At 35.9% G+C, this 144,179-nt stretch overlaps 4 protein-coding genes and 2 pseudogenes across 8 annotated transcripts in view; 3 read left to right on the forward strand and 3 right to left on the reverse strand.

Moving 5' to 3' along the window:
* Positions 1-5,316: 5,316 nt before the first annotated feature.
* On the reverse strand, positions 5,317-16,247 carry NHLRC3 (NHL repeat containing 3). 2 transcript variants are annotated; one of them, XM_039872933.1, is made up of 7 exons: positions 15,890-16,247; positions 14,900-15,052; positions 14,521-14,608; positions 12,326-12,526; positions 9,513-9,604; positions 6,890-7,002; positions 5,317-5,764 (listed from the first exon to the last, which is right to left on the reverse strand). In XM_039872933.1, the coding sequence occupies exons 1-7, from the start codon at positions 15,971-15,973 to the stop codon at positions 5,512-5,514; spliced, it is 984 nt and encodes a 327-aa protein (XP_039728867.1). In that variant the 5' UTR covers positions 15,974-16,247; the 3' UTR covers positions 5,317-5,511. The 2 variants fall into 2 exon arrangements, with proteins under 2 accessions (XP_039728867.1, XP_039728866.1); XM_039872932.1 differs by having other exon boundaries at positions 5,318-5,764; positions 14,461-14,608; positions 15,890-16,244.
* Positions 16,248-16,537: 290 nt separating this feature from the next.
* PROSER1 (proline and serine rich 1) lies at positions 16,538-49,603 on the forward strand. Of its 3 annotated transcripts, XM_039872929.1 has the most exons (13): positions 16,538-17,376; positions 20,607-20,672; positions 22,897-22,965; positions 25,030-25,124; positions 26,180-26,273; positions 28,109-28,219; positions 29,941-30,024; positions 31,307-31,385; positions 32,005-32,100; positions 36,206-36,250; positions 43,891-45,667; positions 46,144-46,294; positions 46,872-48,201. In XM_039872929.1, the coding sequence occupies exons 1-13, from the start codon at positions 17,332-17,334 to the stop codon at positions 46,992-46,994; spliced, it is 2,835 nt and encodes a 944-aa protein (XP_039728863.1). In that variant the 5' UTR covers positions 16,538-17,331; the 3' UTR covers positions 46,995-48,201. The 3 variants fall into 3 exon arrangements, with proteins under 3 accessions (XP_039728863.1, XP_039728864.1, XP_039728865.1); XM_039872930.1 differs by lacking the exon at positions 36,206-36,250 and having other exon boundaries at positions 46,872-49,603; XM_039872931.1 differs by lacking the exon at positions 20,607-20,672.
* Positions 32,814-32,932, reverse strand: LOC120610779 (uncharacterized; annotated as a pseudogene).
* Positions 49,604-56,535: 6,932 nt separating the features above from the next.
* On the forward strand, positions 56,536-57,154 carry LOC120610673 (phosphatidylglycerophosphatase and protein-tyrosine phosphatase 1-like; annotated as a pseudogene).
* Positions 57,155-62,953: 5,799 nt separating this feature from the next.
* STOML3 (stomatin like 3) lies at positions 62,954-98,169 on the forward strand. The gene is made up of 7 exons (XM_039873094.1): positions 62,954-63,131; positions 79,582-79,685; positions 79,767-79,839; positions 82,475-82,557; positions 94,591-94,794; positions 96,463-96,597; positions 97,945-98,169. The coding sequence occupies exons 1-7, from the start codon at positions 63,080-63,082 to the stop codon at positions 98,167-98,169; spliced, it is 876 nt and encodes a 291-aa protein (XP_039729028.1). The 5' UTR covers positions 62,954-63,079.
* Positions 98,170-126,624: 28,455 nt separating this feature from the next.
* FREM2 (FRAS1 related extracellular matrix 2) overlaps positions 126,625-144,179 on the reverse strand; it is a 269,492-nt gene continuing 251,937 nt past the window's right edge. For both annotated transcript variants that reach the window (XM_039872935.1, XM_039872934.1), the window contains 2 exons: positions 130,889-131,035; positions 126,625-129,723 (listed from right to left, as the gene is read on the reverse strand). In XM_039872935.1, the coding sequence (XP_039728869.1) occupies positions 129,211-129,723; positions 130,889-131,035 (660 nt within the window). In that variant the 3' untranslated portion in view covers positions 126,625-129,210. The remainder of the gene's footprint in view (positions 129,724-130,888; positions 131,036-144,179) is intronic.

Raw genomic sequence — 144,179 nt, forward strand, 5'->3', positions numbered from 1 at the left:
CTCCAGGAGCAAAGGGACTTGGCCTTTCTGGTCCAATTCTGTCTTTTTGCCAACGAAACAGTAACTGGTTGGTTAGATCTAATTCAAGACCAAGAAAGCATTGAGCTAAGCAAAAGTGTTAAAACTTTTGAGTCTTTTAAAATGCTTCTTACAGCCAGGACTTCACCCTTGGACACATTAAATTTCAACAAAGAAGTGTCATTTAGTAATTGTTAAAAGAAAGAGACCGTTAAAAATCTAACTTCAGATTTTCCTTTGGAATAAAGTGTCCTTAGCTCATAAGATGTATTCATCCACACTTCGTGTTTCCAAACCCCTTTTATTTATGAGCGTTGCCCCCTGACATGGTTATAAATGTATTGCTCTATAACTACTATTTTATGGATAGCTTGGTTTTACGCCTCGCTGGAGGTAGAGATGGGCACTAATTTGCATGGAGAATTAGTGAAAATGAGGCTTAAGGAAGATTTATGCTGATGAAACTTAGAGGATAAGTCCTGAGTCGCAGGATATTTGTGCCCCACATGAATGTGCACCAAAAGGTCCCCTCCGCAGAGAAGGCGTCAGTATCAGCAGGACAACATACTCGTTCTTTGAATTTAGTTGGCATTTTCCCTTGGGCCAGTGCTGGCAACCACGATGACATGGAAGGTGGTGCCTTTGCCCAACAAGACCTACTCTCCTTCCCCTGTTATCATCTGTCTATCACATTTGCCATCACTCAGTCTGCAGGCCACAGACAACACCTTGGCACAGGATGCAACCCCAACAACAGGCCAGTTTATCTGTGAACCCTTCATACTGAAATAGCCAGAAACTGGTGACTCATTCATTGATCACCAGGTTTCTTCCAGTAATGCTACAGTGGACATCACGATGCATTTATCCAGCATGGTAAATTCATGTAAACCATAGTTTCCAACGAAATAACTCATTTACAGCAAAGAAAGTAAAGCAATGTTGGATTGACAGATCTGATCTTATACTGTATCATTTATCATCCAAAATCGGATAGTTTTTTAACACAAAAGGGTTAGCTATTAATAATTATTTATGAAGAAATGTGTAAACCAGGATTTTCCAAAGCTAACAAGGATGTGTAGTTGTTCTAGGTATTTCTTGCAAACACAGGATTCTGGGCTGGTGAGATGCCTATTGATAAAAATGTGATTCTGCTATAGTGACAAATGGGAGTCAATATCTTAGAGGATTGGGTGTTTGTCCTACATCTGCTTTCTGCCCTGACGATGGTGCTATTTATTCCAGATCCAAAACATGTGGGTCTGGGGTGAGGGGACCACAAAGGGAGGCAGGAGCGATGGGCCCTAAGACAGAGTTGTGCTATATGGTTGGAGAGATAGCTACTGTCCAGAGGACCCTTGGGACCATGCCTGCACTATCACATTTAGGAATAATGTCAACAGAAGATAGCACAAACCTCACCCACGTCCAACCACAGGGAAGGAAAGCTTGAGTCCTTATGAATGGAGACCCTTCATTAGCTGAGGTGCTGGCCGAGGGGCAAGAAACATGGATTGGGCAGCAGCTGGAAGAAGTTGTCTATTCCAGCTATGGCTGTGTAACCAGCCAGACTCAAGGACAACAGAAGCTGACCTTACCCTCTTCCCGCCATGTATTCATTTTTACCATTTCCACCCCTCTCTCTCCTTGTACTCCCCACACTCTTTTATCAAGTGTGTTGGAGATCACGAGCAATGTGACTTCTCCCATAGGGTATGATAGGACAAGTAGGTGTGGCTAAGGAACAGTAGGGTCAGATCACTCATCTATTTCCACCTCTTTCTTAAAACTAGAGTTCCAGGTGTGGTTTAGACACTGCCAGCCAAATGTTCTGATGCGAACCTTAAGTTTGGAACTAAAAAACTGTATTTTGCTGCCATGGAAACAGTGTTCAGAGTGGTTCCAAAGTGGCCTTCCTCCCTCCATTCTGGTTTCCTCGTTGTGCATGAGGTTTAGCCAAGTTCAAAAGTTCAGTTTTGCATGGAGGTGCATTAGCTCAGCTTTCCAGAGTCCCAGTTCCTTTGTAGATGGCTCTCTAGATAATAACAACTCCATTTTGCTATTTTTCTTTCACACAAAATGTAACCACCTGAGTTGAAGAGCTCAATCAAGCCTGTTAAACGTGTATCCCCACATGCAAGGAGCACATATGCTGGAGGTGTTGGTGTTCACACACATCCAAGGCAGACGCAGAATTACAGGTCATGCTCTTGTTGCATTTCTTAGTTTTAACTTATGGATAAATTCATTTATGACATTTGATAGCAGGTTCTAAAACAGTATAATGGAAACGAGATCCTGAGAACATGAATGGGAATTAGCGAAAAGAGGAATACGGGAAAAGAGGAAGAAAAAAATGTCTTCAGTCACTAATTCTTATAGAATTAAACACACAATGAGCTATCACCTCACACCTGTCAGAATGGCTATTATCAATAAACCAACAAACGAGTGTTGGCAAGGATGTGGAGAAAAGGGAAGCCTCATGCACTGCTGGTGAGATTTTAAGTTGGTGCAGCTACTGTGAAAAACAGTATGAAGATTCCCCCAAAAATTAAAATCAGAACTACCATATGACCCAGCAATTCTACTTCCAGGTATTTATCTGAAGAAATCCAAAACACTAATTCAAAAAGATATATGCATCCTTATGCTCACTGCAGCATTATTTACAATAACCAAGATATGGAAGCAACTTGGGTAGTCAATTAATAGATGAATAGATAAAGATGTGGTACATACATACAATATTACTCAGCCATAAAAAGTGACATTTTGCCATTTGCAACATGAATGGATCTAGAGGGTATTAAACTAAATAAGTCAGAGAAAGACAAATACTGTAGGATTTTTTACTATAGTATTACTGTAGGAATTTTTTAAAATATAAATGAACAAACAAACTTTCAAATAAAGAGAACAGAGGGATGATTGCTAGATGAGAAAGGGTCTGGGTAAAAAAGGTCAGATTAAGATTAATTGCAAGTTATGAAAACAGTCATAGGGATGTAAAGTACAGCATAAGGAATATAATCAATAATATTGTAATAAGTATGTATGATGACAAGTGGGTATGAAACTTATCATGGTGATCATAAGGTATATAAATATCTAATCACAATGTTGTAAACCTGACACTAATATCTCTGTCGAGTATAAAAGGAAAATAAATCTTTTTAAAAGGGGGGGATAGTTTTGGCATCTACCTATGATTTGATGACTATTGAAATTCTTCAATAATTTACAAACTGATTTTACAAAATTTAAATAGAGAGTCAGATAACAGTGCCTTTTCTTTATAAAATTTTAATGTTATTTTTAATAGGAAATACAACACATTTCTCATCCATTTAACCAATTTATCTAAAGGGAAAAATAGAAACATGATTACTAGTATGCTAACAAAATATTTTTAGCAAGACACATAGAAGTAATATGTTAAACATTTTGTAAGAAACAGTATAAAACAAAGTTAAAATATTTTTGAAATGACAAAATCAGTTTAACCAACTTACATTCCTTCAAAGAGACATTTGCATTTCTTGTCTTGGCTTAAAACAGAACAACAAAAAACCCTCAAGTTACTTTCTTTCATCCAAATCAATTAACTATATTGGCTAAACTGCATAAAGTTTACAGGGATACGTTTTGATGAAAGCAATAAACAAAATTCAGACAAACTTGATATCAGGCAAATGGCAAGTTTAGAAGGACCTTTCAAAGTGCCTTTAATGTACTTGGAGCTATTATAGATTTCAAAATGCACTTATGCACCTTTTGCACATCTAACCCTTATAGCATTCCTGAAGGAGGAAAGACAACAATGTTCCTGTTTTACTAAAGAGAAAGCTGAGGCTCCTCATTTAAGATCATACAACTTAATCAGTGGCACAAACACACTTATCAATGGCCTTGGAACACAGGACAGGGTTTCCTGTTGGTAGATTTACCTTCCTAAATGCATCAAGATATGATTCAAGCATGAAAAAAGTATGAGTTCCTTGAGGTCTCACTCTAGTCATAATAAATGATAAGAAAAGTCAGCTTAAGATGTCTCACATACTACTCAAATTAAAGTAAAACACTAGGAAAAAGAGGAAGGCTGATAGATGGGAAGAATGATATGAAACATCATAACATGAAAAAGTTCCATGAGAATCTAGAATAAACTAGAACGAACTGAAAAAAGTGGTCTTAATCATAAAGCCAATACTCAGACCAAAATGATTTAAAAAAGGACATACAAATGACAAGAAATTATTAATTTTAGTTGCTCAGTGTATGGCATACATCCTCATGTAAATCATTCTAAAAGTTCTTTGAGGTAGACAAATGTTAGGAATGAACTGAGTTCATGTTAAAAAAAAATGAGGAGGCCTGAAAGGAGGCCCTATCTTTAACATTATCTTTAGAAAACATTCTAGTTATTTGTAAAAATCCTTTTTGGTAAAGTGCTTAGATGCTAGTGATTTTATTCCTACATTTAAATGTTGAAATTAAATATTTTACAGCTGAAGTACCAAAGCCAACTGGGACTTTTCAAAGAAAGCCTACCAGAGTTCACAGAAAGTTTTTAACTTTTTATAACTTGTGTGCTTGGACTGCATTGTTTTCTCTTCAGCTTTTCATGTTGAAGCTCAAATGGACTTCCTCTGAAAAGTGTCTCCATGATTCCCTCAGTCAGATGTAACACTTTTTCTCTCACCACACTGGTGCACTGCTGTCATTGTGTTGTCTGTTCACTACTCAAAAGGCATACAGACAAACCTTGCTTCTTCAGTTTCGAATCTTCAGGACCTAGCATTCTGTAAGTACTCGTTAATCAAGCACCCATTTGACTTGATCGCTCAAGCAATTCATTGTGTATAATGTGAACAAACTGGAGGTCTGTAGCTCTTTACATGAAATTCAAAAAAATTATCCTAAAAACTCATTTTTATTCCTGTTTCTTTTTGCCCTCAGGGATAATTAGTCTACCAGGGCAAATAACTAGGTTACAACCTTAGCCTCTCTTTCTGACCCCATTTTTATTAGAGTTACATTTCCTTCATTAAAATATCCTTATGCATATTTACAAGTAAAATTAAGTCACGAGAATGGCAACAAAACATGATTCTTAATTACATAAAATTTTTTTATTCTGAAACTAGTTCATGTAAAAATAAAAACAAATTCTTGTGCTTGAACTTATTATTTATTTATTTATTTATTTAGGCGAGGCAACCCTTGGTTGACCTCACAGATTGCAAGGACTCTGTGAGCTTTATAATCCCTTATTTTTTTATTTTTCATGCCTACAGCACCTGGTCATTCTAGGTGGTCTCCCATCCAAGTACTAATGAGGCTCGCCCTTGCTTAGCTTCCAAGATCAGACGGGATCGGGCTTGTTCAGGATAGCATGGTCATAGACTTTGAACATTATTTTTAAGCACTTAACAATGAATTTGAGAATGTGAACTTTCACTTGAAAGATCTCCAGGGAAAGAAACATTACGAATGGAATGAAGAGAAATAGCTATTCAAAGGCACATATTTTTGTACTTGTCTTGCTCCAATTTCTGCTACATAGATTGCTCCAGTCTTCCCACTGACGTCTAAGAGATGAGGTAAAACTTGATCTGCTAGTTGAATTGAGCTGATCACAGAACAGTAGCCAATGCTTCCTACTGGGGGTGCTGCCACAAATAAGAGCCTGCTAAGATTCAGCTGGGCTATAACCAAATACTTCTCGTCAGGAGTAAATCTAAGGAGAAAGACATTTTACATAATAAATTTATGCAAAATTAACGTTTGTTTTCTCAATATGTTTATCCCACCCCCCCCACCCCCACCAGAGCTAAAGAGCAGGCACCTACTTGAAGTTTTTTTTTTACCCCCAAAAGTTGTTTTATTGGCCCTTCTGGTTGATACATTATTTAAAGCACATTTCCTAGATCCATAATATGCTGAATTCGTTCTTTAAGTGCTCCCCCGCCACACATACACAATAACAACAACAAAACAAGTTTCACAGGTTTCACATAAGAATTTATATATCAAACTGCTTACTAAACCAATTGAGTGATTCATTTATTTTATAAATATTGAGTTCCTAGTGTGCCTATACTATTCTAGGTGCCAAAAATACAGTTGTGAGCAAGAAACCCAAATCTCTACTCTCTTGTCTTTATATTCTAGTAGGAGAATAAACAATGAAGAAATGGAGATAAAATAAAATGACAAGTATTTATAGAGGCCACAATAAAATCCTAAGAGAGTCAAAGCATACAGAGTGATGGGGGCATGGGGCATGGACTTTATTGAGGGTTTAAGTATAGGTGACCATAGTCATGGGACCTGGCTATCATAATGGGTTGCCAAAAGCAAGAAGAGTCTCAAAGAAGGCCAGAATGAGTGTTGAAGGGTTCTTTTAAAGGGATTTAAATTGATCTAATTCTGTTAATGAGGGAACAAGAGATTTGTGATGGTAGAGACTGCCAAAGATTAGCTTAAGTTTTTAAAAAATAACACTATCAGAGTACTATACAAAATGAAAGTAACATGAATCAGCGTTAGGCTGGGTAGACTCAAGATTTTCATTTTCATTCTATATTTAAAAATTTACCAAACACATCTCGAAGGTAAAGACTACAGGAAAGGTCCAGCATATACTATTTCTGATACTTGGGTCACACAGTGCACTGGGAGTGTTATTTGAAATTTGAAATATGACTGGAATTTGAAATATGACATGTTTTCTGCATACTTGTTTCCTTCCTTCTTTTCCCTGCTTAAAATTAACAATAAATATTTTAAACTTTCAGCTAGCTCTTCAGAGAATCTAACAAAGAGCAAACAAAACAAGCATTTTAAAATAAAAAGCTATTACCTAACTGAAGAAGGTCCCTCTTCTGTGAAACAATTATTCCATGCTCCTAACCACTCCCCAGTGTCTTTATCAAAAACCTGAATTCTTTTATTTCCTCGGTCAGCAACCCACACCTGAAAACGCAAACAAAAAATGTTTTCTGTAAAAGATCTATATCATGAGAAGAAAGAAAAAGAAGAAAAAAAAGGGAGACGGGAGAGAATGTTTATTTTCATTAATTTCACATATATTATCTCATTTAGTACTTATAGGACCCCAAAGAGGAAGGTATTAAAAGACCCATTTCAGACAGGAAATAAAGTTCAGAAAGGTTAAAATATCTTGTTTGAAGTCAGCTTACAACAAATGAGAGAACTATAGCCATCTGTCTGAACCCAAAGCCTATAATGCTCTGTCTGCTATATTAAACATTTGAGTAACTAAAAAACTAGAGTACTCCCATATAAGGCAGAGGATTTGTAGACACTGATGCAACAGCGTTCATTCATTCCTCTAACAAGCATTCACTGTCACTGAGTATTGCCAACTTGTCAGTTCTTGGAAGAATGACAACAAAAAACAGGCTTGCTTTTCATGAGTTCAGGCTAGGAGGAAACCAGGTATTCATTCATACTACAATATCGTTTAACCTCTACCTATTTACCAAAGTATGTCCAAAGTACCAAAACACTTAAAGAGAAAGCTTGGGAAATTTTAGTAACACATAAAGAATAATTGTAGGCTAACAACAGTTTAATTTAGGTTTGCTACAGGCTGTAATGAGTTATTAAGGAAACTGCTATTATAAAACAGGAAGGTACATTCTAAAAGACATTTCAAGTATTGTATTTAATCTATGCAACCTATGGCAAACATATTGAAATAGTTTTTAATGACATGTGGCTAGAGTTGTAGAGATCTATGTAAAAATCAACTAGAAGGGTAGACCAACCTTGCTGCCCCTTCATTCCTATTTCAGAATCTTTGGATTTCTTGGGTTTGTGGATTCACGGACTATTTTTTCAGGTAACCACGACTATGTCTTTGTCAGTGCATGTTAGTTTTGGTAGCCACTGAATTCATCTCTAATCAGAAACAAATATACATTCATTGCATCACTGTGGAAAGGCTGTTGATCCCTAAGCAAGGTAATTTCTCAAGATCTTTTCCTGATCTATGATTCTTTACTAAGGATGGGTTTTCTTTAAATATTTTGGGATTACTATCATAGATTAGTGACCAAGGAGGAAATATAGTTCAGTTCCTAGGATTGAATGACACTTGAGATTATTAGCATTATTTTTCCTACTCAGTGTATTTTAATTATGAGAAATATGGTTTAAGAAACAAATCTAACTCTGGAACTAATTATCTTTTTATGTAAGTTTGGGGTGATGATTAAATGAATTAATCATGTAAAATGCTCAGAATAGCACTGCTGTTGTTATAAAAACACAAGTGTGTAGAAATAACTTATTTTTCATTATTCAGTAATGCCAAACAATCTCCAAAGCCACTCAAAAGGACATTCCTCACCATGGCCTAGGTCTTGCATGCTCAGAAATCTGACCTTGTTCTTATCCCATGAGAGTAGTTAATTCCAACTTTCTATACAAAGTTCACACACTCAGTTATCTTCCTATGTATGATGAGAAATACCTGAAAATTTTACAATCAAAACATTCTCACTTTGTCAACATAGGAAGCCAAATAATCCAGAAAGTTCCTCGCCGAGAACAAAAATGGGTTAAATTTCTAATGGCATGAAGCGAAGATAGTCTGAAGCATCCATTATGCACCAAAACATTTAGTCATTTAACAAATATACATAAGTTACTACTATGTGCTAGGCATTGAGATATAGAGCAAAAAAGATTCAGTATGTGCCCTCATACAGCCTATACTCTATTACGGAAGACACATTATTCTATTATAGCATGATAATTACTATAATAGGGGAGTACAGGCTACTATAGGAAAACAGAAGGAGAAACTAATACCAAACAGTTCGGGTTGGGGTTTGGTTATAGGAAGGTAACCCCAAAGAAGTGGTATGTATGTTTAAAGGTGTGTAAAAGCAAAGAGGTGGCAGTGGATACAGGTGGAACAATAAGAAATGTATTGTAATTTATCAGTTAAAGATTTCTGCTCCCCAGAGAGCAGCGAGTAAAATCAAGTTTGCCTAGACTGCTTCCAAGATTAACCTCTTCTATCTCCCTTTTGATCAATATATTCTACAATTAACTTAAATTTCAGATTTACAAATATATTTGAACACCTATAGTAGTTTTCCTAGTAGGAAAGCAACTCTTTTTCCCCAAGTAATTTTATGTTCTGTTCCATTATTTGTTCCTTCTATCCTTTAATCGACATAGGAAATCTATTTTGCTCATTTCTAAATATTTGGAAACTGCTTTCATTATAGGATTCAAACATTTATAAGGGAGTAAGTAGGTATAATCAGACCTAGAGGAACTGTCCAGACACATCCAGATACACACATCCACTAACAAACATACATATCCAGATGTCCAGACATGTACAGGTTTACCAAGATTCATATACACAAGACCAGATACACACACCTAGACACACAACCTTATTCAGGCACACAGTTCCAGATATGATGACTCTGTATTTTTACCCGACCAGCTGAATCAACTGTAACACTGTGAGGTATGCTGAACTTCGCAGGCCCTGTTCCATTTTCTCCATGTAGCCAAAGCACCATGAAATCTATAAATGATAAACATATATGGTTAGGGCGACATATCTTACAGAATATCTTGTGAATTTGTGTATTATATTTCATGTTATAGGTTGCAGACGAACTATTCAATTATAACCCCTCTTTCCTGGCTTTCTGTTTATATACCCATTTGCCTAATTCTTACGCTTTACAAAAAAAAAATCATTTTGTTTCAAGCAATTAATCTATGTCTTTAATGATTATCTCCATGTGAATTTTTCATCACTCAAAACATTGTTTAGGGTTCATGTCAATCTCTCCCTCGAAACTGGTTTCCCTTCCCAACTAAACTGTTCTTTGGTATTATCATTCCCTTGAGCTTAAATAGTCACATTATGTTCCTATAGTCTGTCTCCTTTGTTACCCTGTAGTGAGTTGAATTATGGCCCCCTGAAAAGATATGTCCAAGTCCCAACCTCCAGTACCTGTGAGTGACCTGACTGGAAATAGGGTCTTTGGAGATATCATTAAGTTAGGAATTTTGAGATGAGATAATCCTGGATTTAGGATGAACCCTATATCCATTGACTTATGTCCTTATAAGAGAAAGGGGAGAGATTTGAGACACACAGAGAAGAAAACCATGTGAAGACAGAAGCAGAGACTGGGGTAATGTTGCCATAAGCCAAGAAAGGTCTGGAGCCACCAAGAAGCTGAAACAGGCAAGGAAAGAGTCTCCCCTAGTGCCTTTAAAGGAAGAAAGGCCTGCTCTTTAGATTTCAGGCATCTGTATTCCAAAACCACTGGAGAATAAATTTCTGTTTAAGCTACCCAGTTTGTAGCAATTTGTTGCAGCAGCCACAAGAAACTAATGTACCTATAGTCAATCTGTCTCCTAAATTTGGTTTCTTTCTCTCATAGAATTTTTTGGATTCTTTATCCCCAACTCATCTCCCTTTACTATCACCAAATTCAGTTACTAGGTGATAATTAACTATGTAGTCTCCATATGACATAACTTACTGCAAATGTATCCTGACATAGTACTGTGTCTTGTAAAATCTCTGCTTCTATAACAACTCTTTTCTATTTAAAAACCTCAGACTCTTTTTCTATTTTTTTTAATTTTTGTTTTTCAATTAGTGTTGACGTTCAATATTATTTTATATTAGTTTCAGGTGTACAGCATAGTAACTAGACATATAATTTACAAAGTGATTTCCCCCCATTAGTCTACTACCCATCTGACACTATACATAGTTATTACGATATTGTTGACTATATTCCTTAAGCTGTACTTCACATCCCTATGACTATTTTTTAACTTCCAATTTGTACTATAGTTGTTTTTGCTTTCTGGCCAACATGAGGTTTTTTTAAAAATTTTATTTTATTACTAGTTTCAAGTATATAATACATTGGTCAGAGAAAGATAAATATCATATGATTTCACTTACATTCGGAATCTAAGGAAAAAGAAGAAACTAATCAAAAACAGACTCGTAAATATAGAGGACAATCTGGTGATAGCCAGAGGGGAAGGGAGTTAGGGGGCTGGGAGAATCGGGTGAAGGGTTAAAGAAGTACAAATTAGTAGCTGATAGATGGTCACAGGGATGGGGAGCACGGCATAAGGAATGCAGTTAGCACTAATGTAATGGTTAGGTAGACAGTCAAAGACTCTTTATAGGCAAAATTATGGCTTCAAACTCCTTAGATATGCTGTGGAGGAGAGACTTCCATGACATGACCTCTGCCAGACCCGTGAACTAGATATGGGCCACAGCAGAGATTGCTTCATGTAAATCCCCTCGTAGACTGTCTGATCTATCTCTGCCCCTGGCAAGATAAGGCCTTTTCCCCTTATCTCGGGCAGGTCACCACCAGTTCCCCTATTCATCCTGCTCTGTTCTATATAATTCTTTAACCCCTAACTGCAGCTTGGAGGATATCCACATCATCTTGCTGCTGTCCAAGATGTGCCTTCTGTTTAAGTTCCTTTAATAAACTCTTGATGTAATGCTGGGGTTGTCAGCCTCTTCCTTTGATCTCCTGGCCCCAAGAAATTTTCCCAAAATAAGCTAAGAATATCCCACATCTTATTTTCTAATATTTAAAAAACTGCATTCTAAGCTTCATTCCTAAAAACCTGCTAATACCACCTATAACCTGGAGTGATAAAGGCTCCTCCCATTTCACTGTTCTCCTCCCACCAAAACCAGTTTAATGCAAGAACTATTTCCTTTGTGAACTCTTGTCTTACTTCTTCAGTCAACAGTAATTCTTCCTCCTAATTTTATTTTACAATTTTATTAATTCTATTACCAATACTATAGAGTGGCATTTAACTTTCATTGGTAATAGATCTACACTTAGGATACTACTGAGGTTGCAAATTTACAGGGAATTCAATAAAACACTTGCTGATCAATCAAACTGCAGGATACCTCAACTCTGAGATTTCTAACCTCCCAATTCTTAATTGAAAAAATAACCACTTATTTCTTGAGCTCAGTATAACTTCTCATACAGCCTCCAGTTCATTTCAAAGGAAACACCTAGCTTTTGGTGAAGAATAAGTAAGACTATTATCAGAACCATTTATTATTGGCTATTCCACACATCTTTTCTTTTTTCCTAGTAATATACTTGAGTCTTTCACACATAGGTTCATTTAAAATATACTATTATATTAAATATCAAACAAATTAAGTCCGATTTATTAAATAATGTTCTTATAATATCATATATAAAATGAAGTCATGTACCTTGGGACAACTTGATCAATCTGTTATTTAATCCTCCATCTCCGTCCACAATGTAAATATCTCCTGTGTCCTCTACATATAATTCTGCAGGGTTATCGAACTGCAGAGGATTCAAACCAGAGCCTTTTTCGCCTGGGGTACCCAAGACTTGAACGAGATCACCAAAGGAACTGTATTTTTTAATAGTATGACCATAGGATCCTATAAAGACAGGCATGCATATTTCACAAATATACCACTCTACAAACATTCCTGTTTTTTAAGTATAGTTGAGCCTTGAACAACAGGGGGTGGGGGAAGTGATTAGGGTGCCAATCTCTGCACAGCTGAAAATTCACATACATCTTTTGACACTCATAAAACTTTACTAATATCCTACTGCTGACCGGAATTTATTGACAACTTAAACATTCGATTAACACATATTTTGTATTCTTACAAGAAAGCTAAAAAAAGTTATTAAAAACATCGTAAGAAAATACATTTTCCGGCAGTTACTGAAAAAAATTCACATGTAAGTGGACACACGCAGTTGAAACCCATGTTGTTCAAGGGCCAACTATAAGCCAAGAGCAAAAATTTGATAGAATTAAACAATAATAAAAAGTTAATAGGGTCAGATAATTAAATGTTATATTTGACAAGCCACAGAGCTTCTTTATCAGTTGTAGCCAAATCTGTTCATGAAGTAAAATCTCAGGTACTCCACAATAAGTAGATTCTAAATTCAAATAAATAAAACTAAAAAATTGACACCTTATACAGAAAGCTCATGTTAAATGTTATGGGTAGACTCATGTTATGGGTAGACTATTTTCCATTTTTATCTGATGACCTTGAATAAGCATTACTTGTAAAAGGAAATCAAGGAACAATCTACATTTGAAAACTCTTATTTCAATCATTAATGTGCAGATCTCAAATTTCAGGTCAACGAAAAACATTTTCTATAACAGAGGTCCGCAACCTCCCCCACCCCCAATGCAGATCAGTACTGGTCCTTGGCCTGTTAGAAACTGGGCTGCATAGCAGGAGGTGAGCAGCAGGTGAGCCAGAGAAGCTTCATCTGTATTTGCAGCCACACCTCAGAGCTAGTATCACCACCCCAGCTCCCTGTCAGATCTTTAGGCATTTGATTATCATAGGAGCACCAGTCCCTGGTGCCAAAAAGGTTGGGAACCACTGCTCTGTAATACAGATTTTTTAAAAGTCTGTATTTTAAATCTGTATCGTGTAAACAAACTTAAAATTCAACCCATTAACTTTTCTTTCCTAAAAAGGGAATAAATCTTTCCAAATCACTAATATCTTATTTTCTCACATTAAGATTTTTTTGAGTTATAATTATCTTACAAGCAAAGTATAAAGTACAATATTAATAAGTAGGAGAAAACCTACTGCTAAGAGAAATCAACTTGAAGGCATACCAAGACCAAACTAACTAGTAGCTGTTCAAAAGATAAACTGGGTACACTGAGCTTACTGGAAATAAAGTAAAGTAGCTTACAACACAATTCTATTTTGAAAATTGTATTTATTGTTATACTTGATTTGGAGACTTTACCTAAAGTTTGTTGCAATAAGAATAAAACATTAAAGAAAACAAACTCCAAAGTTTCTAAGGAATTAGCAAAAGTGATAGAATACCAGTAATGTTTTTTAAAAATGGCTGATTTGCAGCCCTGTTTTTATTAAAAGGAATTTATTCCATTGAAAAGTGGAAAGGAATACAAAAACTGTCTTCAGATCTGTACATGGAAAAACAAGATATAATGGAAAGAATGAAGAGATCGTGTGTTTTTATTTCTGGAAATCAGTGAAGCATTCTATTTAAAAAGATCACATGAATGGGATGAATTATAAAGTAAAGGCCTTTAACGGTAAATCCTAAAAAAAAGTGAATATAGTCAAATTTTATTAGAATGATCTTAGAGGTAATCTTGTTTTTTTGGTTTAAACACAATCTTAGCATCCAAAATACAGTTTGAAATAAATGGGTCATTAGCTGAGGCTCAGAAATCTTTTGGATTCTGAGAACATATGTGGTAATGGCACTTTTTATATAAACTGAGATCTCATTAATTACAAAGTGTAATTTCTAGCAATATAAAATTAATCGATATTGGTTCACATACCACTTCCTACATCTGTGATCCAGACGGATTGTTCATGCAGTGTACTGGCTGCAAACATACCATGAGGTGTGTCAACTGTATAATTCCAGGCTCGTAGGAAATATCCATCCTCTGTGAACACTAATACCTTTTGGATGTTTTCCCCTCTCTGAAGGTATACAAAAATAACTGCTTAGATAAAATCAGTTTTAAGGAAGTAATTTTTATTTTGGCAGAAAGAAACAAAAGTTAAAAGTTAATCGAGAAAATCAGTAACATTTCAAACCCAGCTTCAAAACCTAACAATATTAATGTCTATCACATTGAAAGCCAAAATATTCACTTAAAACCAATTCAAAAAACAAATTCCACTACTAGCATAATAAAAACATATATGGTTACTTAGTTAGGCTGTTGTTTACTTTGTGTTCGTAATTAAAAAAAAAAAAGTTATACTTACTTGGGCTACGTAAACCAGTCTGTTCAGAGAGTCAACTGCAACACAAAATGTTGCTCCAGTAAAATATTCTGAATGTTTAGGCCAACCTACTTCCAGCCGGTAAAGAATTTCCTCAGTTCTCCAGGAAACTTGAAAAACAAACTCCCTTAAAACCTTAAATAAAATCAGAAGATTAAGATTAAGATTCAGGTTAAAAAAGAAAAAAAAAAAAAGCTTATTTTTAAGCATGCTTTGACACCTGACACAACTCAGAAATGATTGGGAAGAAACGGGTTTATGTATTTAAAGACCATGTATTTAAAGACCAAGACCACCACAATACAAATCTGCAAATTATTTGAGGATGTAGTGGGAGCTGGGAAAGAAAATAAGGAACATGTTGATAATGTATCATACACAGATGCTCCTTGACTTACCTCCTGATAAGACCAACGTAAATTTAAAATGTGGTTAAGTCGAAAATCACTTACCTACTAAACGTCATAATTTAGTCTAGCCCTCCTTAAACATGCTCTGAATACTTACATTAGCTTACAGTGGGTCAATTACCCTGAGTTTCATCTCAAAAACCCTTCCTCTTCTCATCAGAAGCAGAAGACACATATGCGCGTTTCATAAACGAGATGGGATTCGAAAACACAATATCCAAAAAGAACCTCTACAATGGAGAGTACCCACTGTTTACTCTCCTGATCGTGTGGCTAACTGAGAACTGTCAAGCATCACGAGAAAGTACCATACTTGCATAGAGCTGGCCCCTGGAAGTACAGTGTCTACTGAATGTTGTCACTTTTGCACCATCATAAAATGGAAAATCATTAAGTCAGGGACCCTCTACACAAATATTTTAACATCGAGGCACAAGGCAACACCTAGGGGTTCCGATCCCCTCACCCATGTTTCAGACAAGCCAGTGCTCCCACCACCTCTGTCCCACAAGCGTCACCTCCCAAAAGTGCTATCCACACATTTCCTCACTATTCAACTCACCGGGGAATCACGAATACGCGAATGCAAAACCAGAAGTGCAAGAAAGCAGCCAGCGCCAGCCACGCAGAACCAGAATCTCGCCATGACGAGACAGGAAGCCCAGTGAGGAGCTTCCGTGGGCGGCTGGGGGCGTCCCCGGACAGCCTCTGGTCCACACGGTTCCTCTATGCACACAGCGCCCGCCTGGCCTCCGAGCCGAACCCCCTATCTCCAATCGCTCCTCCCTAGACGCGGAAAGTTTGAGAGCCGGAAAGGAGCAAACAGCAAGGCGAAAAATCATTAGAACTCGGCTTCCGGAGTCCCAGAGCATTCCCGGGTCCCCACCCCCACGTCACGTGCCTTGGGCTGACCCAGTGACCACCCTTTCTCGCCCCGCAGGGAGGTCTGAGCTGAAGACTTCTCCAGTCTGCCAAAATAAGGGTGCCCATAGCTATGCCTTAACCACTCGACATTCATTGTTTTTAAGTGAAGATTGACCAATCAGAAGCTAGCACAGATCAACCCGATACATAGAGATGTGACCCTCAAAAAATGACTTCCAGGTTCTGCAAAGGATGTCATCCGCATCCGATTCCGAGGCATTCAGGCATATACCATTGACACCCTATGTTCCCACACAAGGACCCCCTCCCTCGGCTTTCGAGGAGGAGTGGCCTAAACTGGCGGCGCGACGTTGAGCTTACTCGGGCGCGACGGTCTTCCTTGAAGGCCCAACGGAGCTGGTGGGCGCTGAAGGGGTAACCGGGAAGGGCTCTTGGCTGCGTTTGCGCTGCGGAGTGCTGGAGTCCCCCGCCCCAAGACACTGTACCCCTTCGCCCGGCTCCCGTGCTCTCCAGCTACCAGTCCGTTCCTGAAAGCTGTTGCAGTTGTAACAAAGAGCCAGCCAGGCCTCCGCTGCCCAGGCTCCGGGACCCAGGATCCCGACGAGCGGCTGAGGGTGAGCGCGAGCTGGGTCATGAGTCCAGGTTCGCGGCGGTGAGGGCCGACTTTGAAAGCGCTGGTGCGGGCGGAGAGGCCAGCGCCTCCTTCCTCGCCGCCCGCGGGACTCGGGACTCAGGTGCCTCGGCTCCCGTGCGTCTCCACCCAGGATAGCGGCTTCACGACTGTCCCTCGGCGGCGCCTGCCTTTCAGCTACAGGAGACCGGCGCTTAGCCCTGGCTACCGAAGCCCAGATTTCTCTGCGGGACTCAGAGAGGACCCGGCTCTTCCCAGAGGTGTTCTGAAGTTTTATGGGAAAAAAAGCTGGGTTTTGTTTTTATAAGTCTCCACTTCTAGAAAATTTTGCCACGTTTGAAGTACTGTCTACCTCTTCGCATCCTTTCCTGCTCCTGGAGGCTTTTTCCTCTTAAGTTTTAAACATTTTCACTGTCGGAGCTGACCAGGGATGAACGTTTTGTAATCGAAGGTATAACTGTTATAACCACGTCGGGAGAGTGGCCAAGATGGATAAAAAGTCTTTTGAAACTGTGCTGGATGAAATTAGAAAGGTAATTACACATAATTCCTTAAATTATTCCATGAGGGAGGAATTCTCATAGCTTTTCTTAATTTGATAGACTGCGTGCCGATTGTGCGAAACACTGGTTTTGACTGCAAAATTGTTTGGAATTTTAACATCTAGTGTAGGCATTTATATCTTGATACACTAACGAAACAAATAGAAATTAAGTCATGTTAACGCTATAAACATGTTGAAAATTTCGGCGGTATTGTAGAAATTATATTAAGAGAGTCTTCGGTTCCGAAGCTGGCTGTACAAATCTTTGGTAGCTCTGTACTTTTGGATAAGTGATTTATTATGTATGAACCGATTTCTTCATCTTTTAGTAACATAAGAGTGGCTGAAAACTAAAGATAACGTGTAGAAAGTGTCTTTAATGGCAGTTATCATAAAAGCTTGTTCAAATCTGAGAATTGGCAGACCGTATATTGCCTGGGCCAGGCAAAATTAGTGCCGTGATGAAAAAGCGTGGCATTAAGTTTAAAGTCATACTCTTAGGAATAGGTTTCAATAACTTGAATTCCAAAACTTTTTTTTTCCTGTTTTCCAAGTTTTTACTTCTGCTTAAGGACATTTCACGTACTCCACCTCCCAGACTGAATCAGACCGCAAAAAATTTTGGAATCTAGCTTTGATCATAACAGTACCTCAAAGCACAAAAATAAGAGTTTATGTAATAGGAACTGGAAAGCCTTAACTGTAACATTTTTATGGTAATAGAGGGTACTCTGTTTACAACTTCTGAGCAATTATCTACTAATTTCCATACCTTTAAGACCCTTGACTGACTTGGAAAAATTTGCCCATGAGGTGAAATTTACATATTTGACAATACTGAATGTTCTTTTTGGAATGGAATTTCTGCTTTTGCAAGCTCAGTTTGTCCAGTTAGGATTTGCAGTGAAGTATCACCATGCTAACTCAGTATTAGGAATTTGCCATAATTTGTTCGTGAGCTGATATTTAACTACTGTTTATGAGAAAATAATTTGTCCATTAAGGTAGACTAGTAGATTTCTATCATTGGAAGCTTTAGGGTATCAATTTGAGTATTTCCCCTTTCTAGGTTGTGAAAAGATCACATAGTAAATACGAATGAGGGGAATAGCAAATTTTCCAGAGATGAAAATCACACTCACACAAGATAGCAACTTAAGTCCTTATTCCTGATTTGCAATCAAAATGTGTTTTGCTGTCTATGCCAAGTAATTATTCGATTAAAATGAGATGAAAATATAGGCATATCTAAATATGATAATTACTTTTTTTTTTTAAGTTACTCTCAGACTTTATAAATATAAGTCAGTTGAAACTAGGTAACCTCTTCCTGAGTGTCACCATAGGTCCATAGGTAATACTGGCTGTCACTACTGTCATTTAAAGCAAAGATATTTAAGAAGATACTAGGAAGGGAGAAGAAAGGAGGAGGGAGGGCAAAGTTGAATTTGCTTTTCCAAAAGGAGGTAAAGTAATAGCCATAATTATTGAGCACTTACTGTGTTTGCTTGTTTTAAGCACTTTCTAAGAGCTATTTGATTTGATTCTCCTAACAATCCATGAGGTGTAGGTCTATGCTCCTCATTTTACATGCGGCAAGCCTAGTCTGTGAGGTCAACTAGTTCAAAGTTACACAGCTAGTAAGTGGAGGTGAGATTCAGTTCAAATAAAGGCAGTTCTGACTATGGAGATCCATGCTGTTGTGCCTGAGGATACAGTCGAGCCTCTAAGGCACTGATGAAAGAATTGAGACATGTCTTGGCATCAACACAATCCAGGATTTTGTCCAGAAACTTGCTTTTGATTATATTCAATAATGATAACTCCCAAGATTACATTATCCAGAATGCCATTTCCCTCCCTTTTTCAATGAAAATTAAACTACTGAGCACACTGGATGTTTTTCTTAGTTGACTGGTTATAGTATTTACTCCTAGCAGAATGATACATGGAAAATACAAGTACCATAGTTTCATCGTAAAAGCAAAGGGATTAGTTTATTTTTAACAATTGGTAGTTACTCAGGCCCATTGACCATTTTTTTATGGAGGTACTCTCTTATTTTTTTGTATTTGTTTCTAAAATTAAGTTATTTTTTCCTTTCCCTTTCTGCCTGCCTGCCCGCCCGCCCACCTCCCTCCCCCTCCCTCCCTCTTCCTTCCTTCCTTCCTTTTCTTTTTCTCTCTTTGTTACCAAATTATGATAGTCTGGTGTTTCCATCTGTACGCTCAGCAAATAGTCGCAAGGAGAGTATACATGATTTCATGAAGCTCTCAGTAGTGCTGAGTTAAGGCCACCGGACTTCTCTCTGAATTTCTCATTGGTAGATTCCATGCGAGGAACCATCATTTACTGAATACCTACTATGTGTCAGATATACTGTTGACTTTTAATTATCACAGTATCTTTGAGGTGGGTAGTGAATGGTCTTTCCCTTTTATGAGGGAGGAGGCTCTCAGAGTAATTAAAATGCCTCTCAGAGGCCACACGGCCAGTTAGTGGCAGGTGCACAGCTTGAATTCAGGGCTCTCTGGCTTCTTGGGGGTCTTTATATCCCTGTAGAAATACTTAGAGCCTCAACTGGACCTTGTCTTATTCATGTTTCTCTGTGACAGCACATGATAGATACTAAATAAGTAAATATTGTCCAATGGATGAGTAATGTCTGACATTTACTCTTAAAAATAACAGGTTGAATTTAGGATATTTTGAAACTCAACATTTACAGAAATTCTATATGTAATTTCTGTTAATGTCAAATCCTAATTCTTTTCTCTTTCTGTGTAGGAGTGAGTAGGGAGTTTTCCAGTTTCTCAGTGTATCCTTTATAGCAGTGGTCCCCAACCTTTTTGGCACCAGGGACTGGTGCTCTTATGAGAATCTAATGCCTGACAATCTGAGGTGGACCTGAGGCAGTGATGCTAGTGCAGGGGCATAGCTGCAATTAAAGCCCACCGCTCATCTCCTGCCCCTGCAATTAAAGCCCACTGCTCACCACCTGCTCTATGGGGGCAGTTCCTATGCGGCCTGGGGATTCGGGACCCTTGCCTTACAGCATGGAACCTGGAAAGGTAGAATGTCATGTCACCTCAGTGACTTTAGCTGCTTTTGCATGCTGGGGTGAAAAAGGTCTTCCACTGTTTGAGTTGCTTAGGCATTTTGCTATGTACATCTTACTGTTCTGTTTACATATATTAATGTTGTTTTTCTGTTTTTTAGGCTGTTTTGACAGAGTACAAATTAAAAGCAATTGAATATGTGCATGGATATTTCTCTAGTGAACAGGTATTCCTCTATTTGTTTAAGCAGAAGTTTTTTTGTGTGACATTCTGGTTAATGTCTATTTACCCGCTGGTCAGGGTCAGAATCACTTTTACTTTGTTGTTGTACTTATTCAGGAACTTTAGAAGCTTTCAGTTTTGGTAGAAAGCTTTTCAGAATTTATAGTTTGTGTTATTTTATAAACATAACCTCTTTCATGACAATATCATATACTAACAATTTTAAAATGCATTGTCTAAAAAGAGCAATTCAAAGTATGTATCATCCTGTGCATAACATTATAAATTTATAAACTTCTACTAGTAAATGTATTCAAATTTATACAGTATATGTAAGTCAGTACTTACAATATTCACTACATATTACAAAAGAAAACTTGAATAAGTGTTGAAATATTTTCTTATTTGAAGCCACTAAGTGAAAATTTAATAATAAGGAAAAAAATACAGTATCTAATAAGTAGTTTCTGTAACTTCAAGAAGACCAGTGGTAGTTTAGTGAAAACGTTTACCCAACTTTAGGGAGAGTTTGCTAATTTAAAAAACTACATATGCATGTACACACACACACACACACACACAGAGTTCTGAGGGACACTCAGAAAATACTTGATAGACAAATAGTGCAGAAATAGAAATGTACATCTGGAAAACAGTTCTGGGAAAGGGTAGGAACGTATATACGGTAGACAGTGTATGAATATAGATTGAGTTAGTAAATGCTCCAGCTTTCCATCTATTTCTCAAGCTGTCGCAAGCTTGATGCTTAAGCCTGTAGAAGTTCTGTCTACGAAATTCCTAAAATCTTCTTTATGATTTGCATTTGTTACTGGCTATTTAATGAGTATTTTTCAGCCATTACTTCTCAAAATCACCTTGTGCTTTTTAAAAATTTAAGTGTTTTGAAAAGATTTATAATTTCTCATAGGTAATAGCTTTTATTTCCTTTGTTTATGTGTTTGTGTGTGTGTATGTGTGTATGAAATTTTGTAGAAAACTTCTCTTAGTGGTTATTCCACTTTGCTAAAGTCATTAAAAGCTTTATTAAGCCACTTTCTAAGGGTGTGACCATCTAAGCCTTCTTTCTTTTCCATAGTGAAGATTGTTCTTCCTATATCAGACATGATAGTTTGTAAAGTTTTATGGCTGGTAAAGTGCCAGGCAGCATTTACTATATAGTAAAAACATTATTCCTATAAAAGTGAGGATAAACAATACACTCTTACCAAATTATCTAGAAAGTACACATAATACTATTTGTTGTTTGGTATCTCTTAATAAGGAATAAAAAGTATTTTTATTCTTCTACATTTATCTCTCCAGTTTTTATATTAAACATCCTTCGAGACCTTAATACATTTTTAGGAGCTCATAGTAAAATAATTCATTAACCCAGATTTTATTATCTTCTCTTCTTGAGGGTTTTTTTTCTACTGGAGTGTCCTTGGAGGCGGTGAACCAGGATGGTAGTGACCACACAGAGACTTTAATATTGTGATCTTGATGCCCTGCTCACCTCTTACTAGCTACCTCACAATATCTCTCTCATTTGTTTGAAGTTCACCAGTGGTGGTGGGAAAGAGAACTTGGCTTTCTATATTCTCAAAATAACCTACCTTTTAGAAGCTGCTGGATTAATTCATGGTGATGCGTTCATTTTTAGGGAATAGATCTATGATGTAAATAGGAGTATTATGCTTTCCAAATTCAAGTAAAAGAGTAGAAGTTAGTGGACCTACACTAAACTACACCACCAAATACCCTTTTGTGATTAATTAAAACTGTCACTCTCCACTAAATTTTTAAAGTTTTCTATGCTGACATTTTATCTCCATCTAGTACTTTTCCAACCTTCCTTTTCTTTAGGTACTTTCTTTTCCCTATATCTCATACTTTATTTCTAAACCAGTGCTGTCCAAGACTTTCTGTGATGATGAAAATGTTCTCTGTCTTCACTATCTATTATGGTAGCTACTAGGCTTCATATGGCAGTTAAGCACTTTAAAATGTGGCTTATGCCAGTAAGGAACTGAATTTTTTATTTGATTTGAATTTAAGTAGCTGCACGACTATCCTGTTATAACACAATCTCAACTTTGGTGCCATGCTTACCCTCATCTGGGCACAGGCAGCATATTTTGAATAGTAATTCAAAATACTGAAATAAATCTTGCAGAAATGTTTGCAAACACATTGTCATTAGAACTAAATTACTTCTTTGCATTCAGGTGGTTGATTTACTGAGATATTTCTCCTGGGCTGAGCCTCAGTTGAAGGCAATGAAAGCATTACAACATGTAAGTAACTTATTTTTCCTTAGAATGTAGAATTTAAGTATTTTGAAGTCTCCCCTAGTTTTCTGTTATTCATTTCAAGTTGTAGTTTGTTTGCATTAGAAAAACCCTAAATTTTATTATATTTTGTTTATTAAAAATAACTTAAAAAGTTAAAACTTCTCACACTGTACATTTAAATTATGTGTTCTGTACTATTAAATTGCACATAGGTTCATAATTGGCAGATTGAAGGAGAAAATATTTATAAGCAAGTAAAACATAGGATTTGAATTCTTAAGTATTTTTATGTACTTTCCTCTATTTTTGGATTCAGGCTTAGAAGAATAGTCTGATGTGTTTATACTTATACTCTTTGGACAAACACTGCCCAAATGAACTTTCAGCACTGATAGAGATATTTTATATCTGCTATCCTGTATCATAGCTACTGGCTACATATGGCTTTTGAGTTCTTAAAATATGTCTAGGCTGCCTGAGGAACTGTAGTTTTAGTTTTATGTAATTTTAATTTAAACAGGCCCTGGTGCCTAATGGTTGCTGAAGAGGCAGCACAGTTCTAGAGCCTAGATTAACAGAGCCAACTAATTCAAACAGTATCTGGCTGTCTAGGAAGATTTTCCTAGGAGTATCAGTCATGGATAGCTTTAAGGAAATCAACAGATCCTTAACTTCCTAAACTAACTTGCCTAAGACAGTGTGTGGGTCTGTTAGTGCTTCTCTTTTGTAACAATTACTTTTTTCTATTTTACAAAAAAATGGTTATCTCAGCCATCTACCAATCACCTGTGGGTGGAAAGCTTTCCCCAGGGCCAAAGAGACAGTGCAATCTCCTGAGAGGGAGAGCAAAGCAGAGGGCTTCTTTAAGAAATGCTGTCGAAGACCTTACCTTATTTAATCAAGACAACAGACTTGTGAAAAAGCTCTGAAGCCTGCTTGCCTGTGTACCTACTTACCTTAGAATTAAAGTCCAGAAGTGAGAAGGCTAGCACAGGCACAACTTAATGCATTTATTTGAATTAAATTAAGCTCAGCCTTTTTGGACGAAGTAAGTCTGATTTGTTTGTTTTCACTCTGAATACTGACTGTGACAATTAGGTTACATAATAGACCTTTTCAAAAATGAGCTAAATCAGTAGTTTCAGGGTTTTTACAAATATATAATAAACATTTATAAGGAAGTCAGTCTTTTGCAAATGTTTAAACTTCTGGTAAAATTTTTAGATGTCAGTGTGAAAACATGAGAAGGGATATGTAGTTTTACCAGTTCTTTTGAGTTTGGTACGTGAGTAAAAATGTTTGAAAGCTATTGCTCCAAATTTGAGGAATCTATTGGGTATTGATTCTAACTGATCTTACACTGACTTTGCTTCTGAATTTCCTGCACTTTTAAAATAAGTTTATAAATTGGTCAAATCATCTACCTGCTCTTCAAAAATAAAGATACCTTAGTCAAATAAGCTATGTAACATCCCACATAATTTGGAGTGCTACAATGCACATTAACCTAAGACTTAAAGTTCTGCAGCAAAGAAACTCGTTTAAGCCATCTTTTTCGTAGCTGGTGTGACTGTAGTACCTATTTTTAGTAACATTGTTTAACACCATGGACCTCACTTTAGGAGGTGCTGATTATGGCATGCTCTAACTGACAAATGAGATTTTTTGTAACTTCTCGTGAAATCTATCTCCCATATGTGTAGATATCCCTTTTTTATACAACCTTTCTAAGAAAAATAGTTTATCTATTTTTTTTTTTTCTGTAGATGAACACTGAGAAATGTGGGTAAAAAAGAGCACCTATGAGAACTTAGATCTTCATTTGAAATAGTTACATTGAAAAGCTAAAGTTTAATTCACATGCTAGTTAGGGCTTACTTTTTTTTTTTTTTGGCTTTATTGGACGCTTTGTAGGTGTCACACCAGGTTTGGGGCTTACTTTTGAGTAAGCAATTTATACCACAAATATTTACATTTCAAACACTTAACTGTTTGTTCCCCCAAAATGTCAGCTTCCGACATGAAAATTTCTCATGTTGAAATTAAAATTGTTTTTTATATTAATAGAAAATGGTAGCTGTTCAACCAGCAGAAGTGGTCAATATACTCAACTGTTTCACCTTCAGTAAAGACAAGCTAATTGCTCTTGAACTGTTAGCTTCGTAAGTATTTCTTTTTTTACTTCACTGGAAGAAATATGGAAGACTTTTTAAGTGTCTTTTAAGTCAGTGTATGTTAATGTGTCAAAATTAGATTAGTAAAGGGAACTCATAAAATCTGTGAACGCCTAGAGCTCAATTCTTCTATCAAAATATCTAGTTTACTTATTGTACATGATTATAACTTACAAAATAATGGGGCTTATCAAGTTGATTATTTATTTTGATTTGTCTGTGTTTCAGTGACTTGTTTTGTCTTCCTAGTCTGAATAACTTGAAAGGCTCATGGTAAAGCAATAGGATTTATGGTTAGATAGGTTCTGCCACGTTTCTGGCTTAATATGTGCTTATTCTTTCTGGACATTATTTTCCTCAATCGTAGAAATAGGATCTCACCTACTTAGTATGATATGTGAACTTTAAATACTGCAACATATGTGAAAGCACCTAGCACAGCACTTAACAAATGATTATAATGAATGTAAGCTCAAAGAGAAAAAGGAACTACTCTTCTGCATAAATGGAAGCGTATATAAGTTGTTGTTTGTTTATAACACATGCATTTTTTAAGTTCCTTGTATGCTTATAGATGTCCATCAAAATTAAAATTTAGCATAAGGTAAACTTCATCATTGGATCAATCATGATTTTTATTCATTAAACACATAAGTTTATTCTCTTGCCAGAACTCTCCTAACACTCATTGAGAGGCATATTTTCAAGAATTTCAAAATAGTGAATTTAATTTGTAATATTACTCTGTTGCTTTCAGGTAACCAGATAAACCTCAGTTATTATATTTACCGTCTTTATATAACATGTTATTTATATTCACCAATTAAAAGTAAACAGTCACTTATCACGCTATGTCAAGGAAGGCTTACCCAGATGTGTTTGTGTGGACGTTTTTGCACAGTGGCAGCATTGTAGCAAATGAGGTTTATCTAAGCCACAATTATTGCTCATTGAAGATATATTTGCGTGGTAAACAGGAGTTGTTGGTCACTGTGTGTTGTCCAGTTTCTTAAATAAAAAGCTAAATTGTATTTCTTTGGTAGAAACATTGTTGATGCACAAAATTCTCGTCCCATTGAAGATTTATTCAGGATAAATATGTCTGAGAAGAAAAGATGCAAGAGAGTACTTGAACAGGTAATTTTCTCAAGATTGCTGTATAAATAGTATGTTGTTTTTTTCTGAATATTGATAAAGAACCATTCTTATTCCTTTATTAACTTTGATGAATAACCTGACTGCTTTAATGTGATGGGTTAAGAATGACATCCCTGCTGTCTGTGGAGGAGAAATAGAGCTGAGTGAAGGGGACAGTGCAGGATGAAAAAAATGACTTGAAAATGAGAAGCCTGTTGGCTCCTCAGCTTGAGCCTTATGGATTATTCTTGGTCCCTTGGTAGCTTTGTCGTGGCTCCAAGCTATTGCTTTTAATTTTATGTATTTAAGAATTTAGCTTTTTGAATTTGCTTTGTCATTAAGCTTATATTAAATTTATAAGAGATAAATAATAAAGCAAAATCTCAGTTTATTAATTAAAAATCTCTAAGAGTGGGAGAAGTAGTACTTGTCCAAGCCTAGAATCTTGGTTTGTCATCTAAGGTAGTTATTTCTTAGAATTGTGATGGGTGGAAACTGAATTAGTAATTAAAAACCTGCTTGAGGAAAACATGAACTACTCTCCTACGGCCTTGCAGCCCAATCGTATTTAATCCTTACACCCTTTGCTAAGCTCAGGGAGAAGAGAACTTTGCCTTAGTCATAAATTACTGTAGCAGAAGCAGTATCTGAGCCTACATTTTGTAACGTTATTAACTTTTTCATTAGTTTTCTTGACTAAGTTCTTTAAGGAATCAAGCATTTACTGCTGTAGTTTTCTTCCTTATAAGACATTTTGATCATGTCACTTCTCAGAAATAATCTGGGCCTGAGTACTCTTTGAAATAGTCCCGTTGGTCAGTATAAATTAGTATAACTTTTCTGGAAGGTAAACTTGAAAAGCTTTTAAAATATTCATACCTTTTGACCCAAAAATGCTATTTCCAGGAATTTATTCTAAGGAAATAAATAGAAATATACAAATAAATATATAAGGGCATTTACCCTAGTACTATTTAAATACCCCAAATTTGAGATAATTTTTAGGGTTGGGGTGTTTAGTAGGAGACTGGATTATGTAGCTGTTATATGTGTTGTGAATGAATTTATAAAACCAATATACCTCTACCACAAAATATATAACATACATATTTTTAAAGATAGCCGTATATACATAACTTGATATTCCTATAACACCATATAGATCTATTAGAATATATGTCACCTAAGTTTTGTTCATTTATTTAACTAATATTTATTGTTAGGCACCATTTTAGAAGCTGGGGATGCAAGAATGAACAAGATAGACCAAAATCTCGTCCCTGAATATATCTTATAATTATATAACATTATGGTGAATACTCTGTACCCAAATAACTCTTGCGTTTTCAACAGTACATCTCTGTGGACACCCATGTCCCATGTTTTTCCACTAAGTTATAAACTTCTTTAGAAAGGAAACCTTGTCTCTTTCATCTCTGTGTTCTCCTTACCTTGTCTGTCACAAGAGCTTGGTGTTTGTAGAGTTGGACAACGTTATTCTTGGTGGTTGGAGAATAGGACGTATTAAATAACGAATGGACTTTTTAAAACAATTTACAAAATGTATTGTGAAGATGTCTTTGTATAGGAGTCTCTTAGTTGTGACATAAAAACATGTTTCCATTTTAATAATTCCGATAAAGGGATTTTACTTATTAATTTTGATCATGTTCACCACTCTAAGCGGTGATTGATGTATGAACAGATTGATTGTAATGCTGTTCCTTAATTTATGTTTTTCAGCAAGGCTTTCCAAAATTCAGAATATTTAATTTTATGAGTTCATTTGATTTTCTTTTTTTTTTTTTTTTACTACCCTCTTTTTTGTGTTATAGGCTTTCAAGGCAGGCTGTAAAGCTCCTCATGCTATGATATCTTCTTGTGGAACAATCCCAGGAAATCCATATCCCAAAGGAAAACCTAGTCGCATAAATGGAATTTTTCCAGTAAGCATACTTTTATTGGCTATATTTGAAATTTCCTGTGGCTAAATATGAAATTTAGCATAGTTATGATATTTGAAGAAAATGCCAGTTGATGAGGCTTCTACAAAGGAAAGGAATTTTATGATGTCAGAAACTTAATTCATAAATTCACCACTGAGTGAAAGTTCATATATAAACTACATTAAAGTAGTTAATGTAAAATGTACAGAAATACAAGCCAAACACAAAAGAGGATGATTTTGTTTTGTTTTTCCAAGTATTTTAGAAGCACTGATTTACATTTAGTAAAAGAGCATTTCTCAAATTCTCAGACAGTTTCACAGGTAAGTATGTTTGGGAAACTATGCAGTGTTTCCTTCCTGGAGAATCCCATTGTATAAAAAGGCTCTGAGAAGTCTTGTAAGAAAGAAAATGTTTTTATATCTATTGTTCCTAAACTTTTTTATAAGCTAGCTCTTTCAAAGAACGGTATATTTTTATTACAGTGTAACAAACAACCCTAAAACTTAGTTTGTTACAGTGTAACAAACAACCCTAAAACTTTTATTATTTTCATGCAGTTGCTATGAATCAAGAATCTGGGAGTGACTTAGCTTGATTCTGGCTCAGAGTTTCTCATGAGGCTGGAGTCATCTGAAGGCTCGATTAGAGCTCCAGATTATGCTTCCAAAGTGGCTCACTTACATGCCTGGCAAATTAGTGTTGGTTGTTGGAAAGGGGTGTTTTTTTTCCTCACAATATAAGGACTTTTCCATAGTGTTGCTTGAGTATCTTATAACATGGCTACTGACTTCCACCAGAGCAAATAATCTAGAAGAAATTTTGTCTCTTATGACTTAGACTTGGAAGTCAAATGCCATCATTTCTAGAATATCCTATCTGTTGCACAGGTTAGCCTTATTCATTCTAGAAGGAGACTGCACAGCATGTTGGAGGCAAGGACCACCGGGGACCATTTTGGAAGTTGGCGTCCAACTGTTTAGGGACACACACTATTAGAAAGATACATTGTAATATTCTGTCAACTTAATTCTGATCTGTTAATTATAGCAGTCTTGAATGAGGTCTCATTTGCTTTTGTAGAATAAACTATCATACTTAATACTTATAGAGAACACCATTTTTTGTCATCTAGTTTCAACTGCAATGCAGGTAACTCTTTTTGATTCTTTGATTATTATACATACTATAGAATTGGAAGTCTATTTCTGGTTGTAACTATTATGGACGGAAAAAAATTAGAACATGCTTGATCTTGCTCTTGTCTCATCCTCATGCGTGTATTGTGTATGTAATTCTGAGTACCTCTATACATGTAATGAGGTTTCTGTGGCACGTCAGGGTTGAGGACCTTATCAGGGTCAGGCAGCCAGGTCAGGATTGGGTCTCGAATCCAAGTCTTTAAACTCCTACCATGTTGATGTCTTTTATTCATTATAATACAGGCATACCTCAGAGATATAGGTTTAGTTGTAGACCACCTCAGTAAACCGGGTACCAAAATAAACCAAGTTGAAATCTTTTTGATGGTGGGGGTATTGTCTTCAGTTTGTAAGAAATGCAATATCTGTGAAGTGCAATAAAGTAAACTGCAATAAAATGAAATATGCCTGTACAGTGATGGGTTTTTTTGTTGTTGTTTTGCTTTGTTTTTGCTTTTGGGTTTTTTAAAGTCTCAATTATCTTTCTTCATTTTATTTTATTATTTTTTTTTTAAATAGGGAACCCCTTTGAAAAAAGACGGTGAAGATTGTACCAACGAAGGGAAAGGAATAGCTGCACGGATTCTTGGACTGTCTAAACCAGTATGTTTAGAAAATAAATGATGAAAGAGGTCTTAACTCTTACATGTGGTTTTCTATCTATTCGAAGCACAAATTATGTTTTTGCTTTGTGAAGTTCAAAGAATACTAAAAACTCAAAGTGCGTGGTCTAAGGCAATGTAGTATAATTAGTTAACAGTGCTAAGGGCCTTTTTAAAGGAATGGAGCCAGAAGGTTGGGCTTATTTTTAAGAGAGTGATAATAATGATTGATTGGGCTATAAACTGAACAGAAGATAACCCCATGGATTGAAGGATCATTGGAATTGATGTACTAGAGGCCTCCCACACAACCTCTTTGCAGTTCCTACGTGTCCACTTTCAAAGGCAGTCATTTCTAGCAAAATAGTTACAGATCATGGTCCTTGCATGAGATTATTGCATCAAACAGGACTACCATTATGAGAAGTAGAAAGAATTTGGGTCCTTTACCACCAATGGAGCCCCTCTGCACCAAGGGTACAAATGTGTGTTCTCTCAAGCATATATGCTCACTGTCTAGTTAAAAGTACAGCATTTGGCTTAGCTTCAGATACCTCTCGTTCTCTAGAGACCAATTCTTTTAATGTTCCATAAAATAAAAAATTTGTGGATTTCAAAAGGCAAAAAGACCAAAATAGTGAATTTGTAATTTCAGTCTACATTCTATTGGAGTTGTCAGAATACTGAATGCTAAAGGAAACTGCTTTTTTTCTCCCAAAAGGAGAAAAGAAGAATGCTAAAACGAATCCCTAATGAATTTGGAGGGTGTTGGAGTATTTGAGTAGCTGAAGTTCCAAAAGCTAGTGGATTTCTTGTGTGACATAGAAGGAGATGGAATTCTTGGATTAACGTTGGCCAGGTCAGAGAGAGGCTTGCTTTTTAGGATAAGGTCTGACTGGAGGCGATTTAATGCTGAAATTAAAAATAAACTCCTCTGGGCCTTTCGAGCCACACTTCTCTTGCTCAGGCCCACTTCCACTCCTGGAAGTGTCCTTTGCATTCTAATAAAACTTTCCTACTGTAAAAAAAAATAAAATAAAATAATAAACTCCTCTATAGCTATCTTTGGCAGGATTTAACTTTGGAATTTAATAGGAACCACATTTTTTAAATCAAAGAAATTTTCCTTATTTGAGCCATGTTGGTCCTGTAGCGTTAGCTTTGCTGGGAGCATTTTTAGCCTCTTAGGACTAAATAGTTAGAAAGACAAGTTGTATTTTGTTTTGCCAGGAAGTCGTTACTTGGTTTTCGTCTCACTGCTGTACTTTCCTCCTCTCATCTAGCCTCCTTCAACATACAATCCACACAAACCTGTTCCTTATCCAATACCTCCATGCCGGCCACATGCAACTATTACACCAAGTAAGGAGTTCTTTCATTTTTTTCACATACATCATTTTTTTTTTCTCTTCAATTTATTAAATTGAAAGTAAGTGTTAGTATATGTACTTGAGAAATCTAGAGCACTTATGAGATGTACTATGATGATTTTAACTCTTCTGTAGTCAGCTACTAGTGTCTTGGTCAACAACAGTACATAAGACAGTTTAGGATATTTCCTTTTGATTACAGATTATTTTTAACCATTATTATGACAGGTTTTCTCTTTGGTAAGTCATCTTGAATCCCTTTTTGATAGTTGATGTTCAAAGAAATCATTAATGCATATAACTTTAAAAAGTCATGTGTATATGCTTGAGAGATAGGACAAATAATTTAAGTATGGCATGTTTTGCCTCTCATGCCATTCAGTAAGCTTATGCTTGGAGTCAGCATGTAATGGGAAATGGGAATCTCCAGTTTTCTATTATGATCTCAGTTTTCACCTAGTCCTAAACCCAATGTAAATTTACTCCATGTAAAATGCAACTCTATTATATAAGTTTTAAAAATAAATTAGATAGGTACGTTAATACAGTTTGAAGTCGTGACCACAAAATGATACTAAATTATATTTTTCTCTATTATATTTTTATTTTAGGTGCTTACAACAATGCAGGTCTGGTACCATTAGCCAATGTCATAGCTCCAGGTGTACCCCCTCCACCTCCATATACTCCTAATCCAGTAGGAACAGGTAAAATCATGTTATGGAGTATTCAAAGTAAATAATTTATTTATGCATAAATGTACACTTGGAGGGATTACTTGTTTGAAATGGTGTGTCAGAACAGGGAGCACAAACTTAAGAGCCTGATGATGGATCTGAATGTGATGTACAAGTTCCACTATAATGGTCTTGGCCTACATGTGTGAACACAGCAGGCTGTAGAAATAAGAATCATTTCTCATGAGAAAAAACTTTGACAGGAAATGTGTAATTGACCTAATGAATGTCATTGTTTGGGCAAATTACTTCTACCTTGGGGAAGAGAGGCTCGTAAGGAGGTGCTCAGGTTTTAAACTCTTTCCCAGTACTGTCTAGTTCAGCCTTTTTCTTTGGGTCTATTGGGAACATGGGATATGAAGTATAAATATTTTTCTGTATATTGCCTAACTGTTCTCCAAAAAGACTGTACCAGTTTATACTTGCCAGTCAGGGTATATGAGCATACATACAGTTTCTTCACACACTTTCAACATGGGATATTACCAGTTTTTTAACTTTTCCTAATCTTCTAAGGCTGATTTAGCTTATATTTCCATATGTGTCTTATAAAAATTCAATTTATATATTGATCAGCTATTATTTATTTGACTCTTCTGAGTATGTATTTATTTTTAGGCAAGGTTGATGTCACAGATTGCAAGGACCTTGTTAGCTTACAATCCCTTATTTTTTATTTTTTATGCCCGCAGCACCTGGTCTTCCTAGGTGGTTTCCCATCCAAGTACTAACCAGACCCAACCCTGTTTAGCTTCCGAGATCAGACAGGATTGGGCTTGTTCAGGGTGGCATGGCCGTAGACCTGAGTTTTATTTTTTGCCTAGAAAGCCCATCCCAGCAGTATGAAAGTATCATGTATATTCTCTTATTCTCTAATTACTTTTATAGTGATTCTTTTTTAATATATAGTTTTTAGTCCACTGCCATTTATTTTTATTTATGTGTAGGGTAGGGAGAGATCTTAATTTTTTTTCTGCCTTTCCAGAGACTCAGAGTTACTGATAGCATTTTATAAATTATTTTTTCTCTATTACTTACCAAAATGGTTCTGTTGTTTGCAGCTGAGTACTCTGACTTATGAGAGTTGCTAAACAATTTTTCTAAAATACATCATTTTATTTCTAGACCTTTTGTCTTTAGAGCTACATTTTTGCCTACAAATAGAGGTTGTGAAAGAAAAGGTAGAATCATGTTATCTTGGTTCAGATCTTCTTAACCTTAGGTGGTCCAGGTGATCAAGATCTTGTGAGAGACTCTTATTCCATCTAGAATTTATTTTCAGATAGGGGTGAAATTGAGATTCATTTTAATTTTTTTCCCAGATGATAGCCATTTGTACCAGTACCATTTATTAACTAATCTATTTTCTCCACTGTTTTGAAATACCACATTTACCTTACATTTTCATATACACACATGGCTCTAATTCTGGGTTCTTTATTTTGTTCCAATATAGTTATTTTATGTTAGGACAATACCATATTGGGTTGATTAGCATATTTATAGTATGTTCTGATATCTGATAAGGCTAGCTTTCTCTCAATGTATTTTTATATTTTTCTTATCTATTTTTGGAAATTTATTCTTCCATCTAAAATTGAAGATCATTTTATGCAATTAAAAACAGTTGAATTTATTTATATATAGTTATATAGTAATTTTGGGAGAATTGACATTTTTATAATATTAAGCCTTACTTTTCAATCATGTATATTTATATCATGTCAAGTGGTAGTGGTTTTCCCTCAGGGCTGATTTTATCTCTTTCAAGATTTTGTAGGTTTCTTGATTATACGTTTTTTGCCTTAGGTTTGTCTCTAGGGGTTTTAGAGTATTTTTTGTTGTAATTATAAATGAAATATTTCTAGATACTTATAACTAATTACCTATTCTAGGTTTCTTGTTTTTTCTTAAAAGTGTCCTGAGTTTTCTAGGTATAAAATAATGTCAGTTGAGTTATACTTTTACTATAAAAATATTTTTTTCCCTGGCCTTACTGAATATTAATATTATCCTAACTTCTTTTTGTTTCATTTTATAAAAATATTTGCCTGTATCTTTATTTTCAGATTTTGTTATTTGGTAGCTAAGTCAGTTTATAAATTATACATAGATGGATTCTTATTTTTAAACCAATGTAAGAGAGACTTATAGGAATTTCCAACAACCATAAAGGTTTCATATTCTTAGTACTTACATTTTATTTTTGTATTTGTTATGATTCTTTTATCAGTTTTTCATTTTTCTTACTTTTATTTGCTTCGATTAGTCAAATTGCTGTTTTATTTTTTAACAATTCTTCTCTCCTTGCCGTCACCCAAGCTTAAAATTTTACTATAGTACTGCTAATTATCACCTTCATATTCTTAATGGTTGTCAATAGACAAAAACTAAAAAAAAGCTATTTTATACTCCACTATTAGACTTCGTACTCTCTCCTTTTTCATCAGTTTGTGTGTTTTGTTGGAATACATTTTTTTCTTCTTTGCATATGAACCTACAGCTTCTTACTGTTTCTTTTCTTTTATACTCTGTCTTGATATGCTTGTTCTAATTTTCTTTTAGTTAAAAATTTCTGTAAGTAGTTTCTTCAAAAGGGGCACATATGTAGGGCTCTAGTTAAGAGACTCAATTCTAGCTAATTTTCTTTTCTTCATGAGAAACTCGGTCTCTTTCTGTATGCTTACAAAGAAAAGTTGTATCTGGAGTTCAGAAATGTCTTTAATCTTGGAATTCAGATAGTTCAACAGAATGTGTAGGTATGTATTTCATTAATTTTTCCTGGTACTCTCTAAGCCCTTTGGATTTGAAAACTCAAGTCTTTAAAGCTTAGGAAATTTTGTTATTGTTCCTTTATTGCATTTTCACCTATTCTTTTTTTCTCCTTCTAGTACTCTTACTTTGCACTGTATTTGTCTTTTAAGCCTGTTATCTATTTATGATATCTTTTTTTTTGTATTTTTGCCAATTTTAATGAGATTTTTTTGTTTCTTATTTCTAAGTAATTTAGCTTTCAGTAATGTTATTTCTAATCTTTACCAGTCTTTGCATTTATTAATTTGTAGTCAGATTTTTATATCTAAAAGTCTTCACCTTCTCTGCTTATTTTCTTATAGTATGTGTATGTGTTCTTAATTTGCATTACAGGTTTTTAAAGTTTTTTGTTTCTTTCATTGAATCTCCGTTGATAGACACCATCTGTTTTTGTTGTTTATTTGTACTAAGCCCCTTAAGTAAGCTATGATCTTTTTTGGCTCACCATGTTGACACTTTTGGGTTCCTTTAGACCTTACACCTGTCACATTATTGGTCTCTTAAGCAGTTATTGGCAAGCCATGAGAGGTGATTTTTTTTGCCATTGCATCTTTGACTGATGGTTTAGATAGTTCCTTTCCCATGAGAGTAGGGAAGGAGTGTGCTTTTAGCTCATCAGTCTCACAGGCTTCACGTCAGCCTCAACTAGGGTAATTCTTGACAGCTCCTTTTTCATAACTCAGTGCAACAAGTGGGCAGGGCCACTTTGTGTTTGCTTGAGTCATTCACATGGCTTTTGAGATTAGTTCCTCAGATGGCAGTGGATTCTGTACTCAACATCTACCTCCCACTTCCAAGTCTTCCCACTGTTGTAGGCATTGGTGTTCAGAAGTGACTCTTAGCCAGTGACAGTGGTTCCTCTCTGCACTCCAGGTGCAGGCTACACTTTCTCCTAGATGACAGACCCAGGACATTATCTTTCCAAAAAGTGTTCTTAAATAAAATAACAATGTTTATTTAATACCTTATAAGTTAAGGAGAAATGGGGGAAGAAGCCAGTGAGGATCAATTGCTCATAATCCTGTCATTCTATATATAATTACTACTATGATTTTTATTTCCTTTTTCCGTAGGCGTATATTGGTTTTCCCAATTTAGTATGCATATTCTGGGTCTTTCTTTTTTTGACCCCAATTTTGATGCATATTTAGTATGCATATTCTGGGTCTTTCTTTTTTTGACCCCAATTTTGATCACAGTTATTATGGTGGTGAATAATTTGATTAAAGCCTGAAATCAACTTTTATTTATTTTCATATAGAAAATGAAGACTTTTCCAATCAGTCAAAACATATACAGAATCAAAGTAAGTACCAAATTTGATTCAGAGATAACCGATGTTTTCTTAGTTGTCTGCTGTATTGTTCACTGAGAACCATTTGAGTTTAGTGTATTTGAAAGTTCCTGGTTAAAGACTTTAACTGATTACTGCTTGCTAAAAGTGAGTTAATAGTGGTACATACAGTAACTGTATTTAAAATTAACCTTATACCATTGTATCCTGTTTATCCTGTTTCAATGTAATCTAAGTGCAATGTGAATTATATACACATTCACTTTACATTATGTGATATAGAAGCCTCATTTCTTTTTTGATATAAATACACAGGGTGATAAAAAACCTTTTTGATAGATATGTCAGATACTATTTCTATTTTTTTAATTTTAAAAACAATTAAAATTTTTTCAATTACAGTTGACATTCAGTATTATATTAGATTCCAGTATATAGCAAAATGGTTAGCCATTTATATAACTTTCGAAGTAAACCGCCAGTAAGTCTAATATCTACCTGACACCATACTTAGTTATTACAATATTATTGACTATTATCCCTGTGCTGTACTTTATATAGCTATTTTTTACATGCTAATTTGTAATTCTTAATCCCTTCACCTAGCCCCTCAAGCCCCTTCTCATCTGGCAGCCATCATATTTTTCTCTGTATCTATGAGTTCATTTCTATTTTCTTTGTTCACTTATTTTGTTTTTAGATTCCACATGTAAGTGAAATCATATGATTTTTGTCTTTCTCTGTTCGATTTATTTCATTTAGCATAATACCCACTAGGTCCACCCATGATGATATTTCATCTGTGTTTATGGCTGAGTAATATTCTATTGTGTATATGTACCACTTTTTCTTTATCCATTTCTCTGTCAATGGACACTGAGTTTCCTTCCATATCTTGGCTATTGTAAATATTGCTGCAGTGAATGTAGGGATGCGTATATCTTTTCAAATTAGTGTTTTGGATTTCTTCAGATAAATACCCAGAAGTGGAATTGCTTAGTCATAAGGTAGTTCTATTTTTAATTTTTTGGAGGAACCTCATTACTGTTCTCCATAGTGGCTGTATCGATTTTCAGTCCCATCCACAATGTACAAAGGTTCCCTTTCCTCCACATCCTTGCCAATACTTGTTTGTTGATTTATTGATGATGATAGCCATTCTGACAGGTGTGAGGTGATATCTCATTGTGGTTTAATTTAATTTCTCTAATAATGAGTGATGTTCGAGCATCTTTTCATACGTCTGTCGGCCATCTCTCTGGCCTCTTGTGAGAAATGTCTATTCAGGTCCTCTATTCATTTTTTAATCAGATTTTTTTCCTTTTTTTTTTTTTTTTTTTTTTTTTAGTGTTGTATGAGTTCCTCATATATTTTGTATATTAACTCCTTCTCGGATGTATCATTGGCAAATATCTTCTCCCATTCAGTAGGTTGTCTTTTTGTTTTGTCGATGGAATCCTTTGTTGTGCAATACCTTTTTAGTTTGATGTCCCGTTTGTTTATTCTTTTGTTTCCCTTGCCTGAGGAGACATATCAAAAAAATATATTTTTCTAAGAGCAATGTCAGTGGGTTTATGGCTTATGTTTTCTTCCAGCCTTTTTATGCTTTTGGGTCTTAAAGTCTTTAATAATGCATTTTGAGTTTATTTTTGTATCTAGAGTAAGAAAGTGATCCAGTTTCATTCTTTTGCATGCATCTGTCCAGTTTTCCCAACATTATTTATTGAATTGACTGTCTTTACCCCATTGTATAATTCTCGTGTCCTTTGTCATAGATTAATTGACCGTATAGATGTGGGTTTATTTTTGGGTTCTCCATTCTGTTCCATTGATAGATACATCTGTTTTTATGCCAATACCATGCTGTTTTGAGTACTGTAGCCTTTTAGTATGATTTGGTATTAGGTAGAGTGATACCTCTGTTTTTCTTCTTTTTAAAGATTACTTTGGCTATTCAGGGTCTTTAGTGGCTCCATCTAAATTTTAGGATTATTTGTTCTAGTTCTATGAAAAAAACATTGATATTTTGATAGGGATTGCACTGAATTTGTTCATTGCTTTGAGCAATTATAGACATTTTAACAATGTTGGTTCTATCCATTTCTCTTTAATGTCTTCAGTGTTTTATATAAGTTTCTGAGGACAAGTCTTTTACCTCCTTAATTAAAAGTACTACTAGGTGTTTTATTCTTTTTGATGCAATTGTAAACGAGATTGCTTTCTTAAATTCTTTTTCCGAAAGTTTTGTTGATATATAAAAATGCATCTGATTTCTGAATATTAATATTTGTATCGTGCTACTTTACTGAATCAGTTCTCATAGTTTTTGGTACAATCTTTAGGGTTCTTTATGTATAGAATGTCATCTACAAATAATAATAGTCTACTTCTTTCCAATTTGGATACTTTTTCTTTTTCTTGTCTGATTGCTGTGGTTAGGACTTCCAATACTGTGTTGAATAAAAGTGGTTTATGTGCACATCCTTGTCTTTTCCTGATCTTAAGGAAAACACTTTTAGCTTTACACTGTTGAATATGGTATTAGCTGTGGGTTTGTCATACATAGGCTTTATTATGTTGAGGCATGTTACCTCTTCCCACTTCGCTGAGAGTTTTTATCACAAATTAACTTTGAGATTTTGTCAAATGCTTTTTCTGCATCTATTCATATGATCATATGATTTTTCTTTATCATTTTTTGCAATATTGGTGGTAGTGAACTCTTTTATCTTTTTTCTTTTGTGGGAAGCTCTTTAGCTCTCCTTCAATTCTAAATGATAGCCTTCCTGGGTAGAGTAGTCTTATTTGTAGGTCTTTGCTTTTCATCACGTTGAATAATTTGTGCCAATCCCTTTTGGCCTTCAAAGTTTCTGTTAAAATCAGCTAATAGTCTTATGAGAGCTTCCTTATGTGTAACTAACTGCCTTTCTCTTGTTGGTTTTAAGATTTTCCTTTGTCTTTAAACTTTTGCCTTTAAATTGTGATGTGTCCTTGGTGTGGGCCTTTTTGGGTTCATCTTGTTGGGACTGTCCATGCTTCCTAGACTTATAAGTCTGTTTCCTTCTCCAGGTTGAAGAATTTTTCAGTGATTATTTCTTCAAATAGGTTTTTAATCCTTGTTCTCTGTCTTCTCCTTCTGGTACCCTTATGCAACTGTTGGTGTGCTTGATATTGTCTCAGAAACCCCTTAAACTCTCATCCTTTTTTTTTTTTTTCCTTTTGTTCCAATTGGATGTTTTCTGCTACCTTGTCTTCCAAATCACTGATTTGAACCTCTTCATGTAATCTACTGGCGATTCCTTCTAATGTGTTCTTCATTTGAGTTATTGTATTCATTTTTCATTGGTTCTTTTTTTTTTGGTTTTATCTCTTTATGTTAAGTTCTCACTGAGTTCATTTTTTCTTTTGCGAAGTTCTTTGAGCATCCTTATAACCAGTGTTTTGAACTCTGTATCTGATAGATTGTCTCCATTTTGTTTAGTTCTTTTTCTGGAGTTTTGTGCTGCCCTTCATTTGAGACATGTTTTTTTGTCTCCTCATTTTGACTGCCTCCCTGTATTTGTTTCTGTATATTAGGTAGATCTGTGTCTCCCAGTCTCAGCAGGGTGACCTTATGTAGTAGTTGACCTGGGGGGCCCCGTGGTACAGTTTCCCTGATCACTTGAGCTGGGTGCTCCAGGGATGATTGCTCTTGGCATGTCAGTGGGTAGGATTTATTCTCAGGGTTACTGGGAGTCTACAGTGATGACATGTTCTATAATGGCTGGCCCCTTGTAACGGGATTTACTTAAGCAGGGCTCTGGTACCTGCCAAGTTCACCCTTTGGGTGTTTTGTTTGTGGAGCTCATTTGGTGGTGCTCTCGTGTGATCTACAGCCAACCACCAGATATGTTGGTTCTGGGGCCTCTTGGGAAAGACTCCAGTTCAGGCCAACATAGTTTGTGCCTTTGCCATCCCAGGACCACATGTAAAAGCTACAACTTGATCTGCAGATGGTAGCTGCCTGTGCTGCGTTTGTAGATGCCTGGGAGAGGCTATGCTGCAAACTGAAGTTGGCTGCCAATAGTGCCTGGCTTTGGGCTGCTATGCTGAGGCCAGCCACTGCTTGTTTCTGGTTTGTGGACCTTTGAGAAATTTTAGAAAGTTAACAGCACAGGTCAAGGCTGACCACTTGTGTGGAATAGTTACTGAAAGAGATTTGGGCCAGGCATGTTAGTTGGGTGGGGCAGGATCTCAGGGAATCATCAGGGTGGGGCAAGCTGTGTTAGCCAGGTTAATGGAAACTCAGATTTGGTGCACACCTGCACTTGCAGGCTGTGTGGGGGTGGTATCAACAAAGGGACAATGGTACTTGCCTGCACTTCTGCCCTGGAGAGAGCTGCCCCTCCAGTCTTTGCCCTGAAGCCATATAATTCAGTTCCTCCCCATATAGCCCTGTGACTTTTTGAGTTGCTGTCCTTTTGCTGGAGCTTAGGACAAGTATTTGTGAGCAAGTAAGTCTGCACTTGGGCACTTTAAGAGGATTCCTAGGTTTACAGCTGCCCTTTGACTCACATGAGTGGAATCCCCATTGATTTTCACAGCCATATCTTGTGGGGATTCCTCTTCCCATTGTGCTGGGGAGCCTGATGTGGGTCTGGGACCCCTCACTCCTCAGGGGCTGCCTCCGCAGCTGAGATATCCCTTCCAATTCTTAAACACCATACATAGATGTGGGACCAGCTTTTTCTATGTCTCTGCCCATCTTATGAGACTTGCATGGTTTCTTCTTTATATTCTTCGTTGTAGGAGTTTCGTTCAACTAGTCTTAGGTGGTTTTACAGGATAGTTCTAAAATTCAGTTTTAATTTTGATGTGGTAGTAGAATGAGGCTAGCACAGCATTTACATACTACATCTTTACCAGAAGTCTGTCAGATATTACATTTAGATTTAATTATTTCAGTATGTTTTTAGAGCCCCGTAACTTAAGGAGGAAAAAATTGGGCACCAAAGCAGAAAGTGGAATTGAGAAATGAAGATAAGATGTGGCCTACATAATGCCTGCAAATGAGATCAGTTCTTATGTGCAGATTAGTGCATGAATCTAATTATTGTTTATAGTTAGGCATCTCCATGGGAGAATTCCATTCTCAGAATGGTGCCTGAACTGTCCTTGTTCATTGGTAGTTTCTAAAGGAGATAGCATAACAGTGTGGAAAGAACACTAAATGCAGTGTCTGGACATCCAGTTTCATATCCTGGCTCTTATACCACCTGAATTTGTGACCTTGAGCAGGTCATTTAACTTCTACAAGATTAAGGAATCCTCAGCCTTTATGCTTACCTTCATCAATCTGTTTTTGAAGGGAATAAATGGGTTAAATGTCATAAGTACCATTAATTTTTTTCTGTGCTATGTTATGTTAGCCTGATTAAAATTCTTTTTTTGAACCATATTAAAAAACAGTAATAAAGACAAACATTGTTGTTAAAAACATGGCTCTGACAGAACTGGGTTCAAATCTTGATTCTACCACTTCATAGCTGCAAGACCTTTTTCTTTTTTTATTGTGGTAAGATCTCAATGAGATTTACCCCCTTAACAGAATTTTAAATATACAATACAGTAATGTTAACTATAGGCATAATGTTATATAGCAGACCTCTGGAACTTTTCTGTCTTACATAACAAACTTTATACCCTTTTAATACCACTTTATAGCTGCATAATCTTTTAACAAATTGCTTAATCATACCAAGCCTCAGTTTACCCATCAATAAATTGGGGGTGTTAGTACCTATCTCAGAGGGTTACATGAGGACAGATTAAATGGCTGGCATAAAGTATTTAGCACAGGATCTGACAGATAGTGTTTTATGATTAACAACCAAAGTAAATGACAGGAAAGTGTGGTTTGTTTTTATTTTGTTGGATTTTAACTGCAGGCACTATAATTAATAGTGCCCGGCTTTTGCTTTATTAATAAAAGATCTTTAGAGGAGGCTGCTGCTCTAAAGAACACTGTGGAACAGCTTGGTTTTACCTTGCAATCTGTCATTAACTACATGGTCCTTGGCATGTAGTTAAATAAGACAGTGAATTCTCAAATTTCCCAGCCAGTGTTGACCTAAATAATTTTTTGGTACATTATTTACAAATACAGAAATAGGTATATATCTGTTGTGCCTCGAGTTCTTGTAAAACAAATTAAATACAAAGAAAATTAAATATAAAAACAAATACATTATAAGTACAAATTAAATATGAACTCCAGATTTAAAACGATAGTCTTATTTTCTTGAAACTAAATTATTGCTTACAACACGAATATGGTACAGATTTTAGGCCTTTTGAGTTTGAAGTTTATATATTTATATATTACTTTTTTTCAGTTATTCTACCATATTTTCTTTTCTAAAACAACTCTAAAATGTATTCAGCCCAATATGGCATCCTTTAGCTGTCACTTAGTATAAATATATTATGTATGTGGTGTTTTCCTGTGGTTCTTTCCCCACCCATGATTAGCATAGTACATTACCTCTGACCATATCAGTTTCTTGATGTCAAAAGAGTCTTTATTATGCATAGATTTTAAAAATGTAAGTCTTAGTTCATGAAAATGTCTTTCAGTTGCTTATTACTGCAAAAGGAACATTCTCTGTTCATAACTGAAACAGACTTGGATGTGAGTATGATGATAGTTAATCATTATGACATTAGCTACTTAAGTCATGCTTTCAATTTGGTATCAACAAGATCATCAGAGGCTAACATTGTCATTAATATGATTCAGGGAGGAAATCTAAATCATCCCCAACTCGCAAATCATCCCCCAAAGTGCTTATGTTAATTATTTGTAGATTTTATTAGAAGAAAAATATTGTAGCAAGTTTAGAATTCTTGAGAATAAGCCCTTAGATGGGTTTGGGAACGGTAGTTGAGGTAATCATGATGGATCCAGTGTAGCAAACACTTATTAAATACATAGGCCCATTGCACTGTTCTAGGTGCTAAGGCTCTAAGATGATACAGACACAGCTTTTGTCCCTAAAGGAGCTCTATGACAAGCTAAGTAAAGTTAGAGGTTAAGGTAATATAGAGGAGTCAGTATGAAAAAATGCTTGGAGGGAGAAAACCATATAGATTGGTAATCTGAAATATAAGTTCAATTCACAGAGTAGTGACAAAGAATACTGGAGAGATGGGCATAAATCCTGGAGGGCCTTGTATGCCCCTAAAAGGAAAGTGATGTCCTGAAAGCTCTTAAGAGGAAGAAATGACTAGTGTTATTCTAGATAAGTAATTTGAAAGAATTAAAGGTAAAATCAGCACATCAGCACTAATCACAATTAAAATAAATTCTTTGAATTTTTAAAATTTGGGAAAATATGAAAAGAAACTTTATTTGCTAATTTCTTAAGGTTTTCTCACTATGAATCGGAGGATTATTCTGAGCAGAGTTTAGAAGACAATTGGACTTAACAGGGCTTCATAGTGGAAATCAGTAATGAAATCTAATAATTTATACATTACAATAGCTTATTATATACCCGTCATTGATTTTCTTTGATATTTGTTAAATATTATAAAATTTTTGTACATTTTTTTAGTTAAAATTTGACATTTCAGCATGATGATAAATTTTTGCCTCTTTTTCTCCCCTACAGCATTTTCTGCCCCAGCAAGTCAACTCTTTTCTCCTCATAGTTCTAACCCTTCAACACCTATCGCAGCTCCTGTCCCTACTGCATCCCCAGTGAAGGCAGCAAATTATTCATCAGCATCAGCAACTGCCGCTATTTCTGGGCTGAATATGCCAAATACTGTCCTTCCTGTATTCCCAGGGCAGGTCTCCTCAGCTGTTCATACACCTCAGCCATCAACGCCGAATCCAACAGTTATCAGAACCCCTTCATTGCTGGCTACACCTCTCACCTCTGTCCACAGCACAGCATCTGCTCCTGTTCCTTCAGTTTTTTCTGGTCTAGTTCCACTGCCAGGTCCTTCTGCGACTCCTACCCCAGCCCCTCAGGTCACATCCACACCTCGAACTACTCCTGCTTCCAATGAAACATTTGCTTCTACTTCTGCCCCTTTCACTAGCCTCTCCTTTTCTGCCACATCTGCTGCTTCTACCAGCAACCCAAATACTGCTTCACTGTCAGTTTTTGCAGGTCTCCCCTTGACCTTAACACCAGCATCCCAAAGCATGTCCAACCCAACTTCTGTAATTACCAGTGTTTCTGCTCCCAGTGTTGCTTGTCCACTTAGTGTAAATAATCATCTTCTGTCTGCTTTAAAAGGCTTTCTGACATCAAATGATACCAGTTTAATCAACTCTTCTGCTTTATCCTCTGCTGTTACTAGTGGGCTGGCTTCACTGTCTTCTCTTACTAATCACAACTCAGATTCTCCTGCTTTTGCCTCTAACAAGTGCTATGCCCCATCAGCCATTCCCACCCCACAGGGGTCTTCCACTCAGGGATTGGCCATGTTCTCTGGCCTGTCATCTCCTGTGGCCAGCTCGACTTCCTCTCCTGCTACTTTGCCTGTCCAGTCTCCTCTAGCTACTCCAACATCAACTTCAACTTCAGGGCCAATTAGCTCTGGTTCCTCAGCTACCCTTTTGCATGGCCCCCATCCAAGTAATTCAGACCAGCATATTTCATCTACTCCTGCTGTAACAACTATTCCTGTTATGATAAAAACTGAGCCCACGAGTCCTACTCCCTCAGCCTTCAAAGGCCCATCTCTTTCCATGAATCCCTCTCATGGCACTTTAGGTTTTTCAGGGACACTGGGTCGTGCATATACTTCAACATCAGTGCCCATCAGTTTATCTGCTTGCCTTAATCCTGCATTGTCAGGTCTTTCCAGTTTGAGTACTCCCTTGAATGTTTCAAATCCCCTTTCCTCTATTTCCCTTCCACCACATGGTTCCTCTACTCCAGTCACTCCAGTATTCACTGCTCTTCCTCCTTTTACTTCTTTGACTAATAATTTCCCTTTAACAGGCAATCCATCTCTTAATCCATCAGTATCTCTTCCAGGGTCATTAATAGTCACCTCATCTGCAACTGTCTCATCCACATCTATCCCTCATCCTAGTTCTACAGCAGCTGTTCTCTCAGGGCTTTCTGTCTCAGCATCAGTCTCAGCAGCACCTTTCCCCCTTAATTTGTCAACTGCTGTCCCCTCACTTTTTTCAGTTACTCAAGGACCTTTGCCATCTTCAAATCCCTCCTACGCTGGCTTTTCTGTCTCTAACACCCCCATTGTTACCACTGCTCTCCCTTCATTCCCGGGGCTGCAGACACCTGCTACAGTCGCAGCAGTCACACCATTACCTGTTGTTGCTACGGCCCCATCACCAGCTCCTGTCCTCCCAGGATTCGCTTCAGCATTTAGTTCTAATTTCAACTCTGCTCTTGTTGCACAAGCCAGGTATGTGGATAGTTTGGAAATAATATAAAATCATTACCTAACTTGTAGTTCATAGTTTTATTTTTAAGTCATTCAGATAAAAGTAAAAATCTAATTGTTTAGTAGTGCTAAATTATATTTTTCTGGGCTGAAATATCAGTGCTCAAAAAATGTTTTGGGACTCTTCAGTCATCTTAAAATAACTATATAAAATATTAATGCTTGCTTTGATAACTTTAGGATTCATATTTGGTAATTTATCTTGATTATAAAATAGCAAGAAATATTTAACAAGTCTGTAAAATTGAATTTAGAATAATATACTTTATAATAAAAAGTAATTTAATATCAGGAATGGCAGATTTCTAAGATTCTTTCTAGCAGAGAAATTCTAAGATTTTTTTTTTTATATGTTAAAATAGTATTTGACAAATATAGAAGCAATAGCTTTTATGTCTTATCTGCATTTTGACTTGTTCTTCTATCTATTGCTTTAGCTTATCATCTGGACTTCAAGCTGCAGGCAGTTCTGTTTTTCCAGGCCTTTTGTCTCTCCCAGGTATCCCTGGGTTTTCCCAGAATCCTCCACAGTCATCCTTGCAAGAATTACAGCATAATGCAGCTGCACAATCAGCATTGTTACAGCAGGTAAGCAGGTAATGTCTGACATAAATAAAATGGTAATATATGTAACATAGCTTCTGTAGTGAAAACCTTTCAATACCAATAGTGATACCCCAACACTGGCAAAAAATGAGTCTTAGCAGAATGTCTGGTTTGATGAATTCTCCCCAGATCTGCAAATTATTCTTGTCCTCTTTCAGAAGGGTAAAAAAGGTGGTAGAATATATTCATCTGTATAAATTGTTTTTCTGCTTATAGACTTTCAAATTGTTGTTTGGAGATTTTACAAATGGAATCTTTATACATGACACTTATATTTTAGTTTGTCTTCTACAGTTTAAAATAATGGAACATTAAAGCAAATTTTTTCTAGAAAACCTATTTTTTAAAAGAATATTTAACTTAAATATTAAATATTCTATGTATCTTCACCATCTGAAGGAAGTTTGAACATTTCTTAAAAATTACAGTAGACCGAGCAGACTGATCTTGCCCCAAGATCCTTTTCTACTCTCAATCTGTATTGTGGCATAGGCGAAAAGCAAGTATAGACTTGATTGAATTTGATGTTCTGCTAAAATGCATGTTCTTCTTTCATTAGGTCCATCCAGCTTCGGCTCTGGAAAGCTATCCAGCTCAGCCAGATGGGTTTCCTAGTTATCCTTCAACTCCAGGAACACCATTCTCTTTGCAACCAGGCTTATCCCAAAGTGGGTGGCAGTGAATATATTTTAATTTGTATTCTCCTTGGGAGCATCATCAGAATTACCTAAGGACGGCAATGAACATTCTGACAAATGTGAAATTGACCAAAAGTCAGAAAATGAAAATGAGGATAATCCTGAAGAAATCTGGATCAAACTTTAAAAACATGATTACATTTTTAAAAATGGTTTTAGGTATGAACAGTTCCCTCTGTAAATATGCTGACAATGAATTGTATGGAGGACTAGTATTAAAAAAGTGTTTGGGAACTTTTCACTTTCCACTCCATGGAATTTTGAGTCATGTGATTTATTTAGAAAGAATACTAAAGTGGAGGTTGAACTCTCTATAGCCGAATACAGCCTTAAATCTGCTTGTATAGCATCCAGTGACATAAGTAATAGTTGTGCCTCAGTCTTATTGGTTGCACGTGGCCCTGGGGGTGTTACTACCCTAGGTATGCATGAGTGGTTTCTATTAGCATCATTGGAACTCAGTACCCCATATGTATCCACAAGAGGACTTGAGACCACAGTGATTTATAATTTCTGATCATATATGTACTACTGAGTTAATTCTATATTTAGGTAAGTGAAAATGGTGCTTAATTTAGTCTTTAGAATGACTTTCAGGTGTTTTTGACTAAAAATATATATCCAGAACTACTTTCTTACAGAAATACAAGTAAGACTTGTAATAATTTGCCTTTAAAACTTAATCTCAGCAATAGCCGAAAATTGGAGAACATGTGACTGACTCTTGGGCCACCTCTATTGCATTGTACTCTGGAAGCTCTTGGTGAATGTTTACAGTTATGGGATGTAGTATTTCTGTTGTACTTAAAGTCAATGGTTATCTAAAATAATTATGTGACAATAAATAGAAAAGACTTGTTCTCTTAGTAAATATGCAGTGTGTACCCTATTTAAGGATCTGTGGTAGTAGAACTTGATTGAATGTCATTAATTTAAGTATGATAACTGCCACATTTGAGGTGATAGGAGAGTAGGGAGAATGATTTTCAATCCCGTGATTCAAAGTATAAACTATAGAATATACTGTAGCACATTTCAGCATCTAGAAGTTTTACTTTTATAAAGATGGTGTTTGCAAGACGTTGCTAATGTATTTTCCTTCAACATGAGGAACAAACTTTTTAAGTATATTAATATTCCTGTATGGTTAGTTTTTAACAATTTTTTAAAATAAACTTTATGGATATGACATATTTTATAAGTGTTTTATTAAATGCTTAGATAGGCTTTTTAATTTTTTGTATATGTTAGAGCTAATACATAGAAAATTTTTGTCTGAATTTAGTTGAAACTCAATATATACCACTGATTGCTCACTACTTTAAATATATCTTATGCGAAAGTTATAACCAACACTTGAAACAGACAATTTATAACTTTAATTATTTTCAAACAGATAGTGTAACTTTATAGTTAATCTGAGGCCAGTTGCCAGAAATCGTCATTTGTTCTTTTTTAAGTCTATACTCATAAAACTCTTTTAGGATTATATAGTGCCACTTATATATGTTGACCTTTCTTATTGGATGACTAATCTTTCTATAGTGATGCTACTACAGGTTTATTTCTATTGTCCTATGAGCCCATTATCATCATAGTAAAGGAGCTATATCCTGTTCATCTTTTAGATGTAATTCTGACATCTTGCACATATTGGGCACTCAAAGAGTTATATAAAAATGAAGAGAACATTTTTGGAGTACCTAGCAATAATTGCTGGTTTTATGTAACACTCAATCCTATGAGGTAAGTATTAGCAACCTAATTAACCAGATAAAGAAGCCAAGATGTAAATCACAGTGAATAAGTGGTAATTTGAACCAAGCAATACCAATACCAGACTATTTGTATACTACTAAGTGTTTGAAAACACATAAGAAGATGAAAGTCCAAAAAGATCTCTCAGTGACATTGAAATCTTAATGAGTAAAAAGTAACATCCTTTATAAAGGCACAAAGTATGACAGACTAGCTTAGTAATATAATCATAGACCGGATGGAGTTTGAATGAAATTTGTTATTTTAGAGCGTGTGGGTGAAAAAGGGGCCACATACTAAAACTGACAAGCTCAGGGGAGGCCCACATGGTAGGCCTTACAAACAGACAGAAAGTAACAACACGGGGTGCTCTGAACGTAAAAATTGTAACAGCAAGTCATGGTGGGTAGTCTTGTTCTAGGCCTGTAGCTTCTTTGACAAAGGTCAGTCTTTGAAACAGCAATTTTCCTTTGCAGACCTTTTGAAGGCACAACCACCAACACCAGAGACCAAGACCATGTTGTTATCTTGTTGCCCACATTCTCTGTGTGCTGTAAATGTGAACTATGTTGTAGGCACCAATGTAAAAGAAATATGTCTCTCTGTTTTGCTTTTTATTCAATCTCAGAGATTTACCCACTTTTTCTCCCACCTCCCTAATCTATCACCAGTGAATTTCATGTAACCTACCTTCCTTCTCCTTTGATTCTTATGTATAAAATAAGCTGCAAAACTGCCATTCTCCAGAGCATTTCCTCAGTCTGTTGAGATTTTCCTTCCCGGCAATTATCAACAGTTTTGCTCAAATAAACTCATGACTTCTTTTTAGCCTGAATGTTCTTTTGTCAACAAGTGTATCTTAAAAAAAAATGTGAGGGACCTGATCATGAAAAGCATTGTAAACTACACTAAGGAATTGGACATTCATTCTTTGGTCAACAGTTTGGAAATTTATTAGCACTTTGTAAAAATCATGTAAGTTGCAGCATGAAGGTTGCATTAGAGTTATTGACCTGGGTGGTTTATTGCAGAAATCCAGAAGTAAAGATGATGAGGATCAGCATTATGGGAAGGAAATGGAAAAATACCTCTCTGTTCTTTTTCCGTAAAGGCCTACAGTGTATATAGGATTTGCAAATGCTGTTAGTTTGTATAATTAACTAACCTTAGTTTTAAGTCTTGCCACTTGATCAGCCAAATGAGTTTAGTCTGTGCATTTATTAAATATAGCTAGTGTCACAGATTTTTTTAAAAGACTACTCCAAATCCAATTTAATGAGACTTGTTTTTAAAGATGATACAATATTAGTAAACAGTGTCTAATGTGGTTTACATAAAAAATTAAATAGTGTACATTGGCAAGTAAGTTGAGAAGAATGATCAAAATTAAAGTATTCCCAGGGTCCTTGATACTAAATTTTTAATGTTAATTTAAAATGTAATTTATGCTGAGTAAAATTCCATGGTAAGAGTTAAGTTATCGGTACTTATAACTCTTAATTGGTGGAGAGGGAAAATGGAATAAGAAAAAACATCCAAAAGAAGGCACAGAATAGTGGAAGAAATAAGCACTCAGTAATATGTTAGCTATACTTACCTATATATTAGTATCACAACATTTGTAAATGGAAAGGAAACGGTATGCTCAGAAGGCTTTTCAGACTAATTCCAATGAACAAACTTCCAAGTGAATAGAAAGAGAAAACACTCTTCAACTCATAGAGCAATATAATCTTGATAACCAAAATTCAGACAATAGCATGAGAAAGAAAATAATGCAAATCAACTCTAGTAAAACAAAGCCCTAACAAAACAAATGGAGCATTTTTTTTTTTAAATTGATATACCATAGTTAAGTTGGGTTTACATCAGGAGTGCAAGGATGAAATAACTAAGAAATCTAAAAGTGCAATTTGTCACATTAATACATGGAGAAAAACCATTTTCTTAGTCTGTGAAAAACATTTGCTAAAATTTAATCAGTAATGCTTAAACAGAGAACAAACTGGGAAAAAGAAACTAAGGTAAAGGAAATCCATAAAAGTATAGCACACATTCTTAATTATGAAATGTTAGAAATATCCCTATAAAGTTAGAGCCTCATCAAGTAGAATGTAATTCAGCATTGTACTAGAAATCCTAGCTAGTGTAATAAGGTACAAACAGGAAGTAAAAGGTATAATAATTGGAAAGGAAGATAAAAGTTTAGTGAGATTTACAGATACGTCATATTCAAAAGTCAGTTGCATTTTCAAATACGAGCAACAGCAGAAAACTTGATTGATAAAACACCACACAATGGAATACTATTCGGTGCTAAACGAAGAGTTATCAATCCATGAAAAGACATGGTGGAAACTTAAATGCATGTTACTAAGTGAAAGTTGCTTATCTGAAAAGGCTTCTGTATGATTCAACTATATGACATTCTGGAAAAGGCAAAAGATCAGTGGCTGCCAGGGGTTGTGGGGAGGGGCAGGGAAAGATGAATAGGTAGAACACAGGATCTTTTTAGGGCAGTGAAAACGGTTTATGATACTATAACAATGTATACATGACATATTTGTCCTGTTGATAAGAAAACATCCAGCCTAAGAAAAATATCTTACAAGAGTGTGTTAAATTGACAATAATTGCCAGGGAACAAAATCTCAACTAATTGAGAAAATGCTCCAGAGAATGGCAGTTTTGCAGCTTATTTTATACATTAGAATCAGGAGGAGCAGTAAAGAGGGTTGCATGAAATTCATTAGTGATAGATTAGGGAGGTGAGAGAAAGCAGAGTGGAGAAATCTCTGAGAGTGTATAAAAAGCAAAATGGAGAGACACATATTTCTTTTACATTGGTGGGTATAGGGTAGTTCATATTTATGGTACATAGAAATGATATGTGGGCAACAACTAACAACAATGTTGCCTTTTTCTCTGGTGCCAGCAGTCGTGCACTTGAGGGGTCTAGAAAAGAAAAGTACTCTGATGTTTCAAAGGTATGTTATCTTAGATGCACAAAGGCAATAGACAGTTTCAGAGGTAGAGATTGACCTTTTTCGAGAAAGATATAGGCCTAGGACGTGACTGCACACAATGACTAGCTTTTAGTTAGGAATTTTTAGGTTCAGACTGCCCCGTGTAGTTGCTTTTGGCCTCTGAGTTTGTAAGGCCTACCCTGTGGGCCTCCTCTGAGCTTGTCAGATTTAATATGTGGCCCCATTTTCATCCACAGTCCAAACCTATAGAATACAAAACCAAGAGTGAACCCTAGATAAGGTATTGACTTCAGGTGATTATGATGTGTTAATGTAGGTTCAGCAGTTCTAACAAATGTACCACTTGTGTGGGATATTGAATATGGGGGAGCCTTTGCATGTATGGAAGCTGGGGGTATATGGGAAATTTCTGTATCTTCCTCTCAGTTTTGTTGTGATTGTAAAACTGCTCAAAAAGAGAAGAAAATAGTGGCATGGTACCTAGGAATAAATTAAACAAAAGATGCATAACAACTCTAAGGAGAATTTTTCCTTTATTTTATGAGAATTATTAAATGGAGGATACACAACGATCATGGTATAAATAATAGTTTAGGATATCCAATCTCCCAATCTTTCACTTCACTGCAATTCCAATCAAAATCCCAATGGAGTTTTCAATAACTTTTATAAGCTCATTCTAAAATTTATATGGAAGAGCAAAAAATGAAGGATAGCCAAAACATTATTCATAAAACAATGAATAACCTGCTCTACCAATTACCAAGCCTTACAAAGCCATAGAAACTAAGTGACGAGAAAAATTATGAGATGACCTAAATTAAATTATGGTGGTGGAGGGTGGGGGGCGGGGGCGGTTGGCAGGGGCAGAGTGAAAGAAAGAGACAAGAGTTTTTAACCCTTTAATAGCTGTGAACCACTGACAATAGAATGCTCACATTCCTGAATATATGTTGGAACTTTGAATCAACTTCTGTATAGACTACCAGATGGCACTTCATCCTGCTTATGCATAAAATTTCACAATTCTTAGCCACCATCAAACAAAAGTAATAAATATTTCTTCCTTACAGACTGTGCATTTATCCTAGAACTGCCACAGCTTTACCTTTTTCTGCCCCACCCCTTGTCTGTAGCCAATGTAAATTCTTTCAAAACAACTTAAACAGCTTTCTTCCCCAAAGCATAGTGTTGACCCAGGATGGCAGACATGTTGCCTTCTTTATCTAGCCCTGCTGTTGGTGGTTTAGATTTCACACCTCAGGACCTGGACCTTTTTTGGCTAGCCCAATAAACCCTTTCTTTCAGAAAAGCTGTCAGCTGTGAAAGTATTTAACACTAAAACAATTCAATATTAATTGGAGATAACAAAATTGATAGTGGAACATAATAGGTTCAGCCAAGAACCCATTAATACCATTCATACGAAAACAATTTATAATAGAGTTGGCATGGAAGATCAATTAAGATATTGGACTATTTGTTATAAAGTGCTATGATAATTGGTTATTTACATGGAAGAAAATTAAAAAGGATCTCTATACTATACCATGCACAAAAAGCAACTATAAGTGACTAAAGCCTAAATTTCAAAAGAACAAATATAGTCATGTATTGCTTAACAGGGATACCTTCTGAGAAATGCTTTGTTAGACAATTTTATCATTCTGCAAACATCACAGAGTGAACTTACACGAACCCTAGATTGTATATAGTACTACATGCCTAGGCTATATGGTACATTCTATTACTCTGTGTGTGTAGGGGGGTGGATAGGTAATTTTCTTTCTATGCTCCTGGGTTCTTGGCTGAGACATCCCTGTAATAAAAGACAACGTAACAGGAGAAAAAGAAACCATAGTTTAATAACAGGTATACAACCTGTATACATGGGAGAGACCCAGGTAAACTGAATAACTCACTAAAATGACTAAAGCCACCACCTTAAATGTCATCTTCAGCTTAAGACAAAAAGTGTTGAGATGGGGGGAAGTAGTTTGGAAGGTTACCAGGAAAATTACAGTAAACAAGAATAAGGTAATTATGCAGATTTAAGTCTCTGACTTCAGCATCGATAGAATTCTAGAGATAAGTTCACCCCCCTCTTCTTCATACAGGGAAAGAGACATCCTTACACATTTCCCTTACAAAGTAAATGTCTTACAAAGGATAACTTCTACTTGGTTTTCAGAGCTTTCCCCAAGTCTTAAAATTAACCAGCTGTTTCTTAAAATTAACCAGCGTAAAATAATTCTTATGACAAAGAGACAAATTTGGGAGTGTCAAATTCTGTTCCCCTACAGCTCCTAGTCTACAAACCCATAGAGTATGTTACTGTACCGAATATGGTAGGCAATCGTAATGTCAACATAAGAATATCCAGAACTGTAGAGAATTTTATAAGTTTATTTGACAGCTTCTAGTCAAAATGCTAGATTAGGTAAACACTGTACTTGTCTCTTCTCACAACCACATCAAAATTACAACTAAATTACAAAGCAGCCGTAATTGAGAATTGACTAAGTCTAGCTAAACAGAAATCCTACAACTGGGGATGCACAGTAGAGGCCACCTTAAGATTGGTAGGAGGGGCAGAGATGCAGAACGTCCCACTTCCACGTGTGGGGGTTGAGAATCAGGAGAGGTATCTTGACTACGGAGGTCTCCTCAAAGGAGTGAGGGGTCTCAACCTCACACCAGGCTATACAGCCCAGGGTTCCAGTAACAAGAAGAGAAGTCCCCACAACTTGTGGCTCTGAAAACCAGCGAAGATTGTGGTGTAATGAGACAAAGGGTGGCGGGAGTTGCAGAATTTCCTCTTAAGGAGCCCGCTTGCAGACTTACTCACTGACAGACTCACTCACTCTGAGCTACACCTCTAGGGCAGCAGATTGAAAGGCTCCAGGGAGGAACAGAGTTGTCCAGCTTCAGGGCAAGGGCTGGAGGGGCAGCTTTCTCTCAGAAAGAAGTATTTGGCAAATCCATTTCCTGGTTAAGCTACCCCCACCCTCTGCATGCAGACATGGGTGGCTGCCATATCTGAGTCTCCATCAACCTGGATACCCTGCCCTGGTGATTCCCTGAAACCCTGACATACCTAACTTTCAAGCACATCTAAGCCATTTCCAGCGGACTTTCCATACAAATGGCCTGTCTTGGATCATGCTTTGGATTTTCCTAAAAATTTTAAAAGGTTCATAAAACCCAAACATGCAGCATCTGGCCTCAGCATGTCCCGTACCTCTTGCTGAGCAGCCCTAAGCTGTGCAGTTGTGGCAGCCAACCTCAGTTTGTGGCTTGGCCTCTCAAGGTACCTCCAAGCCCAGTGCAGTTGGCAGTCAGCTGCAAATTGCTTAGTGACTCTTTCCAGGTGGTCCTGAGCAGGACACAAGAAGTGGCTGAAGCCTCTCTCGGGAAGATCCAGGCTCGCAAGCCTGGTGGCCTCCTTTAGACAAAGCTGGAGCACCACGGGGGATGCATCCAAGGACAACACACCCAAACGCAGACACAGCAGGTACCAAAGCCTTGTTAAAATGAATCCTGCTGCATAGGGTCATCCAATTCTCACAACCAATCGACCTGAGGGTCAGTCCCTCCCATTGATGTGCAAACAGCAACCAAGTCTCAACTACAACAAGAGGGTACACACAACTCACACAAGAGATCCACCTGGAGCACCCGGCCCAGGTGACCAGGGAAGACTGTGCCACTGGGCCCCACAAGACATCTCATACATAAGGACACTCTACTAAGACTGAAGCAGCCCTACCTAATACATAGAAACAAATACAGGAAGCAGACAATATAGGGAGACAAAGAAATATGTCCCAAATAAAAACACAGAACAAAGCTTCAGAAAAAAAATAAAATGGAGACAAGAGATCTACCAGATACAGAGTTTAAAACACTGGTTATAAGGATGCTCAATGAACTTAGGGGAAGAGTAGATAAACTCAGTGAGAACTCTAACAAAGAGATAGAAAAAATAAAAATAGAGATAGAAAACATAAAAAAGAACCAGTCAGAAATGAATATAGTAACTGAAATGATGAGTACCTTAGGAGAAATCGACAGTAGGTTAGATGAAGCAGAGGATCAAAGCAGCAATTTAGAAGATAAGCAGCAAAAAACACCCAATCAGAACAAGAACAAAAAAATCCAAAATGAATGAGGATAGTTTAAGGCTCTCTGGGACAACATCAAGCATAACAACATTTGCATCATAGAAGTACCAGAAGGAGAAGAGAGAGCAAGGAATTGGAAACCTATTCGAAGAAATCATGACAAGAAACTTCCCTAACCTTGTGAAGGAAATAGACATATAAGCCCAAGAAGTGCAGAGAGTCCCAAGCAGGCTCACACCCAGACACACTGTAATCAAAATATCAAAGGTTAAAGACAAAGAGAGAAAAGCAGTTAGTTACCTGCAAGAGAGCTCCCATAAGACTGTCCACTGATTTCTCTAAAGAAACTGCAGGCCAGAAGTGGTTGGCAGGAAATATTCAAAGTGATGAAAAGTAAGGATCTCTAACCAAGATTATTCTACCTGACAAAGCTATCATTTAGAATCAAAGGACAGATAAAGAGTTTCCCAGACAAGTAAAAGCTAAAGGAGAATGCAGAGTCCTTGAAGGCCAGGTCCGAGGTCTTGGCGCCTGAGGGGCCTGCACCAACTGGATCTCAGTCCGCATTCTCCTTGTCCTCCTGGCTCTCCTCGGGGCTGTGGACCGCAAGCCCAGCTGTGGCCGGGTTGCTGCTGCGCCAGGCTGCGCGGGGCGGGATGGCGGCCAGCGGGCTGCTGGAGGCCAGCCTGGCCTGAGTGTTCTTCTACCCAACATTGTTGTACACGCTGTTCTGTGGGAAGATGCCAGGCCGGGCACATCACAACTAGTACCACCATAATGACCACACTATGTTGCTGGCCTCACTGCTGCTGCGAAGCATGACTCACGGGCTGATACAGGATGAGAATGTGTGCAGGATGATCACCATGAACGAGTAGTATGAGATCAGGTTCCTGTGCAACTCCTCAAAGGAGTGGAAGAGAGTAGGAGTTGAGCAGTTGTGACTCAGCACAGTAGAAATGACTGGAATCCCAACCTTGGCTAATCTCCAGAAAGGAGTCCAGTTTGCTCCCAAGTACCAGTTGCTGGGCCAGAGTGTCTATATGCACTATAAGGCTGGGGGCTTCTGACTTACTGGGGGCTTCTGAAGTGTATCTGATTCAGGTGTACAACTGGAGTCCAGAGGAGGCTGTAAGAGCCATCACCAAGATCCAGTCACACATCTACATCAGACCTGACCAGATGGAAATTCTCAATTAGTTTCACAGGGAGATTATTGCAAGGGCAGGAAAAGATAGGATGTCATACATCACAGACATGAAACATGTGGATTAGAAAGAACTCAAGACAACCCTGCTGGCTTGAATAAAAGATTTAACAGGACCAAAGAGGCTTAAGCCCAGATTTAACATAACAGAAATGTGCTGAGTAACGAATAATTTTGCTCCTTTTGTCTTATTTCGTTTTCCTGAAATAACATTGTTGTATTCCTAGAAAGAAAGAAAAGAAAAGAAAGAAAAAGCTAAAGGAGTTCATCACCACTAAGACAGCATTACAGGAAATGTTGGATGGTCTTCTCTAGGAAGAAAAAAGAAAAAAGATAAATGTAAATAATAAAATGGCAATAACTACATACCTATCAACAATTAATTTAAATGTAAATGGATTAAATGCTGTAATCAAAAGACATAGGGTGGCTGAATGGATAAAAAAATAAGACCCTTATGTATGCTGCCTACGAGAGACTCATTTCAGGTAAAAAAAAAAAAACAAATAACAAAACAAAACAAAAAAAACAGACACAGATTAAAAGTAAAGAGATGGAAAAAGATATTTCACGAAAAAGGAAACAAACAAACATAAAGCTGAGATAGCAGTACTTCTACCAGACAGAATAGACTTTAAAACAAAGATTATAACAAGAGACAAAGAAGGACCCAGTATTCTCACTTTTGGGTATTTATTTAAATACAAAACACTACTTCAAAGAAACATGTGAATCCGTATGTTCGTTACAGCATTATTTACAATAGCCAAGATATAGAGGCAACCTGGGCCTCCATCAATGGATGAATAGATAAAGAATAGGTGCTACATATATACAATAGAATATTATTCAGCCATAAAAAAAATGGAATCTTGCTATCTGCAGCAACATGGATGGACCTAGAGGGTATGGTGCTGAGTGGAGTAAGTCAGATAGAAAAAGACAAATGCCATAGGATTTCATTTACATGTGGAATCTAAAGAACAAAATAAACAAACAAACAAAATAGAAACAAGCTCATAAATACAGAGAACATTTTGATGGTTGCTTGGTGGAGGATGGTTGAGGGGGATGAGTGGAAAGGGGAAGAGATTAAGAAGTATAGATTGGCAGTTACAAAATAGTCATTGCGATGTAAAGAATAGCACAAAGAATATAGTCAATAATACTATAATAACTATATAACTACGTATGGTGCCAGAAGGGTACTAGATTTGTTGGGGTGATCACTTTGTAAGTTACATAAATGTTGTATAAATCACCATGTTGTACACCTAAATATAATATTGTGTGTCAATTGTAGTTAAAAAATAAGAAAATTATTTTTTTAAAAAAGTTTATTTGAGCCAAACTGATAACATATTCAGGAGAACAAAATCTCAAATGTTCCAGAGAGTAACAGTTTTTCAGTTTCTTTTATGCATTTGAATTAAGGAAGGAGCACAAGGAAGGTTAAATGAGGTTGGGAGAAAGCAAGCCGGAGATTAGATTACAATATTATGTACTTTCTTAAGGGTGGTTATGCTTTCAAGGGGTATTACTTCAAAGATGTATTAACCTAGGTTCCCAAGAATGATAGGGCTGGCTTAAAAATCTTGCACTAAAGAAGTTATAGGCCTGGGGCATGACTACTCACCATGACCTGCCCAGTAAGGAATCTATGATTTATTTCAGTACCCTTTTTTCATCCACAGTTACACAATGGTAAGTAGTTGTGTAATACATTTCACTACAATGTTATGATGGCTGACATTACTACGCAATAGGAATTTTTCAACTCCATTATAATTTTATGGGATCACTATTGGTAAATGTGGTCCATCACTGACCAAAACATTGTTATGCAGTGCATGACTGGAACTCTAAAAGCTTTAAAAAAATATATAGTGGAGAATACATTTAAAAACTTTGAAAGGAAAGGATTTTTAAGCTAGACACACCAAATGCTAAATATATCAAAACTTCATATATTTAATATCAAAGGCATCATAAAATGGTAAAAGACAGTACACTTCATGTACTGTCAATTATCAATATATATAAGTATGTAGAAAGTATACATACATATCAAGTATATATAAGTAGATATAAAGGTTACCTATAAATCAGTAATAAAAAGGAAAAAATTTTAAAAAGCAAGATGTGTGTGTAATTCACATAGAAAAAACATGAATTATAAATAGCCATTTGAAAATTGTTCAGCATCATTAAAATTCAGAAAAATTTAAATGGAAAATTTAAATGGAAAACAATTTTGCAAAATTATTTATAATCATCTTGTCAAATTGAACATAAATTTCATTTCTGGTTGTGAATACGTTGATTATAGGGTCTAGAGAATCTTTTGCATATATATGTATCAAGAGACATGTACAAAAATATTCATGGTAGCATTATCTGTAAAATCAAAACTTTGAAATGTTCCAAATTAGCAAGTGAATTGTGGCCTAGTTATACTATCATGTGTTAAGTAGTACTGAGAATGAACAAACAATAATTTCATACAGCAACGTGATAAACCTTAAAAACATAATAGGGAGCCATAAAAACAATCACAAGAGGCTACATGAGTATTTTTACACATGTCGAATAAAAATTAAGCTAAGTAATATAATGTTTTGGTTAGGGATTCAGCTTGTCCTAGGTGTTCCTTACTTGGTGAAATCATTCTTGCTTTATAGGCTGAGATATTTGACTGAGAAAAATCACAAACATTTTGCAGGAAGCAGAAAAACATTTGCTTAGTCATCTTCCAAGGGGATGTATTTGTTGCAAGTGCCCTGGAGGCTTTTACCAGCTACCACCAGGGAGCAATTATTGTTACTGTTGTTTTGAACCTCACTCCTCAGTGACTGGAAGTGCTAGCATAAATGCTATTTGGCCAATATTAAGGGAAAAAGTATTTAGAAATTAGCTAAACTAGCACTTCCAAAACACTTAGCTTCATGACTGTAGAGAGTCATGTGATTCAGAAGGAAAGGGGCTTCCTGTTCCAGGCAAAGATTGCCTATGACCAAGTTGCAAGAAATGATGGAAACAGGATGTTTTCCTGTTGTTCTTTCCATGAGAAGTTAGTTCCAACGTGGTGATGACATGGTGACTAAGTAGATGTCAGGAAGAAACATATTGAAATCTATAGATTGACAGTACAGAACCAAGAATAAACCTCAAGTTTTCAATCTGCAGCAAACTGGAGAAGCATTAGAGGAGGGAAAGGAGAGGCGATGAATGTTCTGACATACCTAATGAATCACTAATCAATCTTCCATTCACCCGAAACAAGGGTAAAGGGAGATATTGTGAAAACTAACCCAACATTCCCATTTTAGAAAGAAGATAGCTGAGTCCTGAGAAATATAGCTCAGCTCCCACTCATGGTAATAGTGGTTACCATTCTATGTCAGTCATTATTCTGACTATTTTACACGTAATATTTTATATAATTCTCACAAGACAACTCTGGTAAAGACTATTATGATGCCCATTTTACAAATGAAAAATAAATAAATAAAACAGGGTTCTGGTCAAGATGGTGCAGAAAGTAAAACACTGTGCTTGCCTCCTCTCACAAACGCATCAAAATTACAACTAAACTATAGAACAATCATCACAGGGAGTTGCCTGAACAGAAGTTCTACAACTGGGGACATACACAAGAGGCACCATGAGACTGGTAGGAGGGGCAGAGATGTGGAATAGGCTGGTCTCACAACTATGTGTGGTGGCTGAGAATTGGGATAGATATCCTAGCTGCAGAGGTGCCCCTGGAGGAGTGAAGGAACCTGGGCCACACTGGGCTTCCCAGTCCAGAGTTCCAGTGCCAGAAAGAGAAGTCCCCACTTCTAGCTCTGAAACCCAGTGAAGACTGTGGCTGAGTGAGATGCAGAGTGGCTAGAGTCGTAGACATTCCTGTTAAGGAGCCTGAATAGGGACTTACTGAAGGACTCTCTCACACTGAACTTCAGCGTTGGGACAGTGGCTCAGAAGGGGCCAGAAACATTCAGGGAAGAAATGATTTTTCTGCCTTTAAGAGATGTTCTGGAGGGGCAGCTTTCTCTCAGAAAGAATTGTTGGCAGAATCAATTGTTTCCTGGTAAAGCTTGCCCCACTCACAGCATGTAGTCTCTATCAACCTGGATACCTTGCCCTGGTGATCCCCTGAGACCACGTTGTACACCTAAAATGAATATAATACTATACGCCAACTATAATTGAAAAATGAAATAATATATAAAAATGAAACATAAAAAGGTTATCTAGTGTCACACAGTTTGTTCATGGCATAGATAGGATTTCTTTATATCGCAGTAGTGTGAGCCCAGAGCTTGCTTTCTTATTCACTATGTCTCTGGCATCATTTACACATCAAGCCATAACCAGGGATGTATAAGAATAATGCAGAGGAAAGTATTCTAAAGCTAACAATCACTGACTCTGTGCGTTCATGTACGTCTGTTTTAATCTGTTTTTCTGGTCTCTAGTTTCCTTTCTCTAAGTTCTAAAATTCCATAGTAATTCTTATAATTACAAACAGTGGCTGATAGCCCTGGTTGTTACAGTAATTTCAGTTTGTGGAGAAGGCAATTAAGAGTATCAAGTAGTTGGCAAAAGTAACCCACAATCTGGGAGGTTTTTAAAAATAAAGTTGCTAAAATAAAATAATTGATAGTTGGGAGAAGAAAGACTAGAAAAGACAAAATGACCTGGGACAGATCAGAGTTTCTTTGTATTGTTTTGTTTACACACACACACACACACACACACACACCCCAAAATATTATTTGGAATATTGATATGAGATAGATAAACATCAGAAAATTAGAAAATGTATGGTTTCTGTATTGGAATAAGCATACAATTGCCCTTAATTCCAAGTGGTATGATGAAAAAGGACTCTTGGAACAGGAACTTGAGTATCTGGATTTGAGAAAGATCTTTGCCATTTGTGAGCTGTTATCTTTGACAGATTACTTATTCATTTATTCAGCAAGTATTTGTTGGGTACAAGCTATGTGCCTGCATTGTTCTAAGAGCTGCAGGTGACATGGTAAAAAATAACAGTTGTAGTCACTCTCTTCATGGAAGTTATCATGTAGATCAGGGGTCTGCAAACGTTTTCTGTAAAGGGGTACATACTAAATATTTTAGGCTTTGCAGGCCATAACATCTCTATGGCAACTACTTGACTATGTAGCTGTAGTGCAAAAGTCATCATAGATACAGAAACAAATGGATGTGGCTGTGTTCCAATAGCATTTTACTTACCAAAACAGGTGGTAGACCAAATCTGGCTAGAAGGCTGCAGTTAGCCATCTCCTGGTCTAGAGGAAGAAACAAATATTAACCAAATAATTGTGTGTATGGTATGTACAAAGGCCTGGTGGAACAGAGAACACATATAACTTTAAGGGGACTGTTAGAAGGATAATGGGGCTATTTCTGATTTAGGGGAGTGTCCTGTGAGTGAGGTTGGAAAGAGAAGAAGAAGCATATTAGCAGGATCTTTTACAACTGGCAGTCACTGGATCATTTTAAGCAGGATGGTGACATGATCAGATTTGACCTTCAAATGATCACTCACTGCAGGAAATTGAATTTCCTCATCTGAAATATAAGGATGGATGTGCTTGCCCTGTCTATCAGATAGTTCACTATTGTGAAAAATTACAGAAGTTGCATAGAAGTATTTCATAAAATATAAATGGTATAGAATATTGCATAGTGATATTTTATAGGAAGCATCAGAAGGTCATACTCTTTTGCACTTCTGTATGAACAAAAGCAGTCTGAACTCAGACTGTTTATGTTAACAGGCTTTCTTCACCGGGGCAACTACTCCTTAGGGTGCTCCCTAAAGAAGAGAAACTTCTCTCACTCTCTCATTTTTGCTCCTCTTCCACTTCTCCCAAGCACACTTGTATAGCTGCCTGGAGTGCTGGCCTGGCCCCAAACCCATAGCAATTTGCCAAGTATAAAAACTTCTCAAGAATGAGATGGATCCTGGGGCGTTCTCTCCTGAGAAACAGGATAAAGAAAATTTAGTGGGTAAGTTCCTTTTTCCTGCCTTAAGCTTTTAAAATGTGTATTAAGCTAAGTGGGAGTTATGGTGTTATAGAGAGTTAAGTGTAAGCATGAGGTAGGTTAATACATATTGAGATTAGTATCAATTTTATTTCGAACACAGGACTTCGGATTTATTGCTTATTGTGGTTTTATTTGCTTCTTGTATAGCAGTCTATAACTTGCTTTTTAAACATTCAGTTTTAGGTAGAATCTGTGTTTATTTCTACATTTCTTTTTTTTTGCATTAAATAGAAAGTATATGTTGAAGAGGCTGAAATTTATCCATTTTCAAACGTCATCCTATGACATTATGATTAAAAGGAAAAGTTGGTTCGCATAATGTTTGCTGCAGACATGTTTGATGCATGGAGAAAAGTAGAAGAAATAAAACTTAGCCCACGACTACCACTACCTTGAATAGAAATGGATATTCTATATTACAAAACATTTTGTCTGCATATTTTAAAATTCTGCTATAATTCTCTTAAAGGCAGATTCTCTTAAAAACTCATTTGTGATAAGAAAACTGAGTTTTAGAGAGTTAAAAACATGTTTTAAAGTCCAAAAAGTGATAATGATAATGATGATGATGACACTAGAGATTGTGTTTGCCCTATTCTGTGTTCTATACATTATGTTGCCAAATAAATCATAGTATAAATTAGAAGTAGAGAACACATTTAGCATTATCAGTTTGTAAAAGGGAAAGTATACATTTAGAGACATTTACCTGAACTGGATAAAAACACCTTTCTCTAGCAACACTGATTGTTGGAGGCAGTATCATTTTGAAGTGCAAGTGGGAGGTCTCTTCAAGAGTATTTTAGTTTCGGTTTAACAGATTAAAACATCAGCTTGGTAAATGACATGATTGAAGCGATATTACCAGAAAAATATTTTGAAGTGTTCCTAGGTTTTCTTGGTTTTGATTTTTTAATATAATGAAAAACCTGCATTGTCACCGAACAAACAGAAATGGGGCTCATATTTTACAACTTCTAATTTAATGCGCTTTTGGCAATTTAAGAGAGGCTCAGTTATCAATCATTCTCTTAGATTTGTGGGTTAAGTTTGCCCTTGCCTTCCTCTATTTTGGATTCATTAGCAAGACAACATTGTTCAGTCCTTCAGTCCTTTCTTTACAGAAATTTTCACTCACAAACGTTCAGAGAATTAAATGAATAACTGAGTCCTTGTTATCACCTCCAGCAAGAGTCTTCTGCAGTACTGTGCTGCTGGCTTCTACTAGCTTTTGAAACCACTAGTGTGCATCTCTTCGTAACTCCAAGTTCAGTGATGTCACAAGGGTAGATCGGAATCTATAGAATGTTATAAATTAAGGTTTTTACCTCAAAATTCTAGTTGTTAAACACTTTCTAGTACACTACTCATTATTAGCCTTTGACATGCTCTCCCATCCCCACCCCCCGACTTTTTTCCTTTCTTTCTTTAAGAGTTAAAGTGAAGTTAATTGTAATCTTGATCCTCTAAATTGTTGAAATTCTCTTCATATAATTGCAGAGAATTTTCCTGGAAAGCTTTTTGAAACAGGGATTCTTGGTCCTCACCTCTAGAAGTTCTGGTACACTAGGTCTGCGATAGACTTGAGATTTTGTATCTAAATGTTTCCAAGCTGGTGAGTTGCTCAGACTGAGACTACACTTTGAGTGGCAGTGCTTCTTTTTAACAATAATGTGTTTTTCCTGAAAAATTTTCCTTGATGCAAGATATATGTATATTTCAGGGCAAAAGGCAAGAGAGAAGAAGATGTACATATATGATGAAAAGATAGTGTTTACACTTAGGATTTCACTTTAAATTTTATTATTGTTACTTAAGGTCCTTAATCTCTAGAGAAAGAACCAGAAAGTTGCTGAAACTCTATTTTAGTGACTATATCTTTACAGAATTGGAAGTGTATAGAAAGAGGGAAGAATTTTTAACACTACATCCCAGGGAAGGTGATTGTTTTCATTTCCATATACCTTTTATTTTTCCCCTGGATCTTTCCTACTCTGGACTACTCTGGAAACACAAAGGACTTTTTTTTACTTGACATGATTTTTTTATTTTAAAATTCGTTTTCAAGATTATAAAGGTATCAAAAGTTAAGAAAACTCAGAACAATATAAAGCAGTCATATCTCTACCACTCAGAATTAACCACTTTGTTAAAATTTGGTTAATTTTCTTCTAATATTTTTTCTATGCATATATTTTTACTAATTGAAATTGTACTGTCCATATAACTTTGTATCCTAGTACTTTTTTCTTTTAACATTATATCATAGTAATTTTCTCATGTTTTTATAAATTAAAAAAAACATAATATAATATTATGTAGACATATCATTATCCCTCCATTGTTATATTTTCAGGGTTTTATTTTTTGATATATCACTGTTATAAAAATAGTATAAGAATGTCTGGGCATAAATCTTAAGGAAAAAATATTTGTACTTGTTGCTGTTGGTAGTCTTGTTAGTTCAGATGGAAAGGGAGAGTGGAGAGGGAGGATGAAACAAGTAATAGAAGACAGGGCAAATTCTCCCTAGTGGGCCTGTATGGAGAGAAGGTTCTTGGCTGAGTACAAGAAAGAATTCAAATGCATGCCAAAGTTAGAGTTGAAAAGAAAGTTTATTAGAGACAGGGTAATGCTCCATAGACATAGCTGTAGTCTCCTCTCAGAGGCAGAGCTTGAGAGAGCCTGAGAGAGACTCAGAGGGACCAAAGAGAGAGAGAGACAGAAAGATAGAGGAACAGAGAAAAAGATACAAAGAGGGACCCCGCATTCGGAGAATTCAGTTTATATGTCATTCTTATTTTCTATGAATTACACTTTAAAGATTTTGTTTAACCATTTTCATCTGATGGTATGGGCATAAAGTAAGAAAAGATAAGAGTACATAGTGTGAAATGCCTGCTGGCAGTTCTTAGACTTTGACCTACAGATTCCCCATGGTTTTAGCCATAGGAAATGAACAATTTTATTTTATGTAAGGTGTGACTTAAAGACTCTTGTTTTTCTGTTTTGTGGTCACAAGTGTGGAAATGGGTTGTTAGCAGTCCCAGCAAAAATCTTCCCTTGTTCTGCAGGAGTCCTCTTGTTCTGGCCTTAGGGCTAATCAGCATATTGCAGTCTCTGAATGTTGCTTGATTTAACATTTTAATTTTCTTACCTTCTCCCTATTGTTGTAGCCACCAGTCCCCGATAGACACACGGACCACTAGAAACCAGTGAGTTATAGGAAACACACTCTTTATTCAGCCAGCTAGGTCTGTCAGGGGTACACAGACCCCAAATCCAGCAGCCCCGAAATGTAGAGGTACAGAGTTTTTAAGCCCTAAACCCCATTCTTCATCCTGTTTGAACACACAAGTCTATTTTTCTTCTTTTTACTAACTGTCAACCCACAGGTCAGTTGTGCAAGTGGGGGTTACAGAATCAGAAAGCTTATTGTTAGAGCGTTATGTTCCCATGGGCGATAGCCAAACAGTAATTTTCCAGCCAGCACACTATATTACAAGGAAAACATTTCTCTTTATTTCTTCTCATAATGGTGTTGGGGTGAGCTTACAGTAAGACTGTACATATGAAGGAGAAAATGCGAGGACATACAGTTCTTAGGTTAGATGACTCTCTTGAGAACAAACAGAATATCCTCTGATGAATCATTATTTCCAGACAAGAAACTTCAAAGAGATCAATATTTTTATTATAGTGCTGAGCATCATTCTTGATAGTTCAAATCATTTAGTATGCCATTCATTTGTGCTAAGAGCTCATATGTCAAGCCTGGTCTCTAGTTTGGGAATTGCTGTTGCATTTGATTTATGTGGATGGAAACTCATTGGAAATTATCATGAGATGGCTGCTGGCAAGATGCCTCTGGAGGAAGTCATGAGCAAGGGCACATGAGGGGGCTTTAATAGTGTTGGTAATACTTAAAATTTTAAGCTAAAGAGGGTATATAAAATATTAAAAGCATTTTTGCATGTTTATGAACATTCCATTTAAAAACGTATGTTAAATATTCCTAAAAAAAGATCAAATGGTAAAAAATAACAGTATAAATGTGTCATAAATTTCATGTAACTACTAAGCACAGATCATCTTTCTAGAGTTGAGATGTAAATCTGAAAGTTTAGAAAACTCTTAAGATTATGAATTTTGTTGTCATTGGACTGGCTACGATGATAAGGTCATCATCTAGCTCTGATTTATAGTTTTGCACCAAAGATGTGGTATCTCTCTCTCTCTTTTAGTTCTAAAAGTTATCTTAAAGAACTTACTTCAGAAGATAGAAACATTTGGGAGTTAGGGTTTTATTGTATGTTCTCCTTGAAAATGTTCTTGCACATGTAGAGGAGCCATTATCTGGATGAACCAGAGTATCCACAAATGGTATTTAGAATTCCAGCTAGTGAAAGAAAAGAGTTTTAAAATAAAACGAAATACTATGTAAAGTGCCAAAGCAAAAACTTGCATCAACAAAGTTACACAGGCAAGAAAGACTAGTTAAGACTAGTACAAAAGAGAAGGGAAGCCAAAACTCAGTCTGAACCAACTCTATTGAAACAAAGTGGGGTGTAGGGTTTTTAAAGGCTAAAGTGAGCTGTGGAAAAGTACTGGAGGACCTTAGGAGGTAGTCATAGGCTATCTGTGTTTACTAATAAACTCATATCTTTATGAAAGGCAGTTTTTTCACAACTAAGAGCAAGGTGCCTGCTGAAGTTAAGCTTCTATACTAGCCCACAGATTCTAGGACATAGGGGTGCCACTATTTTTGATGATTACATTTCAAAAGAATGGCTACCAGGTTCTTAAGAAAAATAGCCTTGGATTGTAAAACTGGAAAAAAGCTTAAAAAAAAATTTATATCTCAAAGAGGCAGAAGAAAAAATTACAATGATAAGTATTCTAAAGAAAATGCTCTAAGAAAAGAGAAATCAGGAGCCTACAGTAAGGGAGAATCTGTTTAATGTTTAGTCAAGATGAGGGAAATGTTAAGATTGTTTTTACCAAAAAAACAGTGTTCCTGTCTGACTAGAGGACCTCCTGATATGGATAATAATTCCTTTACATGTAATTTATTTAATCATTATTGTGTTAATAGAGGTGGAAACTATTGTTACCAGAGAGTGGGGATCCTCTCCCTGCGTGTTGTCCAGGTTCTTGATGTCTCAAACAAAAAATTGAGCCAGACACGGAAATACAGTAGAAAGGTTTTATTAGAAAGGAAAGCACACTTCCAGACGTGAAAGCAGGACTGAGCAAGAGAAGCGTGGCTAGTAACAAAGACTTCAAGGTTTTTATCCCTTTTTTTTGCTGTGGGTAGTTACTTTTCTTAGAGAAGTGGGCTTCCTTGATTGACAACTAAAATTGAGAGGACTCAGTGATTCATCGTTTTGCTTTCTGCGCATGTTTGTTCCCAGAATTCAGTCTGTTATAATGATATTAATGAACTTTTGGGCATATCCATCATATAATGATGGTATAATGAGGCTTAGGTGAGTTGAAGGTCGTTGGGGTCTTCATTGCCCAGGTGAGAGTGACTGGCTTAAACTGGTACCTAATTCTCTGCCTACTGGTTTCTTCGTGTGAGTTAAAAAAATGCCTTCTGGCTTGCTTAATTGTAGGTGGATTAGGGTGGACCCCTTCTGAGATAAGATAACTTTCCTGCTTACCTCTTTTCTAAGAGTCATGAACCCCCTTATTATTAGTATGGATGTTGAGGGACAGGAGGTCTCTTTTTCCATATCTGCTTACTGCTGAGAATGGCTGTAGTTGCTGCCTACAGAGGTTTCATGGAGCTCTTTCCTTTTCTGCCTCAGTCAGAGTGGGGTCTTGGGTTTCCAGCTGAAGTGCCACCTCAGTCCCTAGTCAAGGAAAAGAAAATACAAACTCGTTATTTAAATCATACATCTATGAATTTCTATTATTGATTTGCCTATTAAGTAAGTAAAGGGAAACAGTCTTGATTAATATGTTTCTTAAAGAGTAAAAAGAAGACCTTTGGCTTAAAGTCCCCTCCTCCCCAGACTCTAAGAGCCCTGCCTGGCTTAACACCATTTCTGCTTAACAATGGGCTGATGATCCTTATCAATAGCCAGAGGATCTGAGTCTCCAAGGCAATTATCAAGATTTGAGGGAGAGTCTTTTTTCAAAGAGAGGAGGGAAGAAAACTTAACTAGGTTTATTAAAAAGATTAACTCTGCAAGAGACTTCCCATTTTATTTCCTTCTAAAAGAATAAGAATTTACAAGTGATGTCCCCCTCTCTCTATGACTTGCCCAGTTAAGTGCTTTATGAGATGTCATTTAGCTTTCAAATGAAGGTGTCTCAATTAAAATGTAAGGCTGACTGATTCAGATCCTGCACTTTTCATTCCTGCTCAGTATTGTCTCCTGTCTGTCCACAGGCCTGCTTTGCTGAAGGTTTTTTCAATCTACCTTTTTATTTTTTAGAAAGCAGAGCAAGGAGTGAGTTTTCCATCCTTAATGCTAGCCTGGACTTATATCCTCTGGTCTTTATTTGAATTATTGATTGAGGTATGAGAAACATGCAATAAAGTGCACAAGTCTTGAGTGTTTAGCTTGAGATGGAATATACAAACAGAGAGTGGCTGGACCAATTATATAAAGAGAACTCTGACCACCAACCGGTAGCAGACTGCCCAGAACACCAACCTGCTTATCTTTAATAACAAGCCCAGCAAGGCAACATGCCATAAGTTAGACTTGTGGAAAGCCAGATTGTTCTCTCTAGTGAAAAATCAGGAAGTTAACAATAACTTCTGAAACTATCAGGGCAAAATGGCCAGTACTTGATAAATAACTGACAACTTCCCTACTTTATGTCTCCACTTCCAAATTAGGACCAACTAAAGAAAGCCAAAACTCTTAGCCAATCACATAGGATGCCTAGCCTCTAATTAGCCTGCCTACACCTCCTGTTATGGAGCGAATGATTCTAAGACCCAAGGAGCCAATTGAGATTAATTATGAGCGTTTATTAGCCGGCCGGTGACTGACTCTCTACCACGCAGGGTTAGAGGAGATCAGCCCCAAGCAACCTGAGGAGGCAGCTTATAAGGTCTCCTACTACATCTTTGAATGAACAGATTACAAGAAACAGAAGTTAGTTGTTAACTTTTTGTACACAGATAAATGTATTGGGGAACTCTCAGATCAAACAGGGCCTAATAGACAGTTTTATCATCTTTATCTTGGAATGTTGCGCTTCTCCTGGGGCTGGCGCCTGGTGATATCACCTCCCTGTAACTGAGTTACTGCTCTCCCTAGGGGCTGGTGCCTGGAGATAGCACCTCCCTGAAACTGGAGAATTTCCACTTTTACACTCCATGCCAACAGCCCCCAATCAGGGGACACCTGAAGGCTTAATTGTTTTCACTCTAAAGCTTTCCCACTCTTCCAGCCTTTGAGTCTCAGTCAAAACACATGCGACAGAGGTTGACTCTCTTGCTATAGCAAGCTTCAAATAAATAGCCTTTACTTTTCTCATTTGGTTGGTCTTTCATTTATTTCCACAGGCTCAATAGGTGTAAGTCTATGTAATCACCATCCAGATCAAGATAGTTCTAGCACCCTACAAGGTGCCCTCATCCCTCCCCAGATGATACCCAACTACCAGTAACCCACTACCTAGAGACAGATGCTATTCTGACTTCAAATGTGATAGATTAGTTTTGTTTGCTCTTGAATAAAATGACACAATATAAGTAAGATTATACAGTATGTATACATGGAGTTAAAAAAGGTATATACACTTGTGTCTGGTTTATTTCACTCAATATTTTGCCTGTGAGATTAATCCATATTTTGCATATAGCAGTAGCCTTGTCTTTTTTCTTTCTAAGTAATATTTCTTAGTATAAGTATACTATGACTATATTCATTTGATAGATTTGAATGGTTCTTCATTTCTTGAATTTTTATGAATAAAATTGCAATGAACATTCTTGAATATGTTTTTCGCTCCATGACCTTGTTAAACTTGGTATTTTTAGTCTACCATTATGGAAGCTGTGTATTATTATTTTATTGTGGTTTTAATTTTTATTTCCCTGATGTGTAATTACATCATTCTGTTTTGGTGTTTTTAAATAATGTCATAGTACCTAAAAGTTTATTTAGGAAATGACTATGTATAGTATCATTAGAGAGAAAATGACTAAAGTAATATTAGAGAGGAAATGACAATTTATAGTAACAGATCTGTGGGCAAGTATTATATGTAGCATTCATCTAATATTTAAATATGTTGACTAAGCCAAAGTTGAGAAATAGGCAACCAAGTCACTCAGCCTGTTTTATTTGCTAAAATTCATTTCCACGCCTTGAGTGTTGACCTCTAGTCCTAAATACCCTAAAGGATACTTAAGTCTCCTCTGGTACTGTAGCTATAACTAAATGCCAAGAACAAGGCCTCAGAAGTATGCCTCTACAAGTGAAGGTTGGTTTTGCCTCACTGCCTCAGTCAATAAAGGTACACGAAAATTGACATCAGTTTGTGAAGCTTGTGGGTACCACCTTACTTAAAAGAGATTAAGATGATGGTTACAACACCAACCAGGAAGTTTTCTAGTTGCCAAACAAAGGGTTGGCTTCGGTTATCTCTAAAGTGTTTCCAACTGAATTCCCAGAGTCCTTCTCCTCAGTGTCAGCAGCACTGGGCCTTGGGTTCTGTGTGTGTGATGGCTGTACCTTTCTCTTTGCAGATTGAAGGAAAGATGTCGACTAAACATTCATCTATTCTTCGTCACAACCATATAAAGAAGGAGATTAATACTTATTTCACTAGCCGCACATGTCTTAGAAGGAAGTACAGCAGAGCACTGACCCTATTATCACAGTTGGCCCTACTGTCTCATTTCCTGCTAGACATGAACTATTTGGGAGAAGTTCCCTATCTTATTCTCCTTCATATTCACAGCCCTAGCACATTGCTGGGTATATAACTGAAAGAAATATTTGTTAAATGCACCAATGAGAAACCAATGGCAATTTGTTGGGGATGCAAAATCTAATTCTTTACAAGGAAGTAAGCATATGATGATAGCTTTATGGTATTACGACATTTGCCTGTAGAAAATAGACATTTATGGATTTGGATAAAGCAGGAGATGATTAGATATATGGAAGACTTAGTGGTTACCTGAGAAAATTGCGTGGCTTGTTTTCCTTTCATTAGCCCCTTAGCCTCAAGGGAAAGCTGTGGCAGGAGCCTTGTATAAATTGCAGTATGGGAGATTTCTAAAGCTTCTTTGTAAAGCAATCCCAAGCATGCCCTTTCAGTCAGAATTGTAATCCTCAGATCCACTTCTCAGCACTGCATGCTGGTTTTAACTGTGGGAGGGGTGAAGAAGGAGAAAGGCTTGCTGAAAGATTTGCTCTGCTGGAACCCAAAAGAGCAACAGTTTGTGCTCCTTCCAGAGCTGTGCAGCTGCTGGTGCCCTACAGGGAAGCCAATAATCATGCTCAAAGCCCCACTTTGAGGCGCAGCTGACACCCGCAGGCTCCTTCAAATCTCTCAGTATCAGTGGCCTGTGTAATTCTAATGCTTAAATGTAAATTTTGGAAGATTAATCACATCCTCATCTCATGTCTCTCATAACACATTTAGTACCTCACAAAACCTTGCTCTCATGTAATGATGCAAGGACTTTATGGGACTACGGAGAAGCTCCTTTTGGTCAGAATGGTTTTCTTTGTGACAAACACTTGCTTAGGTAGCTTGGTATTAAGGCTATAGATAGACCAGAAATGTCTAGGGCTTGCTGAGGTCATAAAGCCAAGTAGTCTCAGCTGGCCATGTGTGCTGCACTGCTTAAGTCACAGCCCTAGAATACTCCAAGGTTCCTGAGTACCAATTGTTACAGTGTCAACAGGGAAGGAACACACCAAAGGTACAACAGGAACTGTGCTGCCTTTTCAACACTTTTATCAATATTCCAGGAAAGTGCAAATTGTCCCAGAAAGGCATGTATAAGTACAGTTATCTCAGCCTTGTTTGTCGCAGGAAGCGACACCCAATGGAAGAAATTTGGACGCTCAGACAACTTTGTTAGAGGAAGGAGAGTTTATTAGGCCAGTGGAGTGCACAAAAGCACAAGCTCCTTCTGATTATCTTTCTTACAGCTTATATACCCCAGAAGTGTTCCATGCAAGGGGTGTGTGATTCCTTTGTCTGAGGGTCTATGTGTTCCTCCAAACTCAGGATGGGAGGGGGAGTTTCGGGCGGGAGCTGCAAAGAGGAAAGAATTTCTGGACCATGAGTCCTATCTATTTACAGATTGTTTCTCATGTGTGACTAGTTTCCAGATGGCCATTTAAAAATCTATTGGGTGTGGTTAATCTACAATCGACTGAGTTGGTCATTTCTGCAAGCCCTTCGCATTTTTTGGAAGCTTCCTCTCTTAGTTTGTAAAGGCATAATTGCAAGTAACCTTAATTTCAATCAACAGAAGAATGGCTAAATAAACTGAGACACAGGTTTAGGACAAAATAGTAGGTAACATTAAGAAGAATGGAATAATAGATCCGTGTGTAACAATATGAAAATATCTCCAAGATATATTAAGTTTTAACAAAAGTAGAAAATCAGATAGTGTTGTCACCGCTGGAGTGGTGTGAAATCCGGTGTGGCCCCAGCGGCGTGGCGGGGGAGAAGGAGGAGGATGGAGGACAATAGCATCATGTGTTGTTATCCCTTAGTTCTTTCCCGCTGATGCAGCAAGGAATTACAGGTTGGTGAGATTGAGAAAGATTTACTGAAAGTGCATTTTAGAAGGAAATGGGCCACTGTAGGGAAGGCTGCAGACCTGTGGAATTCAGGAGATGGAGATGTTATGGCGCGAACGATTCTAAGACCCATGGAGCCAATTGAGATTAATTATGAGCCTTTATTAGCCGGCCGGTGACTGACTGACTCTCTACCACTCAGGGTTAGAGGAGATCAGCCCCAAGCTTCCAGCGGAGGCAGCTTATAAAGCCTCCAACTACATCCTTGAATAAGCAGATTACAAGAAAGCAGAAGTTAGCCGTTAACGTTTTGTACAAAAATAAATGTATCCGGGGGAACTCTCAGATCAAACAAGGCCTAGTAGACAGTTTTATCATCTGAACCTTGGAATGTTGCGCTTCTCCTGGGGCTGGCACCTGGAGATATCACCTCCCTGTAACTGAGTTATTGCTCTCCCTGGGGGCTGGCGCCTGGAGATGCCACCTCTCGGAAACTGGAGAATTTCCACTTTTACAGAGAGAGAAGATAATACACCCCAAAGGGAGGGGCAAGTTTCCAGACAGGAATACTTTAATAATGAAGAAATGGGAAGGTCTTGATGGGAGGGCCTAGATGATCTCTATGTGAGGTCACCTTGACTGATAGTTGGCTGCTATATAACTTATTGCCTACCGCACATGTGCTTACCCAGAATTCAATCTGTTATAATTAGATTCATGAACTTCCAGGCATATTCATGAGATTAAAATGATGGTATAATGAAGTTGAAGTTATGGGCAGTTCTTTCTGCACATGCATTTGTAGCTGGTTTAACCAGCAGCTTTTATGGCCTTTGTGCTCTAGGGGTAATCTATAACCCTTTGTGCTCTAGGAGTAATCTATAACCCTAAAAGGGAGGTATTTCTGGGACGTGCTTAAGGAAGGTCTTCAAGGGAAGTTTCTGTGTTATAGAGCTGGGACTTGGCTCCTGTCACTCATGCCTGACTACCTGACAGTTTGATGCCTTTCACTACAAAATAAAATTAACAAATCTAAAACAAGCATTTTCTAAATGTAGATATATGTACATAAGTAAGAAGGGTCAATAAGGAGATACGCCAAGTTCGTAACTATGGAACTTCTTGATAAAAGTGGACTAAGTAGCAGATAGTCAGGGGGGTACTTTAGTTTTATATATATTGCTTGGATTTTTTAAAAAATGAAAATGTATATATACAGGTTGTGTCAATAATAAACACCGATAGATGAAATTCAACTGAGATTCTATCAAAATATGCAAAATATTTTTTTTTTTATCTTGCATAATGATAATGATCCACCTCAATGTGGTCCAAGGCTTTGGCACGTTTAAATCAAGAATTTAAACTTTGGCATTCTATAGGCAAGTCCTTATTTTTATTAAATACATTGTGTGTATTTAGTATGTTCTGTACATTTAGAGACTATAAAAGGACACTTGCACACAAAAGTTTGTAATACCATATATATATCTAAGATTTAGATACATTTCACTTCAGAATGTAACAATTGAGAACACTGGAAATATCTAGTGAGTACAGGGCTTGTGGAAATAGGCACAGTGTCACAGTGTACTGTTGAAGAGAAGGTAGTTTTCTAAAAACTCTTTAAAGAGAACTTACCATCTACCAAAACTGTAAATACTAGTTCCTTTTGATGCAGGATAGGGCAAATTCCCCACGTGGTGGGGAGACCAAGCTTTGTAGTGAGAGAGAAGAGGGTTCTTGGTAGAGAGTATAGAAAGAATTCAAACATATGCCAAAGTTAGAGTCAAAAGGAAAGTTTATTAGAGAAAGGGTAACACTTCATAGACATAGTGTGGTCTTCTTTCAGAGGCAGAGAGTGGGACAGCCTAAGAGAGAATCAGAGACAATAGAGATGAGGACAATAAGAGAGATAGTAAAGACACTGACAGAGCACTGAGAGGGATCCCTAGTGTTTGAGGAATTCAGTTTATATATCATTCTAATGTAGGGAGGAGGAAGGAGAACTAAAATGTTAAATTAAGCTACTTTTAATGACTGAAATCTGCTGATCAGCCCTGCAGCCAGACCATGAGGACACTGCAGAACAAAGGAAGATTTCTGCTGTGAAGGGGAAACAGAAAAATAGAGTCTTTAAGTGGCTGTCCTATACAAAATAAAATTGTTTATTCCCTATGGTTAAAACCATGGGGAACCTATAGATTAAAGGCTTGGAACTGTCAGCAGGCCTTTCACACTACATACTCTTATCCTTCCTCACTTCATGTCCATATCAAAGAAAAATGGGTAAACAAAGTCTTTAAACTATAATGCATAGAAACTAAAGAATGATTATAAATTGAATTACCCCAAAGCTGGGATCCTTCTCAGTGCCTTTATTCTCGTGTCTCTCACTCTCCTTGCCTCTCTATTGTTTCTGTCCCTCTGAGTCTCTCTTAGCCTCTTTTACTCTCTGCATATGAGAGGAGATCACTCTGTCTGTGGAGTGTTAACCCCTTCTCTAATAAACCTTCCTTTTGACTCTAATTTTGGTGTTGAATGCATTCTACATTCTGCCAAGAACCATTCTTTCCCAGCACAGGGCTTGGTCACCCCCCACTTGGAGGAATTTGCCTGTTCTGCCTCAATTTTTTAGTTTTATGCATTAGTTTAAAGACTTTGTTTACCCATTTACTTTGACGTCCAGTGAGGAAGGATAAAAGGTAAGAATACATAGAGTGAAATGCCCGCTGACAGTTCCAAGCCTTTAATAGGTTCCCCATGGTTTTAGCCATAGGAAATAAACAATTTTATTTTGTGTAGGACAGCTGTTACTGGAGAGGACAGCGGGGATCCTCTCCTGGCATGCTGTGCAGGTTCTTGATGTCTCGAACAAAGAATTGAGCAAGACACCAAAATACAGTAGAAAAGAAAAGTTTTATTAGAAGAGAAAGTACACCTCCAGACATGGAAGCGAGCCTGAGCAAGAGAAGGGTGGCTCAAAAGACCTGGTAACAAAGCCTTTAGGGTTTTTATCCCTTTTTGCTGTGGATGGTTACTTAGAGTGGGCTTCCTTGATTGACAGCTAAAATTGACAGGACTCAATGATTCATCATTTTGCTTTCTGCACATGTTTGTTCCCAGAATTCAGTTTGTTATAATGATATTAATGAACTTCATATTATAATGATGGTATAATGAGACTCAGGTGAATTGAAGGTCGTTGGGGTCTTCATTACACAGGTGAGAGTGACTGGCTTAAACTGGTACCTAATTCTCTGCCTACTGGTTTCTTTGTGTGAGTTAAAAAATGCCTTCTGGCTTGCTTAATTGTGGGCGGATTAGGGAGGACCCCTTCTGAGATAGGATGACCTCAGTGTCTTTAAAGGCTGTCCCGAAAGTCCCTAACTAACTTTCCTGACTACCTCTTTTCTAAGAGTCATGAACCCCCTTATTATTGGTATGGTTGTTGAGGGACGGGAGGTCTCTTCTTCCGTATATGCTTCCTGCTGAGAATGGCCTTAGTCCCTGCCTACAGGGGTTTCATGGAGCTCTTTCCCTTTCTGTCTTAGTCAGGGTGGGGTCTTGGGTTTCCTGCTGAAGTGTCGCCTTAGTCCCTAGGAAAAAAAGATTCGAATTGATTGTTCAAAGCATATGTCTATTAATTTCTATTATTGATTTGCCTATTAACTGAGTAAAGGGAAACGGACTTGGTATATATGTTTTTAAAAGAGTAAAAAGACCTTTGGCCTAAAGTCTCCTCCCCTCTCAGACTCTAAGAGCCCTGCCTGGCTTAACACCATTTCTGTTTAACAATGGGCTGATGACCCTTATCAAGAGCCAGAGGATCTTAGTCACCAGTTTCGGGCAATTATCAGAATTTGAGGGAAAGGGTCTTTTTTCCAAAGAAAGGAGGGAAGAAAACTTAATTAGGTTTACTAAGAAGATTAACTCTGCAAGAGATGTGCCATTTCATTTCCTGCTAAATATTAAGAACTTTACAAGTGTTGTCCTGTCTCACAGGTGTAGAAATGGGTTGTTAGCAATCTCAGCAGGAATCTTCCTTTGTTCTGCAGGTGTCCTCGTGGCCTGGCTGCAGGGCTGATCAACATATTGCAGTCTTTGAATATAGTTTGATTTAACATTTTAGTTCTCTTGCCTCCTCTCTACATTACTTTGACTTAACAATTCCATTGCCAGGAATTTATCCTATCTAAAAGCACAAAAATATACATTAAAAAGCATTCAGCACAGCATCGTTTGTAAGTATAAGAAGAAAACCCTAGAACCCTTCTAAATATTCATAAATGTATGACTTGGGCACCAACAAGACAGTAATAGTAAAGTCAATGAGTGAGGAAGAATTTCAGGTGGTATCAGTCAGACTTAGTGGATAGGGGAAAGGCAGTGACCCTATGTCTCTAACTTGGACAATAGAGTGAATAGTTAAGGCATTAACTGAAATAGAGATAGCATAAAGTGTTTGCAGGATTATCTGGATGGAGATACCTAGTAAATATAATTAGTCCTAGGGCTGTGGGGAGAAACAATCTGTTGGAGGAAGTGTAAGGGTGAGGATGGAGGTGGCTGTCAAGCAGAAGAAATGAGAAAAAGCAAGAAGAAATGAGAATTAAAAAGAAGGTAAAATAGTGAACATAAAGAATTCTAAAGTAAAAGTATCAGCTAGAACTGTGTGTTTTACAAACAAGAATCCTAAGACTTGAGAATTATGTTAACTGATGTGATTAAAGCTACAAAGTTAAGGTATTGAAAAATGATTTGAACTTAGCCTCATCTTATTGCTGGGCACTATTCATTAAGCCAAAATGACCCTGTTATTACAATTTGTGATTAGAAAAAAAGACATCCAATGTAATAAGCCAATGTAACAAAATTCCATGAAAAGTCAGAAGTGTCAAATATCAATGTCTGACAAGTCTCTGTAATCTCCATCAATCTGTAAAATGGAATAACAGAAGTAATTACATTTATTAATGTAGCTATTAATATATGGTCCAGGTACCATATGAAAATAATATCACCTAATTCTCATCAAATACTTGAAGGTATGTAACTTCTATCCTCATCATACAGATGAAGAAATGGAGGCTCAGAAAGGTTGAGCGGCTTACCTAAGGTCATAGCATTGGCAAGGATGAGAGCTCTCATAGATGTTCATACTCACGAACTCTTCAATATGTTTTTCCTTGTGACACATTGTCTCTCTTTGGAGATAATAATACTTACCTATCTACCTCCAATGTTGCCTTGAATTTCACCTGAAGAATTCTGGGGCCCAGAAATCTACCTTTTAAAATGGGATCCTGTTGTTTCTGATGTGGGTAGTCAATGGATTACATTCTAGGTAACACTGTTTTGTGTATTTTGAGAATAATAAACCATAGCAGGCTTATATAAATGTAATGATAATTATTATTGATCGCTATGAGTCTTGGAAGAGGCAAGTTAATTTTAATCTAAAAACCTAGGTATTTTTTGTTTGTATGTGTGTGCATGCGCATGAGTGTGTACATGTTTCCTGAATTCATGGGTGTGCGTGGATTTAGGTTTCTTTGTCAGTCCCATCAAGCTTGTCCAGATCTCTGAGTAGTTTCCTCATCCACACCCCTGGATGATTTTTCTAAGAACCGCATCAGTCACAGGCTTGCTTCCTTCTCATTTCCCAGGCATCAACAGTAAACAGCTTGGTGTTTGTGGCTGGATCCTGTTTTTTCTTTCTTTCCTATTGATGATCATTACCTTCCCTATCTCCATATGGATGTGCTTGAAGGTAATACCTTGGGAAATAAGTCGGGCTCTCTATATGGGTTAACGAACCATTAAGACTAAATGCTCTCCCTTAATCTCTTAGATCATTAAGGAGTATGAACGTGCTGTTGTATTCCGACTTGGACGCATTCAAGCTGGCAAAGCCAAAGGGCCAGGTATGACACTGCTGCTGCCCCTGACAAGAATTATTATAGGCACCTAATACTATTACTAGTGCTACCAGCATCTAGTGAGAGGCAAAGAAGAAACATAAGAAGCTAGAACCCTTGCCTTCCTGTACAATTGAAGGATGTTGTCCTATTATGTAAGTTAATGGGAGTGACCACTAGACCATTAGTTTAAGAGTGTAAAATTTTTAGACTTGTTTTTTAACACTTCCTCTGAGAGTTTCAGGTAATGTGAGCAAAGGGTAACTCTGGTTACATTGGCTGGGTGTCACTTATTACCAGGGCCACTAAGAGAATGACAGAAGGATGAAAAGAAGGAATAAAAGGCAAAAATAGATGATTAAGTTACTCAGGGAGCATATTCAAGGAGCTGGCTCTTGATTCTCACTATTTGAAAAGAGCTAATGGAAAAGTGAAAAATAAAATTTCCTCTCCTAGCAAGAAGATTAATAGAACTATAGAGCTGAATGTCATTATAGAACCCCTTTTGTCAAATGCAGTATATATTTCCATCCTTTCTCTACAACCTTAAAATGAAAAATGTTCCAATCTATTCATGTTATTAAAGGATTCGATTTTTGGGTTGGCAGGGGTAGTAAAGTAGCAGGTACTAAAACTCCCTAGAAGTAAGATATTGATTTAATAATAATAGCTTCTCTTGGTGTATATTTAACTGAACCATATGTAATTGTTAATATTTATTTTTGACTTATAAAAGTAGCAATTTCATGTGGTAAATTCTAATATTCTGGAGAGGAGCGGCTATCATAAGCAGTATCTTAGAAGACACATGAAAAACAATGGTTATTAGCTCTATTTCTCTAATATTTGTTTTCTGTTCTCTATTATGGTATATTTGAGTAAAATCATTCTTTCTTCTACTAGACTATATGATCTCTGGGAGGTAGGAATTTTCTTAGTCACATGATATTCTGGGTGCTCTGCACTTGGCTGTATACCATGGTAAGCACTCAGATCCTGTTACATAAAAATATAAAATGAGAACCTTCAAAAAAAGAAGCTTGTTAAGGAGTCTTGGTCATTGCAAGTAGTATAATCCTATTTCTCTAATTTCATAAAAGACATAAAAGAAAGAGGGCAAGAATTATAGATTTTCTTATGAGTTTGTCAAAACAGAAGTGTTAGAATCATCCAACTTATGGATAAATGAACATGGTTAACCCTTTCATGTTGCATCTGCTGGAGCCAAGATTATAAATTAGAATAAAATTGGATTTGAGAGAGGTAGAAGAGTCATAATCAGGAATACTCTAGAGAAAAGTATATCTCTTTCAAATAAATTTTCCAAGAAGATTTTATCATTAAATGTCCCAGGATAACTACCCTTGTCATGCATGTCTCTGGGGCAAATGAGTTACTTTAGAATCAAGAGCCGGAGGAATACTAGCCAAATTGGTAATGGAAAATCTCTTCACTTTTGTAAATTGTAAATTATTCTTTAATAATAAAAGCATTAATAATAAGAGATATCACTTCTTGAACAGTTAATACTTATCTGGCACTATGTTTAACACTTTATTTTGTTGCCTGTTGAATCATGCTTAATCTTCACTACTATCTTATAGATATTACGTAACTGAAGCTCAGAAAAGTTAAGTGAATGTTCCCAAGTTACAAGGTAGAACTGGGGCTTAATTCTCTTGTTTTAAGGGCCATGATCTTAACCAGTGACCTGGCACCAAAAAAAGGAAGTAAATCAGGCAGTAATCCTCAACATAAATCTCTGAAAGGATTAAAGACCAACAGAAAGAAAGCAGTTTAGCAGCATTTTCTTTTGATGCTACCAGCCCTTTACAGGGTACTCACCCTAAATGCTTGTTTCTTCTTTGAAAACAATAACAATAGTACAAAATCATTCTGGTAAATGGAAATGGATTGGTGTCCCCATCTTGCTGAAATGCCTTGTGGTTCTAATCTTTGTAATTCTTGCCCTAGAGGACGTTCACCAGGGCAATGTTAAGAAGTCACAAGATCTTCACATGAGTTTTCTTAGCCCCATCCTTTCCCTACCCAGCCTCAATCCAAATATCTCATGATTTAGAGATAAGTCAAAGTTTTTACAATTGTGAAATGCCATTGTATTTGAACTAATCATAGTAATGGAGAAACTGTAAATCTATAATACATTGGTTTTGGAGACTCTGATATCCTGAGAAGATTTTAATTCTAATGTTCCTTCAGTAATATTGAATGAATGAGAATGTTGACAGTTACAGATATTCAAGGCCAAAATTTTATAACTTCAATCTTTTATACAGATACCTTTAATATAGCAAAGCCAATTTCTAAAATATCCTTTAAAATTAATGTCAGATTCAACACTTGGATAGAAGTAGATTAAGTGTTTTAAAAATAAAATCTAAAAATTAAATGTCCAAGATCTTTAGTTTCTTACTAAAAGATTTTAATTCTTAGGGAATTACTTTTCTTTAGTCATTGACTGATAGAAGGAAACAACTTTCTCCAAAGTTATAAGTATATATATTGAACATCATCTGGGAAACATTTTAGCCTCATGAAAATAATGTGCCATATAGCTGGGAGACAACTTATAGTTATTTTAAATAGGATAAAATTTAAAACCATAGTTTCTTTTTCTTAGGTTTAATACTGGTCCTGCCCTGCATAGATGTGTTTGTCAAAGTTGATCTCCGAACTTTTACTTGCAACATTCCTCCACAAGAGGTAATACTGGTTAAAGATATGTTACTAGAATAAAACCTATGTCATCTCTGTTACATGAACAATTTAAATTTTACAGGATGTTTTCAAACTATAAGAGGGAAGATGAACTAAATTCCTAGACCTGCTTGAGAGTTTGAGGTGGCTCCAAAAACTACTGGGTTTTGTTTTGCCAAATGAGAATAAAGCCAAGTTTAAGAACTAAATTGCCAGAAGACTTAGGTGAGAGAAAGCCAAGAAAAGAGATAAGAAGTCCAGTTGACAGAGAAACCAGAATGCGAAATGACAGAGTAAATGCTTAGAAGAGTGATAAATCACTATATGAAGGACCCAAATTTAATTTGGTATAGGGCAGTGGTTGGTTATGATATCATCCTCTCCCATCACCGTCTCAGACATTTTTTTTAGTAATATCTATATTACTTCTGCTTTAGAAGTTTTTGTGTGTTTAATGCAACAAACTGGGGTCAAAGTGAGGAAAGAGCAGATATAGCACAGGGCCTATCTGTACATGAATTTCAAACACTTCTATTCAATTCTTAAAGTACTGCACATAAGTGACCAAAAAGAGTACCTGGGCAATAAGTAAGAGAAACAGAGCTATTAATAATCATGTCACCCTTTGATAACCAAAATGATCTGGGAAGAGGAAAAAAAATGTGAATAGTACCTATGATGTGGGAGGGGAAAGGTCATAAGACAGAAAATCACCATTTATGAATAAATATTTATTTTCTTCTCTGTGCTTCATGAAACTCAATAGAGAACCATGCCACCGGAGGGAGCCACAGAGTCCTCATCTTAGAATTCACCCTCAATCATAAGAGAGTTTGAGATGCTTAGTGACCTATCCTGAGCCTCTTCTGGCTCCATATTAGACAATTATAGATGAGAAAAGTGAGTTCTAGGTTCTGCTCGCATGGTACGCCACCACAAATTTATCATTTGCTGCAAAACATCTTATCATATTATTCAGTATGATTAATGCAGAGTCTCTATATAAAGCTAAATTGATTTTTAAAATTAAAATCATGGGATGATATTGGTTAATAAAATCAAATAGGTTTCAAGTATATAATTCAAAATATGTCATACATATATTGCATTCTGTATTCACCATCCAAAGTTAAATTTCCTTCCAAATATTTCTCCCCTTTACCTTTATCTACCTTCCCCTTCCCCCTTCCCTCTGATAACAGCAAATCCACTGTCCATATCAATGAGTTTCTGTTTGTCGCTTTCAGTTTTATATCCTACATATGAGTGAAATCATATAGTTCTCAACTTTTTCTGTCTGACTCATTTCGTTTAGCATGATAATCTCATGATCCATAATGTTGTCACAAATGGCAGTAATTCATCTGTTCCTATGGCTAATATTCCATTGTATGTATGTACCACATCCTCTTCATCCAGTCACCTATCAAAGGACACTGCATTCAGTTGTTTCCATGTCTTGGCCACAGTGAATAATGCTGCTATGAACATTGGGGTGCATATATATTTATGAATAAAAGTTTTCAAGTTTCTTCAGTAAATATTCATAGGAGAAATTGCTGGGTCATATGGTAATTCTTTTCTTAGTTCTTTGAGGAAACTCTATACTGTTTTCCATAGTGGCTATACCAATTTATATTCCCACCAGCAGTGTATGAGGCCTCCTTTCTTCCCACAACCTCTCTAACATTTGTTATTACTTGTCGTGTTGATGATAGCCATTCTGACAGGTGTGAGGTGATATCTCTTTGTGATTTCGATCTGCATTTCCCTAATAGCTGGTGAAGTTGAACATCTTGTTATACATCTGTTGGCCATTTGTATATCTTCTTGGGAGAAGTGTTGGTTCAGGTCCTCTGCCCATTTTTTAATTTGATTGTTTTTTTAATTGTTGTATAAGTTTTTTGTATATTTTGGATATTAGCCGCTTACCGAAGGTGTTGTCTGCAAATATATTCTTACATTCAGTTGGTTGCCTCTTTGTCTTGTTGATGGTTTCTTTTGCTGTGCAAAAGCTTTTCAGTTTAATATAGTCCCATTCATTTGTTTTTACTTTTACTTCCCTTGACTTTGAGGTAAAGATTCACAAAATTCTCCCTAAATCTAAGGTCTATAAGTTTAGTACCTGTGTTTTCTTCTATATAAATTTATTATTTCAGGTCTTATATTTAGGTATTCGATTTGTTTTTAGTTAATTTTTGTGTATGGTGAGAGATAGCAGTTTAGTGTGGTTTTGCAATTTTCCCAGCACCATTTATTGAAGAGTCTTTCCTTGTGTTCTCAATTTCACTTACTTCTGCTCTAATTTTTATTCTTTCCTTCCTTCTGCTGACTTTGGGCTGCATTTGTTCTGCTTTTTCTAGTTTTTAAAGATGTAATAGTAGGTTGTTTATTTGGGATCATTCTTGTTGTTTGAGATAAGCTGGTAATAATATGAACTTTCTTCTTATACCACTTTTGCTGTGTCCCAATAGTTTTTTATGTTGTACTGTCGTTCTTGTTTGTTTCTATGTATCTCTTGATCTCTCCTTTTATTTCTTCTTTGACTCAGTTGTTCTTTAGTAGCATGTTGTTTAATCTCCACATATTTGTGGGTTTTCCCACTTTCTTTTTGCAGTTCATCTCATTTCAGAGCATTATGGTCAGAGAGTATGTTTAGTATGATTTCAGTCTTCTTAAATTTGTTGAGGCTAGTTTTTTGTCCCAACATATAATCAGTCCTTGAGAATGTTCCATGTTGACTAGAGAACAATGTACAATCTGGTGTTTTGGAATGAAAGGCTCTGTAAATGCCAGTTATGTCCAACTGGTCTAAGGCATCTTTAAGGCTGATATTTCCTTATTGATTTTCTGTCTTTGGTGTTTTTATGTATCCTACTAAATTATGTTTTTGTCATTTCTCCCTTTAGTTCTATTAGTAGTCACTTAATATATTTTTGAGGCTCCCTGATTGGGAGCATAAGTATTGATAAATTTTATGTCTTCTTGATTAATGGTCTCCTTTTTCATTACAAAGTGTCCATCATTGTCTCTCATTATCTTTTCATTCTGAAGTCTATTTTGTCAGATATAAATACGTCTACATCTACTTTTCTCCAGATGACATTGCTTATAGTGTCATTTTCCATTCTTTCACTTTAAGTGTATGTTAGTTCTTATAGCTGAGATACGTCTTTTGAAGGCAGCATATAATTGGTTTTTTTTTTCGATACAATCTGCTACTCTATGCCTTTTAATTGGTGAGTTCAGTCATTTACATTAGGATAATTATGGAAATATGAGGTTTTTCTATAACCATTTTATCTTCTGTTTTCTGGTAGCTTGATGTCTCCATGGTTTCTGTCTGTTATTTTAAATTGGTGGTATTCTATGACTTTTCCCTTTGTTTCCTTTTGTTTTATGTTATGTGTCTCAGTTCTGGATATCTTGTGTGTGATTACCATTAATTTTATATAAAAGAAAGTTTCATATACGCAGTGGTCCTTTTAAAACGGCATGTGTTTCATCTCCATTCCCTTTGCAGATTCAGACACTTACTCCTCCTTTCTGTTTTTGTTGTCTCAAATTATTTCTATTTATGTTGTGAGTTCATTTCTGAGTTGCAGTAGCTATTTCTCCTTTTCTTTAAAACGTTTTTTTGACCCTTAACCATTATGTAATATTTAAGTTTATAAACTCTATCCTTAATAAGGGTTGCAATTACCTCTTTCTGCCTGTTACTCAATTTACTCATAGCATTGTATTTTTTTGTTCTTTTGATTCAGGTCGAATAACCTTCTACATTATTTCCTGTAATGCAGGCCTTGCAGTGGAAAATTCCTCAGCTTTTGTATGTCTGAGAGGATCTTTGTTCCTTCATATCTAAAGGAGAACTTTGCTGGATATATTATTCTAGGATATATTCTAGGCTGGTATTTTCTCTATCTCAATTGTTAAACATATATTTTTTAATTAATAAAATGTAATTTTTTTATGGTAACATTGGTTAATGAAAACCAATAAGTTTCAGCAGTACACTTTAATAGTAAGAGATATATATATTTACACTATGTCACTACATATTTAACCCTTTTTACTCCATCTACCTCCCTCCTTCCCGCTATTCTCTGGTAACCACCAGTCTATAGTCTATAGTCCATGTCCATGAGTCTCTATTTGTTTGTCCTGTTCATTTGGTGCTTTTAGGTTTATATCCTACATATAAGTGATATCATGTGATTTTCAACTTTTTCTGTCTGGCTTATTTCACATAGCATGATTATCTCGAGATCCATCCACGTTGTAGCAAAGGGCAGTATTTCATCTCTTCTTATGGCTAAAAACACTAATACAATATTCCATTGTATATATGTACTATAGCTTCTTTAGTCAATCATCTATCGTAGGACACTTCGGTTGCTTCTATGTCCTGGCCACTGCGAATAATGTTGCTATGAACATCAATGTGGAAATATCTTTTTGAATATGAGTTTTCAAGTCTTTGGGGTAAATACTCAGTAGTGGGATTGCTGGATCATATATGGTAGATCAATTCTTAGTTTTTTGAGGAACGTCCATACTGTTTACCGGAGTGGCTGTACCAATTTGCAGTCCCACCAGCAGTGTATGAGGGTTCCTTTTTCTCCACATCCTCTCCAACACTTGTTATTACTTGTTCTGTTGATAATAGCTATTCTAACAGATGTGAGATGATATCTCATTGTGGTTTTGATTTGCATTTCCCTAATAGCTAGTGATGTTGAACATCTTTTCAAATATTTGTTGGCCATTTGTATATCCTCTAGGGAGAAGAATCTGTTCAGGTCCTCTGCTCACTTGTTGATTGGATCGTTTTTTTTTTTTTGTTGTTGTTGTTATTGAGTCGTATGAGTTCTTTGTATATTTTGAATATTAGGCCCTTATCGGAAGCATTGCTTGCGAAAATATTTTCACATTTGGATGATTGTCTCTACCTTGTTGATGATTTCTTTTGCAGAGCAGAAGATTTTAGTTTGATGTAGTCCCATTCATTTATTTTAGCTTTTACTTCCCTTGCTTTTGAGGTCAAATTCAAATAATTCAAAATTAAGTCCAAGTTCCTTGAGTTTAGTTCCTATGTTTTCTTCTATGCATTTTATTGTTTCAGGTCTTATATTCAAGTCCTTAATTCATCCATTTTGAGTTAATTTTGGTGTGTGATGATAGACAAAAGTCTAATTTCATTCTTTTGCAGGTGGCTCTCCAGTTTTCCCAGCATCAGTTATTGAAGAGGCTTTCCTTTCTCCATTGTATATTTTTTCTCGAAATTTTTTGCCCATAAAAATATGGGTTTATTTCTGGACTCTCAATTCTGTTCCACTGGTCTATGTGTCTATTTTCTTGCCAATACCATGCCATTTTGATTATTGTCACTTTGTACTATAATTTTGTAGTTGGGCAGAGTGATAACTCCAGCCTCATTCTTTTTCTGCAGGATGGCTTTGGAGATTCAGGGTCTTTTGTGTTTCCATAGAAATCTGATGATTTTTTGTTCTATTTCTTTAAAAAATGCCGATGGGATTTTGATAGGGATTGCATTAAATCTGTGTAATGCTTTAGGTAATAGGATCATTTTAACTATGTCGATTCTTCCAACCCAAGATCACAGAATATCTTTCCATTTCTTTGTATCTTCTTTATTTATTTTGGTCTTATATTTTTATTATATAGATTTTTCATATGTTTTATTAGATTTATTCTTAGGTATTTTATTCTTTTTGTTGCAATTGCAAAAGGAATTATTTTTTCTAATTCTTTTCCTGACATTTCATTATTAGAGTGTATAAACGCTATGGATTTTTGAACATTGATTTTTTATCCAGAAAATTTTCTGTATTTGCTTATTGTTTCTAGTAGTGTTCTTGTGGAGTCTTTAGGGTTTTCTATATGGAGAATTATGTCATCCACAAATAGTGACAGTTTGACTTCTTCATTTCATATCTGGATGCCTTTTATATCATTCTCTTTCCTGATTGCACTCACTAAGACCTCCAATGTTATATTAACAACAGTGGCGATAGTGGATAGCCTTGCCTTGTTCCTGATCTTAGAGAAAAGGTTTTTAGTTTTTTACCATTCAGTATAATGTTGGCTGAGGGTTTGTGATATATGGCCTTTATCATATTAAGGTACTTTCCTTCTATACCAATTTTGTTAAATGTATTGATCATAAATGGATGCTGTATCTTGTCGAAGGCTTTTTCTGCATCTATTGATAAGATCATATGATTCTTATTTTTTAATTTGTTTATGTGGTGTATCATATTAATCGATATGTGTATTTTGAACCATCCCTGTGCCCCTGGAATGAAGCTCACTTGATCACGGTGTATAATATTTTCTATATGTTGCCATATTCGAAATGCTAGTATCTTATTTAGGATTTTTGCATCTGTGTTCATGAGAGATATTGGTCTGCAGTTTTCAGTTTTGTGTTATCTTTACCAGGTTTTGGTATCAGGGTAATATTGGACTTATAAAATGTGTTGGGAAGTATTGCCTTCTCTTTGATTTTTTGGAAGAGTTTGAGAATAGGTATAAATCTTTGAATGTTTGGTAGAATTCACTGGTGAAGCCATCTGGTCCTGGATTCTTAATTTTTGGTAAGTTTTTGATGATTGTTTCAATTTCTATACTGCTGATCGATCTATTTAGATTTTCCAGTTCTTCTTGATTCAGTCTAGGAAGGTTGTATTATTCTAAGTACTGGTCCATTTCTTCTAGGTTATTAAGTTTGGCGTTATATACTTTTTCATAGTATTCTTGTATGATCCTTTGTATTTGTGTGATGTCTGTCATCCTTTCCCCTCTTTCATTCCTGATTTTATTTGTGTCTTTTCTTTTTTTCTTTAGTGCGTATAGCCAGGGGTTTGTCAATTTTATTAAATTTCTAAAGAACCAGCTGTTTGTTGCATTTATTTTGTCTATTGTTTTTTTTTTCCAATTTCATTTATTTCTGCTCTAATTTTGATGATTTCTTTCTGTCTGCTAAATTTAAGCTTCATTTGTTTTTCCTTTTCTGTTTTTTTTTTTAACATGAAATGCTAGGTTGTTTATTTGGGCTCATTCTTGATTTCGGAGATAGGCCTGTAATGATATGAACTTTCCTCTTATGACCACTTTTGACCTGTCCCAAAAGTTTTGATATGTTGTACTATCATTATCATTCTTTTCTATGTATCTTTGATCTCTCTTTTTATTTCTTCTCTGACCCAGTTATTCTTAAGTAGCATGTTATTTAACTCCATGTATTTGTGGTTCTTCCTGCTTTCTTTTTGCAATTGATCTCTAATTTCAAGGCATTACGATCAGAAAATATGGTTGGTATGATTTTAACTCTCTTATATTTGTTGAGACTATCTCCGTGTTCGAGTATGTGGTCAATCCTTGAGAATGTTTCATGTGCACTAGAGATGAATGTATAAGCAGCTGTTTTGGGTTGAAAGGCTCTGTAAATGACAATTATGTCCAGTTAGTCTAATGTGTCATTTAAGGATGTTATTTCCTTATTGATTTTCTGTTGGAATGATCTGTGCATATCTGACAGTGAGGTATTTAGGTCTCTTACTACAATAGTGTTTTTGTCTGTTTCTTCCTTTAGTTCTGTTAGTAATTGCTTTATATATGTTGGGGCTCCCTGATTGAGAGCATGGATATTAATAAGTGTTATGTCTTCTTGGTGCATGATTCCCTTTATCATTATGAAGTGTCCCTCAGTACCTTTTTTATTTTGAAGTCTACTTTGTCTGATATTAGTACCACTACTCCCACTTTTCTCTGAATGCCATTTGCTTGAAATATCATTTTCCACCCTTTCACTTGAGTCTATATTTGTCTTTAGAGCTGAGATATGTCTCTTGGAGGCAGCATATGGTTAGGTTTTGTTTTTTGATCCAATCTTCAAGTCTGTATCTTTTTATTGGTTTGTTCAGTCCATTTAAATTTAGGATGATTATTAAAATAGGAGGTCAACTTAAAGCCATTTTATTTTTTGCTTTCTAGTAGCTTGATGTTTCCATTGCTTCTTTGTCCTTGTGTTTCTGTTTTCTTTATTTTGGTTGTCTTTTGTGGGTTTTTCCTCTGGTCCTTCTTGTTTTATGTTACATACTTTAGTTCTGAATCTTTGGTGTCTTTACCATTATTAATATGTAAAGGATAGTAATACATATACAGTCGTCCATTTTCTTCTGTGTGTGCCTTATCTCTATTCCTCTTTGTAAATTTGGATCTATGAATCTTCCCCTTTTCAGTCATTGTTGTCTCAATTTGTTCCTATATATGCTGAACGTTCATTACTATCCTGTTCTTAATAAGAGTTGCACTCTTCTGCTTCTATCTGACTGCTTGCCAGTCACCTTATTCCTAATTATGTTTTCTTTTTTTTCATATGGTTTTAGGTGACCTGACCCCTTTCAGTATTTCCTGTATGCATGAGTAGTACTAGAGAATTCCCTCAATTTTTGCATATCTGGAAAGGTCTTTATTTCTCCTTCATAGCTAAAGAAGTGCTTAGCTGGATACATTGTTCTTGGTTGGTAGTTCCTTTCGCTTAATAGTTTGAATATTGGTTTCCACTCCTTTCTGGATTGTAAGGTTTATGCTGAGAAGTCCAATGATAATCTAATAGGTTTTCCTTTATAAATTACCCTCTTCTTTTCCCTGCCTGCCCTGAGAATTCTGTCTTTGTCACTGATTTTTGATAATTTTAATACAAGGTGTCTTGGAGATGGCCTTTTTGGGTTGAGATAATTGGGTATTTTGTTGACTTCTTGAATTCTAAACTCCAGTTCATTCCTTAGATTTGGGAAATTCTCGTCAATATTTTGTCTGAAAATGCTTTCTAATCCCTGCTCCTTTTCCTTCCCTTCGAGAATGCCCATTATCCTTATGTTTCCTCTCCTGATGGTATCAGCTAGTTCTTGTATTTCTCTTTCATTATTTTTCATTTTTCGGTTTCTGTCTTATTCCTTCTGATTTATTTCTAGATTTCTGTCTTTGATATCACTGATCCTTTCCTCCATTTGGTCCACTTTATTTTCCAAGCTTCCTTTTTTTTTTTTTCAACTCTTACAATATGTTCTTTATATCCAGAAGTTCTGTTTGGCTCTATTTGAAGGTTTCAGTCTCCTTGCTAAAGAACTCATTTTGCTCATCTAGTTGTTTTTTCAATTCCTGAATTTGTTGATATGAATCATTTCAGATCTCATTGAGTTCTTTCAGAAGTACTATTCCGAAGTCTCTGTCATTTAAGTTGCATATTTCTATGTCTATAAGCTTATTTTCTGGAGATTTGTCTCTTTCTTTCTGACATGCCTTGTCACCTTATTTATTCATGGTATTTAATGGACTATTTCTCTGCCTGGGCATTAATGGAAGTGTATTCTGCTGTTTTTCCAGAAAGAAGATTTATTATATAAAGGTCTCTCTTTAGCTTGTGGTAGTACTTATGCATAGATCTTATGCTTCGATGTGCTGGTGTGCAGTTTGGGTGTTTTTTGTTGAGTTTTAGATGTTTAGCTTGTTGTTGTTTCAAGGGGAGAGATCTGGAGATGTCTCTCACTCTGCCATGTTTCTGGCATCACTCTAATGCTATTAACTTGAGCTATCTGAATCATCATACGGAACATCTCACATCATGAATTGTATCATAGATCTTCTTTGAGATGTCCACAAATTGATTATCGTCAAACACATCAAAAGCATTTTTATTTAAGGCTTGCTTCCAAGGCAACATTCACTTGTGTTACAAACTCAGGAATTACCACAGCTCCATGTGTTCAACATTCTGAAAGATATAATTGTCAAATATTTGATTTAACTCTGTCCTAGCTTTTAAAATTACTTCTTGAAATTCTGATAATAATCTAAAGGAGTAATCTTTATGAGTGACCATTTTTTTCCCCTCTTGGCTGCCTTGAAAATTTTTTTTTTTTGTCATCGATTTTGACCATTTTAATATACTGTGACTTGAGAAGGCCTTTTTAGATTGAGATAATTAGATGTTCTGTTTGTTTTTTGGATTTGAAGATTCCCTCTCTCTCTCTCTCTTTTTTTTGACAGGTTCGGGTAATTCTCATCAGTTATTTGTTTAAATTAGCTCTCTGTTTTCTTTCTTTCTTCTCCTCTGGTATTCCCATTACTCTTCTATTGTTTTTTTTTTTCTGTTGGTGTCAGATAATTTTTGTAGAGTTCTTTAATTGTTTTCACTCTCAAGTCTCTCTCTTTCTTCATTTGTATCATTTCCAGATTTCTGTCTTTGATATCACTAATTCTTTCCTTCATCTGGTCAGCTCTGTGTTCCTAAGCTTCCTATTTCGTTTTTCATATCTTTTAGTGAGTTCTTCATCTCCAGAAGTTTTATTCGGTTCTTTTTTATAGTTTCAATTTCCTTGGTATTCTTGTTGTTCATTGATTTTGTTTCTAAGCTTATTAAACTGCTTATCAGAACTTTATTGCATCTTGTTGAGTTTTCAGAAGTGCAAACTTGAATTCTCTATCATTTAAAACATATATTACTAAGTCTTTAAATTTATTTTCTGGAGATTTTTCATTTCCTTTCTGAGCTTCTTTGTTACTTTGGTTGTTTGATGGACTATTTCTTTGCCTAGGCATTAATAGGAATTTAATCTGCTTTTTTTTTTAAAAAAATAAATTTATTATATAGTGATCTCTTTTTTGCAGGTTGATTAGAAGAGATTTTTCTTTTGATTTCCAGTTGGTGGCGCCAAAGCGTCCTGCACTACATATGCCTGTTGAATCTCTGCTATGAGGTTAAAAATGACCTTTATTCTCTGCACAAGTGTTTGTCTCCTTTGTGACCATATGGCTTTGGTCCTAGGTCTCCTCTCCTGCAGGAGAAAGTGAAGGACAATGAGGTTCCGAGCCTCTTAAAAGGATCTGAAGTCTTTGTACTGTCCCAACAGTCAGAAGCAATGCTTTACTGTCTCTTTCCAATTCAGCCTCAATGGGTGGAGGTTTGGGAGAGAGCCGTTGCGGCTGTTTTTCATTCAGTAATCTGACCTTCAGACTCTGTATTTCTGTGGGACCGGATGCAGTGTATGTTTCAGTTTTGGTTGCACAAATTCTTCTGGAGCTCTGTTGTAGCTCTGGGAGGGTACACAGTGGAGGGTAAGCTCTGAGAGGTGGCCAGGCTCCATGTCTCAGCTTTCTGCATGGCAATGGTGGTTACTAAGATTCAGCTGTCGCCTCCCCATGCTTGGTCTCTGCCCCGCTCTCTGCCCTGATTACTGGGCTCTGCTGTGTGGAATACGATGATAATTCAGGCAAGACTGTTCAGGGCTTTAATGAGCGAAAAACCACCATGTAATTTCCCCCTCCTCCTCGTCCTACAGGGAGGGCACTCTGGGCTACATTCCACAGGACATATCTTTGTTTCTTTCCTGTCTTGTGCAGTTGGCCTACCTTCAGATACTCTGATATACAGATCTTTCAAACATGCTTGTGTGCAGGTTAAATGTTATTTTTTGGATTGTAGATTCCAGCTTGTAATTTCAAGGGGAGAGTTCAGGGGAAATCCCTCACACCGCCATGCATCTGACATCACTCATTTTGATTTATTTGAAGATAGAACAAGGTCTATATTCTGGCACTATCTATGTTTTCTAAGCATTACTTTTCATCAAGTTTGACAAAAACTGAAAACCAAAAAGATTTCAGGTATCAGGGAAACAAGTGTTTTGCTTCTGTTTAGAAGGGAGAACAGTTCTACTATGACATTTTATAATGAAAGTGCCTATTCTCACCATAGCAAATCAAGGCCTCTGCCTATGTGATGTGACACTTCTTTAAGGTGAACTTACAGGGTTAGGTACAGACCACACATGTGCAAGTATTTTGTTATCAAGTAGGATGTTATTACATTTAAGCCAGGACAGATTTGGGGTGGACTGTTGGCATGAGTTTTCGGTACACTTCCTATGGAAGAGAGAGCTCTTAGGCTGGTTGACACTTTGTTGATCATTGTGAAAGTCACAAACGTGATTTTCCCATTCTTCTTTCTAGATTCTCACCAGAGACTCTGTGACTACACAAGTGGATGGAGTCGTCTATTATAGAATCTATAGTGCTGTCTCAGCAGTGGCTAATGTCAATGATGTCCACAAAGCCACATTTCTGCTGGCTCAGACCACTCTGAGAAATGTCTTAGGGACACAGACTTTGTCCCAAATCTTAACTGGCCGAGAAGAGATTGCCCACAGCATCCAGGTAAAGATACTGGGAATTAATAGCCTGCTTCTTTAATTCATTCATTTTAGTTATTGGTGATTACCAAATATCAGCAGTTCAAAGTGCCCCCATGTATACACACAGACACAAGTAGACACACACACAGCTAATCTTAACAGATGGGCTCTGCTTGTGATTTCATTTTTTTAATAATCAGGAAGTATAGATATAAATATCTGAGTGGGAGAAGGACTCTGTTGAAATTGGTCACCATATACATTTTCTTTGGGATTTAAAATTATGAATTAACATTGCATGCTTTAGCTTTTTCTGAAAAGGTTAGAGATCAGATTTATTTTTTAGTCTAGATTACTCCAGCAGTATCTCTATTTTTTAGGCATCATATATTTCTACATTTCAGTGGAGTGTGAAAGTTAGAAGAGGATTCAATTCAGATAGGACAGGCTTGTCATCTCAGGAAAACCTTATATTATGCTACCAATATCATAATGATAATATTGATGAAGATGTACAGGTATCCATCCTACTTCTTGCACACCCTAGTTTTTAGACAATCACATTTCTCTATTTTCCTAAATAAATTAAATTTTTATTCTGAGTCTCCCTAGTGTAAGTTAGGGGGGAAATTCAATTTGGGTCCTTCTTGGCATCTCCAGTCCATAAGGTAGCTAAGGCCCCAAGGTTTTATGAGATAATATTGGTTCCACATAATAACTCTCCATATCATTTTTGTAAGATCCTTGTGCTTTTGATAAATTATATTTTTCTTTGGCCACAGTTAGGTCATTGGCTTCTTGTGAGATCTCACCATGTCCTGCATTTTGCCGGGATCATGGAAAGGCAAAGGTAACTTGCCATTTTGTAGCACAGAGGGTTCTGACTCCTCCCCTTTGAGGGGAACTATCCATTTGATCTCACACTATTTCTCAAGACATTCTTTATCATCTCTTCCCCCTCCAGATAACCAGCAAAATATCTTCAATGGTTTTAACCTTTTACAAAGGACAAGAAGATCTTTGACTTTAGGCTATGTCTGCTCTAAAAATATGTCTTGCTACCTGTTTAAAACTGGCCACAAGACAGAAGTTAAACAGAGCAAGACAAATAGTATTTCAGAAAGATCCAATAAAAATATTTATTGAGTCATTATTAAGAACTGGTAGATATCTTACATGTATTATCTCTAAACCTCATGACAATCCTGAAACTGAACCTAGCAATTTTATTGGTGGAAAAACTGAGAATCAGAGAGGTTGAGTAACTGGCCCAATGATTCGCAGCTGCAAATGGCAGAGCCAGGACAAAATCCAGGTCTGTCTGAAAAGCTCATGCATTATTGCTTGCCTGATGTCAGTGATGAGTAAATTTGGGATATTTGTTCAAATCTAGGTAGATAAACTATACTTTATTAAGGATGTTTTTGGAGTGAATCCTGCTGGGATGCCACCCACTAAAAGATCCATCAAGTTTTCTTCCTGAATCCTTTCTGAGATTCACTTCAATCTCAAGAAATGAACAGTAAGGATGCTAACTCTTACTGCCTTCCCAAATTGTCTCATTCAAATACTAAAAATACAAAAGAAGAAAAGTAGAGGACTTTATTCTTTCAAATATACACCATATCTGAAATACATATCCTATAACTGTTTTAATGGTCAACGTTTTTTTCTCTTGATTTGGAAACAGACCTTACTTGATGATGCCACTGAGCTTTGGGGGATCTGGGTGGCCCGAGTGGAAATCAAAGATGTCCGGATTCCTGTGCAGTTGCAGAGGTCCATGGCAGCTGAAGCTGAGGCCACTCGGGAAGCCAGGGCCAGGGTAAGGGCTACGGTGTTTACACTGGAGGACAAGCTGCCTATCCTTGGAGCAGACAAGCATAGAGCTTGGATGACAGATCTGGCTCTGTCAATTCTTTTGATAAGAAAAAGGGTTTTTTTCTCCTACAGGTTTGCCTGAGAATTTCCCTTTGAATTAGAAGGTAATTTGGAACTTAGTGTACCTCAAGGAATCTTGTACATGTCTTATGTCAAGGGAGTACTCAGCAAGTTGCTTAGTTGCTTGGAAATGTGGGTTCCAACTTTGGTGACACATTAGAGTCTCCTAGAGAAAATTGAACTAAGCAAACACCAGTTCCTAAGCACCATCTCAGATTCTGTGATACAGTCTTGGGTGGGCCAAAGAACCCACATTTTATAAAGCTGGTGGTTCCAACATAGCCAACTTGCTGCCTCTATTTTGAGTATCATCATTCCAGTACGTTAAGTGTTCTAGAAAAAAAAGGCGGAGGTGATTAACTACAATCCAGGATAGAGTTACAAAATGTAAGTATACTCTGGCCTCCAGTATTCTTTCCTCTGTTGGATTTATAGCCTCATGTCTGTGTGGATGGGTTTCCTGAAGTATCAGAAACCAATTAAGATTAGAAGTCTTTCTTGTACCTTCTTTGGTATCTTATTGTGAACCAGTGAAGGTTTTCTCTTCATTCCTTACCTATTTCTGGTTTATCTGCTAAGCTCTAGCAGCTTCCAGGCAATGGACTTAGCCATGACAAACTGGAGGATGCTTTCTTACACAGGCACTGGGTGCCCACAGTTGGGGCAGCTTGGACTATCTGAGAACTAGAAGAGAAACAGTGTACATAAGAGATTTCCAATGAGTGTTTTCAGACTGGCACTTGCTGCTATTTGTAATCAAGAGAAGAGAAAACTTGAAACAATTCTTACTTTGTAAGAATGAGACTAAGTTGGCAACAGAATGAAATGAAAACCTCTCCTATGATAAATAAAGTCAATAGAAAAAAGCCAGGTGGAGACCTTGAATTTCAGACTTCTTTGAAAACTAGTGCAGCAGAAGTGAAGCTCTAAAGTGATTCCAGAGTATTACTGAGGTGGATGGCTCTGTATTCATTTAGGTTAAAGATGATGATTTTATTTTGCTTGAAATTGAAATCTAGGGACTCATACTTTGTAAACTACCTCCGTACTTCCTGTGACCCCTCAAATTTCTCTAATTACATTAGGATGTGAAACTTTTGTCCTTGCTGAATAAGTGAATAGATATGGCAAAGTGGGACTGGGAAGAAGATATCAGTATGCAACCAGAAAAAGAAAACACTAGCCACAGTTGTAAACTTATTTCTAAACAGTTTTATTTTTGTTGTTTTAGGTCCTTGCAGCAGAAGGAGAAATGAATGCTTCTAAATCTATGAGGTCAGCTTCCATGGTGCTGTCTGAGTCCCCCATAGCCCTCCAACTGCGTTACCTACAAACCTTAACCACTATAGCCACAGAGAAGAATTCCACCATCATATTTCCTTTGCCCATAAACATACTAGAGGGTATTGGTGGTGTCAACTACAATAACCATCAGAAAGTTTCTAACAGATCCTGAGGTCCTCCTGCTATAACCAGCCATTGCTTAGGGAGTCATGTCTATTCCAGTGAAAAACTAGCAAGTAAAAGTGTTGATAATTTCAACACTATTCAAGCAGAGTAACTCCACAGCTGGAGTAGTAGTATTAGAGAAATGCTATAGAGGCTATAACAAATGAACAAACAAATGAACAAACAAACAAACAAAAAAGCCAAAACGAGGGCTGTGTACTACTTTTATTTTTAAGAATATAAATAACTTTGCATTATTCTTATAATAATCAATTAGTAGCTGTCCTTTACTTATAGCAGAAACTCTCTTGCAGTATGGGGAAGAAATCCTTGGGTGATTATGACTAAGATTTGCTTTTTAATTGTTTTAAAAAAGAACTCTAGATAATATGTAAAGTAAGATAGGCCTCATATTTATACTAGATATTTGATTTATAATTCCAAAGTAATATTTGCTAAATCTCCAAGAATTACAATCAACCTCTACAATTCTTAAAATTATGATGGATTTTGATGCAAAAGATTAAACAGGCACTGAGGCTTTCAGTTGCAAACATCATTAATTCCCCAGAGCAGACTGCATTCAGCTTTCTTACTGCATGTCCTCTTGCTGGGAATAATGGTCAATTCTGAACCTCCCAGCACCTTTGTCAGAGGGTGAGACAAGGTACAGCGAAACAGATTCCAGTCAGTTTATTTTCTTATCAGTGAGAATACTTGCAAAAGATTTTGTAGGCACAAAAAAAATTGTTTTTAAACTTTATTCTCCTCCAAAACAAAAACAAACACAGGAAAAACAAAAACCAAAACCCAAAAAACCCTGTTAAAAATAAAGAAGCCATAGAATGTATACGTGATGTATTTAAAAAAGCTGCTTTGTCAGAGATTATTTTCTTGCTATGGTGAATTTTTATTTTGGGGTCCATTTTGAGCAATGGGATAGACTTTTTAAGTTACCATTTAAGTTACCATTGAACGTTACACTGTGCTCAGCCCTGTATGGATGCTAAGAAGTATACTTATTTTACAGATGAGAAAGTGATGTCAAAAGGTTAAATAACTTGTCCAAGGTCCCTCAGGTAGTGAATGTAAGGTTAAGATTTAAAACCAGGTCTGACTCCAAGGTTCTTGCTCTTAAACTTGGGGGAGGTGGGAGGGGAAGGGGATAGGGCCCTTCCATGCCATTTTTGCCTTCAATTCCAAACCTTTAGGTTCTGGAAGTATGAGTGTTCCACTGTGTCCAAGATTGTGATAGCATGCATACACATGCATGTGCACACTTCTCACACACTTCACATTCTTTTGCATACTCCACATGTACTCCTCATGTACCCCCTCCCCACAACACCTACTCCCCGCATACCCCTACCTGTGCTCATATCTCATCCATGTACTCCCCTCACACACACCTTTTCATCACATAAATATTATCTGCGTATAAATGCAAAATGGGAAACATACTCTACCTTTTTATTGTAACCTCTTTTTTTCCTGGTGAAATCATATTATACTTGATATGATTTTTGAACAAGCCACAGCTTATGAATCTTTTAGTAAATTATACTGACTCTATGAGTCTAACATTAATTTCTGACCTGCCTAGGTTTATATGTATTTTTAATAGGCGGAATACTTGCATTTTAATAAAAATAGAGGACAGACAAAAACTTATAGCGCATCCACATCAGCCAGAATCTGAATCTATGAAGTCATACCATGAAGGCATTCAACCAGTGACCCTCTATATTATGAATAGTGGTGTGGAGAATTGCTGAGGTACCTGTGGCATTGACCATCACCTGAGGAGGGAAGCTCTACTTTTACAAAATTTGGCCTACTGCAAAAATCTCTTCCTAGCCTATTAGAGAAATCTATAATTATTCCCTGTTTTGGTTTTCATGATTTCACTAAAAATGCAAATTTTTCCTGTCAGTATACAGCAAACTGTAAACTAATGGTTCTCTCTGGAGGTCATTGTTCTCTCACTCACTGAAAGCCCTTTTTCAAAAGCACAGACCCTTTGCATCCCCAGGGTAGGAAGGAGGGTGTGACAGTTATATTGGAATATCTCTGATAAGGTTGGTGGCATGAGAGGTCTCCTTGATTTCTCCCTTTGAAATTACAATAATCGGAATAGCTACAATCCAGCAGAAAACACCTAGCCTAGTCCACAAACATGGCTGAGAGATCCACTCATCAGAGCATCTGAAGGTGATTGAATCAGACTAGCAAGGGAGGAGGAAAGGTAGAGGAGCAGAGACCGTTGCTAGAGGTGCAGCCCAGAGCTCTTTGTACGATGCAGGTAGAGGAGGGAATTAGGTGGCAGTTTGTACTCTCTGTAACCTCAAGGATTCCTGCCTGTGTGATCACCATATACCACATGGCAGAGCCCAGTGATCAGGGCAGAGACAAAATATAGATGGGCGACAGCTGTGTTTTAGCAACTGACATTGCCAGGCATAAAGCTGAGTCATGGAGCCTGGCCACCTCCCCACACCCTTCCAGAGCTTGCCTCCCTATACCCTCCCAACATTGCAACATCAAGTACACCAGGAACTGAGGGGATGCACACTGAGGTTGGTTCCAGTGGCAGCGGGGAAGATATAGCTGTCAGGCAGCTGAAGCATAGAGGCCAGTATTACTAGAAGGAAAATAGCCACAGACACACTGGCAGCATCTTCTAACCCACCCCACACCCACCTATCCAGGCCGATTTGAAGGGAAGCAGCAAAACACTGCATCTGGCTGCTGAAGTAGTACTGAGACTTGAGCTCATCAGAGGCTCAGATTCCCATCAACCATTACATTTTCCCATGGGGGTAAAGCCCTGGGACTGGGGCAACCTGGTTACAGAGGATACACATAACTCTCCAAGGAATAAAGGGGTGTGTGTGTGTGTGTGTGTGTGTGTGTGTGTGTGTGTAATTTTTTTTTTTCCTGCAAAGCAGAGATCAAGGAGGCCTGAACAGTGCAGGAGGCTTGTGCGCCACCTACTGGAAAACGAAAGAAAAACTTCTTATCAACCCGCTAAAGAGAGATCATGCTAAATAATATTTTTTAAAAGCAGAGTACATTCCCATGAATGCCTAGGTGAAAAAATAGCCATAAAATACCATGAACATCTAGGATGACAAACAGCTCATAAGGTAATTAAAAAATCTCCGGAAAATAAACTTAGAGATATAGAAATATATGATTTAAATGACAGAGTATTCAAGATTGCACTTCTGGAAAAAAAAAAAACTCAATGAGATGCAAGAAAATTCTGATCAACAGTTCAATGAATTCAGAAACAAAATAAATGAACAACAAAAATACTTTATCATAGAGATTGAAACTCTAAAAGAGAACCAAATAGAAATTCTGAAGATGAAGAACTCATTAAAAAAGATGAAGAATGAAGTAGCAAGCTTAGGAATAGAGCTGACTAGATTAAAGAAAGAATTAGCGATATCGAAGACAGAAATCTGGAAATGATGCAGATGGAAAAATAGAGAGACTTAAGAGTGAAAAACAAAAAGAACTCTACAAGAACTATCTGACACCATCAGAAAAAGCAATATAAGAATAATGGGTATACCAGAAGGAGAAGTGAGAGTGAAGGAAAGAGAGAGCCTATTCAAACAAATAGTCCACGAGAATTTACAAAATCTATGGAAAGAACTGGGTCCTCGAATTCAAGAAGCAAGCAGAAGACCTAATTATCTCAATCCAAAAAGGCATTCTCCACCCCCCGCCAAAAAAAAAAAAAGAAAAACCCAAACCAAAAAGGCCTTCTCCAAGACACATTATATAAAATTGTCAAAAATTAACGACAAAGAAAGAATTCTCAAGGCAGACAGGGAAAAGAAGACTGCAACCTATAAATGAAAACTCATTAGATTATTATTGGACTTCTTAGCAGGAACTTTACGAGCTTGGAGGGAGTAAAATCAAACATTCAAATTAACAAAAAGAAAAAAATTATCAGCCAAAAATAATATATCCAGCAAAGTTCTCTTTTAGATATGAAGAAACAAAGACCTTTTCAGACATGGAATCTGAGGGAATTTTCTAGCACAAGACCTGCATTATAGGAAATAATGAATTCAAACAAAAGGACAAGAAAAAAATACAAATCTATGAGTAGGATGAGTAACAGACAGACAGAAACAGGAAATTGCAACCCTTAATTAAGGACAGGGTTTATAAACTTAAATATTACATAATGGTTAAGGGTCAAAATATTTTAAAAAGAAAAGAAGTTAATAGCTACTGCAACTCAGAAATGAACTCACAACATAAATAGAAATAATTTGAGACAAAAAAAAAGGGGAGTGAACAAATGTCTGAATCTGCAAAAGAGAATGCATATAATACACATGTAGATGAAAAAGGACCATTGCATATATGAAACTATCTTTTACATAAAATTAATTGTAATCATACACAAGAAATCCAGAATTGAGATACATAACATAAAACAAGAGAGAACAGAGGGAAAAGTTATAGAATACCACCAAATTAAAATAAGAGTAGCAAAACGACAAAGAAACCATGGAGATCCCAAGCAACCAGAAAACAAAAGATAAAATGGGTATAGGAAAAACTTATATATCAATATTCACCCTCAATGTACAGAGACTGAACTCATCAATTAAAAGGCACAGAGTAGCAGATTGTATCAAAAAACAAAATACAACCATATGCTGCCTTCAAAAGACACATCTCAGCTGCAAGGACAAATATACTCAAAGTGAAAGGGGAAAAAAATATTCTAAGCAAATGGCATCCAGAAAAAAGCAGGTGTAGCCGTATTTAATCTGATAAAATAGACTTCAAAATAAAAAAAGGCAACAAGAGACAACGAAGGACACTTCATAATGATAAAGAAGACATAACACTTATCAATACTTATGCTCCCAATCAGGGAGCACCAAAATATATAAAGTGACTACTAACAGAACTAAAGAAAGAAACTGACAAAAACACAATTATAGTAAGGCACCTGAATACCCCACAGACTGCTATGGATAAATAATCCAAATAGAAAATCAATAAGGAAATATCACCTTAAAGACACATTAGATCAATTGGACATAATTGACATTTACAGAGCTTTTTGCTTCAAAATAACAGATTATACATTGTTCTCTAGTTCATGTAGAACATTCTCAAGGACTGACTATATGTTGGGACACAAAACTAGCTTCAACAAATTTAAAAAGACTGAAATAATACTAAGCATATTCTCTGACCACAATGCTTTGAAACGAGATCAACTGCAGAAAGAAAGCAGCAAAAACAAATATGTGGTCAAAGAAAAATAAAAGGAGACCTCAAGAGATACATAGAATGAAAATAAAACATATCAAAACCGTTGGGACACAACAAAAGTGGTAATAAGAAGAAAGTTCATATCATTACCAGCTCATCTCAAACAAGGAGAATAATCCCAAATAAATAACCTAACATTACATCTTTAAAAACTAGAACAAGCAGAACAAATCCAGCCCAAAGTCAACAGAAGGAAGGAAAGAATAAAAATTAGAGCAGAAGTAAATGAAATTGAGAATACAAGAACAACAGAAAAAAAAATAATGCAACAAAAAGCTGGTTCTTTGAAAAGATCAATAAAATTGACACACCCTTGGCTAGACTTACACAGGAAAAAAGAGAAAGGACACAATAAACAAAATCAGAAATGAAAGAGAAGGTATGACGGATACCACCGAAATACAAAGGATCATACAAGAATACTATGAAAGATTATAGTATTATTATAAAAAAGATTATAGTATTATGCCACCAAATTCAATAACCCAGAAGAAATGGACAAGTTCTGAGAAATATATAATCTTCCTATATTGAACCCCGAAGAACTGGAAAATCTAAATAGAACGATCAACAGTAAGAAAACTGAAACAATCATCAGAAACCTCCCAAAATGCAAAAGTCCATGACCAGGTGGCTTCACCAGTGAATTCTATCAAACATTCAAAGATGATTTAATACTTGCTCTTCTCAAACTTTTCCAAAAAAATTGAAGAGGAGGCCATACTTCCTAACTCATTTTATGAGGCTAACATTACCCTGATACTGAAACATGGTAAAGATAACACATACACACACACACACACACAAAACTATAGACCAATATCTTTGATGAATAAATACAGATAAAAAAAAATCCTAAACATAACACTAGCAAATCAAATACATTAAAAAGTATATACACCATAATCAAGTAGGCTTCATTCCAGGGACTGAAGGATGGTTCAACATATTCAAATTGATTAATGTGATACACCATGTAAACAAAATAAGGATAAAAATCATATGATCATATCAATAAATGCAGAAAAAGTATTTGACAGAATACAACATCCATTTGTGATTAAAACACTTCATAAATGGGTATAGAAGGCAAATACCTCAACATAATAAAGGCTACATATGACAAACCCTCAGCTAACATCATACTTAATGGTGAAAAACTAAAAACCTTCATTCTAAGATCAAGAACAAGACAAGGCTGTTTCATATTACCACTATTATTCAGTATAGTATTAAAAATCCTGGCTAGAGCAATCAGGCAAGGGAAAGTCAAGGCATCCAAATAGGGAATAAAGAAGTCAGATTGTCACTTTTTTGCAGATAACATGATTCTCTATGTAGAAAACCATAAAGATTCCATTAAAAACTTTTAGAAATAATAAACGAATACAATAGTTTCAGGATACAAAATCAATGTATAAAAATCCATAGTGTTTCTATAGTTTAATAATAAATTTTCAGAAAAAGAAATGAAAAGAACAATTCCTTTTGCAATTGCAACAAAAAGGATAAAATATCTAGGAATAAATTTAACAAAGCATGTGGAGGACCTGTATGCTGAAAACTACAAAAAATTATTAAAATAAATTGAAGACAAAGAAATGGAAAGATATTTTGTATTCATGGATTGGAAAAATCAACATAGCTAAAATAGCCATATTTCCCAAAGCAATATAGAGATTAATGCAATCCCCATCAAAACACCACAGTTTAATAATTATTTATAATAAATTTTACCAATGCAAAAAATGATATTCTTTAGAGAACGATATCAATAACGTCATTAGATTTGTATGGAAGCACAAAGGACTCTGAACAGCCAAAGCAATCCCAAGAATAAAGAACAAAGCCAGAGGTATCCCTCTGCTTGACTTTATACTATAAAGTGATGAAAATTTAAAAAGCATAAAATAGAGAAAGGCAGAAAACAAATACACAGACCAGTGGAATAGGAGTGTGTGTTTAGAAATAAACCAACAGATATATGGGCTAATAATTTTCAGCAAGGATGCCAAAAAAATATAATGGAGAAAAGAAAGTCTCTTCAGTAATTGATGCTGAAAAACTTGGACAGCCACATGCAGAAGAAGGAAACTATATTGCTATCCATCACTGTACACCAAAATTAACTCAGCCTCAACCAAAGATCTAAATATTAGACCCAAAACAATAAACTGCATTGAAAAAACATTAGGTGCACACTCACGAACCTTGGACTTAGAGAAGATTTTATGATTTTGACCTCAAAAGCAAGGGAAGTAAAAGCAATAATAAATGAAGGGTATTATATCAAACTAAAAACTTTCTGCACAGCAAAAGAAACCATCGACAAGACAAAGAGGCAACCAACTGAATGAGAGAAGTTGTTTTCAAACAATGCCTCCAATATGGGGCTAATATCTAAAATATACAAAGAACTCATACAACTAAACAAGAAACAAATACTCCAGTTAAAAAATGGACAGATGACCTTCTCCCAAGAAGGCATACAGATGGCCAACAGACATATGAAAAGTTATTCAACTTCTCTAGCTTTTAGGGAAATGCAAATCAAAACCACAATGAAATACCAACTCACACCTGTTAGAATGGCTATCATCAACAGGACAAGTAATAACAAGTGTTAGAGAGGTTGTGGGATAAAACCCTCATACAGTACTGGTGGGAATGTAAATTGGTACAGCCACTCTGGAAAACAGTATGGAGTTTTCTCAAAAACAAACAAACAACAACAACAACAACAACAAAAAGCTAAGAATTACCATATGACTCAGCAATCTCTCTTCTAGGTGTTTACCCCTCAAATATTAAACATTTATTTATAAAGATATATGCACTTTTATGTTCATAGCAGCACTACTCACAGTAGCCAAGAAATGGAAACAACTGATGTGTCCTTCAATAGATGATTGGATAAAGAAGATGTGGCATATATATATAGTGTAATATTACTCAGCCATAAGAAAAGAAGAAATATTGCCATTAGCACCAACATGAATGGATCTTGAGACTGGCACGCTAAGTGAAATAAGACAGAATAAGTTGAGAACCATAAGATTTCACTCATATGTGGGATATAAAACTGAAATCAACAAACGAGACAAATAAACAGAGACTCACAGACACAGAAAACAGTTTAATGGTTACCAGAGGGAAGAGGAATAAAGGGGAGGTAGATAAAGGTAAAGGAGTTCAAATATGTGGTGACAGAAGGAAATTTAATGGGTGGTGAACACAATGCAATATACATATGATGTATTATTGAATTCTACACTTGAAACCTATATAATTCTACTAACCAATGTCACCTTGAAAAATTTAATTAATAAAAAGACTCTAGGGCTTGGCAGGTGTAGTCTGAAAGCTCTGTAGGAGATTCAGATTACTCAAACCCTTTCACTATTTAGACTCACTAATTCTCTTTCATTACAATAAGTCATTTATTATATTTGTTACTAAATGCTCATTGACTATATTTGGGAACAAAGGGACTGTCAAAGAATCAAGAAAAGTCAGCGTTCTTCTGGAATGTGAATGTCAAGGATGATATCAAAATATAGTCACCTCTGCCTTCAGAATAATTTGTTTATTTCTTTTGTGGAAGGGAACATGGAAAGGAGGGTAAGGCCAGGAAGAGAAAATAGTAGACAACCACCGTTTAAAGAGGAAGTGTCCATTCTCTTTAAGATGCAGTCCCAGGACCATAGTCATCCCTAATCAAGATTTAAGCCAAAGCAGATAATCCCCTTCAAGTGCTTTTCTTGTTTTAACAACAGGCATATAATGGGATTAACCACAGTGCTGATGCTGGGTCTGAAGTTCCTAGTTGTCCCAGGCATTGCCTTTTATTTACTTGGCCAATACAATTTCCACTGATTGTTGGCATCACCACATTGTTCACTAAGTGTATTTGGTGCTGCCTGACCTCGGAACAGGTATATCTTGAGAGGTGATCTCTTTCCAGAATCCTAAATGGGAAATAATAAGGGGAAGGCAAGATCCTCTTTTTGCTTTTGCTGTACCTCTAATTTACCTAGCGGCTTCCCAGTCTCTCTGTCTTTGTCTCTGTCTTTCTGTCTTTCTGTTTCTCTCTCTTCTCCTCTCCATCTTATGCACAATCTCCTGATACTAGACTAGGTAGGCTTTCACCCCTTTCTTTTACTCTCCACAAAGCTATGATTTACTTACACAAAGCTATGATTTAGTCAGCAAAGCCTGGCCCTTAATGTCCTAAAGGGAGAAATAAAGCAATTTACACACCCCTTTGTTAAGACAATTGCCTGGCTTGTAAAGTTATTGTATTGCTATAAAAATTCTATTTTTAAGTGTCAGAATCTGTCTACTCTTCTTCCAGAACATTCTAATTATCCCTTACTCTCAATTCCAAGCAAAATTGATATCTCAAGCATCATGTAGGCATAAAAGCAAAAAAAAAGGGCATTTTTAATATTTTTCAAAATATTGTACATTTCTAAAAAGCATAACTAAATTATTTTTGTCCCTGAGATATACAAACAACCATTGTCTTTTGAACCATATATTTTTTTCTCCCAAATGAAGGGCATAAATGACCTTTGTGTTTTTGCTTCCTTTAGATTGGATGGATATGGAGATGATATTAATTCTATTTGTAAAACTGACTATTCTTAAGTTCCTCAGAACTCTGTTGATAAGCTCTTATTAACTTGAGATTTTTCTGAAAGGACCATCATTCAACATCTAATATGGAATTCAAAGAAGTAAATGTCCAGAGAAGCCTCCTGGGCCTAAGAATGCAATCAACATGGCTCGTATCTTACCAACTCACCCACTATAAACAACAAAATTTTAAAAATTTTAAAAATTTTAAAAATTAAAAGGTTTTAGACTTTTTATTTTTCAGATAGGATTTGCCTCTTTTCCTTGCCAGCGGTATGACCCAAGGAAATATATTTCCATATGTTAATGTATGGCTTCTTTGTCTTGGGTGGATATCATGGCCTACCACTCCCAGGTTGGACATGCTGGTGGACATGGACTAGTAGCAGCAGAAGTAGCAGTAACAGCAAATGTCCAAATCAAACTAGTTACTGTTGATACACCTATAAATTCTACAAGGTTGCACACTGACCTCAGAGTTCCTGAGAGGTCAGCATACAGAGACAAGCTTAGTATTTTTTTGAGTTAGGTTTGTTGTATGATTTTTATTAGGAAATCATGCTGGTCAGTAGGGGAAGCTTCTGAGACTGGGAAGCAAGATGTGAAGATCCTTTCATGAAATACCCTATTTCCATTTGTTGAGTTTCTGAAGACAAAAATCTCTCTCAACCAATGAATAGTGATTCAGTGCATTAACTTGGAACCTATTTTAGTTTGATTTTTCTCAAAAGCAGGCCATGAGACAACAATTGGGTGCAACTGAGTCTATTCTAGAAGGTACTCTGAGGGAATGAAGGGAGCTAGGGAAGGGAGAAAAGCCAATAAAAGTTTTATTGGTAAATAATTTACTGCTGTGGGCAACTGAGACTTGCCCCCTAAGAAACTTGTAGAACATCTCTGAATTATCTCATTGAAGGACAACGAAGCTATGATATGCAACCATCAACTCCTATCCCTTATTTTTTAAGAATGTCAGAAAAACTGTGAATGAATTCGAAATGGGCAAAAAAATTACTGAATGTTTCATCTACCTCATCCATTCATGTGTTCTCTGTATTTCATTGTCCTTGAGTTAATTTACAACTCTAAATTCCAGAAAATAGTAATGCAAATCTTTCTTGGTCATAGAAATGTAGTGACCGCAATTTATATTGCCCTGTGAATATTGACCAGTTTTGCAATTATTTGTAAATTCATCTCAGTATTCTTTGTTTTCATGTACATGTAGGTCACTTTGAATTCTCCTTTGAACCAGCTGGAACATCTTACTGGTTCCCTCATCAAATAGTTAAATACGAATTTTGACATTTATTTTATTTTTGTATGAAAGTCATGATTTCATTTTCTTTGGGAAATTATTCTTTAATAAGAATAGCATGCTGGGGCATTGATTCCCTAGCAGGCAGTATAGCCTGAGAAGTCCACAGAGAGAGACACAAGAGGCCTTTGGCATTTATTGGCATTATCTGAAAGTAGTCTTTTGGGTAAGACAAGGGGATAAGAGTGGGGACCAAAATGTCTTTTGTAGAGCCTTAGCAAAACTTTAAAAATGTGCACCTCTTCTGCCTCCCAAGGCCCAGATGCCTATCTACTTTGTACCTTCTTTCAAGGATCTCTTTTTAGTAAAGGAACTTTGAATTATAGAATAAGAGATTATGAATTATGGATGTCCTCCTTAACTATATTCATTTGTTTTATCAAAACCAGCAAATCTTTAATGATATGAAGGCTCCAGAAGGAAAGCATCAGGTTGTTAAACCAGGTTGTTACTCTGATTATTTGCACCCTGAACGCAGTATGGTACATGGTGATGCTCAATAATGAAATATTCTTCTGCACACTGTGACACAGGGTGATCTCTACCAAAATTAACTGGAAAGTTTTAACTTTTTCTTTAAAAAAGAGAAGTAGAACTCTTAAAAATGGGTAAGTGATATGAAATAGAAGGTTTGAAGCCTCATTCTATATGTGCTTCCTAGAGTTAATTTAATAAATTGACTAAGGAATTTAGTGAGAATGATGGTAATAAAATGCTACTTCCTAGACATCTTTCTGTATCACACATGGTCTTCTGACAATAGAATATTCAGGCTTAAAAATTCGATGAATGCCATGATAGGAATGTTTAAAAAGACACTGACTAATATAAACAGTGATATTCATAGTCATTACCACTGAAAGGGAGAGATGTTTGAAGGCGACTTCTCTGGGCATCATAAGGGTTCTACATATGTCTCAATTGTAAGAGTAAAACAGTCTTGAGTGAATTGCTTAGTATCCTTAGAAAATCTTAATTTACTCTTGATCAGTTCCAACGTCTGGAACTACATTTCCCATACCCCCTTGCAGCTACCATTACAGATGTTTATTAAATTCAACCAATGAAATGCACAGATGTGTAGCCTGAGTTTGGAACTGAATTAAGTGAAAGAGAGGCGACAGTGTGTGACACATCCATTTTGTTAGTAATAATCTAGAACCATAGTGTGGTTCTGCATACAATAATTTTGGTGGTTACTTCTTCTTCCCTGGAGAGCAGCTAAGGCAATGTATTGCTGCAGCCAGAAGGTGCAACAACAACTGCAATAGGGGAGGCTGCAGTAACACATGAATTTCAATGGCTTCACACAAAAGAAATCCATTTCTTTCTCATATAACAGTTCTGCAAGGAGGAGCTAGTAGGGTGGCTCTCTTTCATATGACCTTTTAGGGACCCACATCAGTACATTAAAAAACTCCCACACCTCCATTCTCTTTTCCCCTTTTAATAATTGAGCTTTGCATCTTCCCTCTCAGAAAGCCTGGTGGAGTTGAGGAAAGGAGACATTAACAATTAGTATTATTTCTAATACTTCACTCAACACCTATATTTATGAAGGCATTATTCACCCAGTCACCTAAGCTTAATTTGGTATCATCTTTGACATTTCATTTTCTCTAGCTTTCTATTCATAATGCCATATTTAGTTAGCCTCAAAAACATCTCGTATTGTTCTTTGCTCTTCCATATGTTAATGTATGGCTTCTTTGTCTTGGGTGGATATCATGGCCTACCACTCCCAAGTTGGACATGTTGGTGGACATGGACTAGTAGCAGCAGAAGTAGCAGTAACAGCAAATGTCCAAATCAAACTAGTTACTGTTGATACACCTATAAATTCTACAAGGTTGCACATATACTAATATTACCTCATATACTAATAGCCATTTAACTGATTTTTCTGACTTAATTTCCCCCTTTTCCAAACTGTCTTGAATATTGTTTTAGTTCATAAAAATACTATTTTCTAACCACCAAACTTATTGTAAAAATATTAAACATACCTAAAAGTAGAGAGAATACCATAATGAACTCTCATGTACCCATCACCCAGCTTCAACAATTATCAAATTTTGCCTATCTTGTTTCATTTACAAAAACTTTCCCCTATTTTTGTCCTGGAGTATTTAAAAGAGATTTAAGAAATTATATCATTTAAACCAGTATGCAACTCTTACCAGCAAGAACTATGTATTATATAGTATTATCTAATACTCAGTTCATGTTAAAATGTCCCCAATTGTCTCAAAAATATCTTTATTTTTTCCCTGTAGGTTGCTTGAATGTCTCAAGTGCTCACAAAAAGGGGAGTTGTTTCATGTTATATTTCACTTAACCTACATTTCACACTCCCAGTTTCTTTCTATGTCATTTATTTGTTGAGAAAACCAGTTCATTTTGTCCTCTAAATTTTTCTTTCTGAACTTTGTTGATGTTGTTTAATATGTTTCTCTATCTCTTGCATTTCATGTAAAATGATTGATTGTATTTGGAAGCTTTATTTTATTCATTTTCAGTTTTGGAAGGAGCTTGTGTTACTGGGCACTTTCTCTTGGCTGCCTTACTTTCAGTGATGTTAATTGAGTTACCCATTGTAAAGTTCCCTATAAATATTTCTTGTAACATTTTTAGCATCATTTTGCCTAAATATGTTATTCCAATTTAGTTGAAAATGGTATTTTTTTCTAATTCAATCTTTCTGATTGATCAATAAAAAATTGAGTCTACTCAATTTGTCCAAACCCAACCCATCCTTCAATCCCAATTCTCCTATGATGTCTTGTAGATCAATTAACAGCTCGTCTTCCTTGGCACTTAAGTGTTTTTATTATTTACTGACATCTCACACAGTTGTATTTAATTGCTACTTATCACTTGAAGTCTTCTAGAGCTTTTTACATGTCTGTCTTCCTCAGCTGTACACTAAGCTCCTTGAGGCATCTTAGTAAACTCAGCCTTATTCATTTAACAATAACATATTGTCCCTGATATATAAAATTTAGATAACATGAATCTTCTAAACTCAGTTTTTAAAAATAACCTAAGTACAATTGGTATACAATATTACATTAGTTTCAGGTGTACAAGATAGTGAATCAATATTTATATACCTTACAATGTAATCAACTCACTAAGTCTAGTAATCCTCTGTCACCTGATCACAAACTTATCACAATATAATTGAATATATTCCTCTTCACCTTTTTCACCCATTCCACCACTCTTCAACCCTCTGACAACCATCAGTTTAATCTATTTCTATCAATCTGTTTTTACTTTGTATTTGTCTTTATTTATTCATTTTTAGATTCTGCATATAAGTGAAATCATACGATATCTGTCTGACTTATTTCTTTGAGCATAATATCCTCTAGGTCCAGTTGTCACATATGGTAAGATTTTATTCTTTTTTTTTTTTGCTGAGTCATATTCCATTATATCTACCTCATCTTTATTCATTTATCAATGGACACTTAGGTTGCTTTTATATCTTGGTTATTGTAAATTATGCTGCCATAAACACATTCTTTTTGAATTAATGTTTTTGAATTAATGTTTGAATTAATGTTTTTGCTTTCTTTGCATAAATATCCAGAAATAGGATTCCCCGGTCGTATGGTGTATCTATTTTTAGTTTTTTGAGAAATCTTCATACTGTTTTCCATAGCGGCTCTACCAATTTACAGCCCTACCAACAGTGCATAAGAATTCCTTTTTCTCCACATCTTCACAAGCATTTGTTTGTTGGCTTTTTGATAATAGCCATTCTGACTGATGTGAGATGTATCTCATGGTTTTGATTTGCATTTCCCTGATGGTTAGTGATGTTGAACATCTTTTCATATATCTGTTGGTCAGCATTTCCCTGATGGTTAGTGATGTTGAACATCTTTTCATATATCTGTTGGCCATTTGTATGTCTTCTTTGGAGAATCTATATGTCCTCTGCTTATTTTTTTATTGGATTATTTTTTGTTATTGAATTATATGAGATCCTTTTGTTATTGAATTGTATGACATCAACCCCTTATCGAATATATATCACTTGTGAATATAGTCTCCCATTCAGTTGGTTGTCTTTTCATTTTGTTGATGGTTTCTTTCACTCTGTAGAAGCTTTTTAGTTTGATGAAAACCTATTCATTTGTTTTTGTTTCTTTTGCTTGAGAGGACATGTTCAAAAAGATATTACTCAGACTAATGTCAAATAGTTTACTATCTCTACGTTTTTGTCTAGGAATTTTATAGTTTCAGGTCTTACATTTAAACCTTTAATCTATCTTGAGTTTATTTTTGTATACAATATAGGAGAGTGCTCTAGTTTCATTTTTTGCATATATCTGTCCAGTTTTCCCAAGACCACTTATTGAAAAGACTTTGATTTCTCCATTGTATATTATTGCCCAATTTGTTGTAGATCAATTAACAATATAAAAGAGAATTTATTTCTGAGCTCTATTCTGTTCCATTGATCTATGTTTCTGTTTTTATACCAGTACCATGCTGTTTTGATTATCATAGCTTTGAAGTATTGTTTGAAATGAAAGAGCATGATACTTTCAACTTTTTTTTTTTTTGCCTCAATATTGCTTTGGCTATTCATGGTCTTTTGTGATTCCATATAAATTTTAGGATTACCTGTTCTAGTTCTGAGAAAAATTACATCGGTATTTTGAAAGGGATTGCACTGAATCTGTAGATTGCTTTGGGTAGTATGGTCATTTTAACAATATTAATTCTTCCAATCCACAAGCACAGAGGATCTTTCCATTTATTTGCATATTTTTAAATTTGATTTTCCAATGTATTATAGTTTTCAGAGGCAAGTCTCTCATTTTCTTGGTTAAATTTATTTCTAGGTATTTTGTTTTTTGATGCAATTGTAAATGGGATTATTTTTTAAATTTCTCCTTCTGTTCATTTGTGATTACTGTATAGAATGTGACTAATTTCTGCATATTTTTGTATCCTGCTAATTTTATTTGTTTTTGATGGATCCTTTAGGGTTTTCTGTATATAGTATAATTTCATCTGCAAATAGTGATAGTGCTACTCCTTCTTTCCAATTACAATGACTTTTACTTTTTTTTTCTTCTCTATTGCTGTGGCTAGAACTTCCAATATTATCTTGAATAATAGTGGAGAGAGTGGGCATCCTTGTCTTGTTTCTGATCTTAGAGAAAAGATCTCAGCTTTTTACCTGTGAGTATGATGTTAGTTGTGGGCTTGTCATATATAGCCTTTATCAAGTTGAAGTAAGTTCCTTCTATACCCAATTTGCTATGAATAATTTTTAAATTAAATTTATTGGAGGCGTAAAAAATTTTATTGGGGCAATACTGATTAACATTATTGAGAGTTTTTATTATAAATGGATGTGGAATTTGTCAAATGCTTTTACTGCTTTTATTGAGATGATATGATTTTTATGTTCAGTTTTGTTGAGGTGATGAATTACATTATTTTGTGGCTATTGAGACAGCCTCGCATCCTTTATATAAATCCTACTTGATTATGGTGTATAATCCTTTTAGTGTATTGTTGAATTTGGTTTGCTAGTATTTTGCTGAGAATTTTTGCATCTATTGGCTGATAATTTTCTTTCTTTCTTTCTTCCTTCTTTTTTTTTTTTTAGTGTCTTTGTCTAGTTTAATGAGTTCAAAACCATTTCTTCCTATTCAAATTTTTGGAATAATTTGAGAAGAATAGGTATTAATTCTTTGATTGTAGGGTAGAATTTGCCTGTGAAGCCATCTAGACTTGGGCTTTTTTTTTTTATTGGGAGTTTTTTGATTATTGCTTCAATTTTATTGTCAGTAATTGGTCTGTTTTGAGATTTTGTTTCTTCCTGATGTAGTCTTGAAAGATATGTTTCTAAAAATGTATTCGTTTCTTTTGGTTGTCCAATTTTTTTTTGGCACATAATTGTTTATAGTATTTTTAAATTTCTTTTTGCATTTGTTTTGTCAGTTGTAATCTCTTTTTTCATGTCTGATTTTATTTATTTGGGCTCTTTTTTTTTCTTAATGAGTCTGTAGAATTTTGTCAATTTTATTTATCCTTTTAAATATTTAGTTCTCAGTTTCATTGATTTTTTTTGTCTCTTTTTTATTGCTTCTCTGATCTTTATTATTTCCTTCTTTTTACTTATATGGGTTTTGTTTGTTCTTTTTCTAGTTCTTTAGGTGTAAAATTTGATTGATAATTTGAAAATTTTCCTGCTTCTTTTTTTTGTAGTTGCTTGTATTTACATTGTAAAATTCAATGAATTTTTTTTTCAATTAGTGTTAGCATACAATAATATATTAGTTTCAGTTGTACAGCTTAGTGATTAGGAATCTATATAACTCACAAAGTGATCACCCCACTAAATCTAGTACCTCTCTTCCCTCTTATATATTTATTACATTATTAACTATTTTCCTTATGCTACACTTTATATCTCCTATCTATTTTGTAAATATCCATTTGTACTTCTTAATCCTTTTGCTTTTTTTCGCCATCCTCCCAACTCCCCTCCCATTTAGTAGCCCTCAAAATATTCTCTGTATTTACGAGTTTATTTACATTTTTGTTGTTGTTGTTTATGTTGTTCTTTCAATTCCACAGGTATGTGAAATCATGTGATATTTGTCTTTATCTGATTTATTTAATTCAGCATAACACCCTCTAGATCCATTAAGACAATATTTTTTTCATTCTCTTCTTTTAGTATGTGCATGTCTTTTAATCTGAAATGAGTCTCTTGTAGGCAGCATATTTAGAGGTCCTGTTTTCTTATCCATTCAGCCACTCTCTCTTTTGGTTGGAGCACTTAATTCTTTTCCATTTGAGGTACTTGTTGATAAATATATAATTATCGCCATTCTTTATTCATGTTTTTGATACTTTTTTTTTTTTTCTTAAAGAAATCCCTCCAACATTTCCTGTAATACTGGCTTGGAGTTGGTAAATTCCTTTAGCTCATTTTTATCTGCGAAGCTTTTTTGATTCTAAACAATAGCTTTGCTGGATAAAGTATTCTTGGTTGTAGATCCTGGGTTTTCGTCACGTCAAACGTTTTGTGCCAATCCCTCTGTCTTGCATAGTTTCTTTTGAGAAATCAACTGCCTGTCTATGGTACTCCCTTGTAGATAACTAACTGCTTTTTTCTTGCTGCTTTTAAGATTCTCTCTTTGTCTTTAAGCTTTGGCATTTTAATGATGATGTGTCTTGGTATGGGCCTCTTTGGATTCCTCTTTCTTGGGACTCTTTGAGCTTCCTGGGGTTATATGTCTATTTCCTTCCTTAGGTTAGGGAATTTTCCATTATTATTTTTTCAAATAGCTCTTCAACTTCTTGCTTTCCTTCAGATACTCGTATGACACAGATATTTTTACATTTAATAGTGCCCATATACCCCTTAAATTATTAGTATAGTCTTGGCTTCTTTTTTCTTGCCATTCTGATTGAGTGTCCTTGGCTTCCCCATCCAGTATATCGGTGGTTTGATCCACTTCTTTATCCACTCTATTGATCCTCTCTAATATACTCTTCATCTCGGGTAATGTGTTCTTCATTAATGACTGTTCCTCTTTTATAATTTCCATTTCCAATTTCATGTTTGTTATCTGTTTGTTAAAGTTCTCACAGAATTCATCTACACTTCCCCTAAGTTCATTGAGCATCTTAATAATTAGTTTTTGAACTCTACAGCTGTTAGATTGCTTGACTCTATTATTCCTGTTCTTTGTTCTGTTCTCTCATATGGTTTCTGCTTCTTTAACTTCCCATTTTAGCTGCCTTCTGTGTCTTTTTCTATGTAGTAAGCAAAGCTGCTAAGTCTCTCAGTCTTATTAGTGTGGCTTTGTGTAGTAGGTGTCCAGTGGCCCAGTCCTGAAAGGGATTCAGTTGCAGGCCAAGTTTAGCCCTAGCCTGTGCTCTTCTGGGGCCACCTGTTAAGATTCAGCAAGCAACCCACAGATGCTGTGCTTATAGCTGCCCCAAGAGATCACACCAGAAACTGAAGCCAGCTGCCACCAGTGTGAGTTTTGGAGTTGGCTCAGCAAGGAGCACCAGACTCGCTGATGACACACCTGGATGTGGCTTGGGTGGGGCTGCGAATTGGGGAAGGTTGACTTTCAGGGAATCCTCTGGGTGGAGCAACCTCTGTCATCCAGTTCGATGACGTTCAGCTATGGTGGTGCTGAGTCTCTACACTGGGAGTGGGGAGGACTCAACAGGGGAACAATGGATATAGCCAGCATTTCTCCCTTGCTCCAACAACTCAGTGTCCCTGTAAGTCTCTGGTGCACCCTCTGAGCAGCCAACTGGGCGCTGTTTATCTAGATCCTAGGTGACTTCGCTTGCTGTTTGCTCCATTTTTCTGTCACAATTTTGATTTTGTCGAAAGAGGGATGAATGAAACCTCTATCATCTACACCATTTTCCCCTCTAATTTTTTTTTAAAATATATGTTCTAATTCTTTGTTGCCGTGCTCTCTGGGTTCCTCTATTCTATTCTCAAGTTTGGTGAGCATCCTTATGACAGTTTTTTTTTTATTTATTTTTTTATCAGGCAAGTTACTAATCTCCATTTCATTAGAGTTTTTCTCCAGGATTTTTTCTTGTTCCTTTATTCAGGGCATATTCTAATGTATCTCTCTTATGTTTGACTTTCTGTGTTTGTTCCCATAAGTTAAATGAGGAAGCTCTCTCTCCTAATTGTGAAAAAGTGGTTTTATGTAGAAGTGGTCTTTCTGTAGACTGTGTGCCCAGTGGTTTTGGGAGGAAGGTTAGAGTTGGGGTGGACACAAGGGGTGCCTGGGGTGTCACTTGGACAGAAGGAGTGGGTTAATGTGGGGCAGTCTGGTGTGTGTGAACTTCTATTGCAGAACACTGCTGATTCCATTCTTGATCTGGGCAGGGCTGTCTGGTGTGCCAGAGCGAGGCGTGCCCTGTTGTTTTGATTGACTGCTGCCAATCTTCTGCTGTGCAGAAGCTGTTCGGTTGTCCCTATGTTGTCTCTCAGGAGGAATTGCTCTAAATATAGATGTGAATTTTGTGTGTTAATGAGAGAGGGCAAGCTCTGCGTCCTCTGACGTCACAATCTTATGATGCCAATACCATCTTTAAATTTAGAATTGAACCAATATAGTAGGTTGCCAACATGTGGAATCCAAATGTTGCTGATAAATATGAAATGTCAGAAAGACAATGAAGCCCTAGGAAGGTGAACAATGCAAGAACCTCCTTTCCTTCTTTCCTCTCTCCCCCCCTCCCTCCCTCCCTCCCTCCCTCCCTCACCTCCCTCACTCCCTCCTTTCTCCTTCAAACAACAAACAACAACAACAAACAATTTTCAAACATGGCTGTTTTCTTAACAACAAACAAACAAACAAACAACAACGAAACAACAACCATTTCATTTCATTTCATTCATTCCTTCATTCATTCCTTCATTTTCATTTTCCTATTTCGGCTTCATTTCTCATACCATTATTTCAGCCCTATTTCCACGTACCATTCGTATTTTCATTATTTTCATTCTTTCATTCAACAAAGCCCTATTTTCATTCATTTCTTTCATTTCGTACAACCATTCCTTCTTTCATTTTCTTTCTTTCTTCCATATTATCTATCCCTCCCCACTGCCCTCCACTTATCCCTCCCTCCTCCTCCTCCTCCTCCTTTCAACAACAACAACAAACAACAACAACAGCTTTCTTTCAACAACAAACATATATTTTCTTTCTTTCAACAAGCTCTGTTTTCAAACAACAACAACAACAAACAACAAACCATGACTGGGGTTGCTTTGGCGGTGACGGAGAATCTAGATGATTGGGTTCAAGGATATTATGGTGTTTTCGTCTGGAGGTTGCACGGTGAGGTTGGTTTGGTTCATTCAATCCAAGGCTGCTCCAAAACTATTTTCCTGGATTTTGTGAAGTTGACAAAATATGCTAAAGTTCTGTTGACCAAAATGTCTTGGTTTTGTCTAGAATTGTCAAAATGGAATTTATTTTCTTGTCCAAATACCATATAATGCCATTTGCTTCCTCTTTCTAATAATATGCGTGAAATACCTAAAACATGAAATTAATATTTTTTTTTCTGACATCAGCTCACAAAATAATTGGACAAACCTGTGCCTTTTTCTTTGTTTTGTCCTTTTATTGAGTTGCTTAAGAAAATAGTTATATATCTTGATTGATCTTCCTGTCAGTAAAAAGTCAAGACTGCTTGACTAATGCTGGAAAGCTGGAAACTGGGAGAATATGAGATAAATTTCAGGTACTCCATTTACTGGTGTTATGGAATAACATAAACTTGCCCTCACTCTTACAAGAGTGGGGCCCTACTTCAAACTTTATCTCTGAATCATCACCAAAAACAGAGGGCACTCTATTCTGGTCAAGATAGCAGAGTAGATAAATGCTGTGCTTGCATACTTTCATGACTACATTAAAATTATCACAAAACTGTGGAATAACCACCATTGAGAATTGCCTGGAGTCTAGCTGAACAGAAATCCTATAACTAAAGACATACAGAAGAAGTCAGCTGAGACTGGTAGGAAGGACAGAGACACAGAAAGGGCTGGTCCCCACACCCATGTGTGGCTGTTAGAAATCTGGAGGAATATCTTGGCTGCAAAGTTTCCCCACTGAAGAGTGAGGGATTCCAGCCTCACATCAGGCTCCCCAGCTTAGGTTTACAGTTCCAGAAAGAGAAGTCCCTACAACTTCTGGCAGTGAAAACCAGTGGAGACTGCAGCTGAGTGAGATGAAGGGCTGCGGCAGTCCCAGGCATTTCTATTAAAGGGTTCTTGCTTTGACTTACTTACTGATACTCACTTTCTCTGAGCGCCAGGGCTGGGGCAGCAGATCGAATGGTGCCAGGAACATTTGGGGAAGAACTGAATTGTCTGATTTCAGGGTGAGGGCTGGAGGGGCAGCTTCCTCCCAGACTGAAGTGCTGACAGAAGCCATTTTTCCTTTGTTGAGCCCCCCCGCCTTCCAGTGTGCAGATGCAGGCAGACACCAGATCTGAGTCTCTATCAACCTGGATAGTATCATTCTCTCTGCCCTGATGATTCCCAGAAACCCTGTCCCACCTAACTTGTGGGCCCACTCAAGTTGCTTCCAGTGGCTTTTCCATACAAATGACCTCTCTAGGCTCATGCTTTGAACTTTTCTAAAATCTCTCAAAGTTTCACAAACACCAAATAAACAGCATTGGGCTTCTGCCTGCCCCACACCTCTTGCAGCCATAAGCCTGGCGATAGTAGTAGCCGGCCTCAATTTGCAACTTAGCCTCCCCCAGATGTGTCCAAGCCCAATGTGAATAGACAATATTTGTGGATCTCTTTGGGACCCATGCCAGGTGACCTCAGGCAGGGCACAGGTGACAGACTTCTTCCAAGAGGCCTTGTGGCCAGTATGGTCATTATCTTAGTTATAATAGTGGCACTCTAGAGAGAGAAGCACAGGCCACATTATGTTTAGAGAGCTTGACTCTGTGTTAAGATTGATTTGTCTGTCTCTCCATGTAGTTGCATGGATAGGAGCAGGGGTATGAGAATGATATCCATTCTTTTTGGACTTTCAGTTAAAAAGAAAGTCAACTTACTAGCAGATTGTGGGAAAAAAAACAGCAATTACAGAAAACATGGTTACTAATTAATATTAGTTTGAGCAGAAATTCAAATTGAGATGAAAATCCCTTACGACTGTCTCTTGGATATTTGGACTTTTTATTCATTGCTTCATAAAAAGAATCTATTAATTAATTAGAAGGTATGGCAGATTCCCTGAAATCATTTGAAAAGGCCCACTCAGCCATGTGCTTCTCCTTTGCTTGAGTTTCGTTTCTCTGCTCACAACTGTGCTGTTCATATGCAAGTCAAGCAATATTGAGTGCTCCTATCCGAACCACCTCCTTTGGGCTCTCAAACTCTGGGCCACTATCCACCTGACCTAACCACCTCAGGACCAAGTACCAGACAACTATGTCCAAGACAACTTGGACAGACTTATATCCAAGAGCTCATTGAAATTATTCAAACCGACCAATCTTAAACCTGTTTACCCTGCCTTGCCTGTTTCTTCCCATGGAAATCACAATAAAAGCTTTTGCCAACATTTTTCTATCAACCACTCTGCCTCCTGATTGACCTGTTGCTTTTCTGTGTGGCCCCTGTGGTGTGGTGTGCTCTTGGAATCTGTGAGTATAATATGCTATCTCTTCAATGACAATTGTCTCCTAATCTGTTGGCCTTGTCGTACCTGAGTAATAATATAATCTACACATAAAAACATTAAGTCATGAGCCTGGGTCCTCATCCCCACACAGGGAGTATTTTTCTCTAATTCACCCATATAGAGAAGACATCTCTTCTCTGTACACAAAGTGCTCCTGGACATCATATACTGCGTGGGTTACACCAATAGAAAATCATATATCTATAAATTATTACAGCTTCTTTGATTCAGGACACTGCCTTTGAGGACTTCTCTTGTAACATGTGAATATTACTGATAATCTCTAAAATTTAGGACAAGTGGTGGTGGTAGTGTGGAGAGGATGGTGGTCCTGTCTTCATCAAAAGTGACAGAACCACATTAGGCTGCAGCTATTGTGTGTTCTAATGTAGCCTATGTGTTTCTGACTCATGTGTCTAGAATTGCTTCAGCTCTGAGGAGGGCCTGGGGAAATATTTTGACCTCTTTTTGCATATACCCTTCTCCATATATTCTTCCCCTGATGAGTACCCTGCATGCATCTCTGACATGTCCCAACTTCCTTTGGATATAACTTTGCTTTGTCCAATAGCTTTCTATACCACCTGTTGCCACTTTGCAAACAGTCACATTTAAATTCTAAATATGAAATCTTAACATCCTAAAATGCTCTTTGGGCTTCTGGGAATAGGATTTTCAAAGATTACTGTCAAATGTCCTTTGAGGCAGTTTACTGGCTTAGTTGGAGGGTTGAGAGGGGTTAATACAGTGTAGGCTCAGATTGACCTGACTGTTCCTGATTTTTTTTTTCTAGTCAAGTCCATCTTAATTAATTCTGGTTTGGGGGTGGTTTCCTTTAAATTGAGTGCCTCTGGAACAATTGTAACTTTATGACAGGGAGGTCTTATCTCCTACTGTCGATATTCTGGTGGAGCTGGATTATGATTCTATCATTCCTTGGTTTCTTTCCCCAACTTCCCGAAGGGCAAGATTTCTCTTTAACAGCTTAGATATTTTTCTACTGCACCAGACTTTTCCTTCCCCCCCCGCCCCCCGCAAGGGGAAATTGTTCTTTCTCTTCTATGATGAAGATTGAGCTGCACACTTCTGTTGCTTATAACAACCTTCTGCTATCACATGACCATATTTCTCCCTAGTCTTGGAAGTGCTGGGAGAGCTTTGACACAGAGTGTTTTTTTTCTTCACTCTATCATCTTTTGTGTATTTTGCTCTTTTCTTGGGGGAGATTATCCTTCAGTAGCTACAAGAGGCATTTACTTTTGCTACTAAGTAGTGGCGGTTAAATATTAAAAATCTGACCTTATAATAAATCAAATGATTATTGACTTCAGTAAAGTTTGCATAAAGGTGGCTAGTATACCTGGACAGTAAATACACCTGGTACTGGGTCAGATCAGTTGATTTATCCTCATTAGTACAACTGGGCAGGATTTGGTAACTATAGTAAAGTCTAGTTGCCCTGCTTCCTGGGAAATGTTGTTTCCTCTAAGTATACATTGACCTTGGCCAGCCTCAGGCTGTGTCTAAATCTGTTACAACTGGTGAGTAGCACTAAGATCCTGCAGCAACAAGAATTGTAATGGGAACACATGTCCCAGTCCTGAAGCCTGCAGAAGTTCAAGGCTCTAGAACTAGAATGGCAATAACTGACATTCATCACAGAATATAGAAATTTTGTGATTTTAGTGTAAATAAAAGTTATAGACTATATTGCAATAACTTGGCCATTATAACACATTTATAGTCATATGTGCTTTATTTATATTAAACAGGTGATATATTTTAAAGGAAAACAGGCATAGTTAGTTACATGGTAGAAAGAGTTTTTTTAAGACATGAATTTAAGACTGAATGGCTTAATTTCAGCCCTTACAGAAATTATCTTGTGTTTTTACCAGTAATTGTTCTTCTGTGTTTTAAGTGATTTTTTTTGTATAATGCTCTTATTTTTAATGTTAGTTTTAAAATTTTACAATTTTTCTTTTTTCTTCCTTTTAAGGCACAATACTGACAATTCTTATTTGAGACTTACCCAAGCATTGGGAAAAAAATAAATATCTGGTAGAAATTCACTTAGAATGTTTAAATAATCATGTAACCAGTGTAGGCAATATCTAGTTAATAGTAAAAGAGCATTTGATACTTATAATTTTGAACACTTTAATGCTGTTAACATTTTAAATATTTTTTTTGCCATTTATTTCATTGAAAAGTATTCAGCCATCCCAAACAACTTTATATATGTGATCTTAGACCTTTTATTCTTACTCAATTAAATCCTTAAAAGGATTTTAAAAAATATCTTAATGTTAATGTTGAACTTCCACTGAGAGAAAATCAAGGCACAGAATGTCACTACATTATTCAATATGATGCCTTTGATTTTTTGTAAAGTTCCTCTTTCCTTCATCCAAAGCCTTAACATTTTATAAAAAGTCAGGATACTGCACAAATGCTGTGCTCACTTAAGAGATTTCAAATAAATGAGAATGCTAATTACATAGTGGAAATGGTGATGATTTCAAAACTAAAAAGTAAGCATTACTGGAAGAATAAAAAGGAAATTTCAGAAAGAATAAAACCTAGACTATGAAAGAGAATGATAAGAGAAAGAGAGGGAGAGCAAAAGAGAGAGGGAGAGAGAGAGAGAGAAGAGAGAAGGGAGAGAGGGAGGAAAGGAAAGAAGGAAAGAAAGTTAAAGGTAGATGTGATTGTAAAAGCGGTTTGTTGTTCTTTAGCAAAATACAATACTAAAAAATACACACAAACAAATATCAAGACACAAGAAATAAATGCACTTAAAAGATATAAAAGCAAAACATTAAAAAATTTGTAAATTCAGTATTCTGATTTTTCTGCCAATAAAATAAAATAAAATCAAAAGAGTTTCACATTAGTATATTTTGTTTAATCAACTTTAGTTCAAGAGAAAGAATCAGCTTTCTTTGCTTATTTAAAAGTTTTGAGTGGTGAGCATACAATGCAATGTATAGATGATGTACTATAGAATTATATATTTAAAACTTACATGTTATTAACCAATGTCACCCCAATAAGTTTAATAAAAAAAGTTTTCTGTGTAAGCTCTCTACTCAAAACTATAGGAAAATACCATGCACTTCTTTTTGAAAATCTCGTATCAAAATAAATATAACTACCAAAATCTCAAAGTCTTTTGTTCTTAACATTAAAGGATATGAAAACAAGGAGAAATATAGATAGTCAAGGATATTTTGAACCTGCACATAATAATTTCAGAAATTTGTATGTCATTACCATGCAATATTGGAATCAATTCTAGGAACAAATCTTAATAAAACATATTAACCTTTGAACTAATGTCAAAGAAACTCCCATGGTGGTACATTTTCACCACCATTCTGTCGACCTTCTTGAAAATCTTCATATGAGGCATTTCAGTTAGAATTATGTTTTTAGGGTTATCTTTTTCTAGGAGTAAGATGTTTGGTTATTTTTATATGCATGTGTGTGTGTGTGTGTGTGTGTATGTGTATGTGCGTGTGTAATAATAATAGTAGTTATAGTTTCCTGCCAAATTACACATTTCTAAGCCATGGCAAATTGGATTGATTAAATGTTTGAGTCTCATTCATTTTTCACATCATTAGTAAACATGCCTGTTTTCATCCTTTTATTATTGCTATCATGACCAGAGAAAATGAAAGTTTCAAAGAATCATAATATGCTTGTTTTCAAATTAATACAATTATGAAAACTTCAAATTTTAAAACAGTTGCATTTAAAAAATATATTTTTTCTTTATTCATTAAAGAAATAAATTGGTTTCTGAGTCAATGCTAAATAGCTATTCTCAAAATAGCAGAAATCAAATTTCTAACTTTTAAAATCTAAATGTCATATTTTAATCTGTTATTGTCACTTTAACATTTCTCAATCTGGGACTACTTTAACCCTTAGCATTGATTTCTATGAGGAAAAGCTCTCTATGATTGATTATACAGGTCTATTTTCCATTTTTAAAGTTGACCTTGGAGCGAGTACCCTGGAAAAGAATTATAGGTAAGATGACTTGATAAAGAAGCTTTGGCTGCTTATAGAACTAAATCACTTCATATTGAGCCATAGCTGGTCATTCTTATCACAAATACTATGCAGTAGCATGGCAGGAGAATTCTAGTTGACCTTTACTCACATTGTTCAAACATATTGGATGCTTGTGAAAGGGTGGATCTCAGGAGGTGCTGATGTTGTTAAAGGACTGAAAGGAGAGTCGATTTGTTAACCCATTCTTAAAATAAAGTGGGTCTGTCTTCCATTAAGAGGGAAAAATATGCAGAGACATCCACATTACTGCAATGTACATTCTCTGGATAGGTTTGCAAAGGACACTTCTACCATATTATGGATTGGAAATATTTTGTATTAGATCTGTAATCAGAATGATCTATAACAAGTGGGGTTCTTTTAGGTGAAAAAGAGTGGACTCTACTGCTGGTGCTCTAGAGAAATTTTAAAATTGTGGTTCACACAGATGCCTGATGTTTTCTTGGTCCAGGGTAAAACCTAATGCAAATCTCAATCCCTTTAGTCCAAAGAAAGAGCCACATTTGATTATAGCATTGTCAATGGCCAGGGGAGGAGCTTGGTTTCTATGTAATCTCTCAAAGTGGGTAATCCTAGGTGAGCATTTGGTAAATGTTAAGCAAAGAAATAAACTGAAATAATTAAAAACAGCATTAAAATATATTTATGTATTCTAATGCTTCATGGTTCATATGCTAGGAGAGCCATTAGTGCTTAATATTTAGTTTTGTGTTTGGGTTTACTCTGAAATATCAATAAGACCTTGTTTTAATTAGGATTAGAAGCTACTGAATATCTGAGAAGCTGTTATTACTTACATCCTGTTCTCTATGTATACGTTCTGGCAGTACCAGAATAATTCTCTAAAAACAAAATATTGAAAATAAGGAACCGTTTTATTGAACAATAAAGCATTTTGTCTGATACCTTTTTTCCACTAAAAAGAAGTTTTTTAAATGATTAATGTATGCTAAATCACATAGCAAGAAAATGATGCAAAAATCCAAGTACTTTATTCTTAAGAAAGCTCTATTTACTTATTTCCCACAGAAATCCAAGTACTTTATACTTAAGAAAGCTCTATTTTTTTTTTAAGGGGAGGAAGGGAAGCAAGAAGAGAGAGAGGAGAGAAAAGGAGAAGGAGATGGGTAAAGAGGGAGAGATTTATTTTTGTTTGAAAAGGATAGACATGTATTTTATAAACTTTCTAATTTACATGTAGTAGTCCCATTAGAACAACTCATTGTAAAGTAAAATTGGTATAAAACTAGCCTGCTCCAAAAGCTCAAAACAGATTTTTTGTAGTGATGCTTCACTGATTACTATATTCAGTGTCAGAGACTGTCCCCCCCAACCCCCCCGTCCCCTGCCACCAGGATTGCATGATAGTCAGGTTCTGAAGCATCTTAACTCCTAAAGTAACATTAAGTCAATTGAGAGTACTTGCTCTAACAGTCTACATATAAATTGAACCCAATATTAAGTGGTACAAAGTTCACTTACTATTTAAAACTGCTTAACACGATTCATTCCTACACAAATTATGAGGTAGCCAAAGAAGTAGCTAAGCATCTGCCAGAAGGTAAAGAAAAATAAAAGAGGATAATTAAGAAAGTATTAATATTTATTTGTAAGCAAACTCTTGGGCTATGTAGCACTTTCTATTTATATAAATCCTTTGAGAAATCTTTGAGTTGTAGGTGATATTTGTAAATCCCCCAGTGGAAGGAGACTACATTCTACTACATTCTTTAAAAATACTGAATGTGAAGTTCAGAGAGGTCCAAAAGAAAAGAGGCAAATATTAGACATTTTTCGCCGCTCTTCCAGCACCAGTATAGCTTCCTTTTTTCAATCAAAAGATGGTTGTGCCTCTATGACTGAAAAGAGGCTGACTTTCTAAAAATCTCCATTTCACCAGGATGTCCAGTGTGGCCAGATTATGACTGCAAATGAAAGAGGATTCCAGGCATTTCAGATTAACACTTGAGGGTTAATCTTTAGGTGTGGTTATTTTTCTCTTGACCTAATTTTTTGCTTGAAATACATTTACTAGCTTTTCAAAGACTGGTCATTAAATGCTAACATTTTCTTTTCTAATCAAAATTTCTGCCATTGGTGAAAGCACATTTTTCAGAAAGGCAGTGGGAGGTTTACCAGGCAAGTTCATTCAATCATTCAATCCTTATTTTTTAATACTGTAAACAGTGTTACAAAGTATAATTTTAGGTACTGAGGGGGACCTCGATGTATCAGTTTACTTAACTGGAGATGCCAAAAGATGATGCTTTTTTCTTGGATATAAGAAGAATATAATTGATGATGCTGGCCACCACCTAGACCATCTCTAAAATGACAGTTGCAGAAATTCCTATGGTTTGGAGCAATTGCTGATTAGAAAGCTAATCTAGTGTCTCATGGCCAATCGAAGCTATTAACTATATTACTCTAAGAGTTAACCTCATGTATCATCTGTTAAAATGTTCTTTCATTCTATAAAGTGTGTATAGAAGCACTTTGGTTTAACACATTATATTAATAAATACCACTTTCTTCCTTTACAAAATGATGTTTCTTATTATCATTTATGGGCTCCATACTGCAAATATCTAGGCTCAGTTCTTAGAGAACGTTGTCTTGTAAATGTTCATTTAAGTCATGGTCTTTCTTTGTCATCAAAATGTCACCGACCCTCTCATTTTCCACAAATATTGAGCACCAGTAAGGTATATTATCATGCAAGAACTACTGTTTCTCACTTTATACCCAAAACAGAGCAGTCTCTTCAACAGCCTTTCAGACTTAACACACCCTTTGGTTTAATTTAAAAAGAAACAATTTAAATCCAGGTTAGTGAGTTACTTTCCCTCTATCTTTCCTTTCACTCCCTCCCAAGTAGTAGAAAAAGTGATTTGTGGGTTGAGCTACCACTGGTCATAATTCATGCTGTCTTCACCTATTAGAAAACTTGTCATAATAAACAGTATGTTTATCATTATTCTAGGCTACCATTTAAAATATTTCTATTAATAAACTGTTATACAACTAAGAAACATTGTGATAGTTACACCTTCAAGGTTTATACTAGTATAGCAACAATAGACTCCTCTGAAACTTCTGAGAGAGTCTGTTAGCACCTTTCAATAGGTTCATCTTGACTGTATAGAGAAAATGCCTAAAATGGAAAGTACATTCCTTGCTGTCCATGTGTGGCTCTGTGCACATGTGACTATATTGCTGTTGTCTTTTGGGCAACAAGAAAGATGTGATCCATGGTCTGATTTGTCCTTTGATGCATGCAAGAGTAGACAGAATTCAAATCAAAGTTCATTCGTATAGTCAGGTCCTCTGAGCAGCTTTGTCACAGAATTCTCCAATTCTCTGCCATTTACAGAAGCATTTGGTTTTCTATTGTCTTAAGTCTGAGGCACTTGAGGAAAAGATTGAATTCTATCTGTAGTCATCACACCTCTGAGCTGTCACTGCGGCAGCTCTGTGGAAGCATCATGGGCTCACTGCTTCTGGAGCCCTTTGGGGCATCCTTCTTCCTAGTACTCTTCTTGCTCTTGCACATCATTGCTGCAATGGCAACTAGGCTGAGGGTGAATATTCCCACCGTGGTACCTCCCATGACCGTGATAAGGCTGACCTCAGAGCTGGGACTGTCGAGCCCCCAGGGGAAGATGCCGTCAGGATGAACCCTCCCTTTTGGGACCTGTTTCTTGTTGGTGCGATCCAGGGAAATGTGCTGGATGTTTGTTCCTCGGTTGTTTTCAGCTCCAATTTCCCACACTAGTTGGGGTGTGCTCCTGATCGCCCTCTTCTTTCTGCTTCTGGTAGTTGCCTGGGGCTTCCCTGGACTCACTACTGAGTGGGTCTGGTACTCCACACTTCTTTTGCCAATGCCTCCATTGGCATTTTCTTTTGATCTTACTGTGTAGATTGTGTGTATGTACCATTCTCGACCAAGGGAAACCTAGAAAACAAAACTCCGTTCATTAGAAAATTATAACTACACCAACCTAATTCATGACTATTTGCCAAAAAAATTGCTAACTTAATTTAGTCTGCAGAATTAATCCACTTAATATTTTTGCATGCGTAGTATGTGCTGGTAAATATTTGGTAATCTATGACAAAGTCATAGAATGTCAGAACTGAAAAGAGCTTTAGATATCTATCACTCTAAATTATTCATTTAAAAAATTAGTAAGAATATATAGCAGTTATGTAACTTGCCCAATTTCACTCAACTAGTTAGCGGTAGAAGCAGGACTAGAAATTCGACATTCTCAGACTTCTCAAGACTCTTTTCCAGTATGTCTTGCAGCACATTTATATTTAAGACCATAGAAAACTGCTTTTCCAGGGCCTTTCAAAAGAAGGGATTTTCTGATGGCTCTTTGAAGCCAAATACTTTTGAGCATTAAAAGTAAAATGAAAAAAAATGTTATACTTAAGCTTTTTGTTTAAAAAGATTCAGAATAACAAATATGCCTCCTTAAGATTCCCTCTTTTGGTTGAATAAGGATAACACATTTCTTCAGCCCATTCTGTTTGAACAATTTTCAGTAATATCCTAAAGGTACACTTGCTTCCCCAAGGAATCATGATGTGAACACATCTCTAAATTTGTCACATTTGTATGCTCAGTATGGTTGTCATTACCTGTGTCTCTTTCTACTGTCTATCTATAGGTTAGGATTTTATCTTGGTTTATAAAATCTTTGAGAGTGCAGATTTATGTGCTGTACACTATTGTTTTTCTGAGTCCAGCAGTTCACACAAGATCACTCTACTAAAGATGGTCAAGAAAAGTGAACAGGAAGAAATATTGAATAAGAAAAGCAGACTTTCCAACCTTTAGACTTAGATTTATGTTTGGGCTGAATAAGGATCTTCATTACACATTGACTTAAAGTAATAATAATACATTAATAAAAATAATAATAGTTAGAGTTTATAGAATGTTTGCCATGTGCCCAATATGGTCAGGTGTGGTTTACATGCATTATTCAATATTCACATGAACTATATACAATATTACTATAACTGCTATTTACAAATGAGACATCTGAGCCATTCAAATGTTAAGTACCTTGAATGTGGTTACATAGCTATTGTAAGTGTTATTGGCCCACCTGAAAGAGTGGTCTTGAGTCGACTTTAAATCCATCAGATCCAGGCTGATTAACTAAGAGGACAGCTTCAGGGTCATCCACTGCCAGTTTGGCATTAAAAAGGACATTTCCAAAACTGGTGGTTTGTGTCTCTGGCTGAGCTTTGTCCTTTAAGCAATAAGGAAAATGAGGATTGCTAAGGATAATGCCAACTTTTGCAATCGCATAATAGGAATTAGTTTTGCGTAAGTACAAATTACTATAAAATGTCCTCATTTAGTTTCATTTAAAAAGATACTATTGTATGAAAAATATAAGACAAAAATGCTTAACTTTGAAAAGAGATTTAGTCCATTTACCACATGTAAAAAATTAAAAAAAAAATTTCAATTACAGTTGACATTCAATACTATACTAGTTTCAGGTGTACGACAGTGGTTAGACATTTATATAACTTCCAAAATGATCCCCCGAAAGGTGCCATATATATTTATTGTAATATTGTTGACTGCATATCCTATGTTGTACTTTATATCCCTATGATTATTTTGTAACTGCTAATTGGTACTTCTTAACTCCTTCACCTTTTCACCCAACCCTTCAACCTCCTCCCATGTGGCAATCACCAGTTTTTATTCTGTATCTATGACTCTGTTTCTGTTTTGTTCATTCATTTTGCTTTTCAGAAGTCACAAACAAGTGAAATCATCTGTTATTTGTCTTTTTCTGACTTAATTGCACTTAGCATCATATCATCTAACTCCGTTAAGCAAATGGTAAGATTTCATTTTTTTTTTTTATGGCTGAGTAATATTCCATTGTATATAAGTACCACCTCTTCTTTATCCATTCATCTATTGATTGATACCAAAGTTCCTTCCACATCTTGGTTATTGTAAATAATGCTGTAGTGAACATAGGAATGCATATATCTTTTCAAATTAGTGTTTTGGATTTCTTCATATAAATACTCAGAAGTGAAATTGCTGGGACATTGGTAGTCCAATTTTTAATTTTTGGAGGAATCTCCAAACTGTTTTCCATAGTGGCTATAGGGGTTCCCTTTTCTCCACATCATCACCAACACTTGTTTGTTGATTTATTAATGATAGCCATTCTGACAGGTGTGAGGTGATAGTTCATTGTGGTTTTAATGAGCATTTCTCTGATGATTAGCAAAGTTGAACATTTTTTCATATGTCTATCGGCCATTGGTATGTCCTCTTTGCAGAAATGTCTATTCAGATCTTCTGCCCACTTAAAAATTTTTTTCTTTAAGTATAGTTGATATACAATATTATATTGGTATACAATGTCATGATTTGACAGTTCCATACCTGATATTGTGATCACCTCACTAATTTTAGTAATCATCTGTCACTGTGCAAACCTATCACAGTATTATTGACTATATTCCCCTTCACCTTTCTAATCCATTCCCCAACAACCTCCCTTCTAGTAACCATCCTTTGGTCTCTGTTTCTGTGAATCTGTTTTTGTTTTGTTTTGTGTGTTCATTTGTTTCTTTTTTTTTTTAAGTTCCACATATAAGTGAAACCATACAGTATTTGTCTTTCTTTGCCTGATAATTTTACTTAGCATAATACCCTCTATGTTCATCCATGTTATCACACATGGTAAGATTTAATTTTTATTGCTGTGTAACATTCCACTGTACAACACTTCTTCTTTATCCATTCATCTATCGATGGATACCTAGGTTGCTTCCATATCTTGGCTATTGTAAATAATGCTGATAGGAACACAGGGGTATTACATCTTCTTGAATTAGTGTTTTTATTTTCTTTGGATAAATACTCAGAAGTAGAGTTGCTGGGCCATATGGTATATCTATTTTTAGTTTTTTGAGAAATCTACATATTGTTCTCCACAGGCACTCTACCAGTTTGCTGTCTCACCAATAATGCACAAAGGATCCATTTCCCCATATCCTTGCCAACACATATTTTGACTTTTTGATAACAGTTGTTTTAGCTGGTGTGAGGTGGTATCTCATTGTGTATTTTTTAAATTAAAAATTATTTTTCAATTAGAGTTGACATTCAATATTATTTTTTGTTAATTTTAAGTATACAGCATTGTGGTTAGACATTATATAATTTATGAAGTGATCCCCTCAATTAGTCTAGTATCCAGCTGGCACTATAAATAGTTACTACAATATTGTCGACTGTATTCCCTATGCAGTATTTCACATTCCTATGACAAATTTATAACTACTAATGTGTACTTCTTAATCATTTCTTTTTCACCAAGTCCCCAAACCCTTTTGATCTGGCAATCACCAGTTTTTTCTCTGTATCTATGAGTCTATTTCTGTTTTGTTTTTTCATTTATTTTGTTCTTTAGATTTCATATATTAGTGAAATCATATGGTATTTGTCATTTTTTGCCTGACATTTCACTTAGCATAATACCCTTTTAGCTCTACATGTACTTGCAAATAGTAAGATTTCATTTCTTTAATGGTTGAGTAATATTCCATTGTATATAAAAATATCACATCTTCTTTATCCAGTTGTCTACTGATGAGCACTTAGATTGTTTCCATGTCTTATAAATAGTGCTGCAGTGAACACAGGGGTGCATATATCTTTATGAATTAGTGTTTTGGTTTTTTTTTTTGATAAATACCCAGAAGTGGAATTGCTAGATCATAAGATAGTTTTATTTTTAATTTTTTCAGGAACCTACAAAGCTTTTTATCTGCAGTGGCTATACCAATTTACAATCCCACCAAGAGTGTTCGAGGGTTCCATTTTCTACACATCTTTTCTAACACTTGTTATTTTTCGATTTATCAATGATAGCCATTCTGACAGGTGTGAGGTGATATCTTAATGTCGTTTTAATTTGCATTTTCTTAATAATTAGTGATGTTAAACATTTTTTCATATATCAGTTGGCCATATGTATGTCTTCTTTGGAGAAATGTTTTCTCATATTCTTTGCACACTTTTCAATCAGATTTTTTTTTGTTATTGAGTTTTATGAGTTTCTTAGATATTTTGTATATTGACCCTTTATGGATGTATTATTCGCAAATATATTCTTCCATTTAGTAGGTTGTCTTTTCATTTTGTTGATGATTTCTTTTGCTGCGAAAAAACTTCTTAGTGTGATGTAATACCATTTAAAAATTATTCTTTTGTTTGTCTTGTTGAAGGAGACATATTCAAAAAATATTACTAAGTGATGTTAAAGAATTTTATAATTTTTAGTCTTCAATTTAAGTCTTTATCCACTTTAAGTTTATTCTTGTGTAGGTGTAAGAAAGCGGTCAGTTTCATGTTTTCCATACATTTTCCCTGTTTATTTTTTATTTTATTTGTTTAATTTTTTAAATTAAAAAATTATTTATCTATTTATTTTTATGGTGATGTTGGTTCACAAAATCCAATAAATTTCAGCTGTACACTTTAACAATAAGGCATACATATATTTAGACTGTGTGTTCACCTCCCATAGTTAGATTTTTATTTTTGTCACCACATATTTGACCCCCTTTATCCTGTCTACCTCCCTCCTTTCCCCTTCTTCTTACCCTCTGGTAACCACTGATATATTCATGTCCACGAGTCTGTTTGTTTGTCCTGTTCATTTGTTGCTTTTAGGTTTATATCCCACATGTAAGTGATATCACGTGATTTTTAACTTTTTCTGTCCGGCTTATTTCACTTAGCATGATTATCTCGAGGTTCATCTATGTCGTTGCAAATGACAGTATTTCATCTCTTCTTAAGGCTAAAAACACTAATACAACATTCCATTGTATATATGTACTACAGCTTCTTTAGCCAATCATCTATCGTAGAACACTTCAATTGCTTCCATGACCTGGCCAATGTGAATAATGCTACTATGAACAGTAGTGTGCAAATATCTTTTTGGATATGAGTTTTCAAGTCTATGGGATAGGGAGATTGCTAGATCATATGGTAGATCAATTCTTAGTTTTTGAGGAACCTCCATCCTGTTTTCCATACTGGCTGTACCAATTTGCAGTCCCACCAACAGGGTATGAGGGTTCATATTTCTCTGTGCATCTTCTCCAGCATTTGTTATTACATGTTCTGTTGATAATAGCTATTCTAACAGGTGTGAGATGATATCTCATTGTGGTTTTGGTTTGCATTTCCCTAATAGTTAGCAATATTGAGCATCTATTCAAATATTTGTTGGCCATTTTTATGTCCTCTAGGGATAAGTGTCTGTTCAGGTCCTCTGCCCATTTTTTGATTGGATTGTTTTTTGTTGTTGTTGTTGTTAGAGTTATTGAGCTGTATAAGTTTTTTGTATATTTTGGATATTAGGCCCTTATCGAAGGCATTACTTACAAACATATTTTCCCATTCAGATGATTGTCTCTTTACCTTGTTCACAGTTTCTTTTGCTGTAAGGAAACTTTTTAGTTTGATGTAGTCTCATTCATTTATTTTTCTTTTTATTTTCTTTGGCCTTGAGGCCAAATTCATAAAATCCTCTGGAAGTACAAGGTACTTGAGTTTAGTTCCTATGATTTTTTTTAATGCATTTTATTGTTTCAGGGCTTATATTCAGGTCCTTAATCCATCCATTTTGAGTTAATTTTGGTGTGTGGTGATAGACAACAGTCTAGTTTCATTCTTTACAGGTGGCTTTCCATTTCCCAGCAGCATTTATTGAAGAGGCTTTCCTTTCTCCACTGTATGTTTTTGGCTTTCTCATTGAAAATTATTTGCCCATATAAATATGGGTTTACTTTTGGACTCTTGATTCTGTGCCACTGGTCCATGTGTCTGTTTTTCTGAAAATTTCATGCCATTTTGATTATTTTTGCTTTGTAGTATAATTTGAAGTCTGGCAGAATGATGCCTCCAGCCTTGTTTTTTTTTTTTTCCTCATGATAGCTTTGGTAATTTGGGGTCTTTTGTGCTTCCATACAAATCTGATGATTTTTTGTTCTATTTCTTTAAATAATGCTGGTGGGATATTGATGGGGATTGCATTCAATCTGTATAATGATTTAGGTAACGTGGTCATTTCAGCTATATTGATTCTTCCAATCCAAGAACATGGAATATCTTTCCATTTCTTTGTATCTTATTCGATTTCTTTTAATAGGATTTTATAGTTTTCATTATATAGGTCCTTCATGTGTTTCATTAGATTTATTCCTAGGTATTTTATTCTTTTGTTGCAATTGATAAAGGAATTATTTTTTCCACTTCTTTTTCTGACACTTTGTTATTAGAGTATAGGAATGCTATGGATTTTTGAACGTTGATTTTGTAACCAGAAACTTTACTGTATTTGCTTATTGTTTCTAGTAGTGTTTTTGTGGAATGTTTAGGGTTTTCTATATAGAGAATCATGTCATCCACAAATAGTGACAGTTTGACTTCTTCGTTTGCTATTTGGATATCTTCACTTGCCTGATTATACTCTCTGGGACCTCTAATGTTATATTAGCAACAGTGGCGATAGTACACAGCCTTGCCTTGTTCTTGATCTTAGAAGGAAGGTTTTTAGTTTTTCACCATTCAGTATAATGTTGGCTGAGGGATTGTAAAATATGGCCTTTATCATGTTAAGGTATTTTCCATCTATACCAATTTTGTTAAGTGTTCTGATCATAACTGGATGCTGTATCTTGTCGAAGGCTTTTTCTGCATCTATTGATACGATCATATGATTCTTACTTTTTAATTTGTTTTTGTCGTGTATCACATTAATTGATTTGTGTATGTTGAACCATCACTGTGCTTCTGGGATGAAGCCCACTTGATCGTGGTGTATAATCTTTTTAATATGCTGCTGTATTGGGTTCACTGATATCTTATTTAAGATTTTTGCATCTGTGTTCATGAGAAATATTAGTCTCTAGGTTTCTTATCTTTGCCAGGTTTTGGTATCAGCGTAATATTGGTCTCTTAAAATGAGTTGGGAAGTATTGCTTCCTCTTTGATTTGAGGAGAATAGATATTAAATCTTCTTGGAAGAGTTTGAGGAGAATAGATAGTAAATCTTCTTTGAATGTTTGGTAGAATTCACTGGTGAAACCATCTGGTCCTAGAATTTTACTTTTTGGTAGGTTTTTGATGATTGTTTCCATTTCCATACTGCTGATTGGTCTATTTTTTTTTTTTCCAGTTCTTGATTCAGTCTAGGAAGGTTGTATTTTTCTAAGTACTGGCTCATTTTTTCTAGGTTATTAAATTTGGTATTCTATACTTTTTCATAGTATTCTTGTATGATCTTTTGTATTTCTGCAGTATCTGTCATAATTTCCCCTCTTTCATCCCTGATTTTGTTGATTTGTGTCCTTTCTCTTTTTTCCTTTCGTGAGTCTAGCCAGGGGTTTGTCAATTATATTAAACTTCTCAAAACCTCACTCTTTGTTGCATTTATTTTTCTGTTTTCAATTTCATTGAATTCTGTTCTAATTTTGATGATTTCTTTCCTTTCATCTGTTCTTCTTTTTCTATTTTTTTCAGATGAAGTGTGAGGTTGTTTATTTAGGCTCGTTCTTGTTTTTGGAGATAGGCCTGTAATGATATGAACTTTCCTATGACTGCTTTTTCCATGTCCCCAAAATTTTTATATGTTGTATTATCATTATCTTTCATTTCTATTTATCTCTTGATCTTTTTTTTTATTTCTTCTCTGTAGCATGTTGTTTAATCTCTATGTATTTGTGGTTCTTCTTGCTTTCTTTTTGCAATTGATCTCTAGTTTCAAGGCAGTTTTGGGATGGAAGGCTCTGTAAATGTCAATTATGTCCAGTTGATCTAATGTGTCATTTAAGGATATTATTTCCTTACTGATTTTCTGTTTGGATTATCTGTCCAAATCCAACAGTGAAGTATTTAGATTTCCTACTACGATAGTGTTTTGGTCTGTTTCTCCCTTTAGTTCTGTTAGTAATTGCTTTATATATGTTGAGGCTCCCTGATTGTGATCGTGGATATTAATTAGTGTTATGTCTTCTTGGTGCATGCATGATTCCCTTTATCATTATGAAGTGTCCCTCAGTATCTTTCCTTACCTTTTTTATTTTGAAGTCTATTTCGTCTGATATTAGTACCGCTGCTCCCACTTTTCTCTGAATGCCGTTTGCTCGAAATATCATTTTCCACTCCTTCATTTGAATCTGTGTTTGTCTTTGGAACTGAGATGTGTCTCCTGGAGGCAGCATATGGTTGGGTTTTGCTTTTTGACCCAATCTTAAACTGTGTGCCTTTTTATTGGTGAGTTCAGTCCATTTAAATTGAAGGTGATTATTGAAATAAGAGATCTTTTTATAGCTGTTTTGTCTTTTGTTTTCTGGTAGCTTGATGTTTCCATTGCTTCCTTGTTCTTGTGTTTCTGTTTTCTTTGTTTTGGTTGTCTTTTGTGGGTTTTCCCTCTGATCCTTCTTGTTTTATGTTATATACTTTAGTTATGAACCTTTTTGTGTGGTTACCATTATGAATACCATTATATATATACAGTCATCCACTTTCTTCTGCATGTGCTTTATCTCCATTCTCCTTTGCAAATTTCGATCTTTGAATCCTCCCATTTTCAGTCATTGTTGTTTCAATTTGTCTCAATATATGCTGAATGTTCATTACTATCTTGCTATAGCAAATCTCTTCTTATTGTTTAAGCTACAATGTCCTGTCCTTAGTAAGGGTTGCACTCCTCTGTTTCTATCTGCCTACTAGTCTAGTCTCCTTGCTCCTAATTATGTTTTTTTTTTTTTTTTGTCTCTCGTTTTAGGTGACCTGACCCCTTTCATTATTTCCTGTAATGCAGGCCTCGCATTGCAGAATTCCATCAATTTTTGTATGTCTGGAAAGGTCTTTATTTCTCCTTCATATCTGAAGGAATGATTAGTTGGATATATTATTCTAGGCTGGTAGTTTCTTTCACTTAATAGTTTAAATATTTGATTCTAGTCCTTTCTGGCTTGTAAGGTTTGTGCTGAGAATTCCAACGATAATCTAATGGGTTTTCCTTTATAAGTTACCTTCTTCTTTCCCCTGGCTGACTTGAGAATTCTGTCTTTGTCGTTGTTTTTGATAATTTTAATACAATGTGTCTTGGTGAAAGCCTTCCTGGGTTGAGATAATTGCGTGTTCCGCTGACTTCTTGAATTCCAAGCTCCAGCTCATTCCTTACATTTGGGAAATTCTTGTCAACCATTTGTCTGAAAATGCTTTCTAATTCCTGCTCTTTTTCCTTCCCCTTCGGAAATGCCCATTATTCTTATGTTTCCTCTCCTGATGGTATCAGCTAGTTCTCTTATTTCTCTTTCATTATTTTTCATTCTTCGATTTCTCTCTTCTTCCTTTTGATTTATTTCTAGATTTCTGTCTTTAATATCACCAATCCTTTCCTCCATTTGTTCGACTCTATTTCTCAAACTTGCCGTTTCACTTTTCAACTGTTGCTGTGTGTTCTTCATCTCCAGAATTTCTATTTGGTTCTTTTTGAGAGTTTTAATCTCCTTGCCAAAGAACTCATTCTACTCATCTAGGCGTTTTTTTCAGTTCCTGAAATTGTTGATATGAATTGTTTTGGATCTCATTGGGTTTTTTCAGAAGTACCATTCTGAATTCTCTATCATCTAAATCGCATATTTCTATGTCTGTAAGCTTATTTTCTGGAGATTTGTTCCATCTTTGTGAAATGTCTTGTCACCTTGGTTGTTCATGGTATGTAATAGACTATTTGTCCACCTGGGCATTAATGGAAGTGTATTCAGTTTTTTTTCCAGAAAAGATTTATTATATAAAGATCTCTCCTTAGCAAAGAAGGCACTCTTTTTTTTTGGTTTCTAGTAGGTGGCACCTAAGCCTCTTTGGATCCTTGCTTTATATGAAGTCTTAATAATTCTTTTTTTCCCCTTATATTCAATTATGCTTGCTACCCTCAGTCTCAGTCCCTCTCAGTGTTAGTGACAGTTTCGGTAGCCTTTGCTTCGATTCTCCTGGGGCTCCGTGGTGCTTGATTTCGGAGGATTAGGGGGAAGGGCTCTCTAGGCTGGGGATTGGGTCTGTGGCTCAGCCTCGGTTTTGCCACTGCAGCTGGTAAAAATCAACTGTTACTTCTCTGTCGTCCCTGCTTCTCCACTTTTTGCCCTGATGACTAGGCACTGCTGCAGGCTGTGTGGAGCTACAGCTATCTCAGGCAGGTCTGTTCAGGGAACTTGTCGCATCTTCTCCTCTCCCCCTCCTCCTTCGGGGAGCTCCAGCTATGAGAGGAAGCTTTTTTGTTTCTCCCTGTCCACCTCCCTACACTCGGGGTTCTGATCTGTGGTAACACTTATGCACAGTTCCTACGCTCAGACGTGCTGCTGCAGTTTGTGTATTTTTTGTTGAGTTTTAGATGTTAAGCTTATTGTTGTTTCAAGGGGAGAGACCTGGGGATGGCTTTCACTGCCATGTTTCTGTTGTCACTTCTACATGTCCCATTTAAGCAACACCATTTATTGAAAAGACCATCTTTACTACATTGTGCATTCTTGCCTCTTTTGTCATAGATTAATTGAACATATGTGTGTGGATTTATTTCTGGACTCTGTACTCTGTTCTATTTATCTATATTTTAGTTTTTATGCTAGTACCATGATATTTTAATTTCTATAGCCTTATTGTATAATTTGATATTAGGTAGTGTGAAATCTCAAACATTATTTTTTTTCTTAAAATTGCTTTACCTATTGAAAGTGTTTTGTGGTTCTGTCTAAATTTTAGAGTTATTTGTTCTACTTCTGTGAGAAGTAACATTGGTATTTTGATTGGGATTGCATTAAATCTGTAAATTGATTTGGTTATGATGTTGATTCTTCCTTTCAATATGCTTCCATTTATTTGTATGTTCCATTTCTTTCTTTAATATCTTATAATTTTCTAAGTACAGATCTTTTACTTCTTTGGTTATATTTATTCCTAGGTATTTTACTTTTTTTGATGCAATTTTAAATGGGATTATTTTCTTAATTTCTCTTTCTGATAGTTATTGATTATAAAAATGCAAGTGATTTCAGAATATTAATTTTGTATTTTTTACTTTACTGAATTCATTTATTAGTTCTAATTTTTTTTTTTTTGGTGCAATTGCTAGGGTTTTCTGCATATAATATCATGCCATCAGCAAATAACAGTGCTTTTATTTCTTCCTTTACAATTAAGGTGTCTTTTATTTCTTTTTCTTGTATTGAAAAAGAAATTTCTTTTTGCCGTTTTTGCTGTTGATTGCTGTTGTTAGGGCGTCCAATACTATGTTGAATAGAAATGGTGAAAGTATGATGTTAGCTCTGAGTTTGTCATATGTGGCCTTTATTTTGTTGAGGTATGTTCCTTTCATTCCCACTTTGTTGATAGTTATTATATAAATTGATCTTGGGTTTTGTCAAAATCTTTTTCTGAATCTATTGATATAATTATAAAATTTTAGTTCTTCATTTTGTTTATGTGGTGTATCACATTAAGTGATTTCTGTATATCGAACGAACTTTGCATCCCAGGAATAAATCCCACTTGATCATGTTCTATAATCTTTTTGTGTATTGTTCAATTTGTTTGCTAACATTCTATTGAGGATATATTCATGTATGTTCATCAGGGGTATTGACCTATAATTTCCTTTATTTGTAATGTCTTTGCATGATTTTGCATTTAGGTAAAGCTGGTGTCATAAAATGAGGTTATATCCTTCCCTCTTGAGCTTCGTGGAATAGCTTGATTGATAGCATTAGTTATTCTTAGAATGTTTTATAAAATTCATCTGTGGAGCCATCTAGTTCAGGACTTTTGTTTCTTGAGAGATTTTTGATTATTTGTTAGTATTTATTGGTCTGTTTATGTTTTATGTTTTTTCTTTATTCAGTCCTAAAAGATTGTATGTTTCTAGGAATTTATCCATTTTTGCCAAATTGTCCAATTTGTTAGTATATAATTATTCATAGTATTTTCTTATAATCATTTCTATTTATGTGTTGTCAGTTGTCACTTCTCTTTCATTTCCGAATTTAGTTATTTGGGTCTTCTCTCTTTTTCTCGATGAGTCTTGCTAAAAGTTTATCATTTTTTAAATCTTTTCAAAGAATCAGTTCTTTGTTTCATTGATATTTGTATTGTTTTAGACTCTATTGTTTTAAATCTCCACTCTGATCTTTATTATTTCCTTCCTTCGTCAAACTTTGTTCCTTTTTTCCACTAGTTCCTTTATATGTAAAGTTAGATTGCTATTTGAGGTTTTTCTTGTTCCTCAAGGTAGGCTTATTGCTTTGAATTTCTCTCCTAGAAGTGCTTTTGCTGTATTCCCTAGATTTTTGGTCATTGTGTTTTCATTTCCATTGTCTCAAGGTCTTTTGATTTCTTCTTTAATCTCATCGTTAACCATTTGTTGTTTAGTAGCATGTTATTTAGCTTCCACATGATTGTGTAATTTTGAATTTTTTTCCTGTAAGTGATATCTAGTTTCACACCATTGTAATTGGAAATGTTTGGTATGATCTCCATTCTCTTAAATTGATTGAGACTCATTTTGTAGCCTAACATGTGGCCTAAAAAAAAAAGCTTTTAAAATGTTCCATATACACTTAAAAATGTATATTCTGCTGCTTTGGGAGATATGTTCTGGAAATATCTTTAAGGTCATCAGCAGTAATATGTTATTTAAGGCTTCTGTTTCCTGATGCTGATTTTCCATCTGGATAATTTATCCATTGATATCGATGGGGTGTTAAAGCCCCCCACTATTACAGTGTAACTGTCAGTCTCTCCATTCATGTCCATGAATATTTGCTTTATATATTTAGGTGCTCCTACATTGGGTGCATAGATGTTTACAACAGTTATATCCTCTTATTGGATTGATCTTTTGATCGTTAAGAATTACTCTTCTTTGTCTCTTGTTATTGTTGCTTTTTAAAGTCTTTTTTGTCTGATTTTGTATTTCTACTCTAGCTTTTTTTTCAGTTCTAGTTGAATAAAATCTTTTTCCATTCTTTACTTTCAGTCTGTGTATGTCTTTTGATTTGTAGTAAGTCTCTTGTTGGCAGCATATGTATAAGTCTTGTTTTCATTTTTTTACAATTAAAAATAATTTTCAGTTACAGTTGACATATAATGTTACATTAATTTCAGGTGTACAAAATAGTGACTAGAATTTACAAAGCGATCATCTTATAGGTCTAGTACCCATCCGACACTATACATAGTTATTATAATATTATTGACTATATCCCATACGCTGTAATTTATATCCCTGTGACTGTTTTTATAACTGTCAATTTGTACATCTTAATTCCTTTCCCCTTTTCATCCATCTTCCAGATACCCTCTTATCTGGTAACCATCAAAATGTTCTTTGTATCTATGTTTCCGCTTTATTTGTTCATTTATTTTGCTTTTTAGCATACGGTATTTATATTTCTCTGTCCGACACAGTTCACGTAACATAACACCCTCTAGTTCCATCCATGTTGTTGCAAATGATAAAATTTTGTTATTTTTTATGGCTGAGTAATATTTCATTGTTTATAGGTGCCATCTCTTTTACTCATTCGTCTGTCCATGGACACTTAAGTTGCTTCCATATCTTGGCTATTGCAACATTTCAAAGAACATATGGATGCACAAGTCTATTCAAATTAGTGTTTTAGATTTCTTTGAATAAATACCCAGAAGTGGAATTTCTAAGTCCTTCTTTGTCACTTGTTATAGCCTTTGTTTTAAAGTCGATTTTGTCTGGTATTAGTATGGCTACCCCAACTTTTTTAGTTTCTATTTTCATATAATATTTTTTTTCATCCTTTTAGTGTATGTCTTTAGATCTGAAGTGAATCTACTTTAGGCAGCATATGTAAGGGTCTTGTTTTCTTTCCCATTTAGCCATCCTATGTCTTCTAATTGAAACATTTAATCCATTTACATTTAAACTAATTGTTGATAGATATGTAGTTATTGCCATTTTATTATTCATATTTTTGATCATTTATTTTCTTCTTAAAGAAATTCCTTTAACATTTATTTTAATAATGCTTTGGTTGTGATGGACTAACTGCTCTTTTCTCGCTTCGTATGAGTCTCTCTTTCTAGTTAATCTTTGGCGTTTTAATTATATGTCTTGGTGTTGGCCTGTTTGGGTTCATCTTGTTTGGACTTCCTGGGCTTGTATGCCTATTTCCTTTGCCAGAGTAGGGAAGTTTTCCATCATTATTTCTTCTTCGAGGAGAGAGGTGTCCCAGCCTTATACCAGGCTTCCCAGTCTACAATACCAGTGCCTAGAGGAGATGTCACCACAACATATGACTGTG

Source organism: Pteropus medius, unplaced genomic scaffold (assembly GCF_902729225.1).
Source record: "Pteropus medius unplaced genomic scaffold, Ma_sr-lr_union100, whole genome shotgun sequence".
NCBI lineage: Eukaryota > Metazoa > Chordata > Mammalia > Chiroptera > Pteropodidae > Pteropus > Pteropus medius.

Excerpts from the sequence above, each read along its gene's own strand:
- NHLRC3 (XM_039872932.1), bottom strand. The coding sequence starts at position 15,973 with ATGGCGAGATTCTGGTTCTGCGTGGCTGGCGCTGGCTGCTTTCTTGCA. Across the intron at positions 14,609-14,899 it reads GACTGGTTTACGTAGCCCAA|AGAGGGGAAAACATCCAAAA; the intron begins GTAAGTATAACT and ends GTATACCTTCAG. Across the intron at positions 5,765-6,889 it reads GAGGGACCTTCTTCAGTTAG|ATTTACTCCTGACGAGAAGT; the intron begins GTAATAGCTTTT and ends CTTTCTCCTTAG.
- PROSER1 (XM_039872929.1), top strand. The coding sequence starts at position 17,332 with ATGGATAAAAAGTCTTTTGAAACTGTGCTGGATGAAATTAGAAAG. Across the intron at positions 17,377-20,606 it reads TGCTGGATGAAATTAGAAAG|GCTGTTTTGACAGAGTACAA; the intron begins GTAATTACACAT and ends TCTGTTTTTTAG. Across the intron at positions 28,220-29,940 it reads GCATAAATGGAATTTTTCCA|GGAACCCCTTTGAAAAAAGA; the intron begins GTAAGCATACTT and ends TTTTTTAAATAG.
- STOML3 (XM_039873094.1), top strand. The coding sequence starts at position 63,080 with ATGGATCCTGGGGCGTTCTCTCCTGAGAAACAGGATAAAGAAAATTTA. Across the intron at positions 82,558-94,590 it reads GCAACATTCCTCCACAAGAG|ATTCTCACCAGAGACTCTGT; the intron begins GTAATACTGGTT and ends TCTTCTTTCTAG. Across the intron at positions 94,795-96,462 it reads AGATTGCCCACAGCATCCAG|ACCTTACTTGATGATGCCAC; the intron begins GTAAAGATACTG and ends ATTTGGAAACAG.